This window comes from Ovis aries, chromosome 9 (genome assembly GCF_016772045.2).
Source record: "Ovis aries strain OAR_USU_Benz2616 breed Rambouillet chromosome 9, ARS-UI_Ramb_v3.0, whole genome shotgun sequence".
In the NCBI taxonomy this organism is placed as follows: Eukaryota; Metazoa; Chordata; class Mammalia; order Artiodactyla; family Bovidae; genus Ovis; species Ovis aries.
In genome coordinates, this window is record NC_056062.1 from 2,555,601 (window position 1) to 2,699,779 (window position 144,179).

Consider the following 144,179-nt stretch of genomic DNA (forward strand, 5'->3'; position numbering starts at 1 on the left):
ATCAAGAATTAATGTTCTTAGATTTAATAACTCTACTTTCAGCCATTCGTATTGCAGAAATAATTAGGGGACTTTTGAGGGCGGGGACATTCATTGCTGCATTCACCTATATTTAGTTGAATGTAGTGTCAATCACCTGAGATGTCATAAAATATCCAATACCAGTTACAGAGGGTGTCACACTTTGATACTACACACATCTGAAGTACTGAAGTTTAGACATTACCTGATGAATTAGAGTCTAGTCGCGGTTATCTGTGTAATGTTACTTTTACTATATGAGTGGGAAAGAAAGAGCAATACCCAATGCCCCAGAAATTTGCCTTCCTTATTGATATGCACATCAGAAGTCACCTGTGTGTGTCCTGGAAGAGAAAAAAAATCAGAACCACTTACAGAACTGAGTTGGGTGCAGCCATTGAAATCACTTGAGGGAGACACTGTAACCGTGTTTGGAAGAAGTTTGGTGAGACGGGTGAATGTTCAGTCTACAGTGGAGGCAGAAGGTAGCCTTGGGGGACAGGGACCCCCTCCTTTCATGGAAGAACCAGAAAGAAGTTGTCCTGTGTTAGAAGTGGTGGCCTCTGAGACATCTTTGCTTTTAAACTTTCCTGACTCGTCCAAATATGAAATAGTGAGCAGATATTTTTTTATGAGCAAAAAGAAATTATTGTTAACAAATAATATTGTAAAACAAGGTGCATTTACAAACTAATCCTGTAATCCTCTTTCCTTCCTGATTTCTACACCAATTAAAACCTACAGTAAATATTTACAGAACGGGATTTATGCCTTCCTAATTCACCTTCTAGAGTCAATTCTATCACAAGAAACAGAGCCCCTGACAGCATGAAGTAACTTGATCTGCAGCATGTCTTCATCTAACTTGCCAAAGACAGTTTGTGGCTGTTGAAGCAGAAACATTTAATTAAAAACTAAGCCAAAATATAATCATGACATATCACTTCACCATGTGTGAAAACATACATGATTCTTTGAGGAGAGGAGCAAGTATTCCAGACTACATAGGTATGCTTTAGTTAACACTCTTCGTTCACATTTACAGGGAACCAAGTTAAATGCCCTCTCTAGGGAAAAAAATTAAAAAGCACAGAGTGACTTTCACTGGACTTCATGATAGCCAACCGAAAGCATATTTTTAAATGCCCTTAAAAAGTGTTTCAGGGTTGTGGGGTTAACACAATACAACTCAGTTCAATCGCTCAGTCGTGTCCCACTCTGCAACCCTATGGACTGCAGCACACCAGACATCCCTGTCTGTCACCAACTCCCGGAGCTTACTCAAACTCATGTCCATTGAGTCAGTGACACCATCCAACCATCTCATCCTCTGTCATCCCCTTCTCCTCCTGCCTTCAATCTTTCCCAGCATGAGGGTCTTTTCCAATGGGTCAGTTCTTCACATCAGATGGCCAAAGTATTGGAGTTTCAGCTTCAGCATCAGTCCTTCCGATGAATATTCAGGACTGATTTCCTTTAGGACTGACCGGTTGGATCTCCTTGCAGTCCAAGGGACTCTCAAGAGTTTTCTCCAACAACACAGTTCAAAAGCATCAATTCTTCAGTGCTCAGCTTTCTTTATACTCCAACTCTCACATCCATACATGACTACTGGAAAAACCATAGCTTTGACTAGACGGACCTTTGTTGGCAATGTCTCTGCCTTTCAATATGCTGTCTACAAAGTGTGGACAAATTTCCTGTTATTATTGTGTTCTTAATCCAAGAATCTTAGTGGGAGAAGACAAATCTCACTTTGGGGTTTCTGTACTGCATCCACAAACCTGGTCCCAAAACTGCCTTAGTAATAACTTTTGATTCCGAAAGGCACATAAAACATTTCAGAAGTGCATTTTGGGTTTTCATTTATTGCTTGGGAGAATAGCAGTCATCATCAATGTGTGTTCTTGACATATCATTGGATTTCCATTCCCAAACATTTTGAATTACTGCCTAAAATACTCTTTTCAGGAATGTTTTTTATTTAGCCATCCCCAGCTAACTTGCTGGAGCATATTTGTTTTCCCTGAACTGGACCATTTCAATTATGTTTTCTCAAACACTGGGAAAAAATATCTTAGGATTCTTTGCTGTTGTTCAGTCACTCAGTCATGTCCAACTCTTTGCGACCCCATGGACTGCAGCATGGCAGGCTTCCCTGTCCTTCACTATCTCTCGGACTTTGCTCAAACTCATGTCCATTGAGCCGATGATGTCATACAACCATCTCATCCTCTGTTACCCGCTTCTCCTGCCTTCAATTTTTCCCAGCATCAGAATCTTTTCCATCTAGTTGTCTCTTCGTATCAGGTGGACAAAGTATTGGAGCTTCAGCTTCAGCATCAGTCCTTTCAATGAATATTCAGGGTTGATTTCCTTTAGAGTGACTGGTTTGATCTCCTTGCTGTCTAAGATTAGGATTCTTAATTTTTACATATTATGTTATAACACAAAAATGAACTGGGAATAGTTCTACTTTTGACTTTGGGGAAAGGAAAATATCACTTCCATTTTCCATTGCTTGAAAAAAATGTATAAGCAATGATTGTTTTCTTTTTTAAGTTTTTCAGCTGATGGTGCCATTTTGTTTATATGTAGATAAAAAGGAGTCCAAGGCAGTGTTTCTCAGCCTAGGCACTAGTGACATTTTGGGCTGATCCTTTGAGCAGAGAGGGTGGGAGAGAGGGTGTCGTATACATTGTAGCAGACACAACAACATCCCTGTTAGTCCTCCCCTCTGAGTGGTAACAACCAATGTCTGCAGACCTTGTCCAAAGTCCCTTGGGAAGGCAAAATCTCCCTGGCTGAGAATTCTGCTCTAAATTATATACCCCACAGAGAGCTGTGGAGTATACACCTATCTTCTTCCTCTATTACAAAATCTTCACAATGTGAAAATGCCTGTGTTTCAAATGTTGAGACTACTTGTTACTATATATTCTACTATTCCTTAGCCTACCTAAAGTGAATAAGGAAGTAAGCTTTTCCATATCCTTCAAAGAAAAGCAGCTGACCAAAAAACTGGAATTCAGATTTTACAGGTAACTGTCACACTGAAAATTCAGCTGACTTCTCTTTATATTATTTCCTGGTTCTAACTTCCAGGTCAGCTACTTCAAATCCTAAAAGATGATGCTGTGAAAGTGCTGCACTCAATATGCCAGCAAATTTGGAAAACTCAACCATAGTCACAGGATTGGAAAAGGTCTGTTTTCATTTCAATGCCAAAGAAGTCAATCCCAAAAAATATTCAAACTACCACACAATCACATGCATTTCACAGGCTAGCAAAGTAATGCTCAAAATCCTTCAAGCTAGGCTTCAGCGGTACATGAAACAAGAACTTCCAGATGTACAAGATGGATTTAGAGAAAGCAGAGGAACCAGAGACCAAATTGCCAACAGCTGTTGAATCACAGAAACACAAAGGAACTCCAGAAAAACATCTACTTCTGCTTTACTGACTACACTAAAACCTTTGACTGTGTGGATCACACAAACTGTGGAAACTTCTTAGATGAGAGTGCCAGACCACCTTATCTGCCTCCTGAGAAAACTATATGCGGGTCAAGAAGAAACAGTTAGAAACTGACAAGGAACAATGGATGGATTCCAAATTGGGAAAGGTGTACATTGAGGCTGTATATTGTAACCCTGTTTATTTAACTTAGTGCAGAGGACATCATGTGAAATGCCAGGCTGGATGAAGCTCAAACTGGAATCAAGATTGCTGGGAGGAATATAAAAAACCTCAGATAAGCAGATGACACCAGCCTAATGACAGAAAGTAAAGAGAAACCAAAGAATCTGTTGATGAAGCTGAAAGAGGAGAGTGAAAGAGCTGACTTAAAACTCAAGTTTCAAAAAACTAAGATCATGGCACCAGTCCCATCACTTCATGGCAAATAGATGGGGAAAAAACTGGAAACAGTGACAGACTTTATTTTCTGGGGCTCCAAAATCACTTCAGAGGGAGACTGCAGCCATGAGATTAAGATACTTACTCCTTGAAAGAAAAGCTATGACAAATCTAGTTAGTTTTGTCTAATATGCTAGACAAACGTAGTATATTAGAAAGCAGAGACATCACTTTGCTGACAAAGGTCCACACAGTCAAAGCTATGGTTTTTCCAGTAGTCATGTAAGGATCTGAGAGTTGAACAATAAACAAGGCTGGGCACCAACAAATTGATGCTTTTGAACTGTGGTCCTGGTGAAGACTCTTGAGAGTCCCTTGGACAGCAAGGAGATCAACCAGTCAACCCTGAAGGAAATAAACCTTGAATATTCATTGGAAGAACTGATGCCAAAGCTACAATACTTAGGCCACCTGAAGCAAAGAGCTGACTCGTTAGAAAAGACTCTGATGCTGGGAAAGATTGAGGGTGGGAGGAGAAGGGGGCGATAGAGGATGAGATGTTTGAATGACATAACTGACTCAGTCAACATGAGTTTTAGCAAACTCCAGGAGATAGTGAAGGACAGGGAAGCCTGGCATGCTGCAGTCCATGGGGTCGCAAAGAGTTGGATACAACTGAGCATCTGAACAACAAGTTCTGACTTGGTCATAGTGAAAGTGTTAGCTACTCAGTTGTGTCTGATTCTTTGTGACCCCATGGACTAAAGCCTGCCAAGCTCCTTTGTCCAAGGGATTCTCCAGGCAAGAATGCTGGAGTGGCTTGCCATTTCCTTCTTCAGGGGATCTTCCCAACCCAGGGATAGAATCTGGGTCTTCTGCGTTGCAGGCAGATTCTTTATCTACTGAACCATCAGTTGGTCATAAAAGTCACCTAAATAATGTGTTCAAACTGTTTTTCAAAAGTCCAAATAAAGAGATTTTTTTCAATAAGAGGGTGATAATAGAATTCATATGAATGCATACTTTTTTATTCATAGACTTTGTAAGTAAAATAGCAAGGGAGAAGTGAGAGTTTCTGTATCAGTGACATACCTTTTAAAGAGATTTTTATCTCTTTTTTTATCTCTAAATAAACATTTATTGGAAATAAACATATCTCTAAATTTTTATCTCTAAATAAACATGTTTATTGGAAATTTTTCAGAAAATACAAAAAAGCGTGTATATCACCATAATCCTATGTAAACACAAGTAGGATCCAATCTTGCTAGATTTTATTTTACTTATATAAATATGAAAGTGACAGTGTTAGTCAGTAGGTCATATCTGACAGGCTCCTGTGTCCACGGGATTTCCCAGGCAAGAATACTGGAGTTTATAGGGATTGAACCTTAACCTCCTGCATTGCAGGTGGATTCTTTACCATCTGAGCCACCAGGCAGGCTCCTCATATAAACATATCCTATACTATATCCTTAGTATAGGATATATTTATATGCTGCTGCTTCTAAGTCACTTCAGTCATGTCCAACTCTGTGCGATCCCATAGACGGCAGCCCACCAGGCTTCCCCGTCCCTGGGATTCTCCAGGCAAGAATACTAGAGGGGGTTGCCATTTTCTTCTCCAATGCATGAAAGTGAAAAGTGAAAGCGAAGTCACTCACTCATGTCCAACTCTTAGGGACCCCATGCACTGCAGCCTACCAGGCTCCTCCGCCCATGGGATTTTCCAGGCAAGAGTACTGGGGTGGGGTGCCATTGCCTTCTCCGATATTTATATGAGGGGATACTATATCCTTTGGATATAAGTGGGCTGCAGTCTATGGGGTCGCATGGAGTCAGACACGACTGAAGTGACTTAGCAGCAGCAGCATACTATATCCTTAATTGATCACAATTTATATTCCCCTCTGCAAGTTAAACAGGATGTTTGATGGATATTAAGAGCAAAATTTTATAATTATAAATATACTCAGCTTTCTCAAATAATTATTTTTCACAGCAGTACAGCACACAACTTTGGATTTCCTGCTTCCAGCGATAATCTCCACATGCTCCAATTTTCCTTTCTGTTTCTCTGCCCCATAGGCTTAGCAATAGTGAGGAGCGAGCCCTCAAATACAATTAGAGCTCATCTGTGTTTTCATTCTGTTCTGTGTCATCTAGATACAGATGTCCAAAGCCCTGCCCATTTTCCTGAGAATTCTGGGGGAAGGAGAAGAGTGTCTTACACTTTCATGGCCATCTATTTTTCTTCTTTTGCTCTTCATGGATCCATTGAAACAAAACAAACAAGTTATAGCAACAATAACAAAGCTTTTCGTGTGTTTAGAAGATGTCACTGAACATTTGCCCTTGAACCTTAGAAATTCTCTCTCTGGAGGACAAAAGAACTTGGGTCCCCTAGTCTTGGAATCTTCAGGAACTGATTCATCCTCTGTAGTTCCCAATTCATAGCCTCTCCCTGGTGCTTTGCATCCATTCTTTTCTCCCAGGAGCTAGGAAAATTTCTGTTTACTATACAGAGTTCTGTGCCCACTGCCCTGGCCTCCTGCCTCCCCTTCAGTTCTTGTGAGAACTTGTGATTAGTTAGGAGGCCTGGGCACCTGGGGTCATGGACCCAACTTTACCTGTGTCCCCTCTGGATTCTCTATAAAGTGAGAGATGCTAAGAACATAGGCGATTCTTATGGTATTGGACCCCTTAGGGATTTGCTCCTTAAAGGTCCCTCACATTAAAACTCTTTTGAATTAAAAAACGAGAGAGAGAGAAAGTTGGTGACTCACATAATGGTCTGCACAGCATGTTCAAACAAACTGGCAACTCCCATCCTCAGGACAATACAGGGAAGGAGATACACCATTTATTATTATTATCATCCTCTGTGTAGGCTCAGAGGACTTAGTTGCCTCACTGAGACCCATGGAAATAGCAAGGCTCAATAATGTCTCTTAACCAGAGTGTCACACCGAGTGGCCTTCTCTTCATCTGGAGGGAAAGTTAATGGATCTAATGATACATGTGGAGAAGGAAACGGCAACCCATTCCAGTGTTCTTGCCTGGAGAGTCCCAGGGACGGGGGAGCCTGGTGGGCTGCAGTCCATGGGGTCACACAGGGTCGGACACGACTGAAGCTGTTTAACATGCATGCATGCATTGGAGAAGGCAATGGCAGCCCACTCCAGTGCTCTTGTCTGGAGAATCCCAGGGAAGGAGGAGCCTGGTAGGCTGCCGTCCATGGGGTCACGAAGAGTCGGACACGACTGAACGACTTCACTTACACTTTTCCCTTTCATACATTGGAGAAGGAATGGCAACCCACTCCAGTATTCTTGCCTGGAAAATCCCATGGATGGAGGAGCCTTATAGGCTGCAGTCCACGGGGTTGCGTAGAGTCAGACATGACTGAAGCAACTTAGCAGCAGCAGCAGCAATCACACATGAAGGTTCTTTCCAAATGAAAACAAAAATCCAACATTTATTGATGTGTTTATTTTCAGACAACTTTGGAAAGATTCCACTGACGAGAGAATGCTTTGGTTAGAATTCAGGTAGTTTCCACGAATACTCTCTCCAAATGGCTATACGTGTGCTTAGTCGTTCAACCCTGTCCAACTCTTTGTGACCCCATGGACTGTGGCCCCCCAGGCTCCTCTGTCTGTCGGATTTTTCAGGTACGAATACTGGAGTGGGTTGCCATTTCCTCCTCCAGGCGATCTTCCCGACCAAAGGATAGAACCCGAGTCTCCTGCATCTTCTGCACTGGCAGGCGGATTCTTTACCACTGAGCCACCTGGGAGGCCTCCAGGTGGGAGAGCACATTAAAAAATAAAAGTTTACATACTAGGATTAAAAACCATTACATTCTGACAGTAATTTTTACTCCCATAATGATTCTTTCATTTTTTTCCTGCACTTGTTTTTTATATTTATCCTTTTCCGTATCTAGTGACAGGCAATCCAAATAGTTGGTGATCCAAACATTGATTCCATTTAGTCCCTCAGATACACACACACACACCCTTTTTCTTCCTTCATCAGTTCAGTTCAGTTCAATTCAGTCGCTCAGTCGTGTCCAACTCTTTGCAACCCCATGAATTGCAGCACGCCAGGCCTCCCTGTCCATCACCAACTCCCGGAGTTCACTCAAACTCATGTCCATTGAGTCGGTGATGCCATCCAGCCATCTCATCCTCTGTCATTCCCTTCTTCTCCTGCCCCCAATCCCTCCCAGAATCAGGGTCTTTTCCAATGAATCAACTCTTCACATGAGGTGGCCAAAGTACTGGAGCTTCAGCTTCAGCATCATTCCTTCCAAAGAAATCCCAGGGCTGATCTCCTTCAGAATGGACTGGTTGGATTGCCTTGCAGTCCAAGGGACTCTCAAGAGTCTTCTCCAACACCACAGTTCAAAAGCATCAGTTCTTCACAGTCCAACTCTCACATCCATACATGACCACAGGAAAAACCATAGGCTTGACTAGATAGACCTTTGTTGGCAAAGTAATAACTCTGCTTTTCAATATGCTATCTAGGTTGGTCATAACTTTTCTTCCAAGGAGCAAGCATCTTTTAATTTCATGGCTGCAGTCACCATCTGCAGTGATTTTGGAGCTCAAAAAAAAAATAAAGTCTGACACTGTTTCCACTATTTCCCATGAAGTGATGGGACCAGATGCCATGATCTTCGTATTCTGAATGTTGAGCTTTAAGACAACTTTTTCACTCTCCTCTTTCACTTTCATGAAGAGGCTTTTGAGTTCCTCTTCACTTTCTGCCATAAGGGTGGTGTCATCTGCATATCTGAGGTTATTGATATTTCTCCCAGCAATCTTGATTCCAGCTTGTGCTTCTTCCAGCCCAGCATTTCTCATGATGTACTCTGCATAGAAGTTACATAAGCACGGTGACAATATACAGCCTTGACGTACTCCTTTGCCAATTTGGAACCAGTCTGTTGTTCCATGCTCAGTTCTAACTGTTTCTTTGTGACCTGCATATAGGTTTCTCAAGAGGCAGGTCAGGTGGTCTGGTATTCCCATCTCTTTCAGAATTTGCCAGTTTATTGTGATCCACAGAGTCAAAGGCTTTGGCATAGTCAATAAAGCAGAAATAGATGTTTTTCTGGAACTCTTCCTTCATGGTTTCTACTAATTATTCTTTTCCTTGCTTTTGAATATTTACAATGCAGACTACTAGTCTAGCAGATTTATTTCCCTTTTATCCAAGAAGAACTGATTCCAAAAGATCAAAAGATCCTCAGTGGAGCACCTCACAGCAGTCCCAATATTCTCCTTCACTGACACAGAAAATTAGCAATGAATCACATCTGAAAAATCTGGAACCCCCAAACTCATAAATATCAACTCCTCAAATATTCTGTGTTCCAGATTTCTAATTCCTTTGTAACTTTCCACAGAATCCTCTGCATAATTTTCAGTCATTTCTCAAGCTACAGAGTTCACAATTGAACACATTTTCTATTGAGTCTTCCTGTGTGCTGAGTCAAATGGTTTCAAACGACGCAATTAAAAAACAAACAGGCATTTAACAAACACCCTTCCGTATACAGTCTGTACTAGAATCTGTGGGCTCCAGAGGCACAGTTGTTCTCAAGCACAAAAAAAAGGATAGTCTACTACATTATGAATTGCTTGTGAAGAAAACAAAATAATTTCACAATGGATCCATTGTATTTGCTTTCTTAAAACCACCATATATTGATACATTCCCAATTAATGCTTGTATTTCAGCATACTAGGGCCTAAATCCAGTATTTATCCTATCCTAAATACTTTACAACTCTGGTTTTTCAACTTATATTGATTTGTTGCCTTTATTTTTTAATAAATTTCATGCTAAAACTTTTTTGCAACATTGAAGACTTTCATTTAAAAAAAAAAGATAGAAATGAACTTATTTACAAAGCTGAAATGGAGCCACAGACATAGGAAACAAGTTTGTGATTACCAAAAGTGTTTGCTGTTTATTGTCCTGTTGGCCTCTTGCAACCCCATGAACTGAAGCCCGCCAGGCTCCTCAGTCCATGGGATTTCTCAGGCAAGAATACTGGGGTGGGTTGCCATTTCCTTCGCCAGGGGATCTTTCTGATCCAGGGATCAAGCTCACATCGCTTGCATTGACAGGCTGGTTCTTTACCACTGACACTGGAAGCCCTTACCAAAGGGGAGGAGGGATTAACCAGGAGTTTGAAATTAACATATACACCCTGCTATATATAAAATAGGTAAGCAGCAAGGAGAAGGAATGGCAACCCACTCCAGTATTCTTGCCTAGGAAATTCTGTGGCCAGAGGAACCTCGGGGCTACAGTCCAATGGGTCACAGAAGCGTTGACACGACTCAGCTACCGCACAACAGCAAAGCAACAAGGACCTACTGTTTAGCACAAGAAACTCTACTCAATGCTCAGTAATGACATATAGGGGAAAAGAATTTTTAAAAGGGTGAACATATGTATACGTATAACTGATTCACTTTTTTGTACACCTGAAACTAACACCAATATATGTTAGTTTAAAAAGAAACAATATTCACACTTGAGAAAAAAAAAAATCAAACAATAATTATCCTCCTGCCCAATGGCAACATCCCCCAAAAGAAAAAGTCTTTCACGTGTGTCTGCTTTTGGAAAAATGAAACAATAACCTTATTTGAAAAGAAAACATGAAATTTAAAGGATTATGTACATGTATATTTGTCTTTTTATCTCTTTATGCGCTTGACCCTCGACTGTGTGAAATGACGTTTTAGTTCCTTTACGGTAGTTCTTTCCTCAACATCTCTACAAATTTGATAATTTCATTATTATTTTAAGTTTTGCTCCTTGTAATTTAGAAATATCTACTGACAGTTGTTTCTCATCCAGTAAATGTTGCTCAGTTTCTTGACGCCCTTCTGGGTGGAGAGGGGCTGTTGGCACCTCTATCCATCTCCCAACTTTTGGTCTTATCTCTCATCTTCTACCTTCTATCGGCTAGTTATTTATTTCTTTTTTCATGGTAGTAAAGTGGACTGCAAATTATAAGAGCTGATAAAAAATATTTTTATAATTTAAGTCAGGTCGAGTTGCTTTTTCTTCACTGAGCACCTCCTACATACCAACTTGTTGGCCAGGGAAAGGGGTGCAACCATCAATTTTGTGTAAAGACTGTATTTCAAAGGGATATATGGTTTTCTTAATCTGTGAGTTAGAGTTAATTATATATCTCATAAAACAAAACAAAACGATAAGATGAAGTTCTGCAGTGGTTCTAAAAAAAGATCTCAGTAGGCTAACCTTTGAAAATAAAACCATGATGGAATATTATCTGAAAACAAGCAGATGCCTTGTTTATTTTCTAAAAGAGACTACTAAAATTGAAGGAAATGGGTGTATACTAATCCTAGTGGAAAGGTTTATTGCATTTGAAACATATTCTAAGGGATTACTGTATTAAGCATAACGACTACTGATGGATAATGTGGGAAGTGACCATGATTTTAGCATAATTTATACTATGCATTTCAGTTTGTATCTGAGTCAAATATCCTATTTTTGAGCTAAACCCATGATTTTGCAGAAAACCCATAAATATATGTTTCCCATAACTTTAAAAAATAGTGCAATAAACTTTCCCTATCGTGTACCACTATATTTTCCTGCCTCTCTGAAAACAGTTTGGAGATGTTGTGCCTGGTGAATCAGACTCTGCTTCCTCTGAGAAGGAACAACAGACTCTTATTCCTGCTGCCCTTACTACTCATTCTGTGTAAGTGACATGAGCTCAGGAGACCCAGGGTTTACCTATGGCTCAAAGCACGTCATTATGCATTTAATACGGCCTCCCTGGTGGCTCAGACGCTAAAGAAGCCGCCTGCAATTAGGGACACCTGTGTTCAATCCCTGCATTTGGGAGGATCCTCTGGAGGAGGGCATGGCATCCCATTCTTCCATTCTTGCCTGGAGAATCCCATGGATGGAGGAGCCTAACAGGCTACGATCCACAAGATCGCAAAGAGTTGGACACGACTGAGCCACTAAGCACAGCACACATATGCATTTAATAACATGGTATTAACATTTCAGAAAGTATTTTAGATAAATAAAATATATACATAAAAATATGATAGCAATGTATCAGCTCAGTTCAGTGGCTCAGTCGTGTCCGACTCTTTTCGACCCCATTAACCACAGCACACCAGGCCTCCCTGTCCATCACCAACACCCGGAGTTTAACCAAACTCATGTCCATTGAGTTGGTGATGCCATCCAACTATCTCATCCTCTGTCATCCCCTTCTCCTCCCACCCTCAATCTTTCCCAGCATCAGGGTCTTTTCAAATGAGTCAGCTCTTATGGTGAAAAATAAATAAATGAAGACAGGATAAATATTATGTTTATATATATTTTTAAAACACAGTGAAGGGGGCCATAATACTTTCCTAAATCGAGCTGTAAATTTAGTTCAGAGCATCTTGATAGCTCAAAGATCTAATTCAGAAGAAACAAAATTTCTCTTAATACTAAACTTTAAAACAATTTTCTTCAAGGACTGTGGCCCAAGATAAAATGGGGACAGAAGTTTAAAATGCTTATCACCTGTGATTTCTGGAATTTTCTCTCTGTTCCTTCACATGCTTATAAACAACTCTTACTATAATCATATCCTACAACAAGGAAACACTCCAGGGTTAGATTCAAGAAATAAGAAAAATATGTTTTGTAAAAGCAGTGTTAAAAGCATCTGATATTGTGGTTCACAAAATGAATTTTCCCCCATTTGAGCCCAAAATAGAAAGAAAAAGAAGCAAAGTATTTATCCATGCTCTCTATATATAGTTATTATTTCAGTGTTCCTAATAACAATATCTTCAAACCAGCGAATTGGATCCAGTGGATTGAAGAAAACTCACATGAGAATCCAGTTTGTCTAAGACACACAAAAATCCAGAGGCAAATCAATGATCAAAATCCAGAAGATGGGAATCCATTTATATGTTATGCTCACTGATGAAACAATATTAAGATGACAGTATCTTAAATGTAAAAATACAGAGAAAAAAATATTATCATTGGTCATATTACCACTTATCATGTGATACAATTTATAAAAAACCTCACGTCTTGCATTAAAAAAACTATCTTCACAAATGCTAAATTACCCCCAAAGTCACAGCTTCCCTACTTACGTTTCAGTTCAGTTCAGTCACTCAGTCATGTCCAACTCTTTGCAACCCCCTAGTGTGCAGCGGCACACTAGGCCTCCATGTCCATCACCAACTCCTGGCGTCTACCCAAACCCATGTCCAAAAAGTCAGTGATGCCATCCAGCCATCTCAACCTCTGTCGTCCCCTTCTGCTCCTGCCCAGAATCCTTCCCAGTATTAGGATCTTTTCCAACGAGTTAACTCTTCACATGAGGTGGCCAAAGTATTGGAGTTTCAGCTTCAGCATCAGTCTTTCCAAAGAACACCCAGGGATGATCGCCTTTAGGATGGATTGGTTGGATCTCCTTGCAGTCCAAGGGACTCTCAAGAGTCTTCTCCAACATCACGGTTCAAAAGCATCAATTCTTTGGCGCTCAGCTTTCTTCACCATCCAACTCTAACATCCATACCTGACCTGACTACTGGAAAAACCATAGCCTTGACTAGATGGACCTTTGTTGGCAAAGTAATATCTCTGCTTTTCAATATGCTATCTAGGTTGGTCATAACTTTTCTTCCAAGGAGTAAGCGTCTTTTAATTTCATGGCTGCAGTCACCATCTGCAGTGATTTTGGAGCTCAAAAAAATAAAGTCTGACACTGTTTTCACTGTTTCCCATCTATTTCCCATGAAGTGATGGGACCAAATGCCATGATCTTCATTTTCTGAATGTTGAGCTTTAAGCCAAATTTTTCACTCTCCTCTTTCACTTTTATCAAGAGGCTTTTTAATTCCTCTTCACTTTCTGCCATAAGGTTATTGATATCTCTCCCTGCAATCTTGATTCCAGCTTGTGCTTCTTCCAGCCCAGCATTTCTCATGATGTACTCTGCATAGAAGTTAAATAAGCAGGGTGACAATATATAGATTTGACGTACTCCTTTACCAATTTGGAACCAGTCTGTTGTTCCATGTCTAGTTCTAACTGTTGCTTCCTGACCTGCATACAAGTTTCTCAAGAGACAGGTCAGGTGGTCTGGTATTCCCATTTCTTTTAGAGTTTTCCACAGTTTATTGTGATCCACACAGTCAAAGGCTTTGGCATAGTCAATAAAGCAGAAATAGATGTTTTCTGGAACTCTCTTGCTTTTTTGATGATCCAGCGGATGTTGGCAGTTTGATCTCTGATTCCTCTGCCTTTTCTAAAACCAGCTTGAACTATGGACGGAGGTTCGTGACATTGTACAGGAGACAGGGATCAAGACCATCCCCATGGAAAAGAAATGCATAAAAGCAAAATGGCTGTCTGGGGAGGCCTTACAAATAGTTCTGAAAAGAAGAGAAGCAAAAAGCAAAGGAGTAAAGGAAAGATATAAGCATCTGAATGCAGAGTTCCAAAGAATAGCAAGGAGAGATAAGAAAGCCTTCCTTAGCGATCAAGGCAAAGAAAGAGAGGAAAACAACAGAATGTGAAAGACTAGAGATCTCTTCAAAAAAATTAGAGATACCAAGGGAACATTTCATGCAAAGATGGGCTAGATAAAGGACAGAAACGGTATGGATCTAAGAGAAGCAGAAAATATTAAGAAGAGGTGGCAAGAATACACAGAAGAACTGTACAAAAAAGATAATCATGACCCAGATAATCATGATGGTGTGATCACTCACTGAGTGCCAGACATCCTGGAATGTGAAGTCAAGGGGGCCTTAGAAAGCATCATTATGAACAAAGCTAGTGGAGGTGATGGAATTCCAGTTGAGCTATTTCAAATCCTGAAAGATGATGCTGTGATATTGCTTCACTCAATATACCAGCAAATTTGGAAAACTCAGCAGTAGTTACATTTAAATATGTGTTAAAACTGAGAGATCTCTAAATCAGCAACAGCTCTCCTGTCCCATTTGGACAACTGAAAAAATCATTAAGAAAAATCTTTGAAACTATCACTTAGTGAATATCATCCAGAGAATTAATAAAATATTCATTCCCTGTAATAGATTGCTAACACCCAATACTGGTTTTGTCTTACACTTAATAAGTCATGCCTATTTGATTCATATTCATTAATTCTTCCACAGTTTCCCATCAGAAAGTCAAATCTGTGCAGTTAACTAGTTGAAAATAACAACTGCTGGTTCAATTAAATTTAGCAAATTTCACATTGTAGTGTTACCATATGTACATTTTTTAGAAGTAATATTTAAACTTCTGTACTAGATTGCATATTTTTGAACAAAGTAAACAAATTACATTATGACACATGGAAATATCTCTTAAAATATGCCTTTGGTTTCCTCTTTGAAAATTAAGCACAATTGCCTTAAGTGAATCCCTAATGTGTGAGTGCTAAGTCACTTCAGTCATGTCTGACTCTTTGCGATCCTATGGACTGTAGGTCACCAGGCTCCTCTGTCCATGGAATTGTCCAGGCAAGAGTACTGGAGTGGATTGCCATGCCGTTCTCCAGGGGATCTTCCTGATACAGGAATTGAACCAGGATCACTTATGTCTCCTGCATTGGCAGGTGGGTCCTTTACCTCTAGCACCACCTGGGAAGCCCTAATCAATGCCTGCAAAGTTACTTGATTATATGGGTAGAAATCTGACCTAGACAATAACAATTTCCATGTAAAACTGTGCATATTGCCAGTCATAGCATACCTTCAATTTTTCTCATAGCATCTCCATTAAAAAAGAGAGAAAAAGGAAACAAAGAAAAAGGGGATGGAAGGAAGATGCTCTGAAGTACAGCTTTGCTCTAGAATTAAGAGGCAGAAATTTCATTCACATCTAGTTTGAAGGAAAACTGATAGACTCAAAAAATATTTCAGATGGAGAAATGTGCAGTCAGAGGAAATATTAATAGGCTGCTATCGGGCTAGTATATTGACACGTGCTTGTCAAAAAGACTCGGCACAACATCCTAGAGAAAACGCACTGTTGACAAAATGCTCCAACGGTTGAACCTCAACGTCCCTCCATAAGGCAGACAGAGTTTGAGATATTGACCTTTTATAACAGAATTAGTCATTACGAGCTTTGGTCCAGGTCAATCCAGAATCTGAATCATCTGATAAATCTTAGTCTTGAGTCAGTGAAGTTGCTCAGCCATGTCTGACTCTTTGCGACCCCATGGACTGTGGACTACCAGGCTTCTCTGTCCATGGGATTCTCCAGGCAAGAATACTGGAGTGGCTTGCCATTTCCTTCTCCAGGGGATCTTCCAAACCCAGGGATCGAACCCAGGTCTCTCGCATTGCAGGCAGATGCTTTACCTCTGAGCCACCAGGGAAGCCCTAAGGTCCATACTATCTCTTAAAGTTAACAAGGTGTGGTAAGTTTCAATCATGAAAGCAAGATGGTAACAAAAGCCATTCATCGCTTGGTTTGACCTCTCTCTCTCTTTCTCTCCTTTTCCTTCTTTTGGTTCATTGTGCAGATCATCATTAAAAAACGAAATCTGGCCAGCAAAATACTTTAAGCAGGGCTTCCCTGGTGGCTCAGTGGTAAAGAATTCACGTGCCAATGCAGGGACATGGCTTCCAGTCCCGGTCTGGGAAGATCTCAAATGCCATGAAGCACGTAGCCCGTTGCCCCAACTATTTAACCTGTGCTCTAGCGTAGGGGGGACAGCAACTGCTGAGACCATATGCCACAACGAGAAGTCCACATACCCTAAATCCTGTACTCTGCAACAAGAGAAGCCACTGCAAAGAGAAGCCTGTACAAACTATAGGGTAGTCCCCATTCACCACAACTAGAGAAAGCCTCTGCAGCAAGGAAGACCCAGAACAGCCAAAATAAATAACTAAAATTATTTTTAAAAATGCATGCAGAAGGAAGAGGCCATATCTGCACAAAAATGTTTAAGTGCAGTCTATTACCAGAAGAAATAAACTGAAGGTGTCAGCTATTTGAAGTACAGATAAATGTGGTTTGATTTTAACATTTGCAAATATGTGTTATCAAAACTGTTTTCACCATACGTAATTCGCTTTCAGTAAAGAGCTCTCGATAAAGCTTACAAGCCTTGCATGACCAACAACAAATAGGTAATCCTATTCACAGCAAAGAAACAATAGAGTGCTTATAATTTGCAAGCTTTTGTGTTAACAGCTTTTATAACCAGTGGTCTATTTAAGTCTCTCCTCTGTGTGTGTACTACACACATACATACTATATACCTGGAGAAGGAAATAGCAACTCACACCAATACACTTGCCTGGAAAAATTCCATGGACAGAGGAGCCTGGCGGGATCCCAAAACAGTCGGACACGACTTAGCGACTAAACACGAGTATATAATAGTCTACTTGGCTATATAATTTAACGCCTTTTGAAGATAGAATGCGAGTTTCTTAGAGAAATAAAGATTACAGTAAAGATGACTTGCATACAGAAATTATCTTTTTGTATTATTTTTCATTACAATTTTCTTTTAGAAAGGGGAAAAAAAAAAAAAAAAAAAGACCTGGCAAGTGCCATGAGCACCTGCATTTTGCAGCAGGATGGAAACTGCAACCCGTTCCCCACCCCCCCCCCCACCCCCACCCCCACTTGCAGATCCCTAGCATTCCGACGATTTTATGAAGGGCAGAAACAAGAGCTACGGACTGCGGCGCAGCATCTTGAGCGCTGCCTGACGGAACCCTTGGCGCAGAGCCAGCCCCAAAGGAAAGGCAAGGCCTGAACTGGGACAGTCACCGGCCGCAGCGAGTTTGTGGGGCTTGCTTTTCTGCGTGAACTTCGGGCAGAAAAGGAGTGTAACTTCGGGGTGGGGAGCAGGACAACTACAAGGAGGAGCGTCCAGTGTCCCCACTTTCGTCTGCATCTCATACTCTAGTACCACCCTGCAGCCCGGCGCTCCCCCGGACTAAACCTACGCTCGGCGGCTCCGTCCGGCCCAACCCACTCGTTCCGGTGGCGCTCCAGTTCCCCCATGGCCCTCGGAGCAGTAGGCTCCCAGGGCTCGGGGCGGGTGTGTTGCCGGAGTCGCCTCCTATTGGCTCGCCTCCCGGGGCCGGGCCGCGCTCCCCGGCTCCTTGTTGGACGGAGCTGGCCCCAGCGGGCCTCACTCATTGGAGGGAGAGTTCAGGGGCGGGGCCGGGGCGGGGCCGGGGCGGGGCGGGGCCGGGTCCTGACGGAGCGCGCCGGCGGCGGAGAGCCCAGCAAGGCTGTGCGGCTGCCGGGCCGGGGTTGCGGGCGGCGTGGAGCCTGCGGGAGGCCGGGCGGCGCGGAGCCTGCGGGAGGCCGGGCGGCGCGGTGAGGCCGCCGGCGGGCGGTGCCGTCTCTCGCGGGGTGGCCGCTCCGGAGGCGCGTCTGTCAGCTTCCCTCGCCTCCCCGGCGGCGCCGCGGCCCGTCAGCTGTCAGGGGGCGGCGGGCGGCGCGGGACACAAAGGGCGCGCGGGCGGCCGGTGCGGGACAACGGCGCCGCCCGGCCCGACCCGACGGGCCCGCCGCGCCGCGAGGCCCGGGAAAAGTTTGCGGCTGGCCCGCGGGGCGACCCGGCCCCCGGGGGCTCCGGGGCGCGTCGTCGCGGGGCCGCGGTGAGTTGGCTTCGGGCCGCCGTCGTAGGGGAGAGGGGGCGGCGGAGAGAGACCGGGGAAGGGCCGGGGGCCGGGGCCGTCAGGGCGCGGGGGGCGGGTGCCGGGGCGCGGGGCGCGGGCGGGGCGGGCGAGGCGTGAGGGCGCTCCCGGGGCGCGCCGGCCAGACCGGCGGCCGGCCGCCTTCGCCCCCATGTCCTCCCCGGGGCTGCAGCTGCGCGACCATCGCGGCACCCTCCCCCCAACCCCCACCCCCACCCCCCAGATTCCGAGGCGAACTCGGGTCGCGGTTCTGCCTGGGCCTCAGTGCGAGACGGACAGCGAAGCGCCGGGCCGAGACCTTGACTTGCGCCGGGAACCGTCCACCCTACCCCACCACCCCCTTCAGTCCGGGAGAAGGAACTTGTCAGCCTCGTGTTTTCAAACATCTATATGTGAAGGTCGCTCTCCGGGTGCGGGGTGAAAATCCATTCCCCATCGCCTCAGGACTGGCCAGCTTTGCGGCAGCCCTCGAAGTTGTATAGGGCCAGGCTGGTGCGGAGCCAAGCTCAAGGTGAAGTGGCAGGTGCCCCAGCAGCCCCTTCACGCCCTCCGGACTCTGTTTAGGACGAAAACAGAGCTTTGGTTACCCCCTGGGAGACAGTAAACAGGACGGCTGTTTGGTGGTGTTTTTCCGAATTGCTGCTGCTTTCTACGGAAAACTTTCCTGTGAAGGCTGTGGGGGAGGGAATTCTAGTTTCCCACAAAGAAGTGAAAGAAATTGTCACTTCCAACCAAAGTAAATCTTAAACTAATGTAAATCTTCTCTATAGGAGTGGTAACACACAATGCAAGTATATCTTGATCTAATTTTAATGAAGGGTTGAAAATAGCTGCTGTGTTCAGCTATCACCGAGGCCAAAACGGCTCACTTACATAATCTTCTTTGTTGGGATATCTTAGTGACATGTATAATTTTGATAAATGATTAATGTTAAAGGTTTGGCCTTTAAATGGTATTGAAATAATGTCTTGACAGGTTGTGTCGAAATACAGTGCAGTGTGAACTTTTGGTTATCTTGATAACCTGCATTTTTTCCGTACAAAGTGAAATGAAACATTTTCCCTAACCAGAATTGTCTCCACTATGAAATGTGGACTCAGTACTGAATCAGGAGAAATTACCTTGTTCTCTCAATAATATATTCCCCAGGTTTTCTCACTATTCATGCAGTGCCTTCTAGAGGCCAGGTGCTCCACTCAGCATTTTTTTTCTGCTCAAGAAGTTTATAATAACAAAAGTTGATTTTTTGAAAACGTGAATGCATAAATAGCAATACTCAACAAATATTTGCTGAATAAAATACCAGGTACTCAGATAAAAATAATAACTTGCCCATCCTTAAGGAGACTTGTTACTGTACTTTGGGAGAAAGAAGAAGGTATAAAAATCCAACAGAAAAACTGAGCTTAATTCCAGTTTGTAGCCTGAAAGTGTATAGCTTAAAATAAAGATGCAGATTTGGAAAGAGACAAAGAACAATGATAGGGTTTCTAGGAGAAAGATAGTAATATTGATTTTACATAATACGTTTTATGACCTCATTTTCTTTGAAGAACACAACCTGTGAAGAGGTGTGTTTCTTAATCAGTAGCTGTTTGCACTGTGATTGAATGTCTAGTTAAATGTCCTAATCATATCCTTAATATTTTACTTGAGTGCTGTCTGGATTTTAAACTCATTTTTTTTTAATAGCTTGAAGTAAACTTTTCAGGGCAGTTCAGTTGAATGATAAAAAGTATAACTTTTGAAATCACTTAAATATTCAGTGAAAATGTCATCTCCAGTCTTACACCAGATAGAGAGTAAGTACTGTCAGGAGCATCTTGCTGAAAGGGTCTTCACTCCAGACAGATGTTGGGGTGTGTGTGTATATGTGTGTGTGTGTGTGTGTGTGTATGAGTGACATCAGAAAAATAAGTCCCTAACATTTATGAGTGTGGAAACTTCTGGAAAGCCTGGTGGCCTTATTTAAAAGTAACCACTCCACCCAGAACCTGGCATTGCTATGTGAACAAGCTGTCTTTATAGAATGTAAGGTCACCTGAGAGCAGGTTTGCTGGTTGGGCAGCCCTGAAGGCAGCCAGGGCTGTGTATCAGAAATCGAGATCCTTAGACCCCCGTATCAGAATCTCCTGTAGTTCTTGCAAAACTTCAGACTCCTGGGTGCCTTCCAACACTGGAAGAGTCAGACTATCTGTGAGCAGACTCTGGAACCTGTATTCTTCCCAGAAAGAGTTTATCACACTAAATCTTGAGAATTAATGTTAGTGTTTTCTTGCCAGTGTTTAATGGCAACTGTTGCTTTCCAGGAACACGGGAAAAGCCTCCCCATATGCCCACTGCTCTCATCACTTCTCCTCCAGCCCCAGATAGATTGGCTTCGCCTCTTAGTGGGGCCGTGTGGCCACGGAGCCCTCCATGAACCGCTCCTGCAAGCAGAATTAAGGTCTCAAGGCACAAGGCCCAAGAGAGCCCTCCTACTATGGGACCACCCCCACCCCCAGCCTGTGTGTGATCTGTCAGAGTGCCAGCTGCCTCCTCTTCAACTGTCCAGATAAGGTTTCAGGCAAATAATTGGAAAAGGACCCCAAGGGATAGGAGACCTGGGGGAGATCAGAGCAGGAATGCTGGGTGGAAAGCCGTGCCCTCGACATAATGCCGCCCTCATAGTGGAAGAGTTTAGTCCGGAGGCTGACAGGAGGCAGGCAGGTGTGTGTGGTGAACCCAGCGCTTGGCCTTCTCCAAAACTTTCATCTACAAACCATATGTTAGTCACTCAGTCATGTCTGAGTCTTTGTGACCCGCCAGGCTCTTCAGTCCTTGGAATTCTCCAGGAGAGAATACTGGAGTATTCTTGGGTAGCCCATCCCTTCTCCAGGGGACCTTCCCAACCCAGGGACTGAACCTTGGTATCCTGCATTGCAGGCAGATGCTTTACCGTGGGAGCGACCAGGGAAGCCCACAAACTGTATATTAGCTCTTATAACTTCTGTATCTATAACATCCCTAACACATAGTCAGGATCTTCTTGGTTATTGAAGAAAACAGGGGTAGAGTTTAGGAGGAAGATTCAAAGCCTCGGCTGAAGAGTCAGCGACACCTGATTGAAGTCCTGACTTTGCCATTTACTACAAATGGTAGGTGACCCCGTAAGCTTTGGTTTCCATACTTAAAAATGAGGATAGTGGTTCCTGCCACCTGGGAGTTGTTTGGGGAATTACATAAGGTACCAATTACTGGCGGCTAATAACTGGCACTCACTATATACTCCATATATGTAGCTTTTACTTTGGTAACTTCCTAATTCCTTTTTAAACCTGGGGAGTTGCTGTGAAAGAAGGACAAAAGAGGAAGGCAGTGCCTAGAAGTGGACACAGGGAAGGTCACCTGCCAAGTGGTCACAGTGGAGCCGAGGGCCAGGGGCCAGAGGGGGTGCCCACCACGGCTCCTGCTTACAGCCCGCTCTTGAAGGCCGCCCCTCCCCTCCCTTTTTGTGCCACCTTATTTGGCACTTTATATACTTCTTAGATTCAGTGAGAAAACCATGGATGATGTGGTCTGCCTCAGAACTGTAACCCTGGATTTGGATTTTAATATCAGTGATCCTCAGCCTACAGAGACTTGTGGACGGTGGCTGTCTATTCCCTCCTTGGGCTCTAGCTTTTGGAATCACTGAAGGAAGATGTTTCTATCTCTGACCTCATACGAACAGACCCAGAATTCGATTGCAAGTTTGCCTTTGCAGAGAGCGGTATGCTGTCAACACACGGGGCCACAATTAGAGAGGTTCTTGCTTGCTGACGTCTAAAACATCTTTACTTTCTAGAGCTTTTAGACTTTTCAGAGTGCTCTTTACTCGCATCAGCTCACTAGTTCCTTACAACAGCCCTATAATACTATGAATATTACTAGACCCCTACGAGGCACTTTGGGTCTTTCGCCCCATCTCCATTCTTTCTGGCAAATCTATCTCGAGGTTAGCCTTTTCTGTCTTTGTCCCAGTTTTCTAAAGTAGAAATCCTTTTCTCCCTCTTTGTCCCACCTCCTCCTGTTCTAAAGCCAGGGTCCCCATCCGTGCATGGAGAGGTGCTTAGCTCACCCACCAGGGTCCTTAGCTCACCCTGCTTCCCTCTTCAGTGAGGCCTCCCCACCAACCATCCACATTCTACTCATCTTCAATTTCCAGCTCGTCTTGGAACCTTCCCAGACAGATCATTAACATCTTAAAAGATTCCATCTTCCTCTGATTTCCGATGGTAGCCACTGCTATTTGGTTGCTTATAACCTGCTGTTAAAGTCCTAATGGAGAACCAGTCTATGATAGATTTGATTCAGACACGAAAATGCTGAACTAAGTAACACTGGGCTTGCTGTCTGGTAGGGGGCCATGGGGACCAGGCCAAGTTGCTCTGCCTTTTTGCTTCTGTTTCCTGTGAATGTGGAGAGGTTTGGGCCAGGTGATGTTGATAATGATTCCTGCTCCTTCTGAGGTTCTGGGGCAATTTGGCCTTCCTTAGTGGATGGAATGGGGGCTCTTACTGAGTTGCTGGGTGACAGTGTCCTGAATGGGCACTGGTCGTGTTCTATCCCACAGATGCTAAAGTGGGTAGTTCTCGAATGCCAGGTGCCTTTGGGGATAAGTTATTTAACCACAGATATTCAGGGAAGGTTGGTGGGGGATGAATTTGCAGAACGGTGTATTAGGGCAATAAAGGATCTGTGAATGACTTCCTCTGATGGAATAAATAGGATCAGCTATTGGATATACTTTAATCTTAACATTTATGATCTACTTTGCATTTCGTCCTTATTGGTTAGTGACATGTAAATATGTGTGCAAGTACATGCATCGCACGCACATCACCCTTAAGGGTACCCCTCGGTCGTGAGGCACTATTATACACTGACCAGCCTTAAGAAGAATCTCTCTTTAAAGTGTGTTGACATTTAATTGACCTTTGAAAGTTCATTCTGTTAATCATACTCAAAGTGCTAAAGCTATGGTTGACTGCTCTGGTGTTTTTACATTCAGCCGTGCTTAGCATATAAATTCTTCAGCATAATTGTTACTTATTTAGCAGGGTTACCTTTCTTCCTTGAAAATGTGAGTTGTGTTTTATTTTTGTATTTTTGTTTTTTTAATTTTGCCTCCAGGCTTGAGGGTGTCAGAGGTTTGAATTGAAATGTTTTCCTGCTATTAGTTGTATGGGGTGTGACTTCTTAAGATAGGAGTAATGGAAATTTCTTGTTTAATGGAGGCATACTTTCCTTCTGGCAGAAGTTAGAACTCTTCAAGGTATAATGCTAAAATTTAGAGAAGCTTAAAACTTCAACACTACATATTTTTAACATAATAAACTTGGAAAATCTTTCAAGTCTATTTCTGTAGATTAAAACTATCAGTGCTAATACTTTTTATTAAACAAGGATTCAAAGGATTTATTTTTAAAGCAAATTAATTATATTCCTTGAATTACTCTGAGTAATTTATTTTAGTATAAATGATGCATTTTGTTTAAAAAAATCAATCAAATATATTTCTTTCTTAAAGCTTAATTTTTTATTAGTCATCCAGAGAACATCAAATGAGATGTCTAATCATTTCTGAGTGTTAAACTTATTAACTATGGAAATTTTTTAATAATTAGTTGCCTTACAGGTCCCTAAATTAGTGTTTCTGATATTTGTGGGAAAGTAGCAATACTTTTTTTTTTGCTAAATATTGATAGAAAAATTAAAACATGGAATTGCCAGTTTGGGGGTACCTTTAAGACTCCAGACATTTAAAAAAATATTTTTGTCTTAAAAGCAATTTTTAAATAGGGAAGATTAAGTTAAAACTAGAGCTTTTATATTCATGAGGTAATTTTGTACTTTTGAGGTATGTAGCTCCATATTTGAAATGCATTTGTTCCCTGTTTATACTAGGTTTTGGAGTCATTATAATATTTATTTAGTCACATTTTACAAGCACAAGAGATAGTCTCACTCTATGAAGCTGACCTTATTTTCTCATTGTTGTCTCCCTTTTGTCCATATTGCCCTGTATTTTTTCTCTGCCCTTTTCTGTCCTCAGTTTTACAACCTACAACTGTCCTTTTCATCTCATTATGGCCTCACCCCAAAAGAAAAATTCCTTTTCCTTTACATGTTTAACTTCAAACTCTTACCATTTTTTAGAAGATACAATGAAGCTTCTTAAATAATAGTAATAATAGTATCTATGTAGTATTAATACAAAGCTTCCCTGGTGGCTCAGAAGCTAAAGAATCTGCCTGCAATGCAGAAGACCTGGGTTCAATCCCTGGGTCAGGAAGATCCCCTGGAGGAGAGCATGGCAACCCACTCCAGTATCCTTGCCTGGAAAACCCCATGAACAGAGGAGCCTAATGGGCTACCGTACATGGGGTCGCAAAGAGTCAGACATGAACGAGTGCAAATGGCCGTAGTGCTTGAGTGGTCAGATTCAGTATACCCCAGACTATGTGTGAACTCTCATACTTCCGTTCTGGAATCTGTGGTTTCAACACATGTGTTCCTCCCTCACTATAGAAGTGTCTCAGGACCAGGCCAGCAGCGCTTTAGTGCAGAACACGAAGGTACGACTGGTTACTTGGGCCGTCCCTTGGCAGTCCTCCAGGACTGGTGACCCAGAGTGACAGTATCAATGTATTTGCTCTCCTTTTCTGTTTGAAGTCTATTTTGTCATCATAAAGCACTTTCTGTCCTTTGAATCTGGATATATGTGTTCACAGATCATTTATTTTCATTTTATTTAGCAGATTCTTACCTTGTACTTTCACGTGCCAAACCCTTTTCTAAGCACTTTACAAGTTTTAATTTATTTGGTCTTCTCACCCCTGTAGCTGTTATATACAATTGCAGTTATTATACTTTTACAATTGAATAAGGCACAGAGTTTTATTTTAGAGTAGGGCTTGGGTTGAGGGCAGCTAGTAAGTGTAAACGGAGGGGACAACTGAGCAGCAGCGCTGAGAATCAACAAAGAGGTGTAGAAGAGCTTGGGGAAGACAGCTTTTCATGGCTAGGATCAGGGACTCAGCTGGGCCCGGCTGCAAAGTCCAACGTGACTTCCTTCCTCGATTGTTAGTCGTGGAAGTAGAAGCAAAGGCCAGACCAGAGAGAGAAGCCTCTCCAGGCCTGGAAACGGTGGTCCTGTATGAAGACCCCAGCTGCAGGCCTCAGCCACTGGTCAGCCTGAGAGAGGACAGGGTCCCTCGGGGGCCCGCTGTGCTTCACTCCTTCCGTTTCTGAGACTCTAACTTCTTTTCTCCTAGAGGGCTCAGCCTCTTTCTCAGCTGGAAGTTCAGGTGGTACAAAAATGAGTGGACACATTCTGCCCTGTCTTAACCCCAGCCCACTTCATTCTTGCTCTTTGCCCTACTGTGTGTATTACTTTGACAATATTTTCAGCGATGGCTACGTGTGTGTGTCGTGTGAAGTCCAGAGACTGATGGTGAGCAGGGAGACTGAAGGATAAAGCTGCTTCTGTCGGAACTGGGGAGCAGCTGACACTGGGGGATACAAAGAAAGGACACAAACAGGGACAAGAGGAGATGCACGAGAGGGAGAAAAATGAAGAAAAAGTATTACTGATTTGTTTCACACCCACACTCGCTCCCCACCTTCACCGAAACAGGCAGTTTCAGTCCCTTCTGTCTGACCTGAAGTTTGCCAGGGAGTTAAGCATGGTGGGAGTGGAAAATTTCTCCCTTTCGCATTTTGAGACTTGGGTGTGCTGCTTTGAGATGCCACTGGTATCTAAGTAATATTTGTTTATACTGGATATTTTTCTCTGTAGCCTTTGTGGATGGGGCTTAGAATACAAACAGTCCTGTTAGCAGAACTGCAGGTACTCAATTGCTGTGTTTATTTTACTAGTTAAAAAACTGCTGGAGCCTTAAGAGTTCTGAGCATATTTTTAAAAATACCAGAGGCAAGTTTAAGAAGTGCTTTAGAAAGAAAAAAGTAAGAAAGTTAGAACTTTCAGGCTCTGGAATGCCAGCCAATGCAGTGGGTTTTTAAAAAGTTCATGTTTTCAAAGACTGACTCAGACTCGTTAATTATTTTTTCAAAGTGACTTTAAAGTGCTCTTCTTGTGTATAAGTCCTCTTAATAGTTTAGGTATTTGTTCCATAGGATGTAAAACTAAGGTTACTTCTTTTGGAGAATTTAGGATCTTTTTGGATGCTGCTTAAATCATCTCTAATGACTTTACTTGGTCAAATCACAGGTCTGAAAGTATTTCCTTAAGGATTTCTAATTATATTGGGATAGAATCATTGAAGACACTTCTAAAAAATTCAAAGTATGTAGTTAGTTTTACCCTTAAACTTTCTGATAATTCATTTTATGTCCCACTGAAGTCTCTCTTTATCCTGTTCCTTATAGAATGGTACCCTATTCAGTAGCATTTATGAAAAACACCCAGTTTAAATAAAAAATGTTGAGCTAATCTAAATGATAAAACTATCGATTTGAAGACATTATTTTTAAATAGTTATTCAGTTTTCAGGTAGAGGGTACTGGTCTTAACAGATTTATTAATAATTAGATCCCTCTCAATAAAACAAAGGAAAATTTTTTTTATCATTGCATGGCAGTAACAAATTCTTGAAGTAGCATTTCAAGAATCACAGATTACCCTTAGGAAGTAGAAAGAGGGAAAGGGAAGTTTTTTCTCATATGATCTGTTTTCATTTATCCATTTTCTCTCCACTTGTCCATCCTTTCCTGTAATCATGGAAATTTTTATTTTTCTCCACTGTCCATCAAATGTTCTCCCTTTGTGTGTCCCAGATCACTGCCACACCAAGTTTCCTTAGGATTAGAAACCCAAGTCTCTGGAACGTGATGGAAACCATCCCATACTTTCTCAGACTCTCTCCCTGGAAGCAGGATGAACAAATCAGTAGTTGGCGATTCGTCGCTGCTGCTCCTGTGGCTGTTTGGTTGACCTCAGCATTTTTCTTCCATTCTTAATACTTATATCCACAAATGGAATCAGGGCCAGGCACAGTGTATTTCATCATCTGCTGTCCCTTGTGGTTCAAATTTAGCACAGACCTGCTGTGAGCACATGTTAATTAGGTGAATAGAATAGGATGAAATTTTAACAGCTTTTTAATAACTATTCTTAAGTTGGAGTATGTTTTTTTTTAAATAATTTTATTTATTTATTCATTCTTATTTTTGGCTGTGCTGTGTCTTCACTGCCGGGCTTTTCTTTACTTGCAGTGGGGGGTGCTCGCTGCAGTGGCTTCTCTGGTGGCAGGGCATGGGCTCTAGGGAGCACGGGCTTCAGCAGCTGCGGCCCCGGGCTCGAGAGCACAGGCTCAACAGTTGGGGCACACGGGCGCGGTTGCTCCGCGCCATGTGGGGTCTTCCCCGACTAGGGGCTGAACCCATGTCTCCTGCACTGGCCGGCGATTCTTTACCACCAAGCGACCAGGGAGGCCCCTCAAGTATGCTTTTTATCTTGCAAGTTTACAGTTATTTTGTTGAAAATCTAGAAAATCTTTCCATGAGCAACTAAGCTCCTGTTAGATCAGAACAGTGTAAGTCAAACATTAACTTGCAGTAAAAGTCCAGTGAAAGTGTCTTTGATTTTGAGATGCAGTGAGCTACGTCAGGTGAAGTTGCCCATTCTCCATATGAAATGCTCTGGTGTTGGGCCCCGAAGAGACCGTTTTTGTCACGTGTGCCACTGATATAAAGTATATGAGCCTCTTTTTTTCTGTGACTTATAGCCCAGTCACCATAGCAGACAGTATTGGAGAAAATTAAGACAACAGAAAGTTTTGTAAGTCACTGCTAACTGCTGTGTCTATCGGTGTCGCTTCAGCCATCCTGTAGTCTGCTGTTTTAAAGTGTGTGGGTGTGGGAAGTGATGGTGAATGAAGGCGGGGTTAATGGTGATCCTTTGTACTAAGAAAAATCACACTGGTTAAGGGAAGTCGGCTTCCATGATTGGTGTATGTTTATTTTTTAAAAAATCCTTCTGACTCTGCCCCACTCCAGTTCCCATCGCACCTCATAAATTCAAGCAATGAAGGAATTAGAGTCATAGGATTTTATGGCTAGAAGAATTTTAGGATCTGATTTACCCTCTCATTACAGTTGAGAAAAAGGGTATCCAGTGAGGTCAAATAAGATCATGTAACGAGTTTAAAGGCCCAAATGACACTAGTAGTTTATTTCCATTAGTAACCACTGTTCTGATGAATCTGCCCTAACATGTCCACAATGAGAAGGTGAAAAGGAAAATAACTAGCATGTGAGTGGTCCTGTCTCACACAGTTCTCAGTCACTTCTCAGAAGAGCTCTGTGAGGTGGAGATCAGCTGTGATCGATTTCTATCCACAGAGAAAACAGGCTCGACAAAGGGCAGGGGCCTGTGCAGGACCGTCATCCTCCAAAGGGGCCCAGGACCCCATCTCCCCCACCTCGGCAGAAGCACCAGCTGGTTTTGAGACTTCATGTGGAGGCTCTGGCTGTCAACTTGGACCAGTCATTAGCTGTTGTCTTATTTCATCATTTTTAAAGGAGGGAAAGGCACTCTTTAAAGAGCTGGGAGCTCATAAACTTTTCTAAAGAAAGATGCTGAATAACTCTGAATGAGATGTGTTCTGAGACTCTGCTAACCAACATTTCAGATGTTCAGCCAGAATATATGGACCCCCTCCCATGTGTCAGGCACCTGTGGAGTGCTCCAGCAGCCACAGCCGTGACTGAGATAGAATCACTGCCTTCAGGAAGGAGGCTTGCACAATCTCCTGTCCCTTCAAAGGTTTCTCCAGATTGAAAACTGGTTTTGAGAAATGTCTAGTGCTGTCTACATTATTTTTAAGATGAAAGAGATACTAATTCCTATGTCTGAAACAAGTCAGCATTTTCAAAATAATTGTATTAGAAGTACTCCCATTAAAGAAAACTTGCAAAATTCAGAAAAGTAGAAGGGACAAAAATAATATATGTGTATTCTGATTTTTTAACATGATAATGTGTATACCATACATGCAGTTTTATCTTGGCTTTTCCTTAACTTGTGGGGATAGCAGATGCTCTCCATCATTGCAGAGCTTTGTAAATGTGTTTTAACAATTGCATGATCTAATATATTTGATTTACAAACACAAAACCAGGATTGGTGGGAATTCTGAATTCTGCCATGTGATTATAACAGTGAAATGCACCTTAAACTCACCTGATGTCCCTTTAGAAATAGACCTTGTGTTTCAACAGGAATGGGGCATACTCTTCTTTGGAAATCTGAGGGACAGGAGCCCCTGAAAGGGAGGTGCAGGGCCAGCCGGTGGCCTGGAAACCTCTGACTGGCGGAGACGGGGACTGGAGGGGTGGGATGGAAAGCCCCTGGATTCGCCTGGATTCGGAATGCCCTGGCTCTCTGGAATCCCCCTCCCTAGTGAGGACACAGCCCACGCAGAAGAGTAGGGGTCAGGGCAGGTTGCAGGACAGAGGAAGAACCACCCAGAATGCCCTGATACGCCTGGAGAGCCCCTGTCTGGGGGACCCTGGCCTGAACTGTACCATTTCAAAGGAGTGTTTGGCCACACCACATTTATTTATGTATTTATTTATTTTTAGTTGGAGGATAATTGCTTTATACCATTGTGTTGGTTTCTGCCATATATCAACATGCATCTGCCATAGGTATGCACATGCGCTTCCCTCCTGAACCTCCCTCCCACCCCATTCCTCCCCTCTAGGTTGTCACCGAGCACCAGGCTGAGACCCCCTGTGCTATACAGGGGCTCCCCCTTGGCCATCTGTTTTATTCATGGTAATGTATATATTTCAATGCTACTCCCTCAATTTGTCCCACCCTCTTCTTCCCCCGCTGTATCCACAAGTCTCTTCTGTATTTTGAGTCTCCATTCCTGCCCTGCAGAGAGGTTCATCAGTACCATTTTTCTAGCTTCTATATATATGCATTAATATATATAATATATAATATGCATTTATTGTTTATAAATTTTTGATGGCAATTCTGACCAGCATGAGGTGTACCTCTTTGTAGTTTTGATTTTCATTTCTCCAGTAATAAGCGATAGTGAGCATTTTGTCATATTTATTAGCCATCTGGATGTCTTCTTTAGAGAAATGTCTGTTTAGGTCTTCTGCCCATTTTTGATTGGATTGTTTTTCTCATGGCAACACAACATTTTCAGTCAACTATCCTTCGATAAAAATAAAATTAAAAAGAAATCTTTTGAAAAAAGTACAGCATTGTGAATCAACTATATGTCAATAAAAAATAAAATTTTTAGAAGGAAACCAAAATCTGGAAAATAGATGTTCTCATTATTACTGGAGCCATAGATTCTAGGCCCTCTTAACTGACAGAAAAAAAAAAGTATATGTGTGTGTGTGCATATGAGTGTATACCAACCCATCCATGTACATATTATCTACCTAATAATATGTGTATATCTCCACCTGTATTGATATTAAACTAAACATGGATTCATAAAAATAATAGAGAGTTTAGGAAATGTATATATATGTGTATATATATATATATATGATGAATGAATTGGTGACTAAATGAATTGTTTTCTCACAAAGGATCTGGATATTTGTTTCTGCTTTTAAAAGTTGGCTTCATTTGCTAATTTTTTACACCCACTTTACAATGAAAACACAATTTTTATTGAATAATTATTAACTATCTTGTATTTATTCAAACTCACACCCTCCTGAACTCCACGAATGATTTCAGAAGAGCTTACAATAAGCAAGACTTCCGAGTGAGAGAGTGAGCGATAGCTGTGACTCCAGCTGTCCAAGCGTGGTGTCACCACATGTGTAATGATGGTGAGAGCAAATGCTTCATCAAGGGCACGCATAAAACACGATTGTGCATAGGCATTGCTCAGAACACAGCAACAGTTGTGTCAAAGTTAAGGCTATAGACTTGAGTACACACGGTTTACCTAGCTTAATTCTTAGAGAATGTCAATTGAACAAAACTTTCATTAATTTCTGGAGTAGAAGAGATTTTCTTCTTTATAACTCTGTAGGGTCTGTACTATCCCAGACAATGCTTTTCTTCCTGGAATTTGAGTTTCTTGATTTCCCATGTGTGCACAATCCATGGGAAATTGTTTTCAGTAAATTCCTACAGACTTCAGCCATTTTCAAGATGCAAGGACCCAGTAGGTTTGTGTTTCTATTAATTACAAACAGAAAATAGAAACGGAAAATCCATCATCATTGTTATTAGCAAGGAATATAATGAGCATTAGAAGCCTCTGAATTAGCTTAAAAACAGTGCGGACTACTAAATATCAAGTATAAATAGAAGATGAAGATGAATTTTAAAGGGCAGAATTCTGTTTGTACATTTACTTTCATATCAGATTAGCTCTACAAAAGGAACTGGAGAACACTTGTGTTTCTTGTCTTGTCTTAGATGGATTTTCTGAAGGAAGAGCTAGGCCAGTTGCCAGGATGCCCTTGTCTGAGCCCTTGGGCCCTAGAGAGGCAGATGAAAGGACGCGGTGCAGAGCCCGGATGCTGGGCCCTGCGCTGATGTAGAATGCTCCCTTTCTGAGAGAGCACTGTAGATGCTCAGGACCAGAGCGGTGGGGGTGGATGGACCAGGGAGAATGGAGAAGGTGGGGTCAGAAGCATCATTGTGTAGTGGAGCAGGCCAGCCACATGCACCCCTGCATTCCCATGGCCAAAGCAGAGTCCTAGTATCCGTTAGTCAACAGATAGAGCGATGGTAACTTCCGCTCCCTGCTGTTTAGCGACTGAACTCTCACCATCAAGGATGGGCCTTTAGCTTCAATACTCTGATGTGTCAAAATCCAGAGAATTGGGTTTGGGAAGAACGGGAGATGGGGAAGCTTGGGTGGCTGTCATATTTTAAGCTATCCTTAATTATGCATAGCTTAGGAAAATTCATGATGATAGAGTCAACAGGAGGGTTCAAGACTGAAAGACATAGGGTAGTTAAAAAAAACTTGTAAACTTTATCTAGGAGCAGTTCTGTACCATCCACTGTCAGAAGGAATTAGTTATTCAAGAAGTTAAATCTAAGGCACTGCCCCGGTACTCCTGTGGTTAAGACTTTAACTTCTAATGCAGGGGATACAGGTTCGATTCCTGGTCAGGGAGCTAGGATCCCACATGCCCTGTGTCCAAAAAACCAAAAACATTAAAGAGAAACACTGTAAAAATCGAATAAAGAGTTTAAAAGTAATCTGTGTCAAAAAAATCTTTAAAATAAGCTAATATGAGGAGACTATAAAACATGCCTAGGGTATAGATATCCAGAGCGGCACCTGCAGGTGAGGAGACTTTTAGGAGCCTTGTCTTAACAGAGCTAGAGCAGCCTGTTTCCTGTGGTTTTGAATTAATTTTGTTGGTCACGTTTCTCAGTTAGTGACAAGATACTGTAGTCCTGAGCAAATTTACTTAGTTCCATCTTTCTAGATTAGTGGTTCTCTGCCAGGAAGGTACAGCAGAATCGTTGTATAGCTTTTGCCAATTGCTCTCAGCGCTCCCCTCATCTGAAAAAGAATCAGAGTGTGGATAGGGCAAGAGGCAGGCCAGGTGTGTGAAGTTAGAAGACTCTGTCCCAATAAGCCTATTGCCACCCTCTCATTTTAAGAACTACTATTCCAAGTGGAACCGATACTGCTTAATAACCAGGAAACAAGGAAATAGTTTAAACTAAATAACTGTGAGTCTCACAAAAACTGGCAAAATTGTTCAGCAGCTTTTGGGGATAAATCTGCTTTACCTTTCACATGGATTTCCTCTGGTTGGTCTCTTGCTAAAAAGGAAGGCTGTACATACAGGCAGTGAAGCACTCTCTTGATGCCTGTTAAATGCCCTTCCCTTTACAAACCCTTGTAACTAAGATCTCATGATCTTTCATGCTTTATTTGGAGGATTTTTTTAAATGTTTATTCATAGAGCTCTGAGCAAAGTCTGGATCTTCAAAGCTGTGCCAAGGTTTACTATCTTTTTCAACATTCACTGAATTGTTATGTGAGGTGGTTTGCCTAGTTTGCACTAGGCATTTTTAATTTAAAGCTGTTATTGAAAAGCAGTAAGATTCCAAGGCAAGTAGGGGATCTGTCACTTGGAGAAAAATTTATGGGAGTAAAAATATTCTTTTTGTAAACAGTTAGTGCTCTACAATGTCTTCCCAGGGTGAGGCTTGGTATTCATCTGTTTTAATTAAAGAGTATCCGCCCTGTCTGTTTGTGACCAGCTCATAAGAAGGGGGTATCTTGGTGAGAAGTTCACAAGGTTGGAAGCTGTAGCTGAGTTTGCTGAACCGACTCAAGCCCTAGTCAGCAGTGGTATATGAATGCCAAGCACTAAGAATTTCTGGAATGTAGAATCGCACAGCACTGATAAAGTTTGCTTTGTTCCCCTATGTGACTTGACCCATTGAGAAGATGTGGTTCCCTAGGAAGTTTTAATGGTTCAAAGTCCTTAGTTAATAAAGAAAAAGGCCACAACATAATTCAGCTTGTTTTCACCTGCTGCCTCAAAGATTAACTTTCTTAACATTAAGGGGATAGAGTTACCCTTTGCTTTGAAAAAGTAGTATGTGGAGCGCTTCACGTTTGTTCGTTTCACTAAACATGACAGTGTGTGTGTGGATTTGGTTTTTGTTTGGGGTTTGCTGTCACAAACTAAGACTTCTGCAACTTAAGAACCTTCTGGTAACATCATCTAAAAACAAATCTTGGGGAAAGGCACACCCACTTCTTTGTATCAACTTAATCTCTCACTAGGCGAGGAAGGGTTTTGAATTACTTCAGGAAAGCAGTGACTAATAGAGCCTACCCTCTAGTTTTCCTCATTTATTTTCACAAGAGAATGGGAGTGGAATTCAAAACATTCAGATCTGGAGTTAATGTACGTCACCCTGTCAGCAAGTGATAGGCTCTGTGTTTTTCCAGTGGGAAAACTTTGACCCACAAACTGATAGACGCCTGTTACAGGCCTTGCTAGTCTTTCTGTTTCTCTCCTGATTGTTGCTTACTCGTTCAAAAACCAGCTGACTGTACAGGTTGTCTCTAGGAGCAGATTTCGGAGCAAAAGTGATACATAAAAGCAGTGCGTAAGTCTTTTTTTTTTTTTTTTTTTTGGGTCAGAATTTATAGAGTTTGAAATAAAAATTTTATATTTTCATTGAGACTGTATATGTATTTAATGTTAAATGTGCACTTTATTTTATTAGCATGATTTAACTTGTATGTTTATTCACTTTCACTCAAAGAGAGATTTTAGCTACATCACACATGTTAAGGAAACCTGCCATTGCCTGTGTGTTCCTTGTCGCTAACAGTAATGGATGAATGCCGTCAGCATCCATTGTGTTAGATGATCAGAGGATTTTATAGGAATCTGGTAGATGAATAAGAGACATGCATGAAGCTCTGGATTTGAGACATTCTCTAGAACGTTTCTGGTTTGGGATAAGACTTAGTGGTTTGCAGAACTGCGGCCTGTCTTAGGGACCCTCAGGTAACCAGACTGTCCCTGTGACAGTGAGCGGCTGTAAACATCCTCGACTGGAAGCTGTGAGGCTGCAGAAAGGCTTTCAGTCGGATGTTTGCAGCTGCTGACTGCCGCCCACGTCAGGAGCCCCCTTAGGAGCAGTGGCCTCCTTGACTCCACTGGACACCACGCTCTCCTGGGAATACGTGTTCACATCCTTGGGTGAGAATGGTACCGGTTCAGTAACTTTTAAACCCATCTCTACGTTTTCATTAGCGCAGGGGAGGTGCTCTGTTTGTATAGGGATTTTGCTATATCTAAAAGAAAAAAGAAGAAAGAAAAAAGTAAAATATTCCTAAGAAAAGTGACGGAATGTATTACAGTATTTTTGTTCTTAGAAAAAAAGTGTTCTAGGACAATATTTCCACAAATCAGTCTCAAAAGGAAATTTTTTTTGTCCTGCTGTTTATATTTACCTGTAATTTCCAAATAAGTGCCTTTTACAGCCATTTGCAAATATTTCTATTAATAAATCTACATTTCTTGAAAAAGAAAAAGGCCAGAGTAAAGAGTTAATTCACTTTCACACTATTTGGATTAAACCTCTTTTACTGTTTATAGGTTTAGTCTTTAAGCAATAAAGTCATTTTCAGTTTAACCAAGTGCCTAAAATAAACTGACATTGGCTCTACTAACTCTTATTTGAGCAACCTATTTGTTCCTGTTTTAACTGATGAGAACAGTATTTTAGGCATTTGTTAATACTGACTCCATTCAACTGAGCTGTTATCTTTGCTTTATGTAATAGCATATATCTCTTTAAAATGATACAAAATGCTATCCTGTATATAGGAAGGCAGCCTAAGATGTTTAAAAGTCTCCTCTTGTGGATCTCTGTGAAGGAACTAATTTCTAACTTGTCCTTTTTGTAAATCTGTATTTGCCTTATGGCAGACTTGTTTAATATGAGACATTTAAATAGTAGGAAGGAGACAGACACTTTAAGAGGAGATGAAGGTGGCATCCTTTGCCCTCTAAAACGCAGTACCTTCTGCACGTGAATATTGTCAGTAATATGGACATTAGTTCCCTGTTCACTACCCACTGATGACATCAATGTGTGTGTACATGCTCAGTTGCTAAGTCGTGTCCCACTCTGCAACCCCATTGACTGCAGCTTGCCAGGCTCCCTTGTCCATGGGATTTTCCAGGCAAGACTACTGGAGTGGAAATTTCCTTCAGGGGATCTTCCCAAACCAGGAATCGAACCCGTATCTCCTGTGTCTCCTGCATTGGCAGGTGGATTCTTTACCATTGCTGCACCTGGGAAGCTGATGATGTCGGTGAGAGTGCTTATTGAAACAGCAGGACGTAGTGCTGTTTGAATATCATGATTAAGTGGGATGGAGAGAGATCTGTTTAGAAATGCCTTCACATTCTATGCATACATAAAGCTTCTAAGTGGAAAACAAAAAAGGCAGTCATATTGGCTACTGGCCACTAGAGATCAGTAGATTAGATGCCTCTGAGCCAGGGGCAAGAGGGGAGGGACTTCCATCTGCTAGGCCCTGGAATGTGCAGTTGAAAATGTGGCCTGTTCTTTAATAGGTAAACTTGAAACACTTTGGGGGAATAACTCAGCTATGTCGCAGGGAGATGGTTGCAGGCGGAATGAGTGAACCCGCCCCGGCTCTGTGACCTTCACTCCCTTCAGCTCAGATTCCCCTCCCTTGCCTCACTGCCCCCTAAATTTTCCATGTCTCATCTCTCTTTGGTTATTTCCTTCATTTAAGTAATTACTTGTTGGAACATTTTAATATGTAAAAAGTACAGCCTTCTTAAATACTCTTATGAACAAACTACAAATCTCCAGAAAGCCTTCTGGCTAGTTGTGAAATTAATGCCTATTATTCACTGTTTTATGTGCCTCCTATTTCCATGGTGACAATGTAAAACGCTGCATTAAGATAGTATCAAAAGTGTGCTATATATATTTGGAATAAGATTTGATGCAATTTGTTTTAATTTCACAAAAATATCTGACTTTAAAAAAATGTACAGCATTACACTTCAACTACACAGTTATGCATATAAGTTAGTAATTAGCATAAATTAAAATTCTTTATTGTTAATTGCTTTCATGTAGTTTTTCTTCTTTATGGATATATATTTAAAATTCCATGTTCATATCAGCATAATAAAATACCGTATATGATCTAGAAAATAAAATTCTTGAAGTGGACCACAGTAGGTCAGTTACAGAGATTAAACCACTATCAAAATATGTGCTCGGTAAATGGAAACTGTGTTGTTGTGAAGTTTGTGATGTTAAAAGAAAAAAAAAAACCAGCAATCATCACAATCACTGTATCTTTGAAATGAGCTGAAGTGAAAGTCGCTCAGTTGTGTCTGACTCTGTGACACCGAATTCTTCAAGCCAGAATACTGGAGCGGGTAACCACGCCCTTCTCCAGGGGATTTTCCAGAATAAAAACTGATGCATCCTTGAAATGGAGATTTCTAATGGAAGTATATGAGGTTCTAAAAGTGGCAGTGGTAACTCATTTAAATGATACTTATTTTTCCTGAGCTTAAAATTCAGATTTGAACTTGCACTCCATTTTGTAATGATGCTATCTGTAAATGCTATGCATATGCAACCTTTCCTCTATTAAAGAATAACTAAAACCAGGGGTGAATACTCTAGTGACGAGGGAGCCTGCTCAGAAAGCAGTCCTGCATGGGGAATCAGCGCTCTGTCTCTGAAACCCAACTGCACCCAAACAGATTTACTGACAGAATTGCCTTGTTTTCTTTCACTAAAGTTGTAGCTAAATGACCACTGGGAAAAGAAAGTCTTCCTTGAATGGTGTCAGTTTGAGGTGGCTTAAAAATAATAATGCAAAGATGCCAGTTGTTTTTCTGTATCAGAAGAATAACCAGAGAGTTAGTTATTGTTCAGTCACTAAGCTGTGACCAACTCTTTGCAACCGCAGGGACTGCAGCACACCAGGCTTCCCTGTCCTTCACTATCTCCCTAGGTTTGCTCAGATTCATGTCCATTGAGTCGGTGATGCTATCTAACCATCTCACCCTCTGTTGCCCCCTTCTTCTTTTGCCTTCAGTCTTCACAGCATCAGAGTCTTTTCCAAGGAGTGAATTCTTCACATCAGGTGGCAAAAGTATTGGAACTTCATCATCCTTCCAATGAATATTCACGGTTGATTTCCTTTAGGATTGACAGGTTTGATCTCCTTGCTGTCTAAGAGACTCTCAAGAGTCTTCCCCAGAACCACAGTTTGAAAGCATCAATTCTTCAGCACTCAGCCTCATAAAGATATGAGACCTACTCTCATATCTGTAGATGATTACAGGAAAAACCATAGCTTTGACTATATGGGCCTTTGTCAGCAAAGTGACATCTTTGCTTTTTAACACACTATCCAGGTTTGTCAGAGCTTTTCTTCCAAGGAGCAAGCATCTTTTAATTTCATGGCTTCAGTCACCATCTACAGTGATTTTGGAGCCCAGGAAAATAAAATCTGTCACTGCTTCCACTTTTTCCCCTTTTATTTGCCATGAAGTGATGCAACCAGATGCCATGATCTTGGTTTTTTGAATGTTGAGTTTTAAGACAGCTTTTTCACTTTCCTCTTTAACTCTCATCAAGAGGCTCTTTAGTTCCTCTTTACTTTCTACCATTAGAGTGGTGTCATCTGCATATCTGAGGCTGTTAATATTTCTCCTGGCAATCTTGATTCCAACTTGTGATTCATCCAGCTGACATTTTGCATGATGTACTCTGCATATAAGTTAAATAAGCAAGGTGACAGTATACAGCCTTGATGTACTTGTTTCCCGATTTGGAACCACTCTGTTGTTCCATGTCCAGTGCTAACTGTTGCTTCTTAACCCACATAGAGATTTCTCAGGAGACAGGTAATGTGGTCTGGTATTCTTATCTCTTTAAGAATATTCCACAGTTTGTTGTGATCCACACAGAGAGTATTCATTTATAATTCCTCTTAATTTTTGAAATGACTTACTGAAATCTTGGTGGCTCGGTGAACTGTCTTAGAGTCTCACTCCAATCATGTGGAAGACTTTATCTGGTTCTGAATCAAAATGAGATCTCTAAATAAATATGGAAGGCGTATCTGGTTGTGTATACTGTGTCTGTCTGTATGCGTGAACTAAACTGTTAAAGCATTGAAGAAATTGGGGGTTTATGATTGTTTTCCTGTTTTGTTACTACTCTTCTTAATGGTAAGAAGCCAATAAATAAAATGAAAAAAAAATAATCTTATCCTCTGGATGTGCATATTAGTCAGTGAATTAAATACTCTTGAATAGGCTTCTTCAGTTATACCTGTCACTAGTATGCACTTTTAAATCTTAAGCATGAATGTAGTGGGGAAGTTAATGTTACCAAGTGATACTTAGTCTGCCTTTCCTAATTGGTATGTCTAATTATTATATAAATGTAATGATGTAGTACTTTGAGAGTAGAGGCTTTTTAATGTAAATTAAAACAAAGTAGATTGTGGATTCAGCAGCATAAGCACGAGCACTAAATGTGAGCTTACTATCTCCAGTTCGGGGCCCTGCATGGTTGGAGAAATTAACGAACTCTTTCAGTTACCCTAACAAAATAAAATAAGAATGTCTCCCAGCTCCCATTTCAAAAATGGCAGCATGAGCTCTCCAGATATGCGATCTCCTATCGAAAAGTGTCTTGGAAAACATCAGACATTACACTGTGATGATATGTCATAAGCTTGTTAGTAGCATATGCTCCCTTGCAGGGACTGAACTACTATTTCTGGATTTTGGATTCAGTATTTTTAGCTAAAGAGTTAAACTCTTGAAAAGAGCAAATGCTTATACCAGCAAAGGAAAGCATTTGTAAAAGCTAAAGAAATTCCTGCAGTTCAGTATGTAAATAAATGCCACAATGCCATGTAATGTTGGCGCTTGCAGCCATGATTCCCACAGTAGAAATATATTGACTTGCAGGATGTGTGATGTTAATAAATAGAAACATTATTTTTGTTTCTTTAAATGAAATTTGTGCTGAGCATATGTATGCTGAAGTGAGTCAGAGAATTACTTGCAGATTCAGATATTCAACACTGAGTATTCATGTTTTGTACAAAATATATCTAAGTGCATAGTAAAGAAGTGATTTTGTTAAATTCCTTACTGATTAATGATCATGCTAGATTAAAATTATCTTTGGAATTATAATATTTCAACTATGGAATGCCCATATGGAAAATTTAATTTTGAAACTGACTCCTTTCCTGTACTCTAAGGGGTCTTCTTGGCTGTATCAGATATGTAGTTTGTCTTTTTCCAATTCTATCTCTACTCTTTTACCCTAGGAAGTATTTTACTTAAATTCTGACCATCAGATATTGAATAATAAATTAGGAAATTTGCACACTTTTCAGAATAATGTTCAGCTATATCTTGAGTTAATCCTCTAATCTTTCTACTCTTTGGTCTCTGTGTTGATGTTATTGATTTCTAGTAACTTGCTCCTAAATCTGAGTAATTAAAAATAAATCATCATGAGTTATTAGAAATTCTAAAGATCTAAGGTTGTTTTAATAGCATAATTCAATTTGTCAAAATGCAATTTCAGTTCAGTTCAGTCGCTCAGTCATGTCCAACTCTTTGTGACCCCATGGACTGCAACATGCCAGGGCTCCCTGTCCATCACCAACTCCCAGAGCTTACTCAAACTCGTCCATTGAATCGATGATGGCATACAACCGTCTCATCCTCTGTCATCTCCTTCTCCTCCCGCCTTCAACATTTCCCAGCATCAGGGTCTTTTCCAATGAGTTAGTTCTTTGCATCAGGTGGCCAAAGTATTGGAGTTTCAGCTTCAGCATCAGTCCTTCCAGTGAATATTCAGGACTGATTTCCTTTAGGATGCACTGGTTTGATCTCCTGCTGTCCAAGGCAGCCTCAAGAGTCTCCTCCAACACCACAGTTCAAAAGCATCAATTCTTCAGCATTCAGCTTTCTTCACATCCATACCTGACTATTGGAAAAATAATGGCTTTGACTACACTTTGTTGGTAAAGTAATGACTGTGCTTTTTAATATACTGTCTAGATTAATCATAGCTTTTCTTCCAAGGATCAAGTGTCTTTTAATTTCATGGCTGCAGTCACCATCTGTAATGATTTTAGAGCCCCCCAAAATAAAGTCTGTCACTGTTTCCCTTGTTTCCCCATCTATTTGCCATGAAGTGATGGGACTGGATACCATGATCTTAATTTTCTGAATGTTGAGTTTTAAGCCAACTGTTTTACTCTCCTCTTTCACTTTCATCAAGAGGCTCTTTAGTTCTTCTTCACTTTCTTCACCATAAGGCTGGTGTCATCTATATTTCTTAGGTTACTGCTATTTTTCCCAGAAATCTTGATTCCAGCTTGTGCTTCATCCAGCCCAGCATTACGCATGATGTATTCCACATATAAGTTAAATAAGCAGGGTAACAATATACAGCCTTGATGTACTTCTTTCCCAGTTTGGAACCAGTCTGTTGTTCCATGTCCAGTCCTAACTATTGCTTCTCTGTAATATAATTGATCCTTTTTGTATAGAACTAATCTATTGATATTTTGGTACAAGTTTAATAACTGTTGAATGAGTGAGATGTACTGATAGCTAATTAAAGCCGACTTGAAGAGTTCCCTAGTCTCCCAGCTGGGCTAGCACCAGAAGCAGTGCTGGGAGAAGTTAGGCCATGCTTAGGGTTGGAGAACCAGTTCCAGGGGCTGGGAGCAATCCTGTCCCTTGAATCTGGGGACATGGTAGCTCACTCTGCTGAAGAAAACATAAACGTTCTCGAGGTGACTCACACCTAGCATGCTGATTCTGTTGAGTTTCAGGGGCCTTGGAGAATACCAGTGAGGGCAGAACAATTGTCTTCATGTGAAGAAGGATCTATGTCTGAGGTTAAGCTATTACTGAAGGGCTATAGCACATCAGCACTGCACACACACCCTCCTTTTGGAGCCTTTTCTAAAGGGAGCTTCATAGCTTGGCTGGTGCCCCCTCTTTTGCTGTCCTCCAGCTTTCTAAGCTTCAGCCACACTGACTTTTAGTTCTTCAAACAACCTTGCTTTATCCCATTCCTCACAAAGCCTTCAAAGGCCTTAGGGCTTCCCTCCACATAGAATGTTCCTAGTTTACCCACTGCTGCTGCTAAGTCACTTCAGACGTGTCCGACTCTGTGCACCCCAATAGATGGCAGCCCACCAGTCTCCCCTGTCCCTGGGATTCTACAGGCAAGGACACTCACATCTACCCCCAAATAAACAAGGCCCACACATGTATACACACTCACGCTCAACGTTAGGTATCATGCTTAGTGGCATTTTTTTCTGGGGATGTCTTACTACTTCCTTTTCTTCATGCCGTGGACTCTTCTGTCCTGAGATGGAAATCCAGAGGAGCAGCCCATCATGTGAAACCCTGGGTGGAAAAGCTTTCCAGGTAGAAGGGAAAGCAAGTGCAAGTGAGCAGAAGTTGGACCAGGCATAAATGATGCAATGCTGTGGTTCAGGATAGAGCCAGAGAGGTAAGCAAGGGGCGGGCTGTGCAGGGCCATCATGAGGTCAGAGAGACAACTTTGGATTTCCCTGGTAAATGCTGGATTAGTTCTTGTTGTCATGAAATGTTCTTTGAATTTTTAGTTTAATTAGATGATAGGATTTAAATCATAGTGGTGGAGTCTTTCAGAATGTGGGTAACTTTATTCTTTTTAAGATGAACAACAACTCCTTTTGGTAAATACTGTATGCCTACTAGTGTAAAGAATAGTGAATGTTAGGGGCTGAAGGATAAAAACTTGGAAAAGATTTGCTCCCTGTGATTACTTATAAGGTTTGGATGGAATGTCATGTGGACCAAAATGCAGGATTATCCAAATCCTGAGACCAGCCACCCATGCCTGCGAAGTCTCATACAACTGGCCCCTGAACAACAGGAGTTTGAGTTGCATAGGTTCACTTATATGCTTATTTTCCCCAAGTGTACTAGAAAAAATTTTAGAGATGTGCAAAAATTTGAAAAAGCTCACAGATGAACAAAATAGGCTGAAAATATCAATAAAAATGAAGACATCATATATGCATAATATATATATATAGGTACTAGTCAATTTTACCATTTACTATGCTAAAATATGAACAAATTTATTATAAAAATTTAAAATTTATCAAAGCTAATGCACACAGACATTACAGGCTGAACATGGTGCCACGTGCACACATGTAAATGAACAGAGGCATTATTAAATCATAATGGCATGAAATTAATTTGGGGGCCATGTCCTGTTGCTACTGCGATAAACTCAAGTGTGGGAAGTCTCTGCTTAAGGTGCCATGAGACACTGATCATCTCCACCTGAGCAGTTCATCTCTTCAGTAAACTGTGCATTGAAATATAAAGTGATCTCTCACATTTCTCCTGTATTTTCCATCATGTTTGTGCAACAGAGTAGACCTTGAATAAGACTGTGGGCCCCACACGAAGTGCCCTAGTGATGCTGGAAGTGCCCCCAATACACAGAGAAAAGTCATGACATTACAAGAAAATAGTTGAAATGCTTTATATGTACCACAGATTGAGGTCTGCAGCTGCGATTGCCACCATTTTAAGAGAAATGAATCCAGAGTAGGGACCAGTGTAAGAAAAGTAAAGGAAACTCATGAAACTGTCACTGCAGCTATGACAGCAGGTGAAAAACCTTGCATTTTTTTGAGGGGGTGGAGATTATCATGTGTTGAAAATGTAGCTTTTATGTGAGATAAGATTGCTTTATAAGAAAGGCATACCTATAGACTCTAATATCATTCAAAAAATGTAAAGTCATTGTATGACAACTTAAAGCAGAAGGAAGGTGAAAGAGCTAAAACTGGAAAATTTAATGCCAGCAAAGGATGGTTTGATAACTTCAGGAAGAAGTTTGGCTTTAAAAATGTGCAGAGAACAGGAAAAGCAGCATCTGCTGACCAAGAGGCAGAAGATAAGCTCCCAGACACACAAAGTCATTGAGGGGAAAGGATATCTACCTGAAGAGGTTTTTCATGCAGACAGAAGCGCCCTATTCTGGGAAAAAAGAAGTGTCATAAAGGGCATGGGTTAGTAAGGAAGAAAAGTGAGCGCCAGGATTTAAGGCAGGACAAGATAGCCTAGCTCTACTGTTCTGTGTAAATCCAGTAGGGTTTATGGTCAGAAATGCCCTCATCTATAAATCTGCGAACCTCTAAGTCTTAAAAGGAAAAGATAAACACCAGCTGCTAGTCTTTTGGTTGGACAAAAGTCCTGGACTAGAGCACTTTTTCTGCATTGGTTCCATTGATGCTTTGTCTGTGAAGTCAGGAAGCACCTTGCCAGTAAGAGACTGCCTTTTAAGTCCTTTTGATATTGGGCAATGCCTCTGGACGCCTAGAACCCCATGACTTCAACACTGAAGGTGCCAAAATAATCCACTTGCTCCCAAAATACAACTCTAATTCAGCCTCTAGATCAAGAGGTCATAAAGACCTTTAAAGCTCATTGCACATGGTACTCAATGGAAAGAATTATCAGCACTGTGCAATAGAACCCCCAATGGAATATCGTAAGAGTCTGGAAGGATCTCGCCACTGAAGATGGCATCCTTATTATAGAAAAAGCCATGAAGGCCATCAAGCTGAAAACAATACATTCCTACTGGAGAAAACTGTCCAGATGTTGCGCATGACTTCACGGGATTTACCACTGCGCCAATCAAGGCAATCATAAAGGAGGCTGTGGATATGGAGGAAAAGGTCAGGGGTGGGGCGAGGTGTGTGTGAAGGGTATCAAGGTATGCACTTTGGAGGAATTCAAGAGCTAATAGACACCCCACCCGAGGAATTAACAGAACATAACCTGATGGAGACAAGTGCTTCCAACCAGTGCCAGGTGATGAGCAAGAAGCAGCACCAGAAAACAAACTGACATCAGAAGACCTGGCAGAAGGGTTCTGATTATTTAAAATGCCTTTCACTTCTCCTGGGGCTTCCCTGATGGCTCAGGGGATGCAGACTCTTACCTGCAATGCAGAGACACGGGAGATGTGGGTTTGATCCGTGGGTCAGGAAGATATCCTGGAGGAGGAAATGGCAACCCACTCCAGTATTCTTGCCTGCAGAATCCCATGGACAGAGGAGCCTGGGGGGGCTACAGTCCATGGGGTCGCAAAGAGTCAGACACGACTGAGTATGAACGTGATATGTTTCACTTATGTTACAGCAGGGGCCCTTCTGTGATGTGGGCACTGAAAACTAGGCAGACACTGGAATAAAGATTGGTACTGTTTAAAAAGATTTTTTGAGAAATGTGGAAAGCAAAATAGAAATTACGATGTATTTATGTAAAGTCGTGCCGAGTGTGCCTGCCCTTCCACCTCCGCCTCCACCCCTGAGGCAGCAAGAACCTCCTCTTCGTCCTCAGCCCACTCGTTGTGAAGACACTGAGGACGAAGGCCTCTGATGATCCACGTCCACTTAATGAGTAGTCAGTCATCATCTTATTGCACAGTTGATAGACTCATCTGTTGAATACATGTGAGTGTCTTCATGTGGAAGTCTAAGGACTGTGCAACAGGAACTGTATAGACATTTTCATGTCATCAGCACCATCTTTGATTGTGTAGCACATCGTGTACTGAAGTGGACAACCCATCCTTACATAGGCATAAGGTGAGTGATATTTAATATAAAACTAATAATGTGTTAGTTTTCTTACTGCCTTATAATTCTGCTTTCAAGGAATTCCATTACTATACAGTGTGCCTCTCTCATAATTGGAAAAACTGTATATCAGCCTATCATCACAGGTAAGTTTTTTTTTTTTAAGTTTCCAATATTGTATTATGGATATGACTGTAATACTGTTTGTCATAAAATTTTAATGAAATTTCATTTATTAGTGTATAAGGTAAGCTATTGAAGCAGTCATATTGATTACACAAGACTACCATATAACATATTGCTGCTTCATTGTTGTCAATGCATGAATCTTTATACCTGTAAATAATAATACTTCAGTATTCTTGCCTAGAGGATCCCATGGACAGAGAAGCTTGGAGGGTCTACAGCCCATAGGGTCACAAAGAGTTGGACATGACTGAAGCAATTGAGCACATTGGCTTTTCACATTAGCTTTTCATTTTTGATGTCTGGATGTAGTAATACATGTAACATCTGCAGGGTTTCATATCATATAAGACAATATTGATGTTGGTATTGATAAATGATTCATCTTATACTGTTTCTGACCCCATGGACTATATAGTCCATGGAATTCTCCAGGCCAGAATACTGGAGAGGGTAGCGTTTCCCTTCTCCAGGGGATCTTCACAACCCAGTGATCGAACCCAGGTCACCCTCACTGCAGGCGGATTCTTTACAGCTGAGCCACAAGGGAAGCCCAAGAACTCTGGAATGGATAGCCTATCCCTTCTCCAGTGGATCTGCCCAACCCGGGAATTAAACTGGGGTCTCCTGCATTGCAGGTGGACTCTTTACCAACTGAATTATCAGGGAAGCCCTATCTTATAAACAGACAATGTAAACTTACAATATCAATAAATACAGTACAACACTGTAAATAATTTTATTTTATGGTTTTAATAGCATTTTCTTGTCTCTAAGCTTACTTTATTGTAAGAATACAATAATACATGTAATATACAAAATATGTGTTGTTTATGTTATCAGTAAGGCTATTAGTAGTTCAGTTTTTTTTGTTGTTGTTGTTTAGTCTCTGAGTCATGTCTGACTCTTGCTGCCCCATGGGCTGTAGCCTGCCAAGCTCCTCTGTCCATGGGATTTTCCAGGCAAGAATACTGGAGTGAGTTGCCATTTCCTTTTCTAGGGGATCTTCCCAACCCAGGGACTGAAACTGGGTCCCCTGCACATCTCCTGCCATGCAGACAGATTCTCTACTACTGATCCACTGGGGAAGTTTCAGGGGAAGTCAAAACTGACTTGTGGATTTTTGATTGTATGGAGCCCCTAACCACTGCATTGTTTGCTGCTGCTGCTACTGCTAAGTCACTTCAGTCGTGTCCAACTCTGTGCGACCCCATAGATGGCAGCCCACCAGGCTCCCCCGTCCCTGGGATTCTCCAGGCAAGAACACTGGAGTGGGTTGCCATTGCCTTCTCTGACTGCATAGTTTAGGGGTCAACTAAACTTGCTAATTAAAAGGAAAGCAAATGGAATAATGTCACAAGGTAGAACATTCCCTACAACCCTAATAGAGAATGGTAATGAACCAGGCTACACTAAGGAGTCATCTCTTTTATTCAGTCTAAGCCCTGCATGGGGCCGTTCTGTGTGTGAGGGGTCCTGAAGAAGAGAGCATCTGAGAATGTGGAAGAGAAATAAAAATAGGGGCCCCTCCCAGAGCACCCCTTAGCACTTAGTCTCAGGAGGAGGAATATCCACAAGAAAATCTGTCCAATGGGGCAAAGACTATCACTCTGTCTTCCTGCATCCTCAACTGAACCCAGTGCCCAGCGCAGCAGCAACCAGCCTCTACTTGTGTTTGCCGGGTGGAGCCACAACAGTGTCTCATCTCTACCTGTGTGTCTGGGCGGGGCCCCACAAGTGGGAGAGGAGAAAGGGCACTGGCATGAATCCTGCTTCTCCGTCTGGGGTGCTGATACGTGCCCTCCAACAATGTTTACTCAGGTGGAGCTGGTAACATACAAGTGAAATAAACAGTAGTGGTGTGTGTTGCCCTGAGTAGCCTCAGTAACAATGACCTGCTGGTTGGCATTTGTCTGTTGTGTGCCCTGCGCCAGGCTCTGTTCTAGGTGCTTTTACTGACTCACACTTTAATCCTGGCAGGAGCCCACGAGGTCCGTGCTGTCATAAACTTACAGGTGAAGGCACTGCATGGCTCGGTGACCTGTTCAAGGTCACTCGGGAAGCTGCAGGCCCCCTAACGTCAGATTAAAAAGTGCTGACCATCGCCTAAGAAAGAACAGCTGGTTGAAGCTGGGAGGATTGCGAAGGTCACCTGAGCTCTACTTTTCCGGAAGCCGAGGACAAGGAGTGTGGCCTGTGTCTGGGGAGGTAGTCTGGGTCAGGAGGGTGCGGGGCTGTGCCTCACCTCGCCTCCGTGGATTCCAGGCACCCGGGGTCCTGCCTTCAGTAGCCCTGCAACGGGGCTTAAAACGGGGGAGCAAAGATCTCTCTCTGCAGTTCATGGCAAGCTTTGCTTTTAAATAGCGTTGAATTATAGGATGAAGTTATTATGCAGAAATGTTTTGTTTCCCTTGAAAGCTAGAAAATAAGGCCGGCTCCCACTGCATCTGTAAATAGGCCGCCGTTTCTCTTTCTTTCTGTGGTTGGAAGAATCATTCGGGCCGGCATAGTTAATAAGTTTCCGCAGCTGTTAAGTGGAATTACACATTCTGTTCCACGAGGCCCTCGGCCACATTGTCCGCGGAACTTGGTGTCCACTCCACCCGGGACGCTTGGATGCCCCTGTGACCTGAGCCGCTCTTCCTCCAGGAGGGAGACGCTAAGGTCTGGGTCAGGCAGGCTGCAGAAGGGAGAGGTTGTTTGGGCAGAAGGAGCCACAGAAGATGGAATTTTTCTGTATCACAGCTGCCTTCTTCAGCAAGGACTGTGAGGATTTTTAATTAAGGAAAAATTATTATCCATCAGGGCTTCCCTTGTAGCTCAGTCAGTAAAGAATCTCCTGCAATGCAGGAGACCTGGGTTCAATTCCTGGGTCCGGAAGATCCCCTGGAGAAGGGAAAGGCTACCCACTCCAGTATTCTGGCCTGGAGAATCCCCATGGACAGAGGAGCCTGGCAGGCTATAGTCCAAGGAGCCACAAGAGTCAGACATGATTTAGCAACTAAACCACCACCACCATTATCCATCAAGTTATGAAAGTGAAAGTCACTCAGTCCTGTCCTACTCTTTGCGACCCCATGGACTCTACAGTCCATGGAATTCTCCAGGCCAGAATACGGGAGTGAGTAGCCTTTCCCTTCTCCAGGAGATCGTCCCATACAGAGATGGAACCCAGCTCTCCCATACTGTGGGCAGATTCTTTACCAGCTGAGCCACAAGGGAACCCATCCATCAAGTTATACCCAGACACTAACTTTCCCGCCTTCCAGGTGGGGCCCTTGACCGGGACTGTGGTTTCTGGGTTACCAAGATAATTAATACAGAGTTCATCCTGGTGAAGTGTTAACCAACTAAGTGGTGTTTAAGGGAATTACCTGGTTATTCAATGGTTGGTTGTCTGGCTCTCACTGCCAAGGGCCCAGGTTCAATCCCTGGTCTAGGAACTAAAATCCCACAAGCTGTGAGGTTTGGAGGGGAAAAAAAGTAATAATAACACCTAAATGATGTTTAAGAGTCAGACATAAGAGAGCCTTGAGTAAGCGCAGGAAGTCAGTGCCAATAGTGCTAGACGTGCTAGTAGGTGAGCACACGTATGGGCAGCCGCGACTTTTTAGACCTTCCATTTCTTTGCAGGCCCTTCTTTATGGACCTTCCATAGGTGGCCAGTCGTTACTTATAAATCTGAGCTGTTTGCATAATAGGAGTTGCACTAATCTAATTATATTATGGGTGCATGCATGCTAAGTTGGGTCTGACTCTTTGTGCTCAGTCATATCTGACTCTTTTCAACCTCATGAATTTTTCCAGGCAAGAATACCGGAGTGGGTTGCCATTTCCTTCTCCATGGGATCTTCTCCACCCAGGGATCAAACCCACACTTCATGCAGATTCTTTACCTCTGAGCCACCAGGGAAGCCCCCATTATACTATTCTGGTCATCAGCTGTACCTATCTATTTTTAATACAATAGCAATATATGCATGCTCTGTACCCTCTCAACTTCTGCACCTCTTCAGCTTTGAAAAAGAAAGTTAATCTCGGTGCTGAGGAGAATATTCTCGAAGTGTCCAAACATTATTTCACAAAAAGAGAGTTTTCCTTGTCCTAGTCTCTGTTTATATTACTAAGGAGATGTTAAAAATATAGCCTGGAGACTATCTTAGTATATAACTGGAGCATAGCTGTTTGCTGACATAGAAGCCACTTCTGAAATAGTGCTTTATAACCCACTTTCAAATAAACTGATACCATCTCAGCCAAATTAATCTCTGACTAACCAGAGTCCTTTCTGGATTTACATACATGCTCAGAGATATGTAATAATTTGTATATATCCAGAAGAGCTGCCCTGAGTGTATTTATGCAGCTTGGCTAGAAACGGTTGCTCTCTTAACATGCTGGGTGTTTTACATGAAGACCATCCCTGGCATTGTGCAGCCCAGCAAGAACTCTGGCCTGCTGACTAAACAAATATGATTGCCCAAGTGAATTATTAAATTCCAGGGGGCCTCACTTGCTAGAGAATTTCACTCCTCTTTCTCCCACACAGCATTCCCACTTTTTATTAGATGAACTGTTTTCAACTCTTGCAAATAATTGCTGTCTTTTGCTAGTCATTACTACAGCAGTTTCCCACTGTTTATATTTTAAAACCAGCACTTGGATGGGTCCCACTGAAGCAGAACAAATAAATACGTGTGTGCATCTGTATAAATATTTATCTAAAATTGCATTATGAAAAGGCCCAGTGAACCCTAGGTCTCACTGCTGAGCCTTGGGTCCCTTCTGAAACGAGCCCTTCACCAGGCTACTGTTACTTCGCTAAGCACGGGTGACTTCATCCTAGCGTTTCCTTTTGAGGACTATTTGGGAGACTCCCTTCCAATACAGGAAGTGGGTTGATGAGGGCCAGTGTTCTCATTCCAGACCCTTCACATCTCTGAAAAGCTGCATCCTTTGTAGAAAATAGATCTGTACGTGTGCCAGACTGGAGCCCTGATGTTCATCAGGGGAGGAGGAGGAGGTCACAGATTCCTTGTCTGTTTCGGCCGTAATCCTCCCATTGGCAGGAGCCTGAGAGGAAGTATTTAACAATGGGATTTTATAAAATTCAATGTAGTAAAGAATGTTTTTATATTTGAATGGATCTAAGGAAGTTTTTTTTTTCCCTCCCCCCAATAAGTGGAGGGTATTTAAGGGTAATGTTATCTCTGGATTTGCTGGGAGGATTTGTCTCTTTTATTGGACTTTGTGGGATAATTATTTTTTCATTTGATCTTTTCCATGAAAGGTAATCCTCAGAAGAAAAAGCTGTAGACTCTTAACTTCATACTAATCTTAAATATTTTGCTTAAGGGGAATTAGTGAGGAAATAACTGTCTCTCAGGAAGGTTTAAAACTGTGATTTCATTCAACATCCAGAGCTCTTTGAATGTCTCCAGTCGTGCCAGAAACTATGAAGTGATTTTCTTTCACACACTCGCCATAAGACCTGGTACTTTTTAAAGCTTTAGCACTAAGAGCTTTATGTTAAAAATAAAAATTGCACAAAGTAGAGGAAAAGATGTTCTTGTCATCATTCCCTGTTTGCTTCTAACTACATAAGGGCTCCAGGGGAGCTGCTGATGACCCGGGTTTCCTAGATTTAGCACACGCGTCAGGTGGGCTCCAGTGGTTGATTAGCAGTCACAGAAGAAAGCTAGAGACCATTTGCTGAGGAACGAGACCCGCTAGGTGTACAAGTCTAGGATACAAGGATGGTCTAAGTCTTCATCAGCCGATGACCCTTGCCACTGTAACACAGAGCAATCGTTACACAGAAGTGTTTATGTCTGCTGAGGAAAACAAGGGCAAAATAATACCACCAATGTACTTTTTAGTTTGTTGTACAGTCTGCTGCTGCTGCTGCTGCTAAGTCGCTTTAGTCATGTCCGACTCTGTGCGACCCCATAGATGGCAGCCCATCAGGCTCCACCATTCCTGGGATTCTCCAGGCAAGAACACTAGAACGGGTTGCATAAACTTTGTTAATTTCTAGTCTTCGGAAAAAAAAAGGAATTTGAAGAATATTTGCTTGGTGCAAAATCATTGTAACATCACAGACTCTTCCTCATCCCTACAGTGGCAGCCCCCAAAATTGGTCGTCCAGACAACATTTGGGTAGCTTCTGAGTCAAGGACCTCATTATTGGCATCATATTTTGCACAGATAAAGTTTATCCACTCAATAGGTGATTTTTGAGCCCTTGCCATGCAGAGATATGGAAAAGAACAATGCAGTCTCTTGTTTCAAAGATTTGGCTATTTAAAAGAGGATAAAACACAGAAAGCAGTGATTGCAGGAGAAAACCTAGGGTAAAAGGTCCATTGGGAGTTTCAGGAGAAGGTGCACACAGAGGTCGATTTAGCTTAGGGTAAGGGCCAGGAAACAGGGCTTCCCAGGTGGCACTAGCAGTAAAGAACCCGCCTGCCAGCGCAGGAGACAGAAGAGATGCGGGTTCTGTCCCTGGGGTGGGAAGACCCCCTGGAGGAGGCCATGGCAACCCATTTCAGTATTCTTTCCTGGAGACTCCCATGGACAGGGGAGCCTAGAGGGCTACTCCATAGGGTCGCAAAGAGTCGGACAGGACTGAACCAGCTTAGCATGCACAAGAACCAAGAATCAGTTCCAAAAATTGTGAACATACTGAAAGACAAACAGGCCCTGGGCAAGTGGGCCAGTAGAGCAGACACACCAGAAAGATAAAGAGGTTGTGCAGAGGACGGAGAGGTGGAGAACAGAGCCGGATCACAAAGGGTAGCCAGTGGATCGGGTGGCTAAGGAAATGTGAGAGCAGGACCATGGACAGAATCGAGGGGTGGGCAGTTAATGGGCAGAGGGAAATGCTGGAAAGGGCCTGGAGGTGTCAGGAACAGCGGGTTCCGGGAGGGCGGTCCACAGCATTAGCGCTGCAAAGGGATGAAGGAACCAGCCTGGAACAGGAGAGGGGTCTCTGTGGACAAAGACGGACAGGCACAACTGTGAGCTGGGATGCCGTCACGCGAGGGCAGCAGGTACTTCATGAGGCGGGGTGGGTAGGGCACGCCTGAGAGGAGTGGAGATAGGGGCGTAGGGACATCTGGAAAAGCTGCTGCCAGCACAGAAAGCTGACCCTGGGCAGCTCCAAGGCCAGTGGAGGGCAGAGGCCATATGCTTGGAGAAGCAGATATTTACCTGTTGGCATGACTTTCTCCAGCCTTAAATGAAAAGTTCTCATGTAGGCACCAAGGAGGGAGAATACTTTGTGCCGGGACTTCCTGAGTGTGCCGTCGCTGTAAAAAGGAATGTGACACTATGTGCCGCTTTGGGGTATTTTGGTCAATTGCATGCTTGACTTTTCTAAAAGCAGCTGTTTTCCCCCTCCTCCTATGAGTACTCCCCAGTCTTTGGTTAGGCCTTGAGCTCAGAATCCTCAGAGCTGGCCTGGCTCATAGGGGCAGATCCTCTGTTTCCCTGATTTCTCATGTGTGTTCCCCTCTTCTCTCGAGCATCATGGATTGACCGCTTTACTTCAACTGCTAACTATGTATGGTGGTATCTGATTTATTTGACCCCCTTCAGGAGTGGCCTGATCCTCATAACTGAGTTGCATCCCATTGAAAACTAAACTGAACAAAACAGACAGTTTCTAAGGTGCATTGCTATGATTTGACCTCTACAGAGGCAGGTTCTGATGATTTGGGGCAATGGTTCTAAGCATCAGTGGATTATGCCTGCTGAGTCCCCTTAAGCCCCCAGTTGTTCTGTTTTCGCTTTTAGTTTTCGGTGTTTGGAGGGTTTGAGGGATCATTTCCTTGATAGGCTGTCAAATCCCGTATCTTACATTGTCTTCTGATTGCTAAACTTCCTCTAGAATGTGCTATAAAAGTGGGTATTTTATGCCTGATACTTCTCTATCCCACACAGCACTAAGAACAATGTGAATAGAAGCTCCATGAATACTTTGTTGGTTTCTAAAGATAGCACAGTTCTCTTAACACTGACTAAAATCACATTCGCTTTTCTTGGCAGTCATCAGTTTTATTCAGGTTGGGCTTAAGGTGAATTAAAACTCATTCCTTTTTCATTTGAATTGCTCTTTTGCCATCACTGGTACTTGTTCAGCCTACTATCTGAATTTAAATAGATATATTATCCCTAAGACTTCACAAGAGCTGCAGTATGCCACATTTCCCCCAAAGGAAATTTCTTAGAAATACTACCAAATTGTTAAGTTAGATTTGGCCCATTGCACTAATCTAAGTCCTTTTTGGATCCTGATTCAGTTATCCAGCATAGCTACTGGCTTCTAGAATTGTATGTCAAATTGAGAAAGTCTTTGTTCTCAAGGTTGGTTGAAGTTACTGATAAAGATTTTTAAAAATCATTGCTTAGAAAATGAATAAATAAAGCAGAGCCGTGAGGCCTGGCTCTCAACCCTCTACTCCAGCTTGGTAACTGGCTGATCACTGAACCCTCTGGGCACAGCTGCTCAGCAGTCATGACTCTTGTTGACTGAGTCAGGATCCAGACTTGGTTTCTCTGAAAGGACATCTTGAGAGACTTGGTCAAGTAGACTTTGCCTGTCTACAGTCCAGTAAGCCTATCAGAAAGGGAGGAAGTAAAAATCAACACCCATATCACATCAATACATGCCTGTCTTCTCCCTTAGATCCTTCTCAGAGAAGATGAAAGATAAACTGTACCTAAGACACAGGATCCCAGACATCATTTTATTCATCTAATCAATATTTATTAAGCAGTTGCTCTGAATGGAAGCCTGTGCTAAGAGTTTAGGATACAGCTGTGCACAAGCCAGATGTCATCCTGTCTCCCCAGAAATGGCCATTTCTGCTCGGTTGCCCTCAGAGGTGCTGAGGGTGGGCAGAGGAGCTGTGGTCAGTGGTCGACAGACCAGAGCCAGGCACTAGCACATGCACGTGTGGAAGCTTTTCAAGTTAATAATATTGTGAAAAAAAAAAATCTAGAGAAATTGGGAAACTAGTTGAACCATGTAACACATAATGCCTCAGAAGCTGAAATGTGCAGCAGATTGCTTTCTAAAACATGTGGGATTAGTAGACTTTTCATGCCGGTAATTCAAGTGCATGCCAGCGATAGCTTTCACACACACTGGTTAAGATACTGTACAAATGGCACTGTCATCTGAAGTCAGTGTCTTTGAACTTAGAACTGCCACATAAGGATTTTGACTCTTTTGCCACGGGGGGCGGGGCGGGGGGAGGGGGGGAACACCTAGCAGAACAATGAATCGATTTTTTACTACGTTGCCTAAGTCTAATGTTCTTCCGAGAGCTTTCAGAGAATTACTTAAGCAATACCCATCTCTCCCACTGTTTGTCCCGAGGGCTTGGAATCACTGTTTTCTGAAAATTCTCCTTTGTTTAGGTGTGTGCTACACCTGGGCTGACTCTTATACAGATTTCAAAGTTAATCATACCCCAGGCACCATCCCAAAAGGACTGCAGGTGGAGAAACAGAAGATAATAAGCCTGATTAGCAGTAACTCAGTTCCTTTTCTCCTTTTCCATGGTAGCTTGACCCTGGGTGTAAAGTTTAGTAACCCTGCTAAAAAAGGCTGCAAATAAAAGTAATATGCGTCCCTCTTCTGGGCTTCCCCGATGGTTCAGATGGCAGAGTCTGTCTGCAATGCACAATGCTCGGGTTCAATCCCTGGGTCAGGAAGATCCCCTGGAGGAGGGCATGGCTACCCACTCCAGTGCTCCTGCCTGGAGAATCTCATGGACAGAAAAGCCTGGCAGGCTACAGTCAGAGGGTCGCAATGAGTTTGATATGACCCAGCAACTTACACTTTTCATCCATCCTCTGGAGCTCAGCCCCTACAGGAGCCCACCCAGGTGCTCAGCATGCCTTCCACCTGGGGTCCTATTGTTTGTAATCAAACTCAGAAGCTACATGAGACCGTCCCAGTTGGTCAAAGGAAAATAAATATTTCCTTTTCTCACTATCGCTGTTTTCTTTCCTCTTTATACATTTTCCTGCTAGTCTCCTGACTTCTCAGGCTTCTTTCAATCCCCTGATTGTACAGCAGCTTCCTGTACAAATGTGTGTCACACGTAGATGTAGAAACTTGCCTAAATGAAATTAGGCAGATATGTGCCAGCAGGGCTCCATGGGGCTTATTCTCTTGCTTTACTTGTTTTGCTGGTCAAATGTCACTTTCGTAAGAAAGGCCTTACCTAAGCCCCAGTTCAGCTGCTCAGTCATGTCCGACTCTGCGACCCCATGAATCACAGCACGCCAGGCCTCCCTGTCCATCACCAACTCCCAGAGTTCACTCAGACTCATGTCCATCGAGTCAGTGATGCCATCCAGCCATCTCATCCTCTGTCATCTCCTTCTCCTCCTGCCCCCAATCCCTCCCAGCATCAGAGTCTTTTCCAATGAGTCAACTCTTTGCACGAGGTGGCCAAAGTATTGGAGTTTCAGCTTTAGCATCCTTCCAATGAACACCCAGGACTGATCTCCTTTAGGATGGACTGGTTGCATCTCCTTGCAGTCCAAGGGACTCTCAAGAGTCTTCTCCAACACCACAGTTCAAAAGCATCAATTCTTCGGTGCTCAGCTTTCTTCACAGTCCAACTCTCACATCCATACATGACCACTGGAAAAACCATAGCCTTGACTAAACGGACCTTTGTTGGCATAGTAATGTCTCTGCTTTTGAATATGCTATCTAGGTTGGTCATAACTTTCCTTCCAAGGAGTAAGCATCTTTTAATTTAATGGCTGCAATCACCATCTGCACTGATTTTGGAGCCCCCAAAATAAAGTCTGACACTGTTTTCACTGTTTCCCCATCTATTTCCCATGAAGTGATGGGACCGGATGCCATGATCTTCGTTTTGTGAATGTTGACCTTAAAGCAAACTTTTTCACTCTCTTCTTTCACTTCTGCCTAAAATAGTTATCCCACCCACCTGATCACCTACGCTGCTATGCATTTCCTCAAAGCATTTATCACACCTGTTGAATTATGTGCTGATTTCTTGACTGTTCGTCTTTGTCTCTGTGCGTACCCTGAGATCAGGGACTCACTGATTCTCCCCTATGGTTTAGAACAGTGTCTGTCACATAGTAAATCCTTCAGTTTTTGTTGTTATTGTTGTTGTTTTTTAACTAAGTGCCAGTTTTGACCATTCAGAACCTTAAGGTTTATCTTAGTGAGGGGTCTGCTGTGATCATCATCTCCGCTTTAAAGCTTAGTCTGTTGGAGTTCAGAGCTTGCCCAGGGTCACACAAGTGGCACACGGAACCAAGATCCACACCCAGATCTGCTGACTGTGTTTCTTTAGGCAACTCCTTAAAATGCCTCCAAATAGAGAAAAGTTAATCTTATAAATATTTATTGGTATATCTTTATAGAGAAAGTATAATGGACATAAAGGGCAGTGCATTAAACTTTATAACAAGCACCTGCTTATCAGAGTGAATAAGGCCAGAATATCAACCACAATTCATCTGAAGGTTACATTTCAATCAAGGGCTCAGTTTTTCTTCACAGAGTTTTAATGTAGAGGGCGAAGACGTGGCCAACTCATTTTCCTTTTCATTTCTTTTGCCTAATTCTCCAGTGGCCGCTCATTCCTCAAGATTAACCTTGTACTGCTTTATTTTCCTCCCTTTTGGAGAGAGGACAGATGGGGGAGGGACTTGTCTTTCAAGCTTATAAATCAGTCTTCTTTCATCCCCACACATGGCTCTTGGAGACGCTCGGGCATTAGTGGTTGAGCAAGTAGCCGTGGAGCCAAGTCAGATTTCTCTTGGGGTGTCTGAAATTTTCCTTGCTTCCCTTGAAAACTCCTCAGCCTTTAGCTGAGTTGGAAAGGAAATGTACAGTTCTCAGATAAATTTCCACGTAATAGGATTTCATCTTTGTTCAAAGATTTTCTTGGTGGGGAAGAAAGAGAGTAGATGAGGCTTGAGTATGAAAAGGTTAACAAGATAACATTCTTTTATTGTGAGACTTTTTATCCTAAGTTTATTTTTTTATCTGAAGCATACTTTCAATTTTTTGTTGTTGTTTTTTAGTTGGAGGAAGATTGTTCCACAATTTTGGGTTGGTTTTTCCCTGCATAACAACTCAAATCAGCCACAACTAGACACATATTCCCCTCCTTCCTGAGTTCCCTACCCCTCTGGGTCATCACAGAGTGACAGGCTGGGCTCCCTGTGTTATACAGCAGCTTCTCACCAGCTATCCACCTTACATATGAGAGTGTATGCATGTCGATGCTACTTTCTCCATTTGTTACACTCTCTCCTTCCCCACCTGTGTCCACAAGCCCCTTCTCTATATCTGCACCTCCACTCCTTCCCGGCAAACAGGTTCATCAGTACCATTTTCTAGATTCCATACGTATGCATTGCTGCTGCTGCTGCTGCTGCTGCTAAGTTGCTTCAGTCATGTCCAACTCTGTGCGACCCCACAGACAGCAGCCCACCAGGCTCCCCCGTCCCTGGGATCCTCCAGGCAAGAACACTGGAGTGGGTTGCCATTTCCTTCTCTAATGTATAAAAGTGAAAAGTGAAAGTGAATTCACTCAGTTGTGTCCGACTCTTAGCAACCCCATGGACTGCAGCCTACCAGGTTCCTCCATCCATGGGATTTTCCAGGCAAGAGTACCAGAGTGGGTTGCCATTGCCTTCTCTGCTAATATCCAATATTTGTCTTTCTCTTTCTGACTTATGCACTCTGTATAACAGGCTCTGGATTAACCCACATCACTAGAACTGACCCAAATTTGTTCTTTTAATAGCTGAGTAATATTCCACTGTGTGTTTGTACTACATCTTCTTTATCCATTCATCTGTTGATGGATGTCTGTGTTGCTTCCATGTCCTGTCTATTGTAAATAGTGCTGCAATTAACATTGGGATACATGTGTCTTTTAGAATTATGGTTTTTCTCAAGGTATATATTTTAATACAATGGAAAAAAATAGCTGTGATAAATTTAGTCCATGTGCATAAATACAATTAGAAAGACGTAAAGATTAAGTACTAAATAGAACAAGGCCCCAAAATATCTTAACTAATTTGCCTTCAAAATTACTATACATATTCCTTTTTGCCCAATTCTATTGGCTTCTGTTTTTTATCAGAAAAAAATTATGTCATGTTAATGTACAATAGCAGCAAAAAAAATTGCAAAATACCACTCTCAGTGCTGCTGAAAAGAAATAATTTTCAAAAGTTTTCTTAAAATAGAAGATGTTCCCTCTTCAGATTATACTGAATATAATCAGCAACCTAAAAAGAGCATTACACTATTTAAGTTTGACCATTGTAAGGCAAAGGTACTTTTTGTTTTCTTTTTTTTTTTTTGACTTCTTTATAATATATGCAGCTTACTTTATACTTTGGTTATTTAAAATTAAAATATCAGTTCAGTTACTCAATCATGTCCTTCTGTTTGTGACCCCATGGGCTGCAGCACACCAGGCTTCCCTGTCCATCCTCAAATCCTGGAGCTTGCTCAAACTCATGACTATCGAGTCAGTGATGCCATCCAAACATCTCATCCTCTGTTATCCCCTTCTCCTCCTGCCTTCAATCCTTCCCAGGACCAGGGCCTTTTCCAGTGAGTCAGCCCTTTGCATCAGATGGCCAAAGTACTGGAGTTTCAGCTTTAGCATCAGTCCTTCCAATGAATACCCAGAACTGATCTCCTTTAGGATGGACTGGTTGCATCTCCTTGCAGTCCAAGGGACTTTCAAGAGTCTTCTCCAACACCACAGTGCAAAAGCATCAATTCTTCGGCACTCAGCTTTCTTCACAGTCCAACTCTCACATCCACAGATGACCACTGGAGAAAACCATAGCCTTGACCAGATGGATCTTTGTTGACAAAGTAATGTCTCTGCTTTTTAATACAATGTCTAGATTGGTCATAGCTTTTCTTCCAAGGAGCAAGAGTCTTTTAATTTCATGGTTGCAGTCACCATCTGCAGTGATTTTGAAGCCCAAGAAAATAAAATCCATCACTTGTTTCCATTGTTTCTCCATATGTTTGTGATGAAGTGATGGGACAGGATGCCATAATCTTAAGGTTTTTGGATGTGGAGTTTTAAGCCAGCTTTTTCACTCTCCTCTTTCACTTTCATCAAGAGGCTCTTTAGTTCCTCTTCACTTTCTGCCATAAGGGTGATGTCCTCTTGATATCTGAAGTTATTGATATTTCTCCTTCAATCTTGATTCCAGCTTGCGCTTGATTTAACTTTGTGCTTCATCCAGTCCAGTGTTTCTCATGATGTACTCTGCATATACATATAAATAAGTAGGGTGATAATATACAACCTTATGTACTCCTTTCCCAATTTGGAACCAGTCTGTTGTACCATGTCCAGTTGTAATTGTTGCTTCTTGACCTGCATACAGATTTCTCAGGAGGCAGGTGAGGTAGTCTTGTATTCCCAACTCTTTCAGAATTTTCCACATTTTGTTGTGATTTACACAATCAAAGGCTTTGGCAAAATCAATAAAGCAGAAGTAGATGTTCTGGAATTATCTTGCTTTTTCTATGCTTCAACAGATTTTGGCGATTTGATCTGTGGTTCCTCTGCCTTTTCTAAATCCAGCTTGAACATCTGAAGGTTCACATACTGTTGAAGCCTGGCTTGGAGAATTTTGAGCATTACTTTACTAGCGTGTGAAATGAGTACAATTATGTGGTAGTATGAACAGTTTTTTGTTTGTTTGTTTGTTTTTAGGGCTTCCCTGGTGGCTCAGAGGTTAAAGCATCTGCCTGCAATGCAGGAGACCTGGGTTCAATCCCTGGGTTGGGAAGATCCCCTGGAGAAGGAAATGGCAACCCACTCCAGTATTCTTGCCTGGAGAATCCCATGGACAGAGGAGCTACAGTCCGTGGGGTCGCAATGAGTTGGACACAACTGAGCGACTTCACTTTCATTCTTTCACTTTCTTTCTTTCTATGAACATTTTTGAAATTTCCCTTTTTTAGGATTTTAATGAAAACTGACCCTTTCCAGCCCTGTGGCCACTGCTGAGTTTTCCAAATTTGCTGGCATATTGAGTGCAGCACTTTAACAGCATCATCTTTTAGGCTTTGCAATGGCTCAACTGGAATTCTGTCACTGCCACTAGCTATGTTGGTACTTATGTTTCCTAAGGCCTACTTTACTTCGCATTCCAGGATGTCTGGTTCTAGGTGAGTAATCACACCATCATGGTTATCTGGGTCATGAAGACCATTTTTGTATAGTTCTTCTGTGTAATCTTGCTACCTCTTGTTAATATCTTCTGTCCATACCATTTCTGTCCTTTATTATGCCCATCTTTGCATGAAATGTTCCCTTAGTATCTCTAATTTTCTTGAAGTGATCTCTAGTTGAAGAAAATATAGCTAAAATTTAGCTATATTTTTATTTTTATTAATCCTTTTAATTGAAAGATAATTGCTTTACAGAATTGTTAGTTTCTGCCAAGCATCAACATGAATCAGCCATAAGTACACATATGTCTCCTCTCTCCTGAATGTCCCTCCCACCTCCCTTGCCATTCCACCCACCTTGTTACAAAGCCCTGGTTTGGTTGGATGTATGGAAAAAGTAACATGGAAATTTACCATATGAAAAATAGATCGCCAACAGGAATTTGCCTTATGACTCAGGGAATGCAAAGGTGCTCTTGTATCCTTTTTGTCTTCTTAAATATTATTAAAGCATCGACCAAACAGGAACCAAAATGTCTTCAAAGAAAGATGATTCCTAATCCTACTCTTCACACCCAAATATTTTAGGTGTTGCCTTTAGTTATTATCTCGTAGTACCTATTCATTTTTATGCAGATGAAAATCACGTAACTATTTAAACAGTATTTTATTTTTACTCAGTCACTTACACGATTACATTATGTTGATACGGTAATGTACCAAATTGCTGTTTGAATTGTTTTCATTTTGACAACTAATATTCTCATACAGCTTTTGGTTCTACCACTTTCTCATAATAAATTCCCTTAAGCAACAGCACCAAGAAAAAAGCAGATTTTTAGCTACATGTGGGTATAACAGATCTGCTGCAGCTGTGCCTATACGCTATATATGTTTGCATGCATGCATGCCCAGTGTCCAACTCCTTGCAATCCCATGGACAGTGGCCCGCCAGGCTCCTCTGTCCACAGGATTCTCCAGGCAAGAATACTGGAGTGGATTGCTATCTCCTTCTCCAGGGGAATCTTTCTGACCCAGGGATCGAACCTGGGTCTCCTGCACTGTCAGGCAGATTCTTTACCACTGAGTCACCAGAGAAGCTCTGTGTATATATTTTAATGTTGCTAATTTAGTAGCTGCAAAATGCTAACTCAGAAAATTAATTTACTTGAATTTCTTGATTATAAAATGTTGACCTCTATATTTTATTATTTGAATTTATTCTTTGGGGAGTTCTATGCTCATCAATAATTTCATTATTGAACATTGAAATACCAGTAGGCAAGGAATGGTAAGGACATTGCATGCACCTCAGCTAATTAATTTTAAATATCATCTAGCATGGCATGCAATTATAAGAGACTATAAAGTCTCCAGATACATCTGAGTCTCTGGTGCTTCTCTAATGTCAATGGATATTCATATAAAGCTTTAAGAACAAGAGTGTACTTCCATTCTTTCATACTCTCTCTGTCTAGTATGTGAATGTTTATGAAGATGCTGAGAGAAGTAAATCTGAGGGTAGGTCTAAACTCCTGTGTAATTTTGAGCAAGTTTAAGCCTTGGTTTCCTCATCCATCTGGGTTATTTACAGCAGTAAGGTACTTAACACTTAGCACAGGGCTTGGAACTTGGAAAGCATCCAAACATGTTAGTTATCATTATTAAAGTCTGATCAGTTATGTTAACTCAGAACCAATTTTAAGACATGGCCTATTCAGGTAATTTAGTGAAATTAATTTTTAATAAATGCATTTTCTTTTTTTAACTGTCTGGGAATTTACAGCAGTCCCTGTTAACAGAAACTGATGGTGTTACACCTGGAAACAAGTTGTACCAGATGTGTTTCCTAAAGCACACCTAAGCGATAAGAGCATGTTGTCATGATCAGGCAGTGCCTGCACTTCATATCTAGAGGAGTATAATGGAGCAAACGCGAATGCTGTCCACATGACCTGATGGCCTCAAAGGCAGCACAGTGACAAAGATAGGCAGTTGCTCTATCTTCCATAAATTGACAGTGGATAAAGTGTAGGAAACTCTACTTAATAACAAATAATGTATCATGACGGAAGATAGACTGAGCAGATTAAAACTTAAGCAAGAGGAAACACAGGATCCACAGTGGACCACAGGTTGAACAGCCATCAAGAACTCAGGCAACGTGCTGTCTAATGGGAGTGTGAGCTCTGAAGTCAGGCAGACTCAAGTCTGAACTTCACCCAAGTCACAGCACTCACTAGCTCTGTGACTCTGGAAAACCTCACTGAATCTCAAAAGAAAAAAAGGTGTTTCATTTAAATGCACTATTTGTTACTTGATAGGCACTTAGTACATACTTCTTTGCTATGCATCTCCGTTATTCACAGAAGTAAATGAAATACATACCCAACCATAATACATTTGAAAACCGGCGGTAACTTCTTCAACATCTTCATCTAGCAGAATATAAAAGAACTGGACTTATGAAATTTGGAAGCTCATTTAAGAGTAATGACTTTTTTTTTCTTTTTAAATATGAGCATTTAAAGCTGTAATTTCCTTCTAAGCATGTCTTCACTGCACCCCACAAATTTTGATGTTGTGTTTTCATTTTAATTCAGTTCAAAATACATTCTTGCTTCCCTTATCACTTCTTTTATGACTTGTGGATTATTTACATATATATCATTTAATGTACAATTTTTTAGAGTTTTATAGTTATCTTGGTTACTATCTTTATTTGTGGTCAGAGAATATGTTCTGTATAAAGTCAGTCCTTTAACTATATTGCAACTTGTTCTGTGGTTTAACATAGAGTGTATTTGGATTGATATTCTGTCTGTGCTTGAAAAGAATGTGAGTGCTGCTGCTGTTTTGTGGAGTGTAAAGTATATAAACATGAATTAAACCCACTTGGTTCGTACTGTTTTACAACTCTTCCTTCACTGATTTTTCTGTCTACTAGTCCTGTTACTGAAGGAAGCATATTTAAGTCATCAACTTGACTGTATTTGTAATTGTCTTTCCTCCTTTGAAGTCTGATTTGGTTCCTGTATGTTTCAGTTCTATTATGAGATACATATATGTTTATAATGTTACAAGTCCCTGCTGTACTGATTCTTTTATAATTATGAAATGTCTTTGACTTTAATAATACTTCTTGTCTTAAATTCTAAATATTTTGTCTGGCCCTGATATAACCAGTGCAGTTTACTTATGCATGCATGCATGCTCAGTCGCTAAGTCATGTCCGACTTTGCAAGCCCATAGACAGCTGCCTGCCAGGCTCCTCTGTCCCCGGGATTTTCCTGGCAAGGATACTGGAAGGGGCTGCCATTTCCTCCTCCAGGGGTTCTTCCTGACCCAGTGATTGAACCTGCATTTCCTGCAATGGCAGGCAGATTCTTTACCATTATGCCACCTGGGAAGCCATTACTTATTCATATTGCATATCTTTTCCAACCTGTTACTTTCAAGATATTCGTATTTTTATGTTTAAAGTGTATCTCTTGCAGATAGCATATAGTTGAGTCTAACTTTTTGATACTGTTGTTCCTGTTCAGTCACTCAGTCATGTCCAGTGCTTTGCGACCCCATGGACTGCAGCACTCCAGGCTTCTCTGTCCTTCACCGTCTCCGGGACGTTGCTCAAACTCATGTCCATTGAGTCAGTGATGCCATCCAACCATCTTGTCCTCTGTCATCCCCCTTAGCTACGGCCTTTAATCTTTCCCAGCTTCAGGGTCTTTTCTAATGAAGCTTTTATATATATATATATATATATATAGATTGGCCCCAAAACATCAGCCTTTTGATTAGTGTTTGGTGCATTTACATTTAATGTAATTAGTGTTATAGTCGAATTTAGGTCTGCCCTTTGTTGTTTGCTCTCTATTTCTCTCGCATTTCATGTTCCTTTTCTGCCTTCTTTGTGTTAGACATTTCATAGTATAGTATATTTTAATTCTGTTGGTTTGTTATATCTATATTCCTTTGCATGATTCTTCTAATGATTACTATAGGGATTATAATACACTTCTTTAATTTATCACAATCGACTTAAATTATTATCAAATTAACTTTGGAGATATATATGTATATATACATATATACATGGAGATTAGGTATAGAGATAAAGGTATAGATATAGATATCTTACAACTCTATAATTCCATTTACCTCCCCTCCATCCTTGGTGCCATTATTGCAACATACATATTAACATCTATAAACAGACATACCTTGGAGATATTGCAGCTTTTGTTCAAGGGCACTGTAATAAAGTAAATATCACAATAAAGCAAGTTATATGAATATGTTAGTTTCCCAGTGTTTATATAAAAGTTATATTTACACTGTACTGTAGTGTATTAAGTGTGCAATAGCATTATGTCTAAAAATAATGTACATACCTTAATTTTAAAATATTTTATTGCTAAAAAGTGATAACCATCTTCTGAGTCTTCAGTGAATTGTAATCTTTTGCAATCATAACATGAAAGATCACTAGTCACAGATCACCATAACAAATATAATAATAATAATAAAGTTTGAAACATTGAGAAATGGCTAAAATGTACTGCTGCTGCTTCTAAGTTGCTTCAGTCGTATCCATCTCTGTGCGACCCCATAGACAGTAGCCCACCAGGCTCCCCCGTCCCTGGGATTCTCCAGGCAAGAACAATGGAGCAGGTTGCCATTTCTTTCTCCAATGCATGAAAGTGAAAAGTGAAAGTGAAGTTGCTCAGTCATATCCAACTCTTAGCAATCCCATGGACTGCAGCCTAACAGGCTCCTCCATCCATGGGATTTTCCAGGCAAGAGTACTGGAGTAGGGTGCCATTTCCTTCTCTGGCTAAAATGTGATAGGGAGACAATAATGTGCTTAGTAGCTCGGTTGTGTCTGACTCTTTGTGACCCCATGGACTGCAGCCCACCAGGCCCCTGTGCCCATGGGGATTCTCCAGGCAAGAGTACTGGAGTGGGTTGCCATGCCCTTCTCCAGGGGATCTTCCCAACCCAGGGATAGAACCCAGGTCTCCTGCATTGTAAGTGGATTTTTTACCATCTGAGCCACCAAAGAAGCACAAGATTCCTGAAATTTGTAGCCTATCCCTTCTCTAGGGGACAAGGGAAGCCCAACGGGGAGACAAAAAGTGAGCAAATACTGTTGAAAAATGACATTAAGAGATTTGCTCTACAGAGGACTCCACAAAGCTTCAATTTGTTAAAAAAAAAAAGACAATATCTGCTAAGCACAATATAGTAAGTACAATGAAATGAAATGCCTGTACGTTAAAACCCAAAATACAGTGTAATAAGTTTTGTTTTAAGTGGTCATATGTCTTAAGAAGTGATGAAAAGTATAAAAAATTATGTTTAAAACCATGAGTAGTCATTAAAATAAATTATGTCTCTAAACTGAAATTATAATTCATCATCTTAATTTTATTAGCTCTGAGAATGTCCAACTGTTATTCTTTACTACTTTGAGAGTCATACCCCATATCAAGTAGAGAATAAGAAAAGTGTTAGGCAGTAGGCTGGACTTACTTGCTCCCTGAATAAATCTGTCTCAGTCAAATGACAGATCAGCACAGTCATGACTTCAGCTTGCCTCTCAGAAGGCAAAACTGAAAATATTAAATCCTTGACCTCCAAAGGTCCACTTACTTACTGCATTTTAAATCATTTAGCATTCATTGTCGCTGTTTATAAGTTTTTAAAAGGTGAAGCTTGCAGTGATACATGTAGAGTTCAGCAACTGTAGTTTAGTAGCTATGATAATATACAGACATGGAAAGCCTTGTGAGATGTTGTTTGTTGGCTTGTCACATCCATTACTTCCCAAATGAAGAGAAACTACCAGCGGCGCTTTGGGTTATAGTGACACCTGGTGGTACCGAGTTGTTTTGCTTTTTGTTTTCAGCTTTGTTTTCTTTTGTTTGTCTTAAGAACATTTTCTGACATGATTTATTTTGTCTAGAACTTTTTTTAAGTAATTGTTTTATCAGCTAGGATGTGCCTTGAAAGGCCCCTCCCTTTCTGGCCGGATTCCCTTCCCTGAAAGAGGTCCCTGGTCTGGATCCCTCCTAATAGGAGGAGCCAGTGACCTTCACAATCTCCACCTTGAGGTTGGGAAAGAGATCTTATTATGGTGGGAAGAATTAAGATACTGTTAATACTAAACCTGGAAATAGTATGACTAATAGCATGCTATGAAATGCTTCTGATAATGTGTATTTATTGACAACATGCCTCGTATACCCATGCACATCGTAACATATTATTTTGTGGTTTTATAGAGGAGATTCTGGAGAGTCGCCAAGGTCACAGCTTAAGTCTCTGGAGAAGTCGTAACTTCAGTTTTTACTGAATAGTAGTTCTAATGTTGAGAATTTTAATTCAGCAATTAAATATATTCATGAGTAACTTTTCTTTATAAAAAATTGAATTATTTCCAATAAGGTTGAAATCTTTGCTACCCAAGTCTAGACCCTTCCTTTTTCCATTTCCCCAGAGATAACTACTGCTATGAGTTTGGTATGTAGCTTTCCAGAACCATCACACACACATACACACACACACACACACACACACACACACACACACTCACACTCTTTGAATTTAGAGATGGGTGATTACTTTCTCCTCTGTTTGGTACATAGAAGAGAGTAATTTGGCTGAAGTGAAGGGGCTAATTTCATCAAAATAGGCATTTGTGCCACTAAGTATTATAACAAGTTGAAACTCTATAGTAGTGACAGTTATTCTAAAGTCATTTCAGATGTCTGCAGTAAATACTCAAGATTCAACTGAAATGTTGGCTGGAGCACCACTAGGCCCTCTAACGACAGTCCCATCGTGACAACACTGCCCAAATGCCTTCCCTCCCGTTGGTGCGACACTCTCACCACCACGGCCGCAGCCAAAGTTAAGAAACTTTTACTTTCGTGTTATTTAATCAAGCCTATAATTCTTATTATAAGTTGCCAATATGATCTGTAGTTTGTAACTCTGCTCATAGAATATATGGAGAGAAGACTCGAATAATTATCATTATTTTTTTGTTTGAATGCAATTTTTCTACCACTTTCATTGAAAATCCACATATTTAATTAAAAAGGTTTTTTTTAATCTATTAATTAAAAAAAAACTTGAAATGTGCATAATTAAGAAGAAACTAGTTGGATTGATAGGCCACATTCTCTTTTTTCCCCTTCCAAGTGCAATAACTTGTATGAAACAGTAAGTGTAAATGAGAAAAAATAAAGTTAGATGAATGAAGCCCTCACAGAATATGTAAGGAAGGCGTGACTGAGTAGGTTACGTCACACTGACTGATATCCTAGCTCTCTGAATCTACTCACAGCATTGTATGCCAAATGGCATAAACTTCTAGCTATTCCCTCATGCTGCAGAATTTATTAGGTTCTGGATTTAAACAGGTGCTACAGTGAGAACTTGAGACCGGCATTGCAGGCATGGATTCAGAGTACAGCACTTTGGGGTCGGGGTGGAGAACTTTCTCCTCAAGATAAACATAAGAAAGTTAATTAAACAATGAGTGAGCTTCTTAGAACAAATGACTTAAACTGGGCGGCATTTTTCAGTTGACAAGTGTCTGTGAATCTTATCAATATACTCTGTACTTACATCTATTTCAAAGTCACGTTGTTGTTGATTATCCATACACTGTAACCTTGTAGTGAAGCACCCTGTGCGTACACTTTCCCTTTAGGGTGTCAGATAAACACAAACGAACTAGAGTGTGAGCCTGTACAGTTTCTCCTGTAAATGAAGGAGTGCGCTTGTCGCGTCTGCGTTGTGATTTTTCTCATAAGTCACTCTCTGAAAATTTCCATATAGTTCGTTATGTCTTGAGAGTATGTAAGCCTGGGGGAGATTTGGATTTTGTTTTCAGCTGGGGGATGTGAAAGTTCCCTGTTAAACGCTCATCTCACGGGACAGGCGAAATGAAAGCGAGTGAATGGCAGGGGACATGGCAACTGTGTGGCCCAGGCGCGGGAAGGCAGCGGGCGGCACGGAGCTTACAGAGACACGCCCGAGATGCAAGCTGGCACCCTCACCCGCGAATCTGTAGCAGCCCTACCGCGCAGTGGCGGGAGACCTGGAGCCTGCCTAGAAAGTAGCAACACCCCTGATAGACCAGAAAATTCTGCTTCCAGGAGACCCGTGAAGCTTGCAAAGTGGCTACAGTGTTTTGTGGTTTTTTTTTCAAGTCAGTCACTCATGGCTACTGTAAAGGGCTACAGTTCAACTTAAATATGAGATTCGGAGACAGTTACTGTGTATCCTGAAAGACACACTACTGCAGAATTTATTTTTTAATCAGATAATAGATTAAAAGATTTTTTTGAATATAAAATGTGCCAAATGTGACCAGAGTGTAATATACACTTGAAATAAATATAGTCATATATATATATATATTTATAAATATATAAATATTTACTTTTGGTCACTTTGAGTAAGCAAATTACTACTTTATCATGATTTGGTTTTATGTAACTAACACACATGTTAAATCAGAAACCGGACTTGAACAAAATGAGTAGATTTCATGTTACAACAGGAACTTCTCAGATTGGTCTCTGAATGGTTAAAATCATCATTTTATGTAACGAAAATTACTTTAATCACTGTATTTAGTCTAGGTGTGGCTCTTCCCAGTTAGAACATTTTAAACTCTTAAATGATTATTCAACAGTCAGGCCCAACTATTAGGGCCATTTCCTTTCTTTCTTGTCCATTTATAAACTGTTTACATGCATTTCTCCTCTGCACTGATTCTGGACCCTGATTTCCCTTCATTTGGAATCCATCACACACACAAAAAAATAAGTCACACATTAATCATGAGAAGTTAACTTTCCAAAAGGTTTCGCTGTCATTTAAGGAATGATTGCTTGTCATGAAGTGATTTCTGTTCTTAGCTGTGAGTTCCTTGGGAAAAACAAAACAGCCTGATCTTGAGTTACACTCTGCCCTCAGTATCCGGTATCTGCAGGTGCTCCAAGCATGGATTTCGAACTGCTCTTGGTTGGATCTGGGGGTAACCTGTAGTTCCAAGGGCAGACTGTACTTCACCATTTCTTGTAAGTGACTCGAGCATGCGCAGATTTCAGTATTTGAGGGAGTCCTGGAACAAATTCCTCGTGGATACCTGGGAACCATAGTATTTGGAAGTTTCAAAACAAAGTTTCAGGGACTGGTAAATCTGCCACCTGGCAATCTAAAACCTGAATAATTATCTCTGAAGTATTAACAGATTGCCAGCTGGCAGATGGCATCACACATTCAAGCATTGCTTCACTCACCAAACACTTACTGGGAACTTCCCTTCTGTTAAACAAACTGGCTATATGATTTTGAATTTTTTTTTTTAATGAAGTGAAATGACATGAAATGGTTGAATCAAGAGACAGACAAATCAATATCAGATATCAATATTTGCAATAAAGTGTAAGCACTGTGGTAGAAGTATATCAGGTACCCTGATGGTCAGAGAGGAATGGACCTTCACTTTAGGTTGGGGCAGCCAGCACGTGTTAGGGGTGGTGGTGACCCGTGGGGGCCACAGAGCGTGTGGGCCTATGCCAGCTGGAGGGTTGGTCTAGTGCAGAACCAGCAGAATAAAGAACAGGCCTGCATGGGTCAGTCCTTCACAAGGCCGCAATCCCTTCAGTTATAACAGTTAAACCCACCTTCCACATGGCTTCATGGGCTTCCAGCACAGATCCATGAATGTGCTAGCTGGAATTCTCCCCAGCTCCTTCCTGCACGCCTCGCTTCATATGCCCCCTCTCCCCCAGGAAAGGCCTTGTGCCCCATACCCCCAGCCTGGATTCCCCCATGCCCTCAGCCAGCCTCTCCCTGAGCACTGCTGTTTCCATCTTTCCTGGTTCTCAGGTTCGTTTGCTAGGTGTCCTCACGCTGCTGCCCTGAGTTAGGGTCCCACACACCTCTCCACCCGCTTGCAGGAATCTTTTACCTAACCTCCCTTCCCTGCAGCCTGGCAGCTGGAGTCAACTCACAAGTGCAGGCCTGGCTGCCTCCTAGTTTGGGGAGGATGCCCCAATGTCTTGGCCCAGCATGTGGGTGTGGGGACCCATGTCATCCCCCTCTGTCCTGCCCTCCCCTCACCTACCTTCACCCACATTCACATTTGGCTTCAATCTGTGGGATTCTCAAAGGTCCCTGCAGAATGACTGTTCTTCAGACACTCGCAGCTGCACTGTCTCCTTCCCTGCCCACCTCTTCCGACCCCCCGCGTGCACCATCAACCCTCGATTACGTTCATTCCCCCTGTAAGACGCAGCCCAGGCCTCTGCTGACTGAGAAGCATGTTCTGACCCAGCACGGTGCCTGTCACACTCGAACAACAGCTCATGTGTCTGTGCTGAAGACTAGGCTGTGTCTTCCATGAGGTCAGGGATGATCCCATTCATTTCTCATCACTCAGAGTTTAGAACATTGGTGGTGTGTGATAGGCACCCACACGTGTTTGTCGAGTGAATGAGTTGCGTGCACTGTCTGGTGAGTTTGAAATCGGATGCCTCTTTGGTTTACCGTGTGGTGTTCTTCTATCACAGAGGGTTGTCCTGTGATACACAGTACTGACTTGCTTTGTCACACAAGCATTGTGTTCATCATAGATCAAGTCCAAGAGCCTTTGGAATAAACGTGTCATAGGAAAGAATTTCAGGTGTCAGCTAACTCCACTCATGGATACGCCTCTAACTGCAGGTCTGCTTCCTTCCAAATATTACATTTTTTTAAAACAAATTTCAGCATGATGTTAGCAGTTTGCAGTACGCCATTTGTATACACATAACTTATGTCTTACAATTACTTTTGTTTGTTTGAGTGAATTTGTGGCTACATAGGGCCTCCCTTGTAGCTCAGTCAGTACAGAATATGCCTGCAGTGCAGGAGACCTGGATTCGATCCCTGGGTTGGGAGATCCCTTCCCTGGAGAAGGAAATGGCAACCTGCTCAAGTATCCTTGCCTGGAAAATCTCATGGACAGAGTCTGGTGGGCTGCAGTCCATGGGGTCAGAATGAGTTGGGCACAACTGAGCGACTAACACTTACTTACTTACGGCTACATAGCCCATGATTAAAGTAACCAACTTTCAGTAATTAACCTGACATGTGGCCTTCTGTCTGCAAGCCCATTGCTCAGTTACAGGCTAGAGTGAGCTGAGGCAAAGTCGTAGTGCTCAGAAAGTGAGCAGCTGGGTTCTGCACCCAGAAAGGAAAGGTACACCGTTTAAGGGGTGTGTGAGTCTTTTGAGACCATTTTGAAAAATCATAGAATATTGAAAATCCCACATTAACGAGAAACCATGAGTAGACCCCAGGAGAATCCTAATGTATAGAAGGTAGGAAGAGCACACCCCCTAAGAGAACCATAATTTAGTCCCATGAATGGTTTCTGGTCTTCTCCCGTGACACTTTATGGTATCTTGAAACAATGCTGGGTTTCCCGAGGTTTGAGCTGCTGCCCGCCAGCCCCGCCCCAGAGAGCACTGAGGGCCAGATACTGTAAACACCCTACACTCTCAGCTGTGCACAGTGAGAAAGCTGGGAGGAGGCTGTTTACTCTCTCTGCCTTGGAAGTCAACTAGAGAAGCAGCCCGGGAGTGTTCTTACATGTGTCGTGTATGTGGTCCTAGCCAGTGTTTATTTATGAGGTCAGTGCTAAAAGGAAAGAAGTAAATTGATCATGCTAACAAACATAACAAATTTGTGAGATTTATCTTTGACCTGTCTAACATTATTTGGAGGAAAGAAAAACAAGTTTACCATAAACCCAAGAGATGAAGATTCTGGTAACTTACTTATGCAGCTGAGTCTACATTTTGCAGGTGACTGTAGGTGCTCTGTAAAAGCAACAAAAGGTAAAGCACCTTAAGGCCGATAATCTCCATTAACCTGAACAGCATTTCTACACTGAGTTTAGCTTTTGTTGAAGCAAAAGTTCTGGAGTCCTGAAACTTGCTATTTTGTCAAGGTGTTTGCAGGTTGGAGCCCCAGTTTGGCTTCAAGTGTGGCAATAATGGACACTATTAATAGGACCTGCTATTTAAAACCAGAATATTTTATAGTTACACATTTTGAGAAAAGACTGGATTTTTGAGGACACAGATATAATGTAGTAAGGAAAATTTTAAGAAAAATCCAAAACTAACTCCTGGATTCAACCTTCCCAGAAAACCCATAATTTTTACATTTCTTGTTCTCTGTAAATAGTTTAAATCAAAGATTTGTTTAGTAGCTTAGTCTTAGAATTAGATTTAACCCAACATTTATGTCCCTCTCTTGTTATTTTTTCTAACCAATATAGATAAGTTTTATTTGCAAGGAGCATATTTAAATTGGTATATTCTAATATAGCAAGCCCTTAAAGGTGTAAAATAATTGATGCCTGCTTCGCTGTGAAGCAAATGCAGACATAGCTGCTTGCATATGTTGTCTTGATACATCAACAATGCTGATCATTTAAGCTATTAATAAAAGACACTCTACTGCTTTAAAGGTATTAGAGGAACTTTTAATTCCATCTTCTTGCTGAGTGCAAAATATAAGACAATAGGAACAATTGTCTCATGTAAGTGTAACAAAAAAAAACAACCCTGGTGTATGAATCAACTGGTTTAGCATGTGATTTCAAGGAAGTATTTGAAAAGCTGGGCTTGCTGCAGCAGACTGACTGCACAGCCAAAGTGCTGGCTGAGCAACTCTGGCTCGGGCAAGTCATCAACCTTTTCAGGCCTTGCCTCCAGGCTCCAGGAAGCCCTCTGAGACAAGGCTCTCCAGTCTCCTCAAATAAACAGTTATTGTGAATGTTTAAAACTGCGCTTTCTGCCAGGAGACACAGATTATATGAGTAAATACAAAAACAGCTCCAAGTAGGAAGAGGATGACCCATGCGCTTTTCCATAGCTTTTTAGTTATTCTGAGTAAATATCCAGGATGTCTCTTGATTTTCACTTTTAGTCATGAGTGCAGTGTTCCAAAGCTTATTGAAATATGTACTGACCTTCCTTCCATCAGCCAAGAAATACTTATTGAGCACCTATTATTTGCCAGCTCCAGACACTGAGGATACACCACTGAACAGAAACAAAAGCCTTACTCATGTGAACCCACAAGTAGATACATATAGTGTGTCAGAATATAGACATCTTGTTTATTCTGGTATCTAAAGTATCTAATTTTATTCGGTGGTATCATTGCCTTTTTCGGTCTTGCAAAACTGAATGAATGAAATGAAATGAATGAAAAATTTATTTCACTGTCTGTCTATTAAAAATATCCAGATACAGATCTATATGATATTGTTCACTTTTGCATTATTCTTTTAAGTATATTCTCATTGTTCCTGGTCTTTTATGTGAAATGTGTAAGTCATATTAATAAACATGCTTGAGAGGTCATGTTACATATATATATGCTGCTAAGACGCTTCCGTCATGTCCGACTCTATGCAACCCCATAGACGGCAGCCGCCAGGCTCCCCCATCCCTGTGATTCTCCAGGCAAGAATACTGGAGTGGGTTGCCATTTTCTTCTCCAATGCATGAAAGTGAAAAGTGAAAGTGAAGTCACTCAGTCATGTCTGACCTTCAGCAACCCCATGGACTGCAGCCCACCAGGCTCCTCCGTCCATGGGATTTTCCAGCCAAGAGTACTGGAGTGGGGTGTCATTGCCTTACATATATATATTTACTGAAAAGATATAGTTAAGCAGTTTTATAACTAAAAGGCTAAAAAAATGTGTTTACATATATATGTATTTATTAAGTATACTATATATTCCAATTATTATTGTATATAGTACAAGCAAATTATTAGCATGCACCTTACTCTTTTCTAGCTTATAGTTCTTCAGATACTGATGAAGTCGATTTGTCTTTATACTGTACTACATTTGGGTATTTGTCATTTGATAAGCAAATGCTGGAAATATTTTTTTAACTGTTCTTAAACATAAACATTCATTTATATTTTAAAGAGCTGACCATTCTTTGCAAGTTAATTATGTCATAAAAACTCAACAGAAATAAAAGTCTAATGTATGGATTATTTGTTTATGAATTCATGGTCTCCTTTTCCCTATTTGTTTAAATTAGTAAGTTTTTATAATATAAATGTGTTTATGCCTAGAGGTAATTTATCTCTATAAAACTGGGGCTTAGATTTCTCTGGATTTAAATACAGTTCTCCTTTCCTCTTCATTTTAAAAGTGCAGAGAACAGATTATCAACTCATGATAATCATTCTTGGGTATTATTCTGGTTAACTCTATCACTGAAAAACTATGTGTATAATATACAAAAATTAATTGTATTGCTGTGTATCAGCAACAAACTAAAATGAAATTTAAAATACTATTTAAAATAGCAACAAAACATTCAAATATCCAAAAGATAAATCTGATAAAAAGTTCTATAAGCCCTATACCATTGCTGAGAGAAATTAAAGATTTGAATAAGATGGAGAGATAGTCCATGTCCATGGAGGACAGGACTCAGGACGGTTGTGTGGCTCGTTCTCCCTAAGTGGACCAAGTAGGTGCAATGCAGGCCCCAGCAGAATCTGAGCAGGAGAGAGAGAGTAACCTGACAAAGCAAATTCTAGAATTTATAATTCAAATGACAAAGGCAGCCTTGATTAAAAGATGGATAAAGTACCCTCCCAAAAATCAAGATCTATTATAAAGTCATAGTGTGGTATGGCATTTGTGCAGCAATAAACAGACAATAGATACATGATTGGATAAAGACATCTTTGTGACAAAGGTGATACTGAGTGCAATGGAGAAAGGATGGTCTCTTCAGTAAGCAGCGCTGGATTAATTTAGTACCCTTATTGAAAACAATGACTTATTGGTCTCCACCTCGTACCATATAAAAGCAAATTCCAGATGGATTGTAGCTCTCAGTATGAAAGATAAAACTATGAAGTGTTATAGAAAAACTATAAAGCTCTTTTTTATTTAAAAAAAGAAATAGAGCATCTTTATGACCTTGAAGTAGGTAAACTTTCCTTAGTAAGGTTGCAAGACAACACTAACCAGAAAGGGAAAACATGACAATTTGGAACATAATAATATCAAGAAAGTCTGTTCATCAAAAGACATCATTAAGAAAATGAAAAGACAACATATAGAGTAAAAGATATTTGCAACAAATATAACAAACAACTTGGACCCAGAGTATATAAAGAATTCCTACAAATTAATAAGATAGACAAGCCAGCAGAACAGTGGGCTAAGACTTGAATAACAAATAAAACTCTGATGCAAATGATCCATTAACATGAAGAGTTGCTTTGCCTCATTAGTTATCAAGTAAATGTGCGCTGAAATCACAGCTCAATGCCAAGGCACAACTACTAGACTCAGTACGTTTAAAAGGAAAAAAAATATATCTAACATTGGAAAGGATGTGGAAAACTGTAAATGGAAGCATTAGTTGGGACACCCACTTTAGAAAGCTGTCTGGAGCATCTACTTGAACATCATGCTTCCGTCCTGGGTCCCAGCTCCTGCCTCCCACATGGAAATGTGTAGACTCTCCCTCAAAAGAAATGAGCAAGAATATGCGTAGCAGCACAATGCACACCAGCCCCAACGTTGGGGGCTACCCACAGTTTCCATTAATGGCGGGATTTATGAATTGTGTATACTCACAGGGCTTCCCTGGTAAACTCAGCTGGTAAAGAACCCACCTGCAAAGCAGGCGACCCCAGTTCGATTCCTGGCTTGGAAAGATCCCCTGGAGAAGGGATAGGCTACCCGCTCCAGTATTCTGGCCTGGAGAATTCCATGGACTATGGACTACAGTCCATAGGGTCACAAAGAATTGGAACAGAATACCACATGGCAGTAAGAATAAATGATTTAGTGTCACCTGAAGTTATCAGTAAATCTCCCAGACATAATGAAATAAGCAAGGCACAGAAGATGGCATGCTATCTGGGTCTCTGTTTGTACCAGTTTTTAGCACAAGCAGCTCGATTATTTATGGTGATAGGAGTCAGCCTGTAGTAACCTTGGGCCTGTGGGACCAGTGCCTGCAAGTGGGCGTGAGGGACTAGACTTCTGACGTGTTGGTGCCATGTCTATTCTTGTCTAAGGACTGGTGACACAGGTGTGACACTTCTGGAAAGTCTTCAAGGCAAAATTTATTTTTTCACTTTTCTGATTGTGTGACAGACTTTAGTAAAAAGTTTGAAAGAATTAAGTATGAAGAAATTAAAACCGTATCACCTGATCTTAAATTAGGCAGGCAGAAGTCTCTGTTAAAGCTGTCATAGGAGAAATTCTTTCCAATTTCCTCAAAGATCAGGGTGAAACAGCTGATGGTGAAAGGCTTTTATCTATGGCCATGTTGCCACATGGTTTCAGCTATGAGTGTTTCAGGGAAGCAGGTGAAGGCATTCACTGACTCACCCAGGGTCACACAGGCATCAGTGGCCACTCAAGAAACAGAAGGAGACACTGCTGGCAAGACCCTGATGCCTCAAATTATACCCATGACCAGGCAGCCTGGGACTGGGCAACAAAAGCAAAAAACCCCTACCACTCACAGTCAGAAATACAATATAATAAACTCAAAACGGATTAAAGATCTAAACATAAGACCAAAAACTATAAAACTCCTAGAAGAGAACATAGGCAAAACACTCTCCGACATAAATCACAGCAGGATCCTCTATGACCCACCTCCCAGAATACTGGAAATAAAAGCAAAAATAAACAAATGGGACCTAATTAAAATTAAAAGCTTTTGCACAACAAAGGAAACTATAAGCAAGGTGAAAAGACAGCCTTCAGAATGGGAGAAAATAATAGCAAATGAAGCAACTGACAAACAACTAATCTCAAAAATATACAAGCAACTCAGGCAGCTCAATTCCAGAAAAATAAATGACCCAATCAAAAAATGGGCCAAAGACCTAAATAGATATTTCTCCATAGAAGACATACAGATGGCTAACAAACACATGAAAAGATGCTCAACATCACTCATTATCAGAGAAATGCAAATCAAAACCACAATGAGGTACCATTTCACGCCAGTCAGAATGGCTTTGATCCAAAAGTCTACAAGCAATAAATGCTGGAGAGGGTGTGGAGAAAAGGGAACCTTCTTACACTGTTGGTGGGAATGCAAACTAGTACAGCCACTATGGAGAACAGTGTGGTGATGCCTTAAAAAACTGGAAATAGAACTGCCTTATGACCCAGCAATCCCACTGCTGGGCATACACACCGAGGAAACCAGAATTGAAAGAGACACGTGTACCCCAATGTTCATTGCAGCACTGTTTATAATAGCCAGGACATGGAAGCAACCTAGATGTCCATCAGCAGATGAATAGATAAGAAAGCTGTGGTACATATACACAATGGAGTATTACTCAGCCATTAAAAAGAATACATTTGAATCAGTTCTAATGAGGTGGATGAAACTGGAGCCAATTAGACAGAGTGAAGTAAGCCAAAAGAAAAACACCAATACAGTATACTAACATATATATATATGGAATTTAGAAAGATGGTAACAATAACCCTGTATGCGAGACAGCAAAAGAGACACAGATGTATAGAAGAGTGTTTTGGACTCTGTGGGAGAGGGAGAGGTGAGATGATTTGGGAGAATGGCATTGAAGCATGAATAATATCATATAAGAAACTAATCACCAGCCTAGGTTCGATGCAGGGTGCAGGATACTTGGGGCTGGTGCACTGGGATGACCCAGAGGGATGGTGTTGGGGGAAGATGGGAGGGGGGTTCAGGATTGGGAACACGTGTACACCCATGGCGGATTCATGTTGATGTGTGGCAAAACCAATACAGTATTGTAAAGTAAATAATAATAATTAATAATAAAAGAAAGAAATACAAATAGACTCTAACTTTGGCTTTTTTATTTTCATCTTTAGAATGGTTATTGTGATTGGATTTTTGTCTTTGAATGAAGGAACATTTTGTGGTTTTTAAAACTATCTTTTAAGGTTTATTTTTTAAGAAAAAAAAAAAAAGGTTGCAACTTCAAACACCAGCTTGAAGGAGCTTTTCTATTCAGTCCAAACCAGAAAATCTTGACTCCTTTATGTACCAAGTCACATGTACTAAGATACTCTGTGTGGGGTTTCTCATCTGGTAACAGGGCAGCCAACCGGGGGGCTGGAAATGTGTGCCTGCATTTCTGGTTGTTCTTACAGGGCTTAGGAGAGTCCCCTCCACACACAAAGCATAAGGGAGGGGGATGAGATTGATATGTGCACGCTAGTGAAACTGAAAGTGAAGTCACTCAGTCGTGTCCAACTCTTTGTGACCCTGTGGACTGTAGCCCACCAGGCTCCTCCATCCATGGGATTCTCCAGGCAAGAATACTGGAGTGGGTTGCCATTTCCTTCTCCAGGGGATCTTCCCGACCCAGGGATCGAACCCAGGTCCCCTGCATTGCAGGCAGACGCTTTAACCTCTGAGCCACCAGGGAAGCCCACACTGCTATATATGAAATAGATAACTAATAAGGACCTATAGTGCAGGGAACTCTACTCAACACTCTGTAATGACCTATATGGGGAAAGAATCTAAAAAAGAGTAGATATGTGTATGTGTATGAATGACTTGCTGTACTTTGCTGTACACTGAAACTAACTCAGCATGGTAAATAAACTATACCCCAACAAAGAATTTTAAAACGTTGCATGGTCAAAAGTCACATACATTTAGAATTCTAGGAATAAAATATTTGCCCATTGGAAAATAAAAGGATAATGGACCAGAATAATTGTAGTTTTCCCCCTCCTCAAGGTAAATTGAAATAGTTTTAATGACAATTTGCTTTTAGGAAAATTTGAGCTGTAGACACCTGAGTCTTCAGGTTAGCACACCGCTGCAGTGTACACCCTGGGAGCCTGCCTGGCTAAAACAGATCAATATGATGATCTGGATGATCAATAAAGTAATCATAATTAAAGAAGAAAAATTGCCTCCAGACTGACTAGAAAAATACCCTGTGATCTTGGAGTGAGCGCTAAATACTCTGTAATGCTGAGTTCATCACATGTTTTGTCATCAAAAACCAAGTAATGACCATGAAGTGCATCCTTTCCAGCTCAGAGATAAAAAAAATATGTCCAATTTTAACCTCCATGTTTCATAGGGTAAAAGTTATTTCTGCAGTTGGGTGATAACCATCACTCGAGGATCAGACGACATCCAGGACTTCCCAGTGTAGTTCAGTCACTGGAAAGTCGTGAATTTGTAAATGTATGAGAAAACTTTCAACACCCAGGCTAAGACATGCCTTTAAAATCATCTTTGCCTTTGAAGATGGTTTGCTTTTGAGCTGTTGCTAGTGAGGTTGCTGGGGGGGCCTGAGCCTTCTTCCTGGGAGCACAGTGTTGGTTACAGGCAGTCACCGCAGTGGTGTTGGGCCCCCCACCTTCTCCCACCCCCTCCTACTCCACAACCCCCCTGCCCCACATCTGCAGCACACACCAGCACAGTGATAACCCTGGCCAACAAGGCAAACACAGAGATGTCACCTCCCTCAGGAAGCTTCTGGGCTGGGGGCACTGTTCCTGCTGTACTTACTGCTAAATGGTGGTTCTGTGCGTGCGTGCTAAGTCTCTTCAGTCATGTGCAATGCTATGGATTGTGGCCTGCCAGGTTCCTCTGTGCTTAGAATTCTCCAGGCAAGAATATAGGAATGGGTTGCCATGTCCTCCTCCAGGGGATCTTCCAGGGACTGAATCCGTGTCTCTTATGTCTCCTGAATTGGCAGGCCGGTTCTTTTACAATTATCACCCCCGTGCTTCCATGAAGCTCTTAAAATTCCACATAATCCACTCAATTACCAGGTGGAATCTGATCAGATTTTGCTGCCTTTTTCTCCACAAGCATTCATGACGCCAGCGCTGGACACTGGCCAACACAGCCTCCATTCTACTGTCTTCAGCATCGTGAGAACCATGAAGCATCACTAACATGCTCCGTTCCAGAAGCCACAAGATGAGCCAAAAGCAGTCAGTATCCTTGACGTGTACCAGGGACTATTCTAAGCATTTTGCTTAGATAACTGAATCCTCATACTTAATAGACACTGGGAATTCCCTGGCAGTCCAGTGGTTAGGACTGGATGTTTTCATTGCCAAGGGCCCAGATTCAATCCCTGGTTAGGAAACTAAGATCCTGCAAGCTGTGCAGCACAGCCAAATAATAGTAATATTAGGCACTAGTATTATATTTCAGATAAGGAGTCTGGGACAAGAGATTGGTGAAGAAAATCACCCAGGCGAGACTAACAAGCCTGGAGCTGGGATTCCAGCCCAGGCAGTGTGGTGCAAGAGATTGCTCTGAACCACCCAGCCATGCTCACAAGACCCTCTCAGTTGGGAATTACTATCCCAAATTTTCCAGGAGAGGAAACTGAAATGGAAAGAGTTAAGAAAATGCGATTGTCACTGAGTGGTTTGCAGGTAGTCCTGACCCCCTTCCCTTCTGTGCATAAGAAAGTAGAATTTCTCCATATCCTCGAAGGCGAGGTGTGACCCCGGGACCTGCATCGGTCCATGAAACGTGGGCATGAGTGCCACCGAGTGCCGCCACGTTCCTGTCCCCTGTGCCAGCGAAACACTCACCAAAGTGGAGCCTTTGTCACACCAGATCCTTGAGTGGCTCTATTGGACACATCACTCTGCTGGACCAGCATGGACACACAGACAGTGAAAATTTTTATTCTAGTAAACTTCTGAGATTTTGGTTGAGGATGGAGAAAGTATTTGCAACCATGATAAGGCAATGAGTCCCTTATCACTAGAGACATTCAAGCAGAAGTGTCAGTACCCACTGTGGGTCTGTGGGAGAGCAGTGATCCATGCAATGGAGATGTTCCTGTCACTTCAGTCTGCAGGCTTTGTTAAATGTGTTTCAGCAGTTCCTGGTGTCCACTTACCAGCTTCTTTGTATCTCTTAACTTCTCTGGGCCTTAGTTTCCTTCTATTCAAAGGACTGAGGGTGGTTGGTAGCTTATAAAGCTGTTAGAGACATTAAATGAGGTTGAAGAACAATAGCAGCAGCCTGATTCCAAATCTCCCCATTACATTCTCAGAATAGTCACAAGACCAACAAGGGAAACAATTAAACTCTGCAGGACCCATGATTTAAGCACTGTTAGAAGAGAGCAACCACTGCAACCTTCAAGTCACTTATGAGGGGAAAAATAAATTCTAACACAGCTTCCGATATCTGCAACTATCCCAACAAAGCTGTGGGAGCGGGAGGCAGGACCAGGGGGCCAGCAGAGAGGAAGTAAAACACAAAAATATCCAATACAGGTTGGGAGTTGGCAGTTCACAGTCCCGGCTATAGAGAAGGGGCTTAAAAGTGTGGGGAGCCTGAAGTGGCTGCCTCAGAGGTGGTGCTTCTCAGATAGGATTAAAGAGAAGATGAGGCTGTATGCCTTAGGCATGAGGTGGAGGGATGAAAGAAAGAAGAGAAAAATTAAAGATCTTGCTGAATAAGATGGGTTGATTTTATCAATGTTAATGTTATGATTGTGATATTAATATTATGGGTTTCCAAGATCAACATTTAGGAGAAACTGTAAAAAGAGTACAGGGGATCTCTCTGTATTGTTCAGTTGCCCCAAAAGTTCATTAGGGTTCTTCAGTAACATCCAACAACAACAAAAAATTTTTTTGGCCAATGCAGTATTTCTTATGACTTCACGTGAATTTCCAGTTACCTCAAAATAAAATGTTTTATTTTATAAACCTAAAAACAGTTTAAAGCCAGAAAACAATTCCATCTATACTTGCATCAAAAAGAATAAAATACCTAGAAATAACTCTAACCAAGGAGGTGAAAGACCTGTACACTAAAAACTATATGATATTGAAGAAAGAGAAGACACACATTAAGTGTAAAGATAATTTATGTTCATGGATTAGGAGGATTAACATTGTTGAAATGACCATATTACCCAAAACATACAGTTAAATATAATCCCTGTCAAATGGCATCTTTCATAGAATTAGGACAAATAATTCTAAGATTTTTATGGAAACATAAAGACCCAAAACAACCCAGCCTATCTTAAGAAAGAACAAAGCTATAGGTATCATGGACCCTGATTTCAAACTTTACTACAAAGCTATAATAATCAAAACAGTATGGAACTAGCACAAAAAAGGACACATAGATCAATGGAACAGAAGAGAGGGCCCAGAAACGAATCCACACTTATATGGGAAATTAACCTATACAGCAAAGGAGCCCAAAACATACAAAGGGGAAAAGACAACCTTTTCAGTAAATGGTATTGGGAAAACTGGACAGCTACAGGCAAAAGAATCATACTGGACTATTTCTCAAACACCGTCTATAAAAACAAGCTCAAAATGTATTAATGGCTTAAATGACTCCATATAATGCCTAGAAAAAAACATAGGCAGTATACAGTTTGACATCAGTCTTAGCATAAATATTTTGGATATGTCTCTTCAGGCAAGGTAAACAAAAGCAAAAATAAACAACTACATCAGAAAGTTTTTTCAAAGTAAACTGTCATCCAAATAAAAAGTCTGCCTACTGAGTGGGAGAAAATATTTGAAAATAATACATCTGATAAGATATTAATATACAAAGTATCCAGAAAACATATACCATTCAATAGAAAATAACAAAAAACTAAATTTAAAAAATGAGCAGAGGACTTGAATAAACATTTTTCCAAATAAGACATAAATGGCCAATAAGCACATGAAAAGATGCTAAACATCAGTAATCACTAAGCATCATGGAAATGCAAGTCAAAACCACAATGACATATCATATCACACCTGTCAGAATGGTTATTATCTAAAAGAGAACAGATAACAAGTGTTGATAAGAATATGGAGAAAAAGAAACACTCATGCATTGTTAGTGGGGATGTAAATTGGTGCAACTGTTGTGGAAAATGGTATGGAGATTCCACAAAAAATTAAAAATAAAACTATTAATATATAATCCAGCAATTCCACTCCTAGGTATTTATCTGAAAGAAGCAAAAACACTAATTCAAATAGGTATGCTGCTGCTGCTGCTAAGTCGCTTCAGTCATGTCCGACTCTGTGTGAGATGGCATCTCACCAGGCTCCACTGTCCCTGGGATTCTCCAGGCAAGAACACTGGAGTGGGTTGCCATTTCCTTCTCCAATGCATGAAAGTGAAAAGTGAAAGTGAAGTCGCTCAGTCGTGTTGACTCTTTGTGACCCCATGGGCTGCAGCCTGCGAGGCTCCTCCATCCATGGGATTTTCCAGGCAAGAGTACTGGAGTGGGGTGTCATTGCCGTCTCCATCAAATAGGTATATATTCTCCTGTCTCACTGTAGCATTATTTACAGCCAAGTTATGGAGATTATACTATAAAAGCAAAAAAACTCAGAAAAAGAGATCAGATGAGTGGTTTTAAGGGGTAAGGAGTAGGCACAGGGGGAACTGAATGAAGGTGGTAAAAAAAATCCAAGATCAATAAGTACTATTATACAACATCATTAATATATGATTAACAGCATGATAGCTATATGGTATATATGAAAATTACTAAGAGAGTAATTCTAAGAGTTCTCATAACAAGAAAAAGTTTTTTCTTCTTCTTTCTATGTGAGATTATGGATGTTCACTAAAGTTACTGTGGTCATTCCTTCGTGGTTATGTAAGTCAGATTGTTACACTGTATGCTTTACACTTATACAATGTTGTATCAGTTATGTCTCAAAAAAAAACCTGTAAGTAATAAAAAGAGAAAAGAAATTAATCAAGTAAAGAATGGAAAAACAGTGTCTCATATTAAAGTCTTTGTTCCTTAGAGAAATAAACAAGACACTGGAAATGAGGTGAAATCACAAATATATAAAATAAGAAATTACAAGTTAGGAATAATTATGACACACACAAAAACTTTTAAAGATATTAACATCAACCTTTGCATATTCTTATGCAAATAAGTTTGAAAACCTAGAGGGAACAGATAATTTCCTAAGCAAATACAGTATAGTGAAACTGACCTTAATAGAGAGAGAAAATTTAGACCAAATTTCATGGAAATGTTCTAGCTACTACACATAATAGCACAAGGCCCAGATGAGCACACAAGTGAATTCTACTAAACCATAAGAGATCAGACCTTCCCAATGCTATATAAATTATCTCATATTACAAGAAATCAAGAATAATTTTTAAAATTATTTCATAAAAAATAATTATGAAACCTAACAAAGATAGCACAAAAATTACAGAGCAATATCACATGTGGAGATTGGTATCAAAAATTTAATTAAAAATAATAATGAACTGACTTAGATAGTACAGTGAAAATTAGGACACCATAACCAAATAAGGCTTATAATAGGAACACAAAGATGGTTAATATTAGAAAACAAATTAGTATAATTTACTACTTTAGTAATTCTATGGAGAAAATGATATGAATTTCTTTATAAGTGTTAAATATTGACTTTGGCAAAATTCAATTCTCATTCCTAGTTAAAAATTTTAGGAAAATAATAATGGCTGGCTATTTCCAACTAATGTCAGTAACAAGCTTAAAAAGCCTACTGTCTCCAATAGTATCCAGCATTTTTAGTGGTAATAGTCAATGAAATTAGACAATAACCAGAGGCACTGGAGTAACAAGAAATAAATTTCACTAACAACCTAATGATCAGAAAGAGAAATTAAGGAAATAATCCCATTTACTATCACATCAAAAAGAATAAAATCGAGAATAATAAACCTACCCAAGGAGGCAAAAGACCTGTACTCTGAAAACTATAAGATGCTGATGAAGGAAACTGAAGTCAACACATGCAATATTGAAAGACATGCCAAGTTGTTGGATTTGAAGAATCAGTTATGTTGAAATGACCATTTTACCCAGAGCATTCTATAGATTCAGTGAAATCTCTATTAAATAAATAAATGGCAATTTTCACAAAACTAGAATTAAAAAATTTTAAATTTGTTTGGAAAAACAAAATAACCCAAATAGCCAAAGTATTCTTAAGAAAGAAAAATGGATTTGGAAAAATCAAGCTCCCTAACTTCAGACTATACTATGCAAAGCTACAGCCATCAAGGCAGTGTGGTAATGGCCCCAAAATAGAAATATAAGATGATGGAACAGCATAGAAAGCTCAGAAATAAACCTACATATATATACAGCTAATTAATCTATGACAAAGGAGGCAAGAATATACAGTGAAGACAGTCTTTTCAATAAGTGGTACTGTGAAAACTGGACAGCTACATTCAAAAGAGTGAAATTAGAACATTTCTTAATACCATATACAAAATAAACATAAAATGAGTCAAAGACCTAAATGTAAGACCAGATACTATTAAAACTCCTAGAGGAAAACATAAGCAGAACACTCTTTGACATAAATGACAGTAATATTTTTTTGGATCCATATCCTAGGGTAATTCAAGAAAAAATAAATAAATGAGACCTAATTAAACTGAAAAGCTTTTGAATAGCAAAGGAAAACATAAACAAAACAAAAAGATAAACTACAGAATAGGATTATTTGCAAATGATGCAACCAACAAGAGATTAATTTCCAATATATACAAATAGTTCATATAGCTCAATAGCTTAAAAAACAAAAACTCAATCAAAAAATGGGCAGAAGATCTAAATAGACATTTCTCCAAAGAAGACACACAGATGGCCAAGAGGTAAATGAAAAGATGCTCAATATCACTAATTATTAGAGAAATGCAAACCAAAACAATAATGAGGTATGACCTCACACTGGTCAAAATGGCCATCATCAAAAAATCTGCAAATAACAAATGCTGGAGAGGATGTGGAGTAAAGGATACCCTATTATACTGCTGGTGGGAATGTAAACTGATGCAGCCATCATAGAGAATAGTATGGAGGTTCCTTTAAAAACTAAAAATAAAACTACCATATGACCCAGCATCCTACTCCTGGGCATATACCCAGAGAAAACCATACTTCAAAAAGATATATGTACCCCAATATTCATAGCAGCACTATATATAATAGCCAAGACTTGGAAGCAACTTCAATGTCCATTGACAAATGAATGGATAAAGAATATATGGTACATAAATACAATGGAAAAGTATTCAGCTATAAAAAAAAAGCAATGAAAAATGCTATCCTCAGCAGCATGGATGGACCTAGAGATTATCATACTAAGTGAAGTAAGCCAGACAAAGAAATACAAATATCACATGCTATCACTTATATGTGGAGTCTAAAATGATGATAGTACAGATGAACTTGTTTACAAAACAGAAATAGACTCACAAACATAGAAAACAAGCTTATGGTTACCAAAGGGGAAAGGTGGGGAGGAATAAATTAGAAGTTTGAGATTCAGATATATACAGCAGTATAGATAAAATAGATAACCAACAAGAACCTACTACTATATAGCACAGGGAATTATACTCAATATCTTGTAATATCCTATAATGAAAAGAATCTAAAAAAGAATGCATATATATATATAATTGAATTACTTTGTTTTATACCTGAAACTTATATAGTACATTATGCAAAATGTGGGCCTGGATGGATCACAAGCTGGACTCAAGATTGCTGGGAGAAATATCAACAACCTCAGATATGCAGATACCACCCTAATGGCAGAAAGTGAAGAATCACTAAAGAACCTCTTGATGAAAGTGAAAGAGGAGAATGAAGAAGCTGGATTAAAACACAACATTCAAAGAACTAAGATCATGGCATCCAGTTCCATCACTTCATGGCAAATAGATGTAGGAAAAATGGAAACAGTGACAGACTTTATTTTCTTGGGCTCCAAAATCACTGTGGATGGTGAGTGCAGCCATGAAATTAAAAGATCCTTGACCCTTGGAGGGAAAGCTAAGACAAACCTAGACAGCTTATTGAAAAGCAGAGACATCACTTTGCCAGCAAAGGTCCATATGGTCAAAGCTTTGGTTTTTCCATAGTCATGTATGGATCTGAGAGTTGGACCTTAAAGAAGGCTGAGCACCAAAAAATTGATGCTTTTGCTTTGTGGTGCTGGAGAAGACTCTTGAGAGTCCCTTGGATAGCAAGGATATCAAACCAGTCAATCCTAAAGGAAATCAACAATGAATATTCATTGGAAGGATTGATGCTGAAGATGAAGCTCCAATACTTTGCCCACCTGATGTGAACAGCTGACTCTGATGCCAGGAAAATCTGAGGACAAGAGAGGGTAAGATGGGTGATAGTATCACTGACTCAATGGACAAGAGTTTGAGCAAACTCCGGGAGATGGTAGAAGACAGTGAAGTCTGGTGTTCTGCAGTGCATGGGGTTGCAAAGAGTCAGACATGACAGACTGAACAACAAAAACAAAATACCTAATACCACATTGTAACTAATGTTACAACTAATTAGTTACTAATTGTAACTACTACACCACTGTAAATTAACTATATTTCAATAAATAAATTTTTAATAAAATAAAATTTCACTAGAAAAAATGAAATCTGTCTCTGTTTGCAGATGAAATGATAGTATGCATGGTAAATCCTATAGAATCCACGATAAAATGAACACAAACAATAAAAGAATTAGTAAGGTAGTAGGATATAAAATTAATATATAAAATCAGCAGCATTCATATATACAATAATAGCCAGCTAGAAGATATAACAAATGCCCAAAGCATTCACAACGTAATAAGAAAGATAAAATTTTAGGATCAAATTTCCTAAGAAAGGCTCAGATCTTATATAAAGAAAACTATAAAACACTTGAAAAGACTTCTGTAAGACACAAAAATGAGCTTAAAAAGATGGAAAGACATTTCTTATTTTTATTAGCACATCTCAGCATCATCAAGATGTCAGTTCTCCCTAATTTAATTTACAAATATAATCTAGTTCCAATAAAAATTCCAACAAGCACTTTTTATAAAGCTAGATACATTGGTCTTAAATTTCTTATGTAAAATAAACACAATGGAGTCAGATAGATGCAGAGGAAGAGGGAGGAGAGTAGAGGTGACAGGGAAGGGCTGAGAGATTCAAAGTGCCACCCTGGCAGAGTTGCCGTTGCTGTCTTGAGGATGGATAAAGGGGGTTGCTGGCGGAGGAGTGGAGACAACCTTGGCAGCTGAGAACAGCCACCAGCCTACGGCCACCAAGGAGGTGAGGAGCACAGTCCTACGACCACCTGCAGCTCAGTTCTATAAACAGAATGAATGGTCTTGGAAGGCAGTCCATCCCCAGAACCTCAACAAAGATGCACACTTGATGTTATCTTCAAGTCAGCCTTGAGAAACCAGAGTGGAGAATAAGCCAAGTCAAAGAGACACCTGACCTACAGAACCACGCAAGTACTATATACTGACCAGCATGAAGGAAATGACTAAGTCTGCTGAGGATCCTGGAACGCAATGAGCGAATGTGGTTAGTTTGGGACAAAAAATTATCAAATTACACTAAAGTTCATCTATTTTAAAACATAGGTGAGAACAATGAAATGGATTTTGAAAGAAGTTTATTGAGAGAGACTTGCCTTACCCAGATATTGAAAATTTTTCAGTCAGTTCAGTCTCTCAGTCATGTCTGACTCTTTGCAACCCCATGAACTGCAGCACGCCAGGCCTCTCTGTCCATCACCAACTCCCAGAGTTCACCCAAACTGATGTCCATTGAGTCGGTGATGCCATCCAGCCATCTCATCCTCAGTCGTCCCCTTCTCCTCCTGCCCCCAATCCCTCCCAGCATCAGAGTCTTTTCCAATGAGTCAACTCTTTGCATGAGGTGGCCAAAGTATTGGAGTTTCAGCTTTAGCATCAGTCCTTCCAAAGAACACCCAGGACTGATCTCCTTCAGAATGGACTGGTTGCATCTCCTTGCAGTCCAAGGGATTCTCAAGAGTCTTCTCCAACACCACAGTTCAAAAGCATCAATTCTTTGGCACTCAGCTTTCTTCACAGTCCAACCCTCACATCCATACATGACTACTGGAAAAACCATAGCCTTGACTAGATGGACCTTTGTTGGCAAAGTAATGTCTCTGCTTTTGAATATGCTATCTAGGTTGGTCATAACTTTCCTTCCAAGGAGTAAGCGTCTTTTAATTTCATGGCTGCAATCACCATCTGTGAAATTTTTTAAGCTACAATAATTAAAATGCAAAAAAGTAAAAGTTAAGTAGCTCAGTTGTATCTGACTCTTTGTGACCCCATGGACTGAAGCCCACCAGGCTCCTCCATCCATGGGATTCTCCATGCAAGAATTCTGGAGTGGGTTGCCATTTCCTTCTCCAGGGGATCTTCTCAATCCAGGGATGGAACCCAGGTCTCCTGCATTGCAGGGAGATGCTTTAACCTCTGAGCCACCAGGGAAGCCCTTAAAAATGCAATAGTACAATATTAAAAATAGAGAAATGAAAGAGAAAAGAAGCCTGTATACAGAATTGTGTATATGATAAGGGTCATTATAAAACAATAGAGAAAGAATAAATTGCCTAATTAATCTTAGAAAAGACCCTGATGCTGGGAAAGAGTGACGCAGGAGTAGGGGATGACAGAGGATGAGATGTTGGATGGCATCACTAACTTAATGGACATGAGTTTGAGTAAGCTCCAGGAGATGGTGATGGACAGGGAAGCCTGGTGTGCTGCAGTCCATCGGGTCACAAAGAGTCAGACACAACTGAGCAACTGAACAACAACGAAATTGCCTAGTAAATAGTAATAGTACAATTGGTTAACAGAAAAAAAAAAAGGTTATCTTTACCTCATATTGTACAGCCAAATAAATTGTAGCTGGATTAAAAAGTTAAATGTTTCTTTAAAGCCAAATAGGTAAATATTTATATTATATGAAGATGAGAGAAAACCTTTCAAGAATTAAAGTAATTTTTTAAAATCCATGAGATAAAGGACCAATATAAATAAAGATAATTAAGACCTTACATGTAAAATATGCTAAACAAAATATGAGAATTATTAGGGGGAACAGCTGCAAAATTTATAATGGTGAGAGTATAAATAGTCATAATATGTGAGACACTTTAATAGAAAAATTGGAAAATATATCAAATAATAATTTCCAAAAGAAGACATAAATTGACTGGAAATATGCTCAAAAGTTTCAGCAGTGATAATAATCATGATGGTGTCTAAAATGAAAATTCTTCAGCATTGAGGACAATCTCGGCTGATTGAAAAGTTAAGCCTTGATGAGATGGTCCACTGTCTTATCATTGCCACATAAAATTGAGTGAAGTGGTGTGATATATTTCTGAAGATGCATTTTTTAAAGCTTTGAACTATGTCAGTGGAGTATAAAATTCTACGATTAACTATTATATGTGACTGGCCTTGAAATTACAAAAGTTTTTCCAGAAGTAATAGAAAGAATGGGTATCTTTAGGCAATCCTCCTGGATATATAATTTTAATATTAATTTATGCCAGAAACAAAATAAAATGTACAATGGTGATAAACATAAGATTTTTAGGCCACAGAGTTTTAAGACATAATGAACCGGCAAGGACCACTGGATCAGTAGATATTATCTTTTGAATCACAGTTTTGAAGCAGGTGAGATTAAGCTTATTTTAGTTTATTGTAATTTAACACGGATTAGCATGATGAAATTAAAGCTGGCCAATCTCTGGCCTCTGTAGAGGCTCTTCAGTATAGACCCAATCTCAAGGCAGAAGCAGTGGACTACAATTGTCTCAAGTTCACTTTAGGGCCATAGATACACAATTGGGAGTCGTATTAATCCAAACACTGTTAAGCTAAAATCTTGTTTACCATTGCAAATTTCATGTCTGTGAAGCAGAAACTGCCAGAACATGGTGATAGCATGGTTTTTCTTCCCCTGGATAGGATGAGGGATTGGAGAGAGATGGAGAGTAGGAAGAATGAGGAAATATTAGGAATAAGGCAATAAAATAAACTTTTCAAGGAGGTATTATACTGAAATAATTTTCTTCTATACTAACTTCTATGGAGATTAAATAGGTGAAGTATTTTTCACCATCAAGAATCAAATGATTACTCTTCTTTGTTTACAAAAGCTGTTCCCATAATCCAAGATTAGTGTGATTTATTAATAATGATATAGTAAAAGCTACATTTACATTCATGAAATTTTTAGCTTTATTAAAAGCTAAAAATACAAAATGTAAGAATGGCTTGGAAGCTACTAAATATGAAGACCTGTGGGGGGGGGGGAGCGGGGATGGAGGGGAATAACTAGTATCAGGTATAAATATATACTGGAAATCTCTTTCATTAAACCATACAGTATAGGCAAAAGAATACACTATCAGACGAATGGATAGACTAAAACCTGAAGAAATACATCAAACTACATCTAAATATCTAGTTTATGATAAAGGAGGTATCTTCAATCACTAAGAGGCAGATATCTCAATTTCACACATAATGTAGTGACAATTAGACAGCCATCTGGAAAACTATCAAGGCAGATAGATCCATTCTTTCTATCACACCTAAGACTAAACTCCAATGAATCAGACTACCAACTATTTATATATATATATATAAACATCAGAAGAAAGCATGAGTGACTTCCTCTAAAACACACATGTGAGTAAAGAATGCTATTGTCTTTAATGCTGCTGTTTGTAGGCACGTGCCAAACCCTGGGTAGTGTTTCTCTCTCTCGCTTTCTCTTTCTGCATTTATTTATTTCTGACTATGTCAGCTCTTAGTTGTGGCCTGAGGCATCTTCCTTGTAGCATATAGGATCTTTCACTGTGGCCCACACTTCCCTCTCGTTCTGACTCGCGGGCTCCAGAGCGTGCAGACTCAGCAGTTACAGTGCACAGACTCAGTAGTTACGGAGCACAGGAGTTACGGTGCGCAGACTCCAGAGTTACACGTGCACAGACTCAGTAGTCACAGTGCAGACTCAGGAGTTTATGGTGCGCAGACTCAGGAGTTATAGTGCGCAGACTCAGTAGTTACGGTACACAGGCTCAGGAGTTACGGTGCGCAGACTCCGGAGTTACACGTGTGCAGACTCAGTAGTCACAGTGCACAGACTCAGGAGTTTATGGTGCACAGATTCAGGAATTATAGTGCGGAGACTCAGTAGTTACTGTGCACAAGCTCAGGAGTTAACAGTGCGCAGACTCAGCAGTCACGGTGCGCAGACTTAGTAGTTTGGCACACCGGCTCAGTTTCCCAGGGGCATGTGAGATCTTAGTTCTCCAACCAGGGGGTGAACCTGCATTATTTGCATTGGAAGGCAGACCCTTAACTCCTGGACGACCAGGGAAGTCCCAGGAAAGACCTTTTTTTTTTTTTTTTAACTAAAATCGCCATAGAAGAGAAGTTTGAAAAATTTGACTAAGTATTAACAAAGCATTTTTGCAAGGAAATGAAAAATTAATTACAAACTGATAGGCTGGGAGAACACAGGGCATACATCACAGACAAAGGGTTAAGTTTCCAATTTATTGAGGCTTGTTTTTTAATTAATGAAAGAGGCCTGTAGAAGAACAGGCAGAGACCTGAACAAAAAACTCAGAGAGAAATATAAAAATGGCCGTTAATAATATAAAAAGATGTGTAATTTGATTCCCACATTAAAAAAATGTAAATTGAAACTACAGTGAAATTTCATTTTTTGCCCATTAAATCATCAAAATTCGAAAGCTTGACAGTACGCTCTGCTAACGAGGTGGTGAAGACACGGGCTCAAGCATACATGGCTGACGGGTATGAGGAATGGTACCCTTCCTCCGGGGTGAGCCACGGACCAACCCAGAGGGGTAGGGCACTCATGTGTCAAAAACAAACAAGCATCCAGACTCTTAGGAAATGACATTAAATGTGTGGTTACCAGAAGAGGGTGTGGGGAGACAAGGAATGGGATGAAAGTGGTCAAACCTAAAAACTTCCAGTTATAAAATAAGTACTAAGGTTGTAATGTACAATATGAGAAATATAATTAACACTGCTGTATATTACATATGAAAGTTGTTAAAAGAGTAAATCCTAAGAGTTCTCATTACAAGGAAAAAATTTCCTCTTTTTATTTAGCTTTGTAACTGTGTGAGATGATGGATGTTCACTAACTTATTCTGGTCATCATTTCATGATGTATGTAAGTCAGATCATTATGCTGAACACCTTAAGTTTACACAGTGTTGTATGTCAATTATATCTCAATAAAGCTAGAAGGAAAAGTAAATAATCTCCCTTAGGGAGAGGGTGGGATGATTTGGGAGAATGGCATTGAAACATGTATACTATCATGTAAGAATCGAATTGCCAGTCTATGTCTGATGCAGGATGTAGTATGCTTTGGGCTGGTGCACAGGGATGACCCAGAGAGATGTTATGGAGAGGGAGGTGGGAGGGGGTTCATGTTTGGGAACGCATGTACACCCGTGGTGGATTCATGTCAATGTATGGCAAAACCAATACATTATTGTAAAGTAAAATAAAGTAAAAATAAAAATTAAAAAAAAAATAATCTCCCTCAGTTAAAAAAAAAAAAAAAAGAAGAAGACCTCTATGGAGGATAGTTTGAGAATATCAGATCAAGTACATGTAACCAAATCTCAACACAGAATTCCCTCTATGAATTTATCCTGAACGCATTGTCTCCAACAACATGAAAACACATGCAGTCCAGACAAAGTTATTCACAGAATGTGATTTGTCGCTGTCTAAGCATAGGAACCTGATTGAATAAACCATGGTACTTGCACACAATGGTGGTGCCTTGCAGGGAGGGGAAGAGGGAAGAACAGCCAATCTAAGTAATTTCAGCCTAGGCAAACACAACATTTAACTGTATACCTTCAGTCTCAGGATGGAGGGGGAGCGAGAACTTCAAACAAACCCCAAATTCTTCCTAGTATGGTATTTATGGTAATAACATGTGCAAAGCGATTCTGAAGGTATCTACCGTGCTAAAGCATTGAACAAATGAGGAAATGTGTTGATGCTGTTGGCAGCCAGAGTTTTCACTATGGAAAGAAGACACACAGATATGAGATGCTGAGAGGCAGGAGGGAGCCCTTTGGGAGAGGACTGGAACCGGAGGTATTGGTGCGAACTCAAGACTTCATGGGCTTCCCTGGTAGCTCAGTTGGTAAAAAATCTGCCTGCAATTCAGGAAACCCTGATTCGATTCGATTCCTGAGTCTGGAAGATCCTCTGCAGAAAGGATAGGCTCAGTTCAATCAGTTCACTCAGTCGTGTCCGACTCTTTGCGACCCCATGAATCGCAGCACGCCAGGCCTCCCTGTCCATCACCATCTCCTGGAGTTCACTCAGACTCACGTCCATCAAGTCCGTGATGCCATCCAGCCATCTCATCCTCTGTCATCCCCTTCTTCTCCTGCCCCCAATCCTTCATCAGAGCCTTTTCCAATGAGTCAACTCTTCACATGAGGTGGCCAAAGTACTGGAGCTTCAGCTTTAGCATCATTCCTTCCAAAGAAATCCCAGGGTTGATCTTCTTCAGAATGGACTAGTTGGATCTCCTTGCAGTCCAAGGGACTCTCGAGAGTCTTCTCCAACAGCACAGTTCAAAAGCATCAATTCTTCAGCACTCAGCCTTCTTCACAGTCCAACTCTCACATCCATACATGACCACAGGAAAAACCATAGGCTTGACTAGATGGACCTTAGTCAGCAAAGTAATGTCTCTGCTTTTGAATATACTATCTAGGTTACCCATTCTAGTATTCTTGGGCTTCCCTTGTGACTCAGCTGGTAAAGAATCTGCCCACAATGCAGGAGACCTAGGTTTGATCCCTGGATTGGGAGGATCCCCTGGAGAAGGGAAAGGCTACCCACTCCAGTATTCTGGCCTAGAGAATTCCATGGACTGTGTCCATCGATTGCAAAGAGTCGGACATGACTGAGCGACTTTCATTTTCACTTTCAAGACTTCATAGATACATGTGTATACCTATACATATACATGTACTTACACATGTATGTATGTGAGTATATTGGTATGCAGGTATATGTAGATAGATGTCCTAGCTCTTTTTACTGAAAGAGCCAGAGAGCAAAGACCAGAGTAGCAAATCTTGCACCAGATCTTTGTCCCCACTTAGATGAACTAAGGCTTCCAGGAGAAATGGCTGGTTCCATCAGGGCTGGCACCTAAGGAGACAGGCTACCTGGGGCACCCACACTTAAGCTCCTTGGTTCTCCAATCAGACGAAGCCACAGTTTCTTTCACCTATTGTTGATAGGATTTTCAGTCCATCTTCCTGTACTGCCATGAAGTTTATAACAACCTCGGGATCTTAAAGAACTTCTGCCAATTCCAAATTGTCACTGATTTTTTATTCTGCATTCCTGCAAGCATTTCTTTAGAGGTCGTATCAAATTGGACTTTGATTTGCATCAGGGTAAACTTTGCTTGTTTGTCACTGATCCCATTTTTACCCCCACATGCTTTGTCTGATATGATAGGTCTAAAAGTTTTGCAGAACACAAGAGTCGGAAAGAGCAACCACAGCGACTAAGCACATTACATGGCAGAAGGCATTCAGTAGCATAAAAGGGAGAAAAAAAGAAACCCCTCATTGGCTGAAAGGATTTGCAGCACTCAGAGCAGGTGGACCAAAGCTGTACCCACAGGCCTACCCGCTGACAACACAGCTGTCCTCAGAGCCTCGGGAAGACGTATCAGAGACAAATGGCATCGTTATAAACCAGCCCTTAATCATTTCTCAGCTATCCACCAGCACCTGCATTACCAGTAGCTGGGACTGGAGGCTGCAGCTTGTCCGCAGCTGTGCTCCGTGTCCTAGGACACAGGGCGGCCCATCTGAGAGAGACCCAGGGAGACGGGATGCCCTCCTACCCAAACTGGGACCCCCACCTATCCGGAGATGATCTAAGCTTGGATCCGGATGCACTGACTTGGGGAAGCAGGTAAGACCATCACCAAGGAGACAGGCCCTGCTTCCTTCTTTGGTTAGAGTGAGAAAGGGTAGCTGCCAACCGTGCTTCCAGGGCTTCCCAAGAGGCCAGAGGGCCTGACGGGCCCCAGAAGGACCTGAGTCTTTCTGCAAATTTGGGGGCTGCGGTTTGGTTAAGTGTGAGCTCACTACTCCTGGACAAGGCCCTCTTGCTTCTGCTCCACTTTTTTGTATGTGTTTTTATGGCTCATTTTGCTGATTGATTCTGGCACACAGGGGAGCTCAAATGGCTGTTCTAAATTTGAGGCTCATCCAATGCTGATCTCAGTTAAAGGCACCCTGTTGTCCCCAGTTTTGATGTTTGCTTAATTTGATTTTCTCTGGATGAAAAGAAAACAGAGACTCAAAACGTTGTGAAGGAAATGTAGATTTTCTTCTTTTCCCTTTTTATCCCTAAACTGCCTTGTACAGTCCTTTCAAGTGTCTTATGGAAAGGATGAAAAGTGAAGGGTGAAAAAGACAAATAGAAGCTGGTTCTTTCTCAGCCTCTGAAGTTTCATGAACAAACTGAAAGTTCAAATGAGGTCTATGAAAATATTAGCAGATGCCAAAAGGCCAGCAGCCAGGATTTGTGTCTTTGTGCAGGAACTGAATAGCTACCAACAGCTAGAAAAATTTTAAAACCTTGCCAATGATGAAAGACTCTTATGGAAAAGAGAATGAGAAAGAGAAAAGTGTTTTTAAATGATTAGATTTATGAAATTGTAAAGGAGTGTTCTCTGCAGACCCTAAACCTCTCAGTATGCAGATAAACAAAATGCTAAGACTTGGAGATGACATAATTTTTTAATGATGTGATTAGGAATAGTGGTTGAAATGAATTTGACTTGACTTGAAAATTTCTGTAAGGAGATATGCATAATTATTAGTCAAAATTTGAGTCTGCAACAAGCAGAAATGTAAACTTGTAAGATAATTCTATTTTTAAGTTATTCAGAATATTAATCGCATGGCATCTCAACAAGATGGAGATTTTCTTCCTCAGTAGCAAGTTTAATTAATTGCATTAATATAATCATGACTAGCTCTTCTTAATTCTCTTTATGCTTCTGCATATTTAAATTGGAAATATCTACTGGGTTCGTCGTTTTAAAAAGATATTAGTCAACCAAGCAAAAACATTTAGGTTACATAAAATGAATTGAAACCAATATGAAAAGTTGAAAGTGCTCTTTATAAATGGCATTTGCATTTCTCTAAGTCAAAATTTAAGCAACAAAAATATGATTAAGTCAGATAACTGGGATTTTATTTACTAATCAAGTTATAAAACATATAAATGCTTCAGAAATGCTTAGTCAAGGATAGTTTCTTTTTTATAACTCACAGTGTCAATTTAGCTTTATCAGAAATCAAATTTTTGTTTTAATTTCTTAAATTTTTCTGTTAAATCAAGGGTCTTAACAGACTGTAATGACAGAAAAGGAACAGTAGAGGGTACTTTAGTTCTCTAACAAAATAAAACTATTCCTAAAACCTTATATAAATCAGTAGAGCAGACAATGGAGAGATTTGAACTGCCTGGTAAAGGTTAAGCAAAACTTGAGGCAAGCTCCTCGGCTTCGCATAGCCTGTGAAAGAGAATTCAGATAAACGGCCATCTCTTCCTTTAATTTATCTGTAAATAAACTGCATAACATGAAAAGTAAATCTGCAAATTAATGAGCCTAGCATTTTACATTTATTTGGAAATTGTGTGACCTATTCAATGCACTTGACTGAAATTAGTAAGTTCTGGTTATCCAGGAATTTTAAGAGGCCTACTGAGTGTTTTCAGTGCATAAGAAGCAGCACTATGTAACTGTTTCCTGAGTCTCGGTCCTATATCCACTAACAATTCGCTTTGGTTGTGTCCCTTCATCAGTTTCCTCCAAAAGTATCTTCATCATCATCATCCTTTATCATCCTCATTGTTGTGTCATCTCAAGGAAAGATCCCTGATTTCAAGTTGCTTCCACTTTATTTTAATTAAAAAAAAAAGGTAAAATTAACATGTGAAAGAGCAAACAACAGAGAAGAAAGGAACAATTAAGCATGTATAATATTATATATGAAATGAATCACCAGTCCAGGTTCGATGCATGATACTGGATGCTTGGGGCTGGTGCACTGGGACAACCCAGAGGGATGGTACAGGGAGGGAGGAGGGAGGAGGGTTCAGGATGGGGAACACATGTATACCTGTGGTGGATTCAAGTTGATGTATGGCAAAACCAGTACAATATTGTAAAGTAATTAACCTCCAATTAAAATAAATAAATTTATATTAATAAAATAAAATGTGTTGTTTAGTGTGTAAGTGACCCCAGGCAAGTCATCATCACCCCCAGAGCCATCATCACCCCCAGATCTGTTTTATGATCTGACTAAAACACTGTTATCCATCCTTATTTTGTTGGGTACTTTACATCCATTGTTGGGTACAAAACACCCATTCTTATTTCTTATCTTATTGTTACATCAGGTTTGATTAACTAATGCCCAAGCTCTCAACAGATTTACCATGGTTCTGAAATTCTTGGGGTGTCAGGACCCACTTGACAATCTTACAGGAGGTGTGAAGCATATCCCCCTGAAAAATTCATTCAAGTGTGCATGTTTCAGGAGGTTCAAGGACCTTCAGAAATCAATCCACAGGCTCCCTCATGGACTGTTGGGCATAACGGTTCTTGACAATGTGGTGAATCTCTGAATGAGACACAAATCACATAGGTCCCACATATTGGAGAGTTATTTCTGGAAATGTTATCTGTTGTGGGGTGAAGATGGGGATTAGGCTTCAGGTAGGGGTCAGCCACACAGGCCAGGTCTGACTCTATTCCATAGGCACCAAGACATACACTGGAGTGTTTGCCGCAGAGAGGTGGGAGATAGCCTTTCTAACAGTAAAATCAGAAAGAAGGATGCAGCATAAACAGCAGAAAGACAGGAATAATGGAGATCATCAATGAATCCGTCAGCACAGTCTTCTGGGAAGCATAGTGAAAACCTGTTTTGCATTTAGAGATTATCATACTAAGTGAAGTAAGCCAGACTGAGAAATACAAATATCACATGATATCATTTACACATGGAATCTAAAATATGATAAACACATGCCCTTACAATACAGATTCACAGACATAGAGAACAAATTTACCATTACCAAGGAGAAAAAGGAAGGAAGGATAAATTTAGAGTTTGAGATTAACATATATGCACTATCTATACATATACTATGTATAAAATAGATGAACAGCAACTATATATAGTACAAAGAACTATATTCAATATCTATAACTGGAAAGAACTGGAAAAGAATATGTATGCATAACTAAATCACTGTGCTGTACACCTGAAAGTTACATGTTGTAAATCAACTACACTTCAGTTAAAAACCTGGAGAAGGAAATGGCAACCCACTCCAGTACTCTTGCCTGGAGAATTCCAAGGACAGAGGAGCCTGGCGGGCTACAGTCCATGGGACCACAAAGAGTCAGACACAGCTGTGCAACTAACTTTCACTTTTCAATTAAAAAATCAAGTGATAAAATAAAAATTTCCCCAAATTAAAGATGTTCCCTACTCTAAGATAGGCTTAATTTGGTTCTGTGTCTTAAATAATGACAGATGTTTTCAAACACCAAGTGACATTTTGAAGTCAAAGGAAAGATAAAGAGGAATTCTAGTCAAAGGCCTTTATGGTAGGGATCCAGTGAAAATCTCAAGCGAGCCTGACTACAGAAGTGGCATTAGTAATGGAAATTGAACATTACAAATAGATGAGAGGAGAGGAGATGATGAGATGGGTGACTGAATGTAGTGAATGACAGATATGGACCTGAAGGTGGATTGACCAAGTTTTCTGGTCCAAGAAACTGGTAGAACACAAACAAGATATTGCTTGAAAACACAGGAAGAGTAGAAGTGGGGTAGAGGTGAATTCTCTTTCAGACACTTGACTTGATACCTTAGGGGGCATCCATTGGTAGATGCTTTGAAGATAATTGTGCATTCAAAGCTAACGCTTCTGAATGCACAATTCAGGGCTTAAAGCACAGCAGTGGAAATGATGGATGGATTGTATAAACAGAAAAGGACCAGTGACTGGATTTGGGAGTTTGTCTCTAAGAAAGAGAAAGAGGAGGGGATAAAGGAATCTGATGAGAGCCAGATGAAGCCACACAAGAAAACACAGTGTCACAGGAAGCAAGAAAGGAGAGAAACTCTAAGAGAGTAGGAGGCCAAGGGTACAGGGTGTTGAAGAAGGGCTGGAGGACTGATGGATCCACTCATGGTGACCCCAGAGACAGCATCCTCACCAGACAGGATGTCGATGGAGCCATATTGATGGTAACCCCAGAGACAGCATCCTCACCAGACAGGATATCAGTGAAGCCAGTGGAGGGAGGGAGTGACAACACGGAGTGTGACCTGCCCTTAAAAGTATTAATCATAACAGGGATGCGGGATATTTCCATTCATTCTGTAAATATTTCTAATTGTGACCTCCTTTTTCCTTAAATTGAATATTGACTTAATCAAGTTTCATTAAAGTTTCAACTGCCCACAGCTACTAAGATAATTTTTGCATTTTTAATTGAAGAAAGTAAAAATAGAGTCTATGTATAGGCCTTAAGTTAGGGTGAAAAAAATAGTTTGATGCTTTATTTTCACTCTCTCTAAAACTACATCCGTAAGGACTTCCCTGACAATCCAGTGGTTAAGATTTTGCCTTCCACTGCAAGGGGTACAGGTTCAATTCCTGTCCAGGGAGTTAAGATCCCACAGGCCTCATGGCCAAAAAGCCAAAACCTAGAACAGAAGCAATATTGTAACAAATTCAATAAATACTTGAAAAATAAAAATTTTAAAGGTATATCATGTACACACTGCTATATTTAAAATAGATAACCAACAAAGACCTACTATAAAAAATATATCATTTAATTCTAAAAGAAGCTACTGATAGTTTAGGGAGTATTTTGCTATTAATAAAAAGATGAAGCCAGAAGAATATAAAGAATCAAGAAAGAAAGAAGCAAAGAGAGAAAGAAAGGAAAGAAGGAAGTGAACAAAGGAAGAAGGAGAGAGAAAGAAAAGGAGGAAAGGCGGGAGGAAGAAAGGAAGGAAGAGAGAAGCTCACATTCAATCCAGCCAGTCTGTGTCCACTCAGATGCTCTGAAATTGGATCCTGAAGTGGGGTCAGGGTTGAGCTGTGAGTCCACACACTTGAAACCATCATTTCTTGCTTGGCTCTCTCCTCCTGTCGCTCTGTATTGCAGGCTGTATTATTTAATGTACCACAGGGAGAATCGAAATGTCTGCCTTCCTCACAGCTCCGACTTTTTATTGTCTCGACTCCTGGTTATTATAGAGATCACAGGTTTAGATGGATTTTAGGTCATCATCAAGACAGGTGGCTGTCTGTATCCAGTGCCATGCTCATCCTGGTAGATATATTCCCGTGAATTTGGAACAAAGACCTGGATGTTATAATGTGTGTGTGTGTGTGTGTGTGTGTGTGTGTGCGCACACTCAGTCATGTCTGACTCTTTGCGACCCCATGGACTGTAGCCCACCAGGGTACTCTGTCCCTGGAATTTTCCAGGCAAGAATACTGGAGTGGGTTACCATTTCCTCTTCCTGGGAATTTGGGTTTAGCCAATTGTACTGTCAATATATTTTTTGAACTGATTGTGGAAAACTTACTGAGACCTAGTTAAAATAGTCTTTTCAAAAATCAAAGATATTAACTAAATAATATATTGAGGGTCATCTCAGTCTGTTGGCGACCTCCTGGGAATTTCACTAGATGGATGTTTACAGAGGAAGTGTTTCCTTCCCAGGGAAAGTAACCGGCAACCAAGATGAAAGACCCTAGAAGGGACAGGAACACAGAGGGAAGAAACTTTGCTTCTGCTCGGAGCAGATGGGGCAATTCCTGCTAAGTCAATTTTAAGAAAGCTGTATTTTATATGTAACATATTTATTTAGATATATAATTTACTGATGGGTTTGTTGGTTCAGCAGTTTACTGATGGATTTGTGTGTCTGGCTCTTTGCAACTTCATGGACTGTAGCCTACCAGGCTCCTCTGTCCATGGAATTTCCCATGAACGTTGCTAATGTACATGTTAGTGTCTCCCCGGTAGAAATATAAGCTCCCAAAGGGCAGGAATATTCATTTTGTTCACTGAGGGGTGCCCTGCATGCAGAACAGGGTCTGGCATATACATACTGCCCATGACTGTTGCATGTGTAAATGAATAATCTAAAACTCCCGAGTTCTGGGAGTATTTCATTTTCCTATCACAGAGGAGCCCTCTTTATCATCCCTCACCACAACCCACCACTTTACCCTCTGAGAACCCTGTCTGTTCCCAGGCAGAACACATCTGAAGCATCTCACTCTCCAGAGAACAGAGTCCTGGATGGGGAGTGGCCTTTCTTTTGCTCTGTGGTTTAGGAAAGAGAATCCTCCATCTGTCTTTTGTTGAAATAAGAGAAAGGAGCCAAGAGCCCACATGGTCTTGGTTGAGCTGGGGAAGGAGATTTTAAATAAATAAATAAAGCTGGACACCAATCTTAGGAATAATTCCACTGAGACGGCAAGTTAAGAGAGACACTGGGTCTATTAATTATCCTGGCTTCTGTTGCTGAGTTTTCTGGGCTCTACACTTAAACAGCAAGCTGTCATTTGGCTGATGATGTTGTCGATTGCTCTAAGACAAAAGGTAAAGGTGTGGGGGAAAATCCATGTATTTAACCTCTGTGGATAATGTTCCCTCTGCTCAGTCCCCTTATGGAACAATTAAAGTAACTACGGTGTCATAGGGAGACAGGAAACTAAGCCACAAATTCACAAGATCTTATTACCTGTCCCTTCGTGATGCATTGGCAGGCAAAATCACACTGGCAGAGTAGCTGCTCTCAAAATGTAAGGAAGTGGGAGAAAAAAGGACATCCAGTTTTGCTCCTACAAACACCCTCTTACCCCAGGCTGGTGGCCATGGAGAAAATCCACCAGGGGAACATGTTTGACCAACAGCCTCCGGTACAGAGGACTCTGCTCCAGCTCTTGTGGCTGCCTGTATCCAGGCAAAGTGGAGGCAGGGTCAGAGAGGTCAACCAGCCTGCTCAGTGAAGACCTCCTCTCACACACGGTCTTGGCACCAGGACTCTGGTTGTCTGGCTAAAGCTCTCAATAAAGCACTCAGTCTAGCCTCTTCCTGCCCAAGCCTTCCTTACTTCTCTGCTCCCACAGCGTCAGATCTGCTCCCATGTCTGAAGGCTCATCTTCCCCCTCCTCCTTTCTGCTTCACAGGTGCTCCTTCCAGTGAATCTGAGCAACTAACCCTGTCTTGGCATAAGCTTATTGGAAGACTTGAAGTAATATACCTCCAGGAGCCAGTAGATCCTGAGAAGTCACAGGATCCTTGATTATCAATAATAAAGAATGCTACTATTGATGAGGATTGCATATTCTAAATAAAAGCTTCATCCAGTTAATAATGCCCCTCAAATGTAGGTAGCAAGTGCCATCTCTGATCATGTAATGGAACCAGTGAAGGAAGAGGGAGGCCTTGAGCTGGGCTGTACAGGTGACTTCAGGAGGTCATAGACCCCTTAAGTACGTGTGTATTATTTTGAATGTGTGTCTACTTCTCCCTGAATACCAATAGGTTTCATCACATTCATGTACAGAATTATCTACAGTGGAAACTAATTGTCAGTGAATTCAATAGTTACTATGAAATTTATATTATAATATTTTATACAATGACAACCATGCCTCCACTTTCCATCCCAAGCTAAAGGAACTTTAGTCATTTTTAGATCTGTTAAAATTAAGCCTTTCATACAAAGAACATCGGTACTGCATTCTTCATCTGATGCTGAACTTTAAAAAGTCATGCTTTAATTTAAGCAGCTATTCCATAAAAGAAGTAAGTCATTGAACAATCGAGGGGTTATTTTTTTTCATATCAGGGGACCAAATTTTATAATGGACATTATATCATTCCAGATGATGCTTCAAGTCAATCCACTGGAAGACTGTGGAAAAGTACCTCCAGCAGATATTCTCAGGGAGAAGGTTTATGTCAGCACCGCTTACATCATCTGTGCTCGGAACCTTTGTGTCAGCAGCATAAATGTTGGCATGTCAGCATCTCTATTTTATACCCACCGAAATGTGTACAGTTTAATTAGACCAAAGAAAGGGAATGGTTTGTTGATAGCTCAACCTGGACATAACGTCTTCCTAAGGGAGACATTCCTTTCCCACCTGGGGGACCATAAAATATGATAGTGAAAAGCCAACACTTATGGCTTGCCCTTTGCAGGAAACCATTCTCAGAAAGTAACAACCACCCCTGAATCCAGTGGAATATTTACAAGCTTTCCCAGTTGCACAGGGGTAAAGAATCCACCTGCCAACACAGGAGAAACAAGAGATGTGGGTTCAACCCCTGGGTCTTCCTTCCCTGGAGGAGGAAATGGCAACCCACTCCAGTACTCTTGCCTGGAGAATTACATGGACAGAGGAGTCTGGTGGGCTACAGTCCATGGGGTCACAAAGAGTCAGATACAACTGAGTGCCTGAGCATGCACACATCAGTGGAATATTTATGGTGAGGTGGGATAATTTATCTAGACACTGCCAGACACCTGTGCTCTGCCATCAAAAGCTCCAGCCTCTCACTTTAAATTCTCCCCTTGGCAGGTGGACTTGTTTCCAGGGTCAATTTAAATGTGAAAAAGATTTCTGTGAAGAGAACTAGCCAACAGATCCATAGACCAGCTCTTCAGTCCACTTTCAGGCTGGACCAGGCAGGCCCTTCCAGGGAAATGCAAGTTCCTCTGGAGGAAAGATAGACCCAGAAACAGCAGAAGGCTTAAGGACACACACAGAACTCTCTCTTTCTCTCCCCGAAAGGTCCTGTGAGTGTATCTGGCTCCAGTTGTTATTTAATTGCTAAGTTATGTCTGACTCTTTTGTGACCCTGTGAACTATAGCCTGCCAGGGCTCCTCTTGTCCATGGAATTTTCCAGGCAGGAATACTGGAGTAGGTTGCCCTTTCCTTCTCCAGGGGATCTTCCTGACCCAAGGATTGCAGGCGGATTCTTTCCCGCTGAGTCATCAAGGAAGCCCTATCTGGCTCCTATATTGGTGGAAAAATTCTTGCTCAGCACTCCCAGTGTCTCAGTCCCTGGTAGTATTAAATGATTGCTTTAGGAAGCATCTCAAGTTCATCCTTGGAAAACTAGAAGAGATTTTGTTCGAGGTTGGGGAAGGCAACAGATAGGTAGGCTGCTGTCTTTTCAGCCACCAAGGGCAGAATTAAATCCAGTAAGTTTTAGAAAATATTAAATCATTTGAAACCCTTTCTTTGGAGAGATGGGTAGTGAGAATAAACAACAGAGGAGAGTGAAAAACTGTGCTCCGGCTTTTGAAGCCGAGGCCAGATTTCTCTGTGATGATAACAACCAGAAATGAACTTCTGACAAAACAGAGTTGTCACCTCCCGCAAAGTTCCTTCCTGACCACTGACTGAGTTCCTGACTAATAGATCTTTCTGCAGCAGGACTTCTTTACCTAAAAAGAGCAGTTGCCTGCATCTGAATGAAGTGTGTTCTGAAATACACACACACACACACACACACACACACACACATTTAAAGCAATACTCTTCACTGTAGAGATCTAACGGGGTAGACAGTAAGTGTGAGACAGCTATCATAATGATTTAGAACAAGTGAGGGCTCTTATCTTGATTTTTATCTATTTACTAAGAACTCTATTCACTAAGAAACAAGGGCTCTGACAGTAGTCCAGAAAGGGTTATAGAATTTGCAGCTTGGAGCTGCCAACGTTCACAACCAGTAGCAGTTAATACTCCCCAAATGCCCAGGGACATAACCCCACTGACCAATTTTTTTAAAGCATGTAAGTCTTTTCTTCAAGTTTGACCAATGTCTATTGCACATCTTTGAAATATACTTTTATAAACATAATTCTGGAAAAGCCAAAGTGATGGATATGAGGATCGGAGTAAAATCTGTTAGTTGTCATATGTGACTCTCTTAACACAGAGTCATAATTTTTACTTGCACTGTATATTTTTGAAGGATCACAATTTGCTATACTGCTGTCGCTACAGAGCAACCATGCTGGCTTTCTTAAGAATTATAAAGGGCACGCGCACACACACACACACACACACACACACACTCGAAAAACCTCTGAAGGTGAAAGAAAGGAAGTAGTGTTTCTATCACAGGAAATTAGGGGCTACTGGACTTATATGCATAACAGAGCAAATGATCAAACAAGCCATTATAATACTGGATGTGTAACAGTGAACATAACTTTTTGGAGAACATCACGCTAACTATGATTATGTAGGGATTTTTCTTAAGATGATATAAACAAAGCAGTTTTAATACCAGTAAGGTTTCTGGATCCATCATGTTGAACAGGCAACGTGGAACCACGGTTCTATCATTGTCCCTTGCACGGACTCTCCATGATACCTTGAGAAAGTCACTCACTGTTTTTTTCTCAGTTTCTCCTCCATTAAAATCAGAGAATACTTCCTACTTGTCAATAACGCCAGGAGAGCCCTTGAGAAGCTTAGGATCCGGCTCTAAAACCCCGAGGATATTAGCATCGCTTAAGGATGCTGCCTGGCATATCTGTCTGGCTCACAGGATGCCCAGAGTAGCCCCTGAGATGCAGGCAGTTTGTGATGGAAAATGGCCATGTCTGGCCCACAGGAGGCTAGTGCTTATCCACAGCTGATTAGTACAGGCATAGGCACTTCATTCAAGTTCTTATCCCAGGACATCAGATGGAAAGACAGAAAGGCACACAAAAGTTAGAAACTATCCATCTAGAGACATTTTTAAAAACTGTGAAATAATAGAATAGATCTTAGGGCAACACTCTCAGCCCTTCCTCACACACATTGGAGGGGATTCCTCACTGAGCCTGTAGTCATTACAGCTGGGCTGCTGTACACAACAGGGGCCCAGCCCTCCATCCCTTTGGCATGCTCCATTCTACAACATGCCACCCCGCCTAAGGTCGACCAGAGGCCCTCAAGAATCCTGCCTACTGATAACCTAGGAGCCCCATGGTTGGACCCTGTTATGGTAGGTGGCCTGCTGTGGGAATCACCCTTAACTGCTGGCACAGCATTTCTTTTGTGGAATTGTAGGTGCCTGGACTGCCAGGGCGGGGCTGACACACTGATGTGGTAGCTCTACACACACTATCAGTCCCCGTAAGAGGGCATCTAGTGGTAAGAAAGAAGTTCATTTTATGAGACTTCTGTTTCATATGTATGTTTATGTAATTATACATAATTTACATAATACATTGGGCTTACCTTGTAGCTCAGCTGGTAAAGAAATCGCCTGCAATGCAGGAGACCTGGGTTCGATCCCTGGGTTGGAAAGATCCCCTGGAGAAGGGAAAGACTACTCACTCCAGCATTCTGGCCTAGAGAATTCCATGGACTGAATAATCCATGGGGTCGCAAAGAGTCGGACACAACTGAGTGACTTTCACTTTCACTTTTCATATAATACACTGGGCTTTTAAGGTGGCACAATCAGCCTGCCAAAGCAGGAGACACAGGTTCAATCCCTGTGTCAGGAAGTTCCCCTGGAGGAGGAAATGGCAACCCACTCCAGCATTCTTGCCTGGGAAATTCCACGGACAGAGGAGCCTGGAGATCCATGGGGTTGCAAAGAGTTAGACATGACTGAGCACACAAACACACATATAATACATTTTTTTATGTGGGTCAGAGTAAAAGCTATGGCTATGGCCCTTGCTGAACTACTGCCTTCATCTAAAAATAGGTTAATATCTATAAGACCAGTGTTGGTAAGTGACAGTAGCAACCCATGACATAATGTAAACCTTATCTCCATGGAAACAATTTAGAAAAGGTAGAAACAAAGCAAAAACATGTATAGCAAGATGTTTATTTATAATTCCACTGACATCATTTCATTCACAATCCATTCATCAGGAGTCTAATGAAATAGACACATCCTCTCTTTTGAAACTGGGCAGAGGTGAACACTCTAAGTTCAAAACAGACAAATAGCAAACGCAGGCAGATCACCCAGGTTTAAGCTCACAACTGCATCTCTTACCCAAATCCAGTGTCACCTCAGGCCCCCTTCAGACATCCGAATCCATCACTGATGCAAAGATCTCAAGGTTTGACCTTCACATGTCACCACCTCTACCACATCTACCATTTTGCCTGACTTTTTATTATTATTATTCAGCTTTATTTTATTTTTTAATATAAATTTATTTATTTTAATTGGAGGTTAATTACTTTGCAATATTGTATTGGTTTTGCCATACATCAACATGAATCTGACTTTTAAAAATTTCTATCATTTTATTGATCAATCATTGACATGAAAAACTGAATCATTTCTATTAGATCTTTTCATTCCTATGGGAAAAAAATTCATCAAGATGAGTAGAAAACATCAAAATTCCAAATAATTTTACATTTGTGTGACTCCTAGAAATGCCCAGTCTATTTTTAAGTCTTCCTTAATCCATTGAGTCAGTCGTGCTGAGAGTCAGCATGTTAATGCTGTCAGTGCCTGGTCAGGCCTAAAAGAAGCAAACTCTGTGACTCGAGGCTAAGAGGGAAGTTTTAATGCATGAAAGGCTGTCAAGTAGCTCGTGATTCCTTCCAGTGTACGGCTGCTCATTATAAGAGAATCCGTCCCTCTTAAAAATCCACCCACAACTTACTGTCAGATACTCTGCCTTCAATTAAAGGTTATTTTCCCTGATGATGTTTCCAAACGGGTGCTGCTCTTTTTCAAAAGTGCAGACTTATCAACAAGAACGAGGAAATAGACTTGATCATCACATTCTTTGACAGGTTGCACCACTCAGCCCTTAATTTTTTTCTTTGAGACACCACAACCTTTTGACATCAGTGCTGTCTGTTTGTGTTTACGACATCTATCACCATGTACCTGTTAGGGTAAAGACACGGCCCTGCAGGGGGAGCATCACCAGTCAGATCCCTGGTAGGTTATGTCAGCGTGAGGAATGTTTGCGGAGTCCTGGAGAGCAGTGGAAACTGGGAGACTCTAGGATGCTTTATCAAGGTCAGAATCTGTGCAAAGCTCCAGTGCCGTGTGTTTTCCTGAACATTTTTTATATTCAACCTAAGCCAGAATTTTATCTTTAAGGCTAGAGCATTTCACAAACCAAGTGACTCAATGAAGGGTATTTTTCACTGTTTTGCTCTCAAATCTGATGCATCCACAATGATTCAGTATTTAATTCTGAGCTCACTTGGTATGTTTAGGAGAGGATCACAGTCTTACAAAGAAAATGATATAAAGAATGGAAAGATGCAAGGATTGGCTTGTGACTGCCAAGAGCTTATTTTCAGAGAGGGCAACTATTGGGTTCTCTGTTGACTTTGTTTCAAACTTTTGAGCACAGCCACAAGGTCTTTTCATGATTTGTCTCTTATCTCCCATTGTTGCTTAGTTAAAACATACCCAGGAACTTCCCTTGTAGTCCATGGCTAAGAAGCCACCTGCCAAAGCAGGGGATGTGGGCTTGATTCCTGATCTGGGAAGATTCCACATGCCGTGTGGCAACTAAACCCATGCACCGCAACTACTCAGCCTGCTCCCTAGAGCCTGTTCTCTGGTGCAAGAGTCATTGTTCAGTTGCTCAGTTGTGTCCGACTCTTTGTGACCCCATGGGCTGCAGCATGCCAGGCCTCCCTGTCCTTCACCATCTCCCAGAGCTTGCTCAAACTCATGTCCATTGAGTCGGTGATGCCACCCAATCATCTCATCCTCTGTCATCCCCTTCTCCTCCTGCCTTATATCTTTCCCAGCATCAGAGGAGCCACCACAATAAGAAGCCATGCTCCTCAACTCAGCACAATTAGTCCCCACTCAGCACAATTAGAAAAAGACATTGCACAACAACAAAGACCCAGCACAGCCAATGAATAAATAACATGCTCTGCATCTCATCATCTAGCCAGTCATTTTCAGTCTGCAGTCACCTTCAAGTGCCACGCTCCGAGTGTGAGTGAGTAAGGAGGCATGCCTGGGGGAGCCCCATGAACTGTGGTGGAACATCCATAACCACATCAAAGCTGGGCTTTGGGAACTATCTCCAAACAACACTACACACGTAGAGTCACATAAATACACCATCAGTATGCTCATGATTCAAGTCGGTCATGCAATTTTAAACCTGCCCCACTGCTGGCCCGTTGTGCCTGGGTGGCTTTAAAAAATCAGTCCTGTGATCTCTTGTGAAGAGCACCTTCTGTGTAAGTTATTGGTCTTCATTTGTTAAATGTCAACACTCAAAAGAGATCAGAATTTTCACAGATTTGTTTTGGTATTTCTTCAGTTTTCAATGATCCAGGACCTTCGATAGCTGGACTCGGCCACAAGCTCTCCACTCTCCTTTCATTACACCCCTAACCCTAACCCTGGTATGGTTCTCAACATTCCCTTCTTCCTTCGCTGTTCTTAAAATGCAGGTTCTCTGACCTCCGGCCCTGAGGCAGAAATAACAACCCCCTCTTCCCCCTCATTAAGGTGCTGTTACACACAGCCTGTATTCCATGTTTCATATGCTCATGTCTGTCCCTCCATTCACTGAGGGGACCCAGAGGCAGTGTAATGTGACCTTTGTTAAGCTCAACAGTGTTTAATCCTGCTCCTCAGACCTGCTGGTGCCCAGGGCTTGCCGAGCAAGGTGGTTGGTTGCTGTCATTCAGAGTGTTTATGCACTTCTCGCCCCTTTTAAGGTGTGTGCTAACCAAGAGCCAGGTTCATTTATGCCCACCAGTTTTGCAGTTCTGGTAAGTATGCAATTTCATTAAATACTGAGCAAATAGAAAATGAGTGCCACAGAAGTGAAAATTTTATTCTTGTGAAATATATCCTGAAAGTTTTGGGAAAAACAGATGAAGGCGAATCTCACACACACACAGATCTGTCAAATAAATAATGAGAAATACCACTGTTCACAGCTGAGGGGATTCAAACATCTGGAGGGATGCTGTACTCAGACTGACTGCAAGTATCTCGGAGTCTTTGTTCCATCTTAAAGAAATCACGGTTGGAAAGGATAATGCATGAAGATCTGATTGTTTTCCAGAACAGGATGGATATCCAAACAATATTTCCCGACTGGGAAAAAGAAGTCTTGGCTTTACATTGAAAGATTGGCAACTTAATGCAAGTTAGTACGAAATGTTTAAGAAATATACACTAAAGTTTTCTGTTCTTTAACCTGTTTTTAACCATGGACTAATAGATTCTTGATAAAAAGTCTTCCACTGAAGTTTTCCCTGCCATTATGAGTTTGGATAAAATCTGAGGCAGGGTTAAAACTAAGGAGGTGGTCCCTCCCTGACAGTAAACCTAAAACATGATTTGAGGTGTTACCTGTGGCCCTGAGTCACTCGTGGAGCACGTTGAACAAACCAGGGCTGAGAGGTGGACACAGAAGGCCTGTTGATTTGGGTCCTTGAGAGTTTATCCCAAGACTGGGCCCCACCCTCCATCCAGGACAGCATCTTTTCTTCTGATTAAGTTCACTCAAGGCAGGTTTGGGTGTTTTTTTTCTTCCCACATGTAAACAAAGAGTTTGATACACTATCACTTTATATATTACCATTACTGTAGTAGTTGCTAGCTGACTCAACACATACTACTGGATTTCCCCTCTGAGCCAGGCCATGAGGGTGTGAACAAAGGCCAGGCTCTCGTGGAACTCATAGACTAGTGCCTGGACAGCTGGCATGCACTGTAACTGTACCTTTTTATCTAACCCATGCTAATGTTTACATCGTAACACAGTTGTGTTCATTACGTGTTAACAACTGGTAGAATCAACATGGACACCACGGAAAATTAGAACATTTTCAAGGGAACAGCCGCACCTCTAGAGTTGACTACCAGACAGAATCACTACAGGCTCTACATCAGATTTCAGGGCTACTGTCAAATTCAGAGTCTGGTATGGGAGGAACTTCAGAGACTTAATAAGTGTGGTGGCTCCATACATCAGCCTGATATAAATACAGAGGCCTCGTTTGGCTTGCTAGACCACCATCGTTGGCTCAATGGACATGAGTTTGAGCAAACTCCGGGAGACAGTGAAGGACAGGGAAGCCTGGAGTGCCGCACTCCTTGGGGTCACAAAAAGTCAGACACCACTTAGCCTGAACAACAGGCCACGCAGAGGAGCAGACCCCGGCCAGGTGAAGGCACCAGTGGATTCCCATCAGCTGGAGCTGTGTCACATCGTGCGTCACCACTAGAGAGTAGTAAGGTTTGGTTCCCGGGAGATGAGCCAGGAATGGCCCCATCCTAGGCATCCCCTAGGGGAGGAGTGTGCACGTCAAGGTCACATGCCAGATGTTTCTGTTGCTGGGGATGCAAGGCTGACAGTCACCTGAGCTGGTGTAAAACCAGGATTAATACCAATGTCCTGAGTCTTTTCAGAGAGTTTCATCTTTTAATCAACTAATAAAAAAAGATATGTCAGACTCTTGATCTTTGAACATCAATAAAAGGAGAAAATTGAATTCCTAGTTATGAATGGCCCAAGGGCGATACACCCATATCAAACCTAGCTCAGTCTGTGGTATCAGCAGACCCTGTTCTGTCTCTGTTCCTCAAAGAGTAATCACTCTGGTCTGGAGGGAATTTTATTTTTCTTCTTCCTAACTTAATTTCTGCTGTTGCTAAGGAGGTTAGTTGTTGTTCAGTCACTCAGTTGTGTCCAACACTTTGCAACCCTATGAACTACAGCACACCAGGCTTTCCTATCCTTCACTATCTCCCACAGTTTGCTCAAACTCATGTCCATTGAGTCAGTGATGCCATCCAACCATCCCATCCTCTGTTGCCCACTTCTCCTGCCTTCAATCTTTCCCAGCATCAGGGTCCTTTCCAATGAGTCAGCTCTTTGCATCAAAGAGGTGGCCAAAGTATTGGAGCTTCAGCTTCAACATTAGTCCTTCCAATGAATATTCAGAGTTGATTCCCTTTTGTATTAACTGGTTTGATCTCCTTGTAGTCCAAGGGACTCTCAAGAATCTTCTCCAGCACCACAATTTGAAAACATCAATTCTTCAGTTCTTAACCTTCTTTAAGGTCCAACTCTCACATTTGTACATGACTACTGGAAAAACCATAGCTTTGACCAGATGGACCTTTGTTGGCAAAGTAATGTCTCTGCTTTTTAATACACTGTCTAAGTATGTTATAGCTTTCCTTCCAAGGAGTGAATGCCTTTTAATTTCATGGCTGCAGTCACTGTCTGCAGTGATTTTGGAGCCCACGAAAATAAAATCTGTCACTGTTTCCACTGTTTCCCCACCTATTGCCATGAAGTGATGGGACCGGTTGCCATGATCTTAGTTTTTTGAATGTTGAGTTTAGTATCTTAGCTAAACCTGTGCTTTATAACATGATACTAGAACATGTCTTATTCAAAAACCTCAGATGAAACAAACATCACCAACTTGGGTCTGCTCCTGTAAACTTCAATTTTCAAAAGCTTTCAGAGTCAATTACCTCCAACAACAAAGCCTCCACCAGCCTCCTGATAATGCTCGGAGAGTCGGATCATCAGTCGTGGGCCTGTTTATGCTTCACAGCAAAATCTAATTTCTTGTAGTTACCACTGAGAGTTAGGCTGCTGTAATCAATTGAATTCCAAAAGAAAATGAGCATCTCAGAAGTAAACATGGACTTATTAAAACAAACTTCCAATCAAAATTCCAGCAGCAAAGGGACTCCCTAATTCAGTTCATGCAAGACATGCTAGTCAGCAGTTTTAAAGATATGTTTTCCAGGATATAGTGAGATCTCTCGATTAGAGGAAAAAATGGAATAGAATACAAATCATACAATATTAATAACTTGCTCTACTTTACAGCTTAGTAACAAAGTTATTTATCCTGCCAGAGGCACTTTGTGGCATTAGCAGTGGAAGGAGAGCGGGAGACAGGCGGCCAGGTGTGTGCTGTTTACAAATGGCTGGCCTGTGGCCACCCCTGCAAGGCTCAGAAGAGGCCGTGGCCCAGGCAGAGACCTGGGCTGACACCTGACCCAGCACACAGGAGAAGAGGCAATCATACACCAATCTCTGCCATAGCTTCTGGAAAAAAAATCCATGGCAAAAATTATACTTTAGATTAATTAATCTGGACATAGATCATCTAGTTGCTACACTACAAATTTCTCTCTCTCCCAGATCAAATATATTCTTTCAAGATTAGTTTATTTTTTTATTGAATTATGGTTAATTCTCCATGTTCTATTAGCTTCAAGCATACAGCAAAGTGATTTAGTTTATATATATATATATATATATATATATATGCCCAATCAGGGCTTCTGTAGTGGCCCACTGGTAAAGAAGACTCTAGTTTGATCCCTGCATCGGGAAGATCCCTAGAGATGGAAATGGCAACCCTCTCTATTATTCTTGCCTGGAAAATCCCATGGACAGAGGAGCCTGGCAACCTACAGTCCATGGGGTCACAAAAGAGTTGGATACAACTTAGCAACTAAACAACAACGAATATATATATATATATATATATATATATAAAAATCAGGTTTTTTTCCATTATAGAGTATTACAAGATAATGCGTATAGTTCCCTGTGATGTACAGTTGGACCTTGTTGCCTATCTATTTTAACTGTATTTTATATACAGTTGTGTTAAATATATTCTTCAAGAGTTACATTACACATTACATCGAATAGAAATTATGCTCTCAACCCTGCTACCACCATATGCATACACTTTTTCTTTCATTATGCACTGTTTTATATTATATATTTATTTTGTTAAATATATTCTTCAAGAGTATTATATATGTTTATATATTCTATTATGTTTCCCACACCCGGTTCTAAGTTCTAAGATCAACACTGATGGGGTGTTTGTAAACAAAGAAATCCAGTGCACAGAGTCATCTGATCTCAATGGCCATAACCCAGTCCTTTTCCATGACCAGATCTAGGATGTGCAACCTGAAGGAAGTGGTGGCATAAATAATTCAAAATAGCAGATAATTGAGTCATTCACATTTTACTCTGAAACATACTGAGGCTGGCCACAACTTTACACCACCACCCACTGCAGACCACCCAGCAGACGAGGGGCGTGTGCTGCAATGAGAGAAAGGGTGAGCCAGCTTGGGAAACCCTTATCATACTTTGTCTACCTGACTTTCATCCCCTGCTTCCTTTACAGCATCCTAACACCCTCCTGGAAAATCACCCTCGGTCATCACCTGCAATCCTGTGGGGAGCGCGAATCCAGGAATCACCGGGAGCTCCTTCAACTAACTTCCTGGCAAAACTTCCTGGCATGGCTGAGGGCTGGTACATCAAGAACACTTGGCCAATCAGATCCTCTTTGTGAGAACTTTGAATTTCAGGCCATGCCATGCAAAGGCAGAAAAGAAAAAGAACATTCCAAAGATGGCACATACAAGGAGTGTCCTTCAGAGCTGCCTTCTGAGACCCTCTAGAGATTCGTAGGTCCCGTAAGTTCCAAATAGCACTGTTGTGATCTACCTGTGAAGTGAAGTAAAAGTGTTAGTAGCTCAGTCATGTCTGACTCTTTGCTACCCAAAGAGTGCTGGGAGCCAGCATGGGGAATCCCACCCGTGGCAAAGGTCATGAGAAAGGGGGCCTGACAAAACGCAAAGGCGGGATCAGGCCTCAGGGCCCCCCACCTTGGATTTTCTCGAGCATCTACCCCCAGAACCAAAATCTGTCTGTTTTACTATATTATGCCTTTCACCAACTCCTCTGACATTAACAGGGGGCTATCCCCCACCACCCTTTTCTGGAAAAAGTTAACTTAGAGCTCCAGCTAACTGTCTCCTGCATATAAAAGGAGTGTCTCAGCTCAAACCCCTCTGGTAGCTTTCTACCTTGCCTGACAGGTCTGTCCAGACCTTTTACAACTGTGCATGTGATTGCTCACAGCCTCCTGAAGGCAAGAGGCACAGGAAGCTTAAAACATTCTAGGAATGTAGGGGCTTCTGAGGAGTCAAAATCATTAGAATAGGACTGATTAAGGGTTTCATTGTTGAGCCAATACTTGCTGCTAAGTTTTCATATCTTTTTTGTTGTTGTTGTTGATATAGTTGGTATATAGAAAAAACAAGTAGCAACATAGATCTTTGAGCTAAGTACCTTCTTTGTTATAACCCACTGCAGCTTTGTTCTACAGGGATGTAACTTTATTTAGTGCTTTAAGGGTGATGCAGATTAAAGAAAAACACTTCAGGGAAATGAGATTAACATTCATTAAGGAAGAGAGCCATAAAGTGTTAACAGGCCTCTTGGCCAGAAGGTAATGTAAATCACCTGAGACCTTTTGTGTATGGAAAGATATGCAGAAGGAAAGCCTGGTATTGATAAGGGTCAGGACTGCTGCCCCTGCATGACTCTATCTTTCATTATGTGAAACTTAGGGTATATAAGCACCTTTTGAAATAAAGTTATGGGGTTTTTGCACAAGCTTGGCCTCCCCCGTGTTGACTCTCTCTCTCTTTCTCCCTCTTCCTCCCTCTCTTTTTCAGGCTGATCCCTTGGAACGCAGAGGCTCTCCATGTTTACTTATTTGCCTGGGCTTCTAAGACCCACTCAAGAGGGAGCCCAAGGAGGGGCACCCTCTGCTATTCAAGCAGGTGCCTGTGTCCTAACGTAAACGGTGCAAATTTCTTGTCTTGAGACTTTATTAGCTTTCCATGTAAACCAAGGAATATCAGCCTCTTTTCTCCTCTACTTTTTCACTACATTATTCTTCTCTAATCTCTCTTTAAATTTCTAATTAATCTCTCTTTAATTGCTGACTCCATCCCCGCTTTGAATTACCCTGGATCCACTGGGGCTGGACCCAGGTAAAGGAGTGTAGCCTGTCAGGCGCCTCTGGACATGGGATTCTCTAGCCAAGAGACACTGGAGTGGGTAGCCATTCTCTTCTCCAGGGATCTTTCTGACCCAAGGGTAGAACCTGGGTCTCCCATATTGTGGACAGATTCTTTACCATCTGAGCCACCAGGGAAGTTTCTAAATAATTCATTTAAAATAGAGCTTAATAATCTGTTGCTTACAGCCAACACACTATAACAACTATGTCAGGCCAATGCTTCCTGGAGGAACACAGAAGTGGAAAACCAAGACACAGAAACAGTATACCCTAAGGGGAGAGTCTAAGAGGATGCCAGGACTCGGAGCCTGGAGAAGGCTCCGAAGTGAGGGGAAGGTGGCTGTGATGCAAAACTGGAGACAAGGAGAGGCAGAGGAAGATGACTCACCAAATGAATAAAAGGACAGGAGCAGGTGTGCCAGGAAGGTCCCTGACTCAAACCTCTGAGATGGCCTGGCTCCCAGGGGTGTCCAGTTCCCAAGAGCAGTTATTCCCAAGAGTGCCCATTGTCTATTCCCCTGGAATATCACTGCTTTAACAGGCCCCTCTGTGCTGTTCCAGAGCTTTTGGAAGGGCAGCACAGTGGTTAAGGTGTGAACTCTCAGGTCCGCCTTCCTACGTGAAAAGCCCAGTTCCACCACTTACCCCTACTTTTTTCTAACTATAAGTCAAGTGCAAATTACCTCAGATGGTTTTGATGAGGTTTCAATAGGATCATCCAAACATAGTACTCAGCCCAGTGCTATTCAGACATGTCAGTCACAAGTCTTGGGTACCACGTCAGACCCTCCCAACACCCACCTCCCAACAGCCCACATTGCAGGGTGAGCAGTGCCCACTCCCCAACTCGCCATCCCAGGTGCTGCACCAAACTTCCCAACCAGTCACTGCAGGGGCCTCCTGACAACCTGCAAGTGAGAGGGAGTCGAAGCCCCTGGGACAAATTCTTATCAGGGGGATAGCATGAGCAGGAGCCAGGCAGGCAAACCCCTCCTTCCTGCATCCTGGACCCTCAAAGGTCCAACTTATCCTTCGGACCTGTCAGTGGGTGGGGGAGGTTCCTAGAAGACCTGTTGTGTCTGTCAGGCTCCCACCAAGCAGAAGCCATGGTGCAGTGTATCACGGCTCATCATACATCATTTTCTGCAGAGCTTCCTTCTTCCCAAGACTCTGACACCCCTGGACTTGCTCCTCCCAAGTCAACTTCCAGTGTTAAAAAATTCCTGCTTGCTTCAGTATCTAAGCCACCAGGGAAACCCAAGAATACTGGAGTCAGTAGCTTATCCCTTCTCCAGTGGGTCTTCCTGACCCAGGAATCAAACCAGGTTCTCCTGCATTGCAGGCAGATTCTTTACCAGGCAAGCTAATCTACCTGCAATGCAGGAGAACCTGGTTTGATTCCTGGGTTGGGAAGATCCCCTGGAGAAGGGAACAGCTACCCACTCCAGTATTCTGGCCTGGAGAATTCCAAGGACAGAGGAGCCTGGCAGGCTACAGTCCATAGCATCACAGAGTCGGACACGACTGATCTATTTTCACTTTCAATCTCTGTAGCTAACTCAATTTAAGGTAACCACTATCTATTGTTACTTGAACTAGCTTGATTGGATCTCCACTACTTGAAACCACAGGAGCCAGAATCAAACAATGAGGCAGAGTACATGCTGTAATTTCAAATTAGATACCAAGAAATAGGTGAATTACTCTGGCTCAGAGCTCAGACTTAAAGATTTATTTTGAAGTTTGAAGATAATTTTGAAGAATAAAAGTAAATAATTTTTAAGTCAGTTTACTAATACATAATGTACAGTAAGATTCTTTATATAATGCAATGATTTTTCAAATGTATGTTTACATATTGGGTTTCCCAAGTGGTTCAGTGGTTAAAAAAAAAAAATCCGCCTGCCATACAGGAAATGCAAGTTCGATCCCTGAGTCAGGAAGATCCCCTGGAGAAGAAAATGGCAACCCAGTCCAATATTCTTGTCTGGGAAATCTCATGGACAGAGGGGCCTGGTGGGATACAGTCCATGAGGTGGCAAAAGAAACAGACACAACTTAGCAACTAAAACAACATTTCACATCCAGGTGAGAATCTTTGAGAAACATACTTTTAATAAGGAAAACATTTATTTGTTCTTCACTCCCCATCTCCAGCCCTTGAGGAAAATTTCTTAGGCCATTTACTTGTTTTTCCCCAAAAAACTGCTGCTTAGAGTCTTATTCTATTGAAAAGAAACATTTGAAAGATGCTAGTTTCATGGAAGATGTTATAAAGTGTGTTTAATAATGCTCTAATATTATAATGGTTTATGGGATAGGTCATAAGGTTATATGTCACAGGTCTGTTTTAAAAGACAGAAATACATGTTAAGGCCAAAAGGAAATAAAGATGCTGACAATGGTGGTTTGTGGTTGGTAAGTGAAGAGTAATCTTAGAGTGGAGAAAGGTGTGGACCCTGGATCCAGTCAAAACAGGCTCAAACCCTAGCTCACTGCTTCCTAATCGCAGGTCCTGAGCCAAGTTACCTTCCAGCCATTGGGTTTAATCTTCCTGTGTGATATAATAGCTATAGGAATAATTTAGGAGAGATACAGTTTCAGTGTAAAGGTACACAGAGGTTTAGGGTGGGATAAGTATACTGGAGTGGGTTGCCATGCCAGTATTTTTGCCTGGAGAATCCCACGGACAGAGGAGCCTGGCTGACTACAGTCCATGGGTCGCAAAAATTTGGACACAGCTGAGCGACGAACACAGGGATAGGATTAGAAGCATAATAGAACCCACCTCAGAGGACCGCTGTGAAGAACACATGAGGCTTTTCTCATCTCAGGAAACCTTAATGTTCTTCACCTAGCTGCTCACCCTGAGTTTCACTGGCAACACCTTTCCCTCACCCCACATCCCACATCACAGTTCCCACGAGCGTGTCCTCCACCACGTACCCTGCATGCCTCTCTCCTCCGCTTCCAGCACTAGGCCTCTTTAAATGCTGCCTCCTCAGGCTTGCCACCTCTCATCATGAGACCCCACACCATCACTCTTTATTCCTTGGGTGCTAAGTTGCCTCAGTCGTGTCCAACTCTTTGGGATCCTGTGGACTGTAGTCCACCAGGCTCCTCTGTCCATGGGATTCTCCAGGCAACAACCCTGGACTGGGTTGCCATTTCTCCTCCAGGGATCTTCCAGACACAGGGATCAAACCCATGGCCCCTGTGTCTTCTGTATTGACATGTGGGTTCTTTACCACTAATAACACCTCATTCTGAAGGAGATCAGCCCTGGGATTTCTTTGGAAGGAATGATGCTAAAGCTGAAACTCTAGTACTTTGGTCACCTTATGCGAAGAGCTGACTCATTAGAAAAGACTCTGATGCTGGGAGGGATTGGGGGCAGGAGGAGAAGGGGACGACAGAGGATGAGATGGCTGGATGGCATCACCAATTCGATGGACGTGAGTCTGAGTGAACTCCGGGAGTTGGTGATGGACAGGGAGGCCTGGCATGCTGTGATTCAAGGGGTTGCAATGAGTTGGACATGACTGAGCGACTGAACTGAATGGAATGATATATAATTTCGTGAGCTGACTGAACTGTCTACAACCCTCTGTTTCTTTGTAGCCTATTTACTTCATCGGAATACAAGACCCACGGGAGCAGAGACGTTGTCCACTTGTTTACCACGCTCCTCCCTGTGCTGAATCAAAGAATGAGGGAGTGAGGGAGTGACCATGTGCAGTGCTTAGCACGGTATCTTTCTCCCTCAGCATTTCCTGGACTCTTCTTCAGAGATCTTGAATCACTTTTATAATCGGAACAAAGGAAGCTACTTTTTCTCTGATGAAACCATGTTGCACCTTTAAAAATATTCATCTGTCCTAAAACTAAGTCTTTGGAAAATTCCTTTCTCTACTGTTCTCTCATGCAATGTTTGGATTTCAAAATGAGACCTAGTTTCTACAATACAGTAATAGGAGCAGGACATGGTTAAGTGTGCCCAGAGTCTAAGCAGAGTGCACAGAATGTCAGCTGGCTGGGGTGGACAGCATCAGGGCGGGGGGCCAGAGGGGCACAGTCACAGAGACCAGATGTCCACAGACAAGGAGCTGGCTTCCAGACTGAGAGCTATGGACAAGGGAAAGAGCCTTATGCTGACGACGCAGATATAGGATTTTGTAAATGAGGGCAGCGCTCTTCAAGCTCAATGTAGCAGGAAGGCACCTGAGTCAGCACGGTGGGCTGCAGGCCAGTTCTGGGCAGGCAAGTCTTCCCCCACGTGAGGCAAGCAAGTCAGCTCCTCCAAAAGCAACAGGGAGTGACCTAGCCCTTCTTCAGAAGGTAGTCTGGCCTTGTCTGGGCTGCAATGTCCCATGTTGAAATTGTTCCTATCAATTCTTCAAGTGACACTCAACTAAGGATATTAGGCGATGCTATGGCAGGTGAGTCCAGACTTTCTCAGGGTCATTACTCAGATCCTCGTTGGCTCACTGGGGGAGCCCTGGACAGGCTTCTGGTTTCCCTTCATTAGTGCTGCCTTTGCCAGCCACCAGGGCCCCTTGACTTGGATTTAGGGTCAGGACTGGGAGAAAAGACTAAACTGGAGATTTCCATGAGGCCCAACTTCAGCACTCATGGTCAAGGAACCCGTGCCTCTTGGCTAGGACTCCACCAGAGAATGAGGCCAGTGGGGGCCTGCAGCCACGCTCTCAGTCACTGATATAACTCCCCACCCAGGCCTGAGTGATCTATAAAAGCCCACAGGAGCCCCAGAAGCAAAGAGAGAGCTGGTTGTCTGCCAGGGAACACTAAGCTTCACTGCCCGGCACCATGCACACCATCTACTGCCAGCCCTCAGTGGAGTGAGTGCTGGTCCCAGCTGCGCAAACCCCAGCAGGACCCAAATCCTGCCAAAGCAATTAACTTACATCAAAGAAGCAGACTCAAAATGAAAACAAAGGGATTTAAAAAGTTCAACTGTGAGTTAAAAAGTGCACAGCTGCTGGTACAAGTGGGTAAGCTGCTTTGAAATTGGTGTTGGGTTCATAATGGGACTTGATTACTTCCACGTGGTACTTAACAGGCTCATGAAATTCGACTAATAGGAAAGAAATGCATTTTAAATGTTGCTTGACAGAAAAAATAATACTTTACTAAGAAATGCAAAAAGAAATTTTTTGGCAACTTAAGTGTATTATCTCAGAATATTGATTTAAAACTGTTCTAATAATATACAAGAGCTTAAATGACCATTTGCTATTAATATGTATCCAGTTGATTATGTTGGAGCCTTTTCTTGTTTGTAAGAAACTATTTTAGACTTTTAAATAAATTTCGATTATGTTTGAAACTTGCATGTATGGATGTGTGTGCAGTCAGTAGTGTCTGACTCTTTTGCGACCCTATGGACCATAGCCCGCCAGGCTCCTCTATCCATGGAATTTTCCCAGCTAGAATACTGGAGTAGGTTGCCATTTCCTTCTCCAGGGAAGGAAACTCTTGACCTGAAACAAATAGGCTGCCAGGTATTTCTCCAGTGAACATGGGTTTAATCGGGATCAGCAGAGAATTGCAATTCAAGGTCTGAAACTATGATGAGCAGCATGAAGGCCCCTCCTCTAATTCCCAGTAAGGGAAGATGAAACCTTTAATAGAGAGGAAAGGAAGGCATGAGAGCTTAAGCAAATGCGTCCCCTCTAGGAAAGAGAAGTCTTTCTCCTACCTGTTGTGCTATGTGATCATCACAGGGTGTGAGAGCTCCCTCTGCTGGTCTCCACACTCTATTTAATTGAGGTTCCTCTTTATTAACTAGTTACAAAACCTTCCAGCAAAATATTTAAGAGATTACCAAGACTCCTCCAGCTAGACATCGTCTACTGTCTGGATTAATCTCTAACATCTGGACCCTTCTGTCTTTGAATTGTGGCTGAGCCATTCTGTTCTGTCTGGAGTCGGTGACATAAACATGAACAATTACTTAACAGCATGGTTTTGTTGCTAACATCTTAGACCCTTGGTTCAGATCCTGATCACCCTTGTGACAATGAGCAAATTACTTAACCTTTCTATGACTTTTCCTCCTCTGTGAAATACAATACTACCTAAAGTTGGGAACCCAAACAAAAAAAGACCCCATCAACAGGGTCATCCAACTTAAAATAGGTATCTAAGACTTGCATTTATAACATCCGCATGCCCTAGGCCACCTTTCCAGACCACTATCTCCTAGTGATTTGTACCACTTCCCCTCCTTCCAATCAGCTCTGCTCTGACCAACAGCGGGCACAAAACACTCTGTAAATGTGAAACAACACTTAGATGCTCATCTGGAGTCCTTAAGAAAAAACTCTTTGCAACAGACCACGCTGGGGCCCCAAGTCACACTGGAATTAGAGACAGGTCCAAGGTGGGCAACGTCAGTAGCCTACCCGGGAGGTGTTATCTTGATCAATGTGTGCCTCACCGCTTGGACCACACAGTTAAAGCCCTTAGAACCAGAGATGGCTCTACTTTCTCAGTGCTGCTGTATGCAACCCTGGAGGAGGAAATGGCAACCCACTTCAGTACTCTTGCCTGGAGAATCCCACAGACAGAGGAGCCTGGAGGGCTACAGTCCACGGGGTCACAAAGAGTTGAACACGACTGAAGCGACTTAGCATGCACGGCTTTGTTTATCATCTACAATATGATATCATTTAATTTTTGTCTTTATCTTTGCATTGCTGTGGGAGAAACAAAAATGTCAGCCAATTTGTGATGCTGACTCTCTTTGAGAATAGGTAATTCTACTCCCCAAGTTCCTTCCACTAATGATATGTTTCAGTTCTTTGTATGAAGGGCTGGCGGATACAAAATGATTTCATATTCAATTCTATTCCTATTCAATCCTTTTATCAGAACTACAGTCTTGATAAAACGTCAGTATCTAAAATGCAGCCAAGTTTAAATTCATTCTTTTGGTTTTACCTTTTTATTGAAGTATGAGAAACATAAGGAAAAATGCACACATAATAACTATATGGATTGCTATATTTTCACAAACTGCAAACAGCACCCAGATAAAGAAATAGAACATGGGCAACATTTTGCTCGTCCTTCCTGTCACCATCCCCTCCACAATGATAATAGCCACCCCAATTAAAAACCCCACTGACATGGTTTTACCTGTATTTGTCTCTATAGGATAGAGTCACAGAGGATATAATCTTTCATATCTGACTTATGTCATTTAATATTCTGCCTGTGCGAATCAGCTCTATTGCTATGTGTAGTTATAAATGGTTCCTGATCATTACTATATAGAAGCCCATTTTATAAACACACTACCACTTACTTATGACTTTTAGTGGCAGTTTGATGGGCAGTCTGAGGCTGTTATGAATAGTCTACATCCTTCGGTGCAAATGTGTGCACTTCTATTGGGCATCCACCTAAGAAGTCAAGTGCTGGGCCACAGGGTATACATGTGTTCTCTTTAACAGCTGTGGACAACTGGCTTTCCAAAGTGGTTACACCAACTTACATCCTGTTGTTAGTGAAGAGGCACTCCAGTTCCTCCACAACTCAACCAACACTTGGTACTTTCCATTTTTTAATTGCAGCCATTCTCATAAGGGGATTTAGCTCATCTCTGACTTACTCTCTAACCTAGCCTTTCCTGTGGCAGTGAGGTATAGCACACTGCTTGGCAACAGTACAGAATCACCCTGGAGGACAGTCTCAGCACAGTAATATGACCTCAGTTCAGTTCAGTTCATTTCAGTCGCTCAGTCGTGTCTGACTCTTTGCGACCCCATGAATCGCAGCATGCCAGGCCTCCCTGTCCATCACCAACTCCCTGAGTTCACTCAGACTCACGTCCATCAAGTCCATGATGCCATCTCATCCTCTGTCGTCCCCTTCTCCTCCTGCCCTCAATCCCTCCCAGCATCAGAGTCTTTTCCAATGAGTCAACTCTTCACATGAGGTGGCCAAAGTACTGGAGTTTCAGCTTTAGCATCATTCCTTCCAAAGAAATCCCAGGGCTGATCTCCTTCAGAATGGACTGGTTGGATCTCCTTGCAGGCCAAGGGACTCTCAAGAGTCTTCTCTAACACCACAGTTCAAAAGCATCAATTCTTCGGTGCTCAGCCTTCTTCACAGTCCAACTCTCACATCCATACACGACCACAGGAAAAACCATAGGCTTGACTAGACGGACCTTAGTCGACAAAGTAATGTCTCTGCTTTTGAATATGCTATCTAGGTTGGTTATAACTTTTCTTCCAAGGGGTAAGCGTCTTTCAATTTCATGGCTGCAATCACTATCTGCAGTGATTTTGGAGCCCCCCCAAAAATAAAGTCTGACACTCTTTCCACTCTTTCCCCATCCATTTCCCATGAAGTGATGGGTACAAATAACAAATCTCACCCCCAAAGTCTGGAAAATCTCTCAAGGAGGAGCTAAAGAAATACGACACACACTGCACAGCAGGAGGTCCTGCAGGACACTTGGGGCAGCCTCTCCCAACCCCATCATCAGGCCAGCCTCCCCTTCCTCAGCACTCCCCTTCTTCTGTCCTCGTCACTGGACTCTTCCTGCCTTTCTTCTAGCCTTTATGACTTTGGGGCTCTCTCCCTATCCTTCAGAGAAGGCAGTGGCATCCCACTCCAGTAGTCTTGCCTGGAAAATCCCATGGATGGAGGAGCCTGGTAGGCTGCAGTCCATGGTGTCGCTTAGAGTCAGGCATGACTGAATGACTTCACTTTCACTTTTCACTTTCATGCACTGGAGAAGGAAATGGTAGCCCACTCCAGTGTTCTTGCCTGGAGAATCCCAGGAACGAGGGAGCCTGGTGGGCTGCCTACTATGGGGTCGCAGAGTCGGACATGACTGAAGTGACTTAGCAGCAGCAGCAGCAGCCCCATCCTTCTTACCCTGGATAGCACCTCATGTTCAAGACGAAAAACCCAGTCTGACAAAAAACCTGGTTCCTCCTCCTTTACAGTGAGAGGAACAGCAGATCATGAACATTACCCCTGGGCACTACCCCATGATACCTGTGTGGTGGGAATTTGACATGACACCTGTCCCACGCTGGCAGTCAGGCCTGGCAACCCCTTTCCATGAGGGCTTCCATGCTTAGATGGGCAGAGAGCCAAAGCTGGTATCCAAAGGCCTTCTCACTCTTTTGCAAAGTCCTAGAACCTCAAAAATAGATTGTGCTGGGGGGTCCCTGAGGAGAATGAGAGGAACACTGCTTGTGAAAAGTGGCCGCTTAGAGAAGAGACTGCCTTCCTGGGTGGGGGAAGAGGACCTGACAGAGGGCTGTGAAGGGCAGCCCCTGGGTCTGGGCTCCCTGGCCATGTGGGAAGGAGGAAGGCAGGGAGGAGGAAGTGCCAGGAAAGCAAGTGCATAGGAGGAAGTGCTGGAGGGGAAGTGCGGGGGGAGGAACTGTGGGGAGGAGAAAGGGCCAAAGGAGGAAGTGTGGGGAAGAGGAAGTTCATAAGAGGAAGTGCTGGACAGGAAGTTCATAAGAGGAAGTGCTGGACAGGAAGTGCATAGGAGGAAGTGCTGGACAGGAAGTGCATAGGAGGAAGTGCTGGACAGGAAGTATGGGGAAGAGGAAGTTCATAAGAGGAAGTGCTGGACAGGAAGTGCATAGGAGGAAGTGCTGGACAGGAAGTTCATAAGAGGAAGTGCTGGACAGGAAGTGCATAGGAGGAAGTGCTGGTCAGGAAGTGCTGGACGGGAAATGCTGGAGAGGAAGCAGGGGGTAGAGGAAGGGCTAAAAGGAGAAGTGCTGGGGGGAGGAATTGTGGGGAGGAAGAAGGGCCAAAGGAGGAAGTGTGGGGAAGAGGAAGTGCATAGGAGGAAGTGCTGGACAGCAAGTGTGGGGTGGAGGAAGGGCTGAAGGAAGAAGTGCTGGGGGGAGCAATTGTGGGGAGGAAGAAGGGCCAGAGGAGGAAGTGTGGGGAAGAGGAAGTGCTGGAGAGGAAGCGTGAGAGAGGAAGTGTGGGAGAGGAAGTGCTGGAGAGGAAGCGTGAGAGAGGAAGTGTGAGAGAGGAAGTGTGGGAGAGGAAGTGCTGAAGGAGGAAATGCTGAGAGGAAGAGGAAAGGCCAAAATGAAGACATGCAGGAGAGGAAGTGCAAGAGAAAGAAATGCGGGAAGGAGGAAGCACCAGAGGAGGAAGTTCAGGAGGAGGATGTGCAGGAAGAAGTGTAGCGAGGAGGAAGTGCTGGAGAAAGAAGGCCTGCTAGTCCACAGGAGAAGCTTTTGTTCAAGCGGGAAGAGGCATGTCCCCCTCCACCAGATACAGGCCAAAAGCAACAGGCTTCCATGTTGATGGGACCTCTGCCCAGCCTGTGCTAATCAGGGCCCATGAGCATGCAGGCCTTCAATCCCTTGTGGTCCATCCAGCCCTCTGTGCAGATGGACATGGAGCACACCATGACCCAGTGACCCTGGAAGACATGATGAGACTCAGGACGATCTATGGTCACTGGTCACCAGGAGTCCTAGGTGCTGGCTGCCACCTCACTTGCGATGGAGCAGGGCCCAGAAAGCTCTCTTCAGAAGGACCCAAAGGGAATCTGGGGCCTCTGCAGTGTTCCTGGAAATCTGAAAATACTGGAGTCAGTCTTTTCTATTTGATTTAAATGCCATAAGAACTGAGATGTTTCCTGTATGCTTGAGTTTATTTCCACACCTGTCACACCTGAATTATATATAGTTCATTTTTAAAATAAATCTATTTTTGATTAATGAAACTGTAAAATTGAAACTGCAAAATAAAAGTGAGATTACTCCTAGGTGGGTCTAAACGAGTGGATTTTTATTTAACCCATGTGAACTTTAGAATAAAATATAAAGTTTGGATATAATCCTGTATAATTTTATATGACATTTTATGTAAGCTATAATGCTCCTCACATAAAACATGGGGAATTCAAGATTATAATGAGTAAATATCTGACATTTCCAAGTATTCATGTGAGCATTTAAGATTACTCGTCATTTTTTCTCTTTGTTACCCTGCTTTTTAGATGCAATTTTTTTCACAAGGTAAGCAGAAATACCTGAAATATTACTACTGTTGTATTAACACATACCCTGAACTATTGGCAACTGTCTGCAACTGAAATGTTTATTTTTGAACACACAGCAGTGCTCTGTTTTCATGACACTGAAAAGTGGTACTTGAATAATACACAGCCTGATTTTGAGAGAGCCAAATTAATCATGATTAAAATTGAAAATTAACTGTAAATGTTATTGTGAGATAATACAATCACAGTCAGAAACACCCAGAAAAAAAATTGTAATATTATTCTCATTTAACCTAGAGTAGGTATGGTTTTCTAATAGATTTTCCTTATGAATAAAAGCCTGGATAATAAAGCAAGTATTTATTAAAAACTTGCAATACCCTTTTATTGCAATAATAATAATTGTAAGAATCATAAAAATCTGACACCTCAACTATGCTGTAGATTTTTAGATGCCTTTCCTTTGAAGTGTTTGAAGTACTTGAAAATGGATTATCTTAACACATTCCATTTCCTAGGATGATAAAAAGGCAAATATGACTATCCCCAATGCATAAACAAACTGGAGCACAAAATTTAATAGATTTCTCAAGACCACGGTTGGCCATTAAATTATTCATATGCGTGTACACTTTAATGCTTCTATGCTTTTTTCTTTTATCATAGGATTTTTTTCCTTATTCTCTCTTCTTCATAATGCTTTCTAAAATCTAAGACCAAACTGAAATGTTACCCCTCCCATCAACCCCTCAGGTAGAAATATCTGACATGGCTGTATGTTATTCACCAATTCCAATTTCTTTAATAATTGACTCTCATCCCTTTTGATTTTGAATAGTTTTCTTAAATTATGCTTAAAAACAAACCCAAAGGGCTTCTCTGGTGGCTCAGCGGTAAAGAATCCACCTGCTGTGCAGGAGAGGCAGTTTCAGTCTCTGGGTCAGGAAGATCCTCTGGAGAAGGAATGGCAACCCGCTCCAGTATTCCTGCCTGGGGAATTCCACGGACGGAGGAGCCTGGCAGGCAATAGTCCATGGGGTTGCCAAAGAGTCAGACTCGACTTAGCCACTGAAAACACAGAATGAAACAAACCAAAAACAAATAGAAAATACACCAGAATTGTTAACCATGATTATGTGCGGGAGTTCACCATGCATAACTTTTCAACTTTGTATTTTCCAGATGTTCCCTAAAGTTCATAGAGTTTATGATTGGAAAAAGCAAAACAAAAACAAATCAAATGGGGGAAATGTTTTATGAGCTATCCCTTTAACTCAAAGCTGGGAAAAGGCACTGATCCAAGCCTAGAATATAGAAGAGACATCATAGGAGGGGACAGAGGCCTTTGGATAGAGGAGAGACTGAAAAATTCCACCCCTCTCTCAAGATTTTATCTCCTTCACGTGTTATATCTAGACGTGACTCTGCTCCCCAGGAAGCTGGAGAGACATCAGAGCAGCCACTGGAACGCGTGTCTTAGTTTCAAGAAAGCATAAGACAAAAGGCCAGATGGACAGGTGGCATTTGAGAACACTAGTCTCATCCTTAAATGAAATAGAGAGGAAGGAGTCACTTGGAACCTCCTTGGGAGAAGTAAGAATCTCCTTGAGAGAACCTCCTTGGGCTTCTCTTGTGGCTCAGCTGGTTCCGCCTGCAATGTGGGAGACCTGGGTTCGATCCCTGGGCAGGGAAGATCCCCTGGGTTCGATCCTTGGCTTGGGAGAAGGGAAAGGCTACCCACTCCAGTATTCTGGCCTGGAGAACTCCATGGACTGTATGTGGTCGCAAAGAGTCAGACACGACTGAGTGACTTTTCAGTTTTACTTTGGGAGAAGTAAGAGGTGATGATGAGTCAGTCCATCTCCGGAGGCTAGAGCCCAGCTGAAGTCTCCTTGTGGACTGAGCACAGCCTCAGGCCTCATCTGGGCACCTCTTTCTATCCACAGTCTCCACTGTGGGGCAGGAGCTGCAAAACTTCAGGCCTGTGAGCCTGATCCAGCCTGCCACCTGCTTTTGTAAAGAACTTTTTATTTGAATCCAGTCATGCCTACCTGTTTACGTATCTTCTTCAGGTGCTTTCACAACATGAGCCAAAGACTGTCTGGTGGAAAAGCTGGAAATATTTACCAGTCAGCCCTTTCTAGCAAAAGTTTGCCACCTCTGCTCTGAGGTGTGGACCTCACTGTGTGCTGGAAGCAGGGTGGTGAGCCTTTGGAAGTTCCAGCCCAGGAAAGGCAGAGAGCACAGACCCAAGGGCACAAGGCCGTGTCCCTTGCCTCTAACCCTGCTAGACTCATGGGGTGGTAAGGCGTCTGGGACTTGAGACTGACTGAACCATGGGTCCAGCTACAGCTTCCTGCCAGGGAACAAGGGAGAATACATTCCAGAGGACAGGCAACAGCCTTCATCACCCGCAGTGCTTGTGTGGTCCCCTTGTCTTAACTTTAATCTTTTAAAAGTAGCATCTATCCTCATGTGTGTCACATCAGAGGTAAATGATCACATCTTTATCCACCTGAGAAATGTTATTTTTGCTGCCTCCAAGCCAACTTTCTAGTAAAATTTTTCAGATATAATGTTGACAAGGTACAATCTGGTGTGAGGTTGAGGAGCTGCAAAGAAAGTCGTGCCAAAGCTGAGACAGACTGAATTCATACCAGAACATGCAAAGGCTTGAGCAGGCTGATCAAGATGAACACAATTCTTCCCAAACAGCATCATGATGTTGGAGGGTGATGTCAGCAGTGTGCCAGTGAGTCCACAGGTGGGAAAAGCGTCATCCAAAATTCTGTTTTGTGAAAGCATTCCTTAAACACAAAAGGGTTTGAGACCCATTTTAAAAATACTGGTCATATGCAAAATATTCTGTAAGGCTCCAGACGAGCTCCATTTAGAAAGGAAAAATAAGTGTATATAAAAAGATCCAGCAAAGAGTCACAGGACCCATAGGGGACTTTAAGGTCCATTTGCTCTACCACCTTATGAGATTAGAAGTAGAATACGCATCTAAGTTCATCTTTGCCAAGATGGCTCCCCTAGCAAGTTCCACTACCTTCTTGGACTCAATTCTGAATGTCTGGGGCCATGTGCTCTCCTTGTCCTTCTCTTGGAGGCAGTAAAAAGTCCTGTGGGAGAACTGTCCAGCACCCTGGTGGAAAAGGTAATGGAGCAAGGAATGGGGGAGAGACGACTGGTCCTCACTCTGCTATTTCTCAACCATCAGAACCCACATGATTCCACAGATTCATTCAGTTGGTGTATTCTTCCTACTAGACACAAAGCCAGTGCTGTTGGAAAAATAAAGATGCTGGAGACAGAGCCTGAGCCTCTAGGAGTTTATGGGCAAACAGAGGAGCAGCTGCAGGGGGAAGGAACATGCTCTGGGAGGTGGAGTCACATCCCACATGTGCAATGGTGGAGGAGGGACCTCCAAGCTGGTGTGGAAGGCCAGGTCAGAGGGGAAGTGTCCAAGTGTAAAGGACAAAGGCAGGGAAGGAGATGAAAAGGAATGACTCGGGGTCAGATTCAGCTAGAATATGCCATCACAGGGGAGTAGTGCATGGTCAGTTAGGCAAGATAGCCAGGACCCAGACTAGAAAACAAATGAGTGTGGTGTTACGCAGGGAGCAAAGTAAAGGCCTCTGAGAAGTGAGGCAGAGGTGATCTGATCAAGGAAAGACTTCCGAAGGATTACTCACATGGTGGTTTGTAGACTGGAGTTGGGGTAAGTTTCAGTTGAGTTCAGTTCAGTTCAGTCTCTCAGTTGTGTCTGTCTCTTTGCAAACCTCTGGACTACAGCACGTCAGGCTTCCCTGTCCATCACCAACACTCAGAACTTCCACAAACTCATGTCCATTGAGTCAATGATGTCATCCAACCATCTCATCCTCTGTCGTCCCCTTCTCCTGTCTTCAACCTTTCCCAATAGCAGGGTCTTTTCCAATGAGTCAGTTCCCTGCATCAGGTGGCCAAAATACTGAAGCTTCAGTTTCAGCATCAATCCTTCCAATGAATATTCAGGACTGATTTCCTTTAGGATTGACTGGTTGGATCTCCTTGCAGTCCAAAGGACTCTCAAGCGTCTTCTCCAACACCACCGCTCAAAAGCATCAATTCTTTGGTGCTCAGCTTTCTTTATAGTCTAACTCTCACATTCATACATGACTACCGGAAAAGCCATAGCTTTGACTGGATGGACCTTTGTCAGAAAAGTAATGTCTCTGCTTTTTAATATGCTGTCAAGGTTGGTCATAGCTTTTATTCCAAGGAGCAAGCGTCTTTTAATTTCATGGCTGCAGTCACCATCTGCAGTGATTTTGGAGACCAAGAAAATAAAGTCTATCACTGTTTCCATTGTTTTCCCATCTACTTGCCATGAAGAGATGGGACAAGATGCCATGATTTTAGCTTTTTGAATGTTGAATTTTAAGCCAGTTTTTTCACTCTCCTGTTTAACTTTCATCAAGAGTTTCTTTTGTTCCGCTTCACTTTCTGCCATTAGGATTGTGTCATCTGCATATCTGAGCAATCTTCATTCCAGTTTGTGCTTGATTCCGCTTGTGTTTGATTCCACCTTGTGTTTCATCCAGTTCAGAATTTTGCATGATGTACTCTACATATAAGTTAAATAAACAGGGTGACAATTTACAGCCTTGACATATTCTTTTCCCAATTTGGAACCAGTCTCTAGTTGCTTGTCTGGTTCTAACTGTTGCTTCTTGACCTGCATAGAGATTTCTCAGGAGGCAGGTCGGGTGGTCTGGTATTTCCATCACTTAAAGAATTTTCCAAAGTTTGTTGAGATACACGCAGTCAAAGGCTTTAGCATAGTTAATGAAGTAGAAGAATATGTTTTCCTGGAACTCTCTTGCATTTTCTATGATCCAGTGGCTTTTGGCAATTTGATCCCCTAGTTCCTCTGCCTTTTCTAAATCCAGCTTGAACATCTGGAAGTTCTTGGCTCACATACTGTTGAAACCTGGTTTGGAGAATTTTGAGCATTACTTTTCTAGCGTGTGAGATGAGTGCAATTGTGTGGTGGTTTGAACATTCTTTGGCATTGCCTTTCTTTGGGATTGGAAGGAAAACTGACCTTTTCCAGGCCTGTGGCCACTGCTGAGTTTTTGAAATTTGCTGGCATATTGAGTGCAGCACTCTAACAGCATCATCTTCTAGAATTTGAAATAGCTCAACTGGAATTCCATCACCTCCTCTAACTTTGTTCATAGTGATGCTTCCTAAGACCCACTTGACTTTGCACTCCAAGATGTCTGGCTCTAGGTGAGCGATCAGACCATCATGGTTATCTGGGTTATGAAGATCTTTTTGTATAGTTCTCCTGTGTATTCTTGCCACCTTTTCTTCTGCTTCTGTTAGGTCCATACCATTTCTGTCCTTTATTGAGCCCATCTTTGCATGACATGTTCCCTTGGTATCTTGAATTTTCTTGAAGAGATCTCTAGTCTTTCCCATTCTATTCTTTTCCTCTATTTCTTTGCATTGATCACTGAGGAAGGCTTTCTTATCTCTCCTTGCTATTCTTTTGGAACTCTGCATTCAGATGGGTATATATTTCCTTTTCTCTTTTGCCTTTAGCTTCTCTTCTTTTCTCAGCTATTTGTAAGGCCTCCTCAGACAACCATTTTGCCTTTTTGCATCTCTTTCTCTTGGGGATGGTTTTAATCACTGCCTATTGTACAATGTTATGAACCTCCATCCACAGTTCTTCAGGCACTCTATCAGATCTAATCCCTTGAATCTATTTTTCACTTCCGCTGTACAATCATCAGGGATATGATTCAGGTTATACCTGAATGGTCTCATGGTTTTCCCTATTTTCTTCAATTTAAGTCTGAATTTGGCAATAAGGAGTTCATGATCTGAGCCACAGTCAGCTCTGGGTCTTGTTTTTGCTGACTGTGTAGAGCTTCTCCATCTTTGGCTGCAAAGAACATAATCAATCTGATTTCGGTGTTGACTATCTAGTGATGTCCACGTGTAGGGTTTTCTCTTGTCTTGTTGGAAGAGGGTGTTTTCTGTGACCAGTGTAGTCTCCTGGCAAAACTCTATTAGCCTTTGCCCTGCTTCATTTTGTACTCCAAGACCAAATTTGCCTGTTACTCCAGATATCTCTTGACTTCCTTCCTACTTTTGCATTCCAGGTCCTGTGATGGAAAGAGCATCTTTTTTTTTTTTTTTTTTTTGTGCTAGTTCTAGAAGGTCTTGTAGGTCTCACAGAACCGTTCAACTTCACCTTCTTTAGCATTACTGGTTGGGGCATAGACTTAGATTACTGTGATATTGAATGGTTTGCCTTGGAAACGAACAGAGATCATTCTGTCATTTTTGAGCTTGCATCCAAGTACTTCATTTAGATTCTTTTGTTGACTGCAAATGGGTTATTCCATTTCTTTTGAGGGATTCTTGCCCACAGTAGTAGATATAATGGTCATCTGAATTAAATTCACCCATTCCAGTCTGTTTCAGTTCACTGATTCCTAAAATGTTGATGTTCACTCTTGCCATCCCCTGTTTGACCATTTCTAACTTATTTTGATTCATGGACCTAACATTCCAAGTTCCTATACAATATTTCTCTATATAGCATTGGACTTTACTTCCATCACCAGTCACATCCACAACTGGGTGTTTTTCCTTTGGCTCTGTCCCTTCATTCTTTCTGGAGTTATTTCTCCACTCTCCTCCAGTAGCATATTGGGCACCTACTGACGGGCAGTTCATCTTTCAGTGTCATATCTTTTGCCTTTTCATACTGTTCATAGGATTCTCAAGGAAAGAATAGTGAAGTGGTTTGCCATTCCCTTCTCCAGTGGACCACATTTTGTCAGAACTCTCCAACATGACCCGTCCATCTTGTGTGGTCCTACACAGCATGGCTCATAGTTTCATTGAGTTACACAAGGCTGTGGTCCATGTGATCAGATTGATTAGTTTTCTGTAATTGTGGTTTTCATTCTGTCAGCCCTCTGACAGATAAGGATAAGAGGCTGATCAAAGCTTCTTGACAGACTGACTGTGGGGGAAACTGGGTCTTGTTTTGATGGACGGGGCTGTGATCAGCAAATCTTTAATCCAATTTTCTGTTGATGGGTGGGGCTGTGTTCCCTCCCTGTTGTTTGACCTGAGACCAAACTATGGTGAAGGTAATGAGGATAATGGGGACCTCTGTCAAAAGGTCCTGTGCACGCATCGCAGCACTCAGTACCCCCGATCCTGCAGCAGGCCACTGCAGACCCCCTCCTTCACAGAGACTCCTGGACAGTCACAGGCACGTCTGGTTCAGTCTCTTGAGGGGTCACTGCTCCTTTCTCCTGGGTCCTGGTGTACACACAAGGTTTTGTTTTTGCCCCTCAAGAATCTGTTTCCCTAGTCCTGTGAAAGTTAGTTCTGTAATCAAATCCCACTGGCCTCCAAAGTCAAATTCCCTGGGGGTTCTCAGTCCCTTTGCCAGATTCGTAGGTTGGGAAATCTGTTATGGGCCCTAGAATCTTTGCAAAAGTGCAAGAACTTCTTTGGTATAATTGTTCTCCAGTTTGTAGGGGTAGGAATACTAGTTAGAAACTAGTTAGAAACTTAGGACAAGACAGACATGAAAGAAATGATCAAAGAGCACATTCAAGAAATTCTTTTCCTTATGTTGAACATGATCCAATCATTTATATTGAAAATGCCATTAATCAAAAAATGATGGAGCCAAAAATATAACACTTTCGAAAACAGAACGAAAAACATTTGAAATTGAAAATAACAAGAAATACATTTGAATTTTAGCCATTTGATTTGATGTTTGTAAAGATGTTTAACTATTTTGTAAGCTACAACAGGCAGTAAATCTGCAACCCTGAGAAGGGTGCAGCAGTGTCCCGGATATGAAGAGGATGCTGATGGAGAGAAAATTACTATCCCCCTCACTTCCCTGGTGGATCAGATGGCAAAGAATCTGTCTGCAATGCAGGAGCCATAGGAGACTTGATTCGATCCTTGGGTTGGAAGATCCCCTGGAGGAAGGTCTGACAACTCACTTCAATATTCTTGCCTGGAGAATACCTGGGAAAGAGGAGCCTGGAGGGCTGCAGTCCATGGGATGGCAAAGAGTTGGACTTGACTGAAGTGACTGAGCATACACTCACCACTCCTTAATTGAAGGATGATTGCTTTATAATATTGTGTTGGTTTCTGCCATACATCAGCAAGAACCAGCCATAGATATACATATGATCCCTCCCTCTTAAACCTCCCTGCCACCTCCCACCCTTTCCCACCCCTCTAGGTTGTCACAGAGCACCAAGCTGGACTCTCCGAGTCAGACAGCGAATTTCCACTGGCTACCTATTTTACATATGGTAGTGTCTCTATTCCCATGCTACTCTCTCCATTCATCTTACCCTCTCCTTGCCCCACTGTGTTCACAAGTCTATTCTCTATGTCAACGTCTCCATTGCTACCCTGCAAATAGGTTCATCAGGACCATCTTTCTAGATTCCATATCTGTACATTAATATATGATGTCTGTTTTTCTCTTTCTGCCTTACTTCAATCTCTATAATAGGCTCCAGGTTCATCCACCCCACTAGAACTGACTCAAATGAATTCCTTCTATGGCTGAGTAATACTACACTGTATATATGCACCACAGCTTCTTTATCGGTTCATCTGTCAGTGGACATCTAGGTTGTGTCCATGTCTTGCGTGTGTGCATGCTAAGTGGTTCCAGTCATGTCTGACTCTCTGCAGCCCTATGAACTGTAGCACCCCATGCTTTTCTGTCCATGAAATTCTCAAGGAAAGAACACTGGAGTGAGTTGCCATGTCCTCTTCCAGGGGATCCTCCTGACCCAAGGATCAAACCTGTGTCTCCTGGGGCTCTTGCATTGCAGGCAGATTCTTAAACACTGAAACACCAGAGGAGCACCTTCCATGTCCTAGTTATTGTAAACAGTGTTGCCATGAACACTGGGGTACATACGTCTCTTTCAATTATGGTTTTCTCAGGCAGAGTATGTGATTGTTGGGTCATATGGTAGTCTTATTCCTAGTTTTTAAGGAATCTCCATACCATCTTCCATAGTGGCTGTAGCAATTTACATTCCCACCAACAGTGCAAGAGCATTCCCTTTACTCCACACCCTCTCCATCATTTATTATTTGTAGGTAGTTTGATGATGGCCCTTCTGACCAGTGTGAGGTGACACCTCCTTGTAGTTTTGATTTGTATTTCTCTAATAATGAGTGATGTTGAGCATGTGTTAGCCATCTGTATGTCTTCTTTGGAGAAATTTCTATTTTGGTCTTCAACCAACTTTTTGATTGGATTGTTTGTTTTTCTGGTATTGAGTGCATGAGCTGCTTGTATACTTTGTAAACTAACCCTAGGATTCTTGCCTGGAGAATTCCAGAGGAGTCTGACAGGCTACAGTCCATGGGGTCACAAAGAATTGGACACAACTGAGTGACTAACACTTCCACTTCTGACTTTTTTTTCAGTCCTTCAAACTTGAAATAGGTCAGAGGGGCTTCTAGGCTCACTTTTCCTGATTTTAACTGAAAAGGTAGTCTATTTCATTTATTTATTTTACCTTATCAAACTACTTTTTGCATATAATAAGATGCACCAATTTTAAGTTTGGTAAATTTGGCAAATTATACATCCGTGCAGTCATCACCAAAATTAAGATACAGACTATTCCTGTCACCATCCTGCCCCCAAAGTCCCTCCTAACTCTGCAGTCAACTCCAATCTCTACCCAAGCAGCTGCTGACTGGACCCCTGACACTATGGATTTAGTTTCACCTGTTGTAAAACTTCATGGAAATGCAATCATACTCATATATCCTTTTCTGCCTGGCTTCTTTTGCTCAGAATGTTTTTGAGATTCATCATTGTTGTTGCATGCATAGTCTTTTCTTTTTAAATTACTGAATATGATCTCTGAATATTCCACACGTTGTTTATCCATTCATCTGTATGTAAGTGGATGCTTGGTTTTTTCCATCTTGGTGCTATTACAAATAAAGCTGTTATGAACATAGTCTACAGACTCTTTGTGGGCATAGATTTTCACTTCTCTTGAGTAAACACCTAAGGCTGACTTATATGGAAATTTATGTTTAAGTTTACAGGACACTGAAAAACTGTTTTCCAAAGTTGTTACAGTATTTAACATTCCAACAGCAGTGTGGGAGAGTTCCAGTTGCTCCGCACCCTTTCCAACATTTGATATTGTCAATCTTTTCCAATCTTAACATTCTGGTGGACCTGTGTTCACTTCCTGGGTCAGGAAGATCCCCTGGAGAAAGGAATGGCAACCCACTCCAGTATTCTTGCCTGGACAATTCCATGGACAGAGAAGCCTGGCAGCCTCCAATCCAGGGGGTCACAAAGAGTCGGACATGACTGAGTGACTAACACACATACAGGTTTGTAGTAATGTTTCACTGCAGCTTTAATTTGCATTTTACTAATAATTAATGATGTGTTCATATCTTTATCTTCCTGTCCTCACTATCTATGTGTGTTTGTATATATATATATATATATATATATATATATATATATATATATATATATATATTCCAGTGGTCATGTATGGATGTGAGAGTTGGACTGTGAAGAAAGCTGAGGGCCAAAGAATTGATGCTTTTGAACTGTGGTGTTGGGGAAGACTCTTGAGAGTCCCTTGGACTGCAAGAAGATCCAACCAGTCCATTCTGAAGGAGATCAGCCCTGGGATTTCTTTGGAAGGAATGATGCTAAAGTTGAAACTCCAGTACTTTGGCCACCTCATGTGAAGAGTTGACTCTTTGGAAAAGACTCTGATGTTGGGAGGGATTGGGGGCAGGAGGAGAAGGGGACGAAAGAGGATGAGATGGCTGGATGCCATCACTGACTCAATGGACGTGAGTCTGAACTCCTGGAGTTGGTGATGGACAGGGAGGCCTGGTGTGCTGCGATTCATGGGGTCACAAAGAGTCAGACACAACTGAGCAACTGAAGTGAACTGATACACATATACATATAAAGTGTATATTCAAAAAACTATCTATAGCGTACATTCAAAAAACTAAGATCATGGCATCTGGTCCCATCACTTCATGGCAAAAAGATGGGGGGAAAATGGAGATAGTCATAGACTTTATTTTCTTGGGCTCCAGAATCACTGTGGACAGTGACTGCAGCCATGAAATTAAAAGACACTTGCTCCTTGGAAGAAAAATTGTGACAAACCTAGATAGCATATTAAAAAGCAGAGACATTACTTTGCCATCAAAGGTCCATATAGTCAAAGTAAAAACCAAAAGACTATGGTTTTTCCAGTAGTCATGTATGATTCTGAGAGTTGGACCATAAGGAAAGTTGAACACCGAAGAACTGATGCTTTCAAACTATGATGTTGGAGACTCTTGAGAGTCCCTTGGACTGCAAGGAGATCCAACCAGTCAATCCTAAAGGAAATCCTGCATATTCATTGGAAGGAATAATGCTGAAGCTGAAACTCCAATACTTTGGCCACCTAATCTGAAGAGTCAACTCATTGGAAAAGACCCTGATGCTGGGAAAGATTGAGGGTAGGAGGAGAAGGGGACGACAGAGGATGAGATGCTTGGATGGCATCATTGACTCAATGGACATGAGTTTGAACAAACTCCAGAAGATAGTGAAGGACAGGGAAGCCTTGAGTGTTACACTCCATGGGCTTGCACAGATTTGGACACAACTGAGTGACTGAATAACAACACAGTGTGTGTGTGTGTGTGTGTGTGTGTGTGTGAAGTATATATTCAAATCTTGCCCACTTTTTATTGCCATTTGTCTTAAGTTTTGAGTGTTCTTCAGCTCTCTGCGAATTCTGGATATGTCCTTTTTTGGATGTATGCGTTGGAGATATTTTCTTCTGATATGTGTCTTGCGTTTTCATTTCCTTTGTAAGTTCAGAAAGTTTTGATTTTAACAAATTCCAATTTATAAGTTTTTATGGAGGGGGTTATGGTCTGTCTACAAAATTTTGGCCTGCCCTCAAATCTCAAAAAATCCCTACATTTTCTTCTAGAATTTTTTAAGTTTAGATTTTACTCTAGGCCACTGACCCACTTTGAGTTTATTTTTGTGTACAGTCTGAGTAGTGTCCAAGATTCTTTTTTTTTCTCTCTATTTCAATATCCAGGTGTCCCAGCACTACCTAATGACAGTTCTGTTATTTCCTCATCAAATTACCTTGACACTTTTGTCAAAGATCAGTGGATTCTGTAAATGTTGGCTTATTTCCCAACTCCCTTTTTCATTCTACCAACCTATTTGTTTATCCTTATACCAAGGTCACAGTCTTGATTATTTAGCTCTGATGTAATGCTTTAAAATCAGGAAATGGAAGCCTCCAAATTTATTTTTCTTTTTAAGCATTATTTTGTCAATTCCAGGACAAATGTATTTCCATATATCCATTAGAATCACTTTCAGTTTCTACAAAGAAGTCCTGGGGCTTCCATTGTATCTAGAGATCAGTTTGGGGAGAAACGACATCTCAACAATATGAGTTTTCTAGTTACAGAATATCATTTTTTTTCAAATTTTGGTCAAATAGTGTGTGCATTTATTCAATAGATACTTATCAAGATCCCTCCACACATCACACCCGGGGAACACAAAGATGAATAAGGCACTGCCCCTGTCCTTGGGGAGTTTATAGGGCCATAGGGAATATGTACAGTTTTTTATCCTTTTTTTAAATTCTCTAAATCTTTTACAGTTTTCAATGTATGTATTTCACACACATTTTGTTAAATTTATCCCCCAGTATTTCAAACAGCCTGCCTCAGAAGTTGTCTACTGGAGAAGGCAATCTTCCATTACTTATTAATTTTATTAGCTTAATTCCCAGAATAACAATTTCTTCAAATTGATGGTAGTGGAGGAGGGGTGGTACTGGGGGAAAGGTCATTCCCATGGGAAGCATTTTTCTGTTATAAGATAATTCCCTGCCTGTATGAGAAAAAGATCTCTGGATGAAAGCTCACTCCACCCCACTTATCAGAAGGTCAATACACACACATCAAGGGAGACTGCAGATGTGAGCAAGTGTAGATGTCAATAATGAAGCTACTTACTAAGGTGATTAGGTCTTTAAAGCTGAAAGCAGCTCTTTTATGGATTACCCCGTCTACAGAGCTAATGGGAGTTACCACTAAAAAATTATCTGATTTGGACACTTTGAACTTTTTTTCCTAGGGCTAGATATTTCTTTTCACAAAATTTCCATATTTCAGTTTGAATTGGTGATAGCATTTGTGCAATTAAAGAACACTTGTAGAAGACTAAAGATTAAGAGAAATGTTTATCAGCAGAACTTTACCTAAATGCACAAAATTCTCTTGAAAACATTTTCAGGAAATGTAACCACCTCACTCATCTTTTTGCTTTCCACAGAAAAATATTGATGATAAAGAGGAAACTATGATAAAGAGGAGCCATCAGATATTGTATTATTCCTCTCACCAAATTCTCTGATGGGCAATTTATAGATTTTCCTTCATTTAAAAAGTAGATTATTCAAGATTCTTGAAAGAATTATACTGCAAATATAACAATACCACATTAACTTACACAGTGCTTCTTCCGTAAGATCAATGATTTCCTCTTAACTATCAAATTAGATAAAGAAGGATTAGGTGTTATTATCAAATCATGAAACCAACCCTAGAGACAATGCAGAGGGCAATATCAAATGTTATACAGAGACCTGGTTATGTGTTGTTGTTGTGGTTTTTCCTTCCCTTTCTTCTTTCCTTCCCTCTTTCTCTCTTTTAAATTTTGGGCTTTCAAAGAAAAACCCAGAAGCCACAAATATTTAAAAAACACCAATAACAATTATATTAAGTGCTCTGTTTCAGGAATAAACATTGCAATTCTATAACTTCATACTTCTCCAAGGTCAATATTAGTGTCCCCATCTGACAAAGAAACAAGCTCATGGAGCCTAGTGGCATGGCCACAAGGCCCAAGGTCACATGGCCAACTGTGGAGACAGGACTCAAATCACAGAACCAGCTCTCTCACACATACCTGCCTCTAAAAACAAAATATTTAATTAACTCAACAAGTGAAAAAGTTGGTTTAAAACTCAACATTAAAAAAAATGAAGATCATGGCATCTGGTCCCATCACTTCATGGCAAATAGATGGGAAACAATGGAAACAGTGAGACTTTATTTTGGGGGGCTCCAAAATCACTGCAGATGGTGAGTGCAGCCATGAAATTAAAAGATGCTTGCTCCTTGGAAGGAAAGTTATGACCATCCTAGACAGCATATCAAAAAGCAGAGACATTTCTTTGCTGACAATGGTCCATCCAGTCAAAGCTATGGCTTTTCCAGTAGTCATGTATGGATGTGAGAGTTAGACTATAAAGAAAGCTGAGCACTGAAGAATTGATGCTTTTGAACTGTGGTGTTGGAGAATCCTCATGAGAGTCCCTTGGGCTGCAAAAGGCTTAAACCAGTCCATCCTGAAGGAAATCAGTCCTGAATATTCATTGGAAGGACTGATGCTGAAGCTGAAACTCCAATACTTTGGCCGCCTGATGAGAGCAACTGACTCATTTGAAAAGACCCTGATGCTGGGAAAGATTGAAGGCAAGACGAGAAGGGGATGACAGAGGATGAGATGGTTGGATGGCATCACTGACTTGATGGATTTGAGCAAGCTCCGGGAATTGATGATGGACAGGGAAGCCTGGCACTCTGCAGTTCATGGGGTAGCAAAGAGTCAGACATGACTGCGTGACTGAACTGAATTCAACCATAGGGTGAATAAAAAGGGAGACTCTAGCAC

The 144,179-nt window shown here is 41.6% G+C and overlaps 1 long non-coding RNA gene and 1 other non-coding gene across 2 annotated transcripts; both read left to right on the top strand.

The window, feature by feature from the left end:
* Positions 1-19,295: 19,295 nt before the first annotated feature.
* Positions 19,296-79,223, top strand: LOC114116445 (uncharacterized). Its single transcript, XR_003590365.3, has 2 exons — positions 19,296-61,285; positions 63,075-79,223. It is a non-coding gene; the product is annotated as an uncharacterized LOC114116445 (long non-coding RNA).
* MIR30A (microRNA mir-30a) lies at positions 35,187-35,253 on the top strand. Its single transcript, NR_107969.1, has one exon. It is a non-coding gene; the product is annotated as a microRNA mir-30a (primary transcript).
* Positions 79,224-144,179: the final 64,956 nt, after the last annotated feature.